The sequence below is a fragment of the Podarcis tiliguerta genome, assembly GCF_965153285.1.
Source record: "Podarcis tiliguerta genome assembly, chromosome: 1".
Taxonomy (NCBI): Eukaryota; Metazoa; Chordata; class Lepidosauria; order Squamata; family Lacertidae; genus Podarcis; species Podarcis tiliguerta.
The window spans coordinates 110806846-110951024 of NC_139534.1; positions in this window are offsets into that span (position 1 = coordinate 110806846).

Sequence of the window (144179 nt, forward strand, 5' to 3'; positions counted from 1 at the left end):
GACATCAATGGTTGCTTCAATTGTTTGTATATGTTTGTATTTTATCTTGTTAAGTCACTTTGAGACTTTATATATGAAGCAACTAACAAATGTTAATGATAATAAGAATTTGTTTGTTAGCAATTTTGGCTGCAGTCTAACCCCACTTACCTGAGAGTAAGCCTCATTGAATTCAAGTTGAGTTGGCATCTATATCCCAGCAACATTCATCTACTCTTTGCCAAATAGGTAATACCAACCACCAAAGCTAACAATGGCTAAAAATTATTTTCTTGTAGTAAGGAGGAAATCTGTTGGAACCAGTAATAACCAAACAGATGTTTTCATCTCAGGCATTATATCCTGAAAGAACAGCCCATGCCTTTAATAATAGTGCAGGTCATTTTCTGATTCTAGGTGATCATTCACTCCACAAAGTATTTGGAGCAGACTCTTGAAAATGATTGCCAGTTGGCATGGCAGTTTATCTAAACCAATGGCTAGTGACCCCGTGTAAGAATCAAGCATGCATGTTTTATTGTTCCCTCAAAGTCTGTATACAATATTCTCATTCACATGCAAATTAGAAGGACGGTTTCCCAATTCTCAACAAGGTACTAACCCTACCATATATTCAGAATCGAGTGGGGGGAGGGTAATTTTCTATGTGTAGGGATAGGGGATAGGTAAGGTAAAAGGTAAAGGTAAAGGATCCCTGGACAGTTAAGTCCAGTCAAAGGCGACTATGGAGTTGCGGATATATATGTATATAGATATATCAGGAGTCAGGAACCTTAGGCCTGAGGGCTAAAACCAGCTCTCCAGGCATCTTCACCTGATCCCTGTTATTTCCCCCAGGCCAGTCAGTAGAGCAGGAGACTCTTAATCTCAGGTTGTGGGTTCAAGCCCCACCTAGGGCAAAAAGATTCCTGCATTGCAGGGGTTGGATTAGATGACCCCTGTGGTACCCTCCAACTCTAGGATTCTTTTATTCTATTCTCCACACACCCCACTGACCATGCTTCATCACTCAAGTGATTTGGGCTGGCTAGAATGTGTCCTTCAATTCTGATAATGTCTCTTGTTTGTCTGGATGGAGAATGAGAGGGGTGCACGAGTGTATGTAGAAACTTGCCTAATGTACAAAGATTTTAAAAATAACAAGGTATCTGTTGCACCTCCCATTTTTGCTACTGGACCTGCCCACCACACTATTGGCATGTGGCCCATATAAGATTTCCCAAAAGGGAATGTAACAATCAGGGTGAAAAGGAAGGTGTGCTGGTCCTGGGGGCTAACCGAGAGATGAGGTCCGAGTCCAGTCCAAGGTTGATGGTGCGGTATGGAGGCTGTCTGTCAAAGCTGTCACTGGGTCCAAGGCAGGGAGTCAGGCGGGAGCAGGAACTCTGGCAGAAGAGCAGGACAGGGTGCAGGCAGGGACAGGCTAGCAACAACATTGTTCCCGCAACCTGGGACTGGGGCTGACTGGCTTTTATCTGCCCCGAGGTATAGGGCGGCCCCGGTCCACAGGTGGCTCGCCTCTCCTGGCCTGGTGGCGAGCACTCCTCCTGCAGGAACTTCGTTCCCTCTGCCTCTCTGCCCTGAGCCTCTGCAGCTCAGGAGAGGCTGGAGGGTTACCGGACCCAGCGGCAACCTCCTCTTCCCCTGATGGGGCTGAGAGTGGAGCACCTGCAGGCAATGGGTCCTCCATCACCTCAGGGACCAGAGCAGACTCAGCTGGTGCCTGCACCTGAGGATCCAGGACAGGTGAGGACCCTTCAGGCTCAGGCCCCACCCCCGGCTCAGCTGGTTCTGGAGGCAGGGACTCCTGTGCAGGCTGGGATTCTTCAGGTCTAGCCTCTGAGTCCGAATCCCAGACCATCACAGAAGGAGAGAGAGAGAGAGAGAGAGAGATCAGCCACCAGTCATTCTTTGAAAGCAAATCATTTGATGATGCCAACTCCATGTAAAAAGGCCTGCTTTATTGGAAATTAAGCAAATTGTTTAGATTGTTCACCTACTCATTTTCATGGCACTTTGAGCATTTTGCGTGCAAAATGCAAGCAACCCAACTGTTGATTACAACAAGGGCCTCTATATAACAAAAAAAGCACCAAGACAGAACCAGCAACAGCTGCGAAGGAGGAAGATCACAATCAGGAATATTAAGATGAAGGATCATTTGTTTTTATAAAGAGGTGTTTATTTTGTGATAATGGGTAACGTTAATAGCAGCATATGTGGTTGAATTCAGAGCATCAGTAATTAATGTAGCATAATCTGAGGGGCTTTAAAATGTAATAAGTTTGCAAAGTTACAGAGCTCCCCACGTGCTTTCAAACATGGCTGCATCTCATAAATCATCCGGCTCCACCACATTTTTTTCAAAATGTGATTTATCCAGGTACTTTATCAGATAACAACTAATTTCAATGATAATAGATAGAACCAGAGGAAGTATTGTGAACTCCTGATTGAATAGTTTGGCTATTTAGAATCTTGATCATAATGAGGGAGCGATAATTATTTAAGTTAAGAACAGCTGTGGTCTGACATCATTGATGTTCATCTACTTTAATTTATGCACACAGCAATATGGCTGTTTTCAGCACCATCAAAATGAAAGAAAACTTAGGTTTCAAGATGAAAATAAAGAGCGGTGCATGAAAAATGAAGAAGCGAGCAATGAATGACGTGCTCCCATTGAAAGAAACAGGCGCTTTAAGAAGTTTAAGATGAGTGAGTTCAGGCAACAGGAAACAATGTAATTAAAAATGTACGCCTACATTTAATTCTTGTTTTATTAATGGAAGCAATTAATATCCTTCTTTCTATAGTGTCATCCATCTGAAGATTTATAAACAGTAATGAATTAGATTTTACAGCTCAGAGATATGCAAAAGGTGAGCATTCTTCATCCCACAGCATTTACTGATTAGGAAAAGCAACCATAGAAGCTCACAAACACATCTAAAGAGCTCCTTTCTGGCTGTTGCTGGCAATTCTGTAGGACCAGTTTGAAGGAAATACATGCCAAGACATCACAGCTGTTGCCACATTGCTGGAGGTATTGGCATGGCAAATGACACTGGCGTAGGACCAACCCAAGTGAGAAAAATCTAATACTTATGTAAATCTGAGGCCAGAACTTGTTAAGAGCACACCATATTTACGTGAATCTAATGTGCCTTTGAATCTAATGCACACTTCAGTTTTCAAAAACCTTGAAACCAAAAAAAGAATTTGCTGGTGCCATCAAATCTAATGCACACCCTGATTTTCGCAATGCAATTTGGCCATAAAATGTGTGCATTACATTTGAGTAAATACAGTAAGAAGAGTCTCCTGATCGAGCCAGTGCTCCATCTAGTCTAGCAGCCTGCTGCCACAGTGGCCAACCAGATGCCTGTGAAAAGTCCCACAGGGTGGATCAGCCCAATCAGAAGGCTACACAAAAACATACTTACAAGAGAGAAACTGGGCAATTGCCCAGAAGGGCAAATGTGATGCGGCAGCACCTTGCTCCCATAGCTCAGTCCATACCCTAGAGCTGGAGGGCACCACAGCGGCCTCATGGACTGGGAGTGGGAGGGGGGAAGCAAATTCGCCATACCTGCCAAGAATAGTATCCTGAAAGGGGAGGTAGTGCAGCTCCAGAACCTGAAAGGGAGAGGCAGTGGCGTAGCATGGGGGTGCAGGGGGGGGCGGCCGCACCGGGCGCAACATCTGGGGGGGGGGCACGCTCACACTCGCAGCTCTCTGCCCCTATAATAATAATAATAATAATAATAATAATAATAATAATAATAAAATTTATTTATATCCCGCCCTCCCCAGCCGAAGCCGGGCTCAGGGCGGCTAACAACAATCAAATAATCAAACATTCTAAAAACATTCCATTATAAAAATTAATTAAAGTCAAATTAATGGCAACCGTTGAGCAAAATTCTGTGCAGGTTGCCAGAGGAGGGAGTCAGGCTGGGACCTGACCAAAGGCCTGGTGGAACAACTCTGTCTTGCAGGCTCTGCGGAAAGATGTCAGGTCCCGCAGGGCCCTAGTCTCTTGTGACAGAGCGTTCCACCAGATTGGAGCCGCAGCCGAGAAAGCCCTGGCTCTAGTTGAGGCCAGCCTAACCTCTCTGAGGCCTGGGACCACATCTGGCTCACTCACTCTCTCTCACTGCAGTGCTGGCTGTGCGAATCCAATCCGAGCCGCCAGGTCGCCACCCACTGTGGAGGGGAGGGTGCCAGGCATGCGGTGCGGTGCGGAGAGAGAGCAAGGGACTATCTGGGGGAGGGACAGTGCAGCGGGGGGGCGCAAATTACTTGCCTTGCCCCGGGTTAGGGGGCGCAAATTACTTGCCTTGCCCCGGGTGCTGACAACCCACGCTACGCCACTGGGGAGAGGGAGAAAGCACGCTGACAAAGCTGGAGAAAGATCATGCTCAAAACAGATTGCTCCCACTTCATTCCGCATCCAGGAAGTGACCCCCGTCCTTTTGCTCACATGCTTTTGCCGCTCTTCTTGCTACTTGTCTATCCATCCCTTGCTGCCAAAGCAGGTTTTGTGCCCAGTCCTGCTAAGAAAGGCTTCCTTGTCTACTGCACTTGTGCCCCACCCTCTCTCCTTCCCTATTTGCTGCCTTGATGGGAATATAATGCATGTTGTATGGCACTGGATCCTCTTATATATAGGATTCTATATGCATCTATTCAGAGGTAAACCCCACATAGCTCAAAGGCTTCTTCTATGTTAGAGGGTCTGTGATTCAAGCTTCCTATACTCGCACATATATATAATTTATTATTGAAGGAGCAGCAGATCTCTTCTGCCCTGGAATGGCAGACACCATAAATATATCACAGACATGTCCAGGAGCACCTCAAGGGTGAGCCTTGCTGGTGAAAACAGACCTCAATACAACTGTTCTTTAACTTGCTTATGGAGGAGTCTGCTCTTCACTATTTAGGGCCAATGGGGATTCCTCAGCTGCCAGCTGATCCACTGCCTGAGCACAAATGTCAAGAGCCCTTTTGCAATCATCCTTCAGCTTGTGCTGGAGTTTCACAGCTCTGGATGGTAGCTGCCAGCCGAATATCATTGTCCAGGATTCCTTAGCTCCAAGGCTGGGAAACTTTCACTATCAGAACAACTGAAGGAGATAGACATGACACTTGAGCCCTCTCCAGACACTTAAAAAGAGCACACGAGGGCTCAGATTGGGTGGTGCTGAGGGTGTGCGATGTGGCCCTCCTCAGCTCTCTCCTGACTGCACAGAAGATTGTAACCACACTCTGAATGAAAGTCAGTATGTTGTAGTGATCAGTGTCAGGCTAGGACCTTGGAGATCTCAGTCTTCCATTTGACCATGAAGCTTATTGGGTGATCATGGGCCAGTCACAACATCTCAGCCTAACCTCCTTCACCGAGCTGTGAGGATGATAAAACAAAGGGGGGGGGAGAACTATGGATGGGTCCTTGAAGGAAACAGTGGGATAGAAATGAAATCAATCAATCAATCAATCAATCAATCAATCAATGTGGTTTGAATCTTCCCTTCAGTCAGGAACACCAATTGCAAAGGGTTTCCAATTTGTGGAGAGGATTCTAAACAGTTAAGCAGTGTTAGAACTCTCCAAATCTTTGCACTCAACACACAAAAGCCAGGACTGGATGAGCAAAGCTGGCATGCAGGCTAACATGGGGGGGAGGCACTGCACACATCTCAAGCCCTCAAGCACTCTTTCCAAGGCCTGAAGAAGCCTGTACCTCGGGTTACAGATGCTTCAGGTTACAGACGCTTCAGGTTACAGACTCCACTAATCTCGGGTTAAGAACTTTGCTTCAGGATGAGAACAGAAATCGTGTGGCGGCGGCATGGCAGCAGCAGGAGGCCCCATTAGCTAAAGTGGTGCTTCAGGTTAAGAACAGTTTCAGGTTAAGAACGGACCTCTGGAACAAATTAAGTTCTTAACCCGAGGTACCACTGTAGTTAGTTTGCTGTTTTGATGCAACACCCCACCTCACTGTAAGGTCAGCTTTTGATATCAAAGACCAAAACCAAAGAATATTCAGCTCATCCTGAAAGCCCCTCTTTTGCCTTTTCAACTTTGGAAGGAACTTGTCCTGGCTCTGGCTCATGAATCCAAAATTTGTGCCTCCTCAGGAACATTGCACAGGCTCGACACTGCAGCATGAGCCACAGCGTTTTAATGAACGGCTTTAATAAGTCACACGAGCTGCTGCTTGCTGGCTCCCAAGGAGGATGGCGCTGTGTACAGCAAAGCTTTCTTCCCCACACGTCAAGACATTTTTTTTTATGGCAGAAAAGTTCTTTTCTACCATTTCTTGAAGCTGATCAGAGCATCTGATTCAGGGTCTCAGGAGTTTAAAGCAGCAGAAGTTAGCAAATCCATTTTATATTTGACACAAATTAAATTTCTGCTCCAGGTCTTTTCTTTTCCCTGTGCCAAAGAGAGCAGTGCATTACGAAATTTCAGCACGAAGCAGCATTAATTTAAAACGATGAACAAGACATATGGTTACATAAACACTAACAGCAGTTCATCGAGCTCTAACATAATGCAGGTAGCGGATGCTTTAAAGGGAGGGGTTGAACGGCTTCCTGATTGCTGCTATTGTACCAATATAAAATTTGCACATCTCTGAATTTTGCCTGAAGCAGTATTGCAAAAAAAAAAGTTATTAAAAGCATTTTGTCACAGAGATATGTAACCTCATGATCTGACTCCCCTGACAAATATTACTCCTCAGACCCAAATTCTTTTAATTCCCCTAAAAAATTCTGCAAAAGTTTCACATAAGTGAGAAGCTTTCACATTTATGTCAAAATTCATTGTCTGTGAAACTGTGTGGCAATAATAATAATAATAATAATAATAATAATAATAATAATGTTGTTGCTGCTGTTGTTGTTGTTTTATACCCCACCCATCTCCCTGGGTTTCCCCAGCCACTCTGGGCAGCTCCCAACAGAACATTAAAAACACGATAAAAGATCAAACATTAAAAATTTCCCTAAACAGGGCTGCCTTCAGGTATCTTCTAAAAGTCAGATAGTTGTATATTTCCTTGACATCTGATGGGAAGGCATTCCACAGGACAGTCACCACTACCAAGAAGGCCCTCTGCCTGCTTCCCCGTAACCTCGCTTCTCACAATGAGGTAACTGCCAGAAGGCCCTCGGAGGTGGACCTCAATGTCTGGGTAGAAAGATGGGGGTAGAGACGTTCTTTCAGGTATACTGGACCGAAGCCATTTAGGGCTTTAAAGGTCAGCACCAACATTTTGAATTGTGCTCAGAAACGTACTGGGAGCCAATGTAGGTCTTTCAGGACCAGTGTTATATGGTCTTGGCAGCCACTCCCAGTCACCAGTCCAGCTGCCGCATTCTGGATTAATTGTAGTTTATGAGTCACCTTCAAAGGTAGCCCCACGTAGAGTGCATTGCAGTAGTCTAACTGGGAGATAACCAGGCATGCACCGCTCTGGCAAAACAGTTTGCGGACAGGTAGGGTCTCAGCCTGCGTACCAGATGGAGCTAGTAGACAGTTGACCTGCACCTCCATGGACAGCTGTGAGTCCAAAATGACTCCCAGGCTGTGCACCTGGTCCTTCAGGGGCACAGTTACCCCATTCAGAACCAGGGAGTGCTCCACACCTGCCCACCCTCTGTCCCCCCAAAACTTCTGTCTTGTCAGGATTCAACCTCAATCTGTTAGCCGCCATCTATCCTCCAACTGCCTCCAGATACTCACACAGGACCTTCACCGCCTTCACTGGTTCTGATTTAAAAGAGAGGTAGATCCCCCAGAGCATGTTTGCCTGTCTACGTTTCCCCTAGTGCCAGCTTTTAGGAGGACTGCAAATGTAATGCTCACTTAATGGAAGGGCCATAGCAAAATGGTAGAGTGTCTGTTTTACTTGCAGCAGGTCCCAGTTGCAATCACTGGCATCTCCAGGCAGAGCTGGAAGAAATCCTTACCTGAAGCCCTTGAGAACTTCTGCCAGTATAGATCAGGGATGGGAATCTGTGGCCCTCCAGATACCAATGGATTCCAAATCTCACTATCCCCAGTCAACAGGGTCAATGGATGGAAATGATGGGAACTCTAGTGCTATTACTCTGGTCCTCCCATCTCTAGTGCAGATAATATGGAGCCAGGTGAACCAATGGGGAAACAAAGCAATTCTACGAAAGTGACAGTGAAGCAGTCACTTCTGCACACAAAAGCTATTATATGAGATACTATATTCACTCTCTAATTAGAGATTGGGTGGATTTTAAGAGATGAAAGTAACTTGATTTAAATTTCCCACAAGCCAACCAAATCTGCATTTAATCCAATTGGTTGCAAAAGCACTCATCATCCATTTGTTCATGAGCTTTAAGGAATTTATTCTTTAAGCATCTCATTCTTACTCAAAATGAAAACAGGATGGGCTGGTCTTTTCTTTTATTACAATTTGTGGGTAGAGGCACACACGACAAAGCATCATTCTTTTGATTTGTTCTTTTAAGAGCTAGATATAGGAATGTAGTAAAACACATGTATTGTTTGCATGCTATGTAGCAATTAAAAACCAGGGCATTTGTATCTTCTGCACAGTTGTGGGATTTAGCATTAGGCACAGAGATTATCTTCCTGATAATCTTGGAATAAAATGAGACGCGTCAATGGAAATGTGTGCATTTGTCTTCAATTCCATTATCAGATGGAGTACGCATGTGCATTCAACTGCCTAGCAGCATCCTCATCACCCAGAAGATCGCAGATGCAGAAATAAGAAAAGTCCTTCCATTTCCTGGAGAGGTCATTTCCTGTTTCACATGGAGAAGCCATTTTCAATGGAGCCCAGTGAAGGAAATGCACAGCTGTATTGAGGCAGCACTGGGAGTTGAAATTTTGTGCCCCTAACAATTTTGTGCACGGGGCAAGCACCCCTGTGGGCCTCCACATGCTATACCACTGCTTCAGGGTCACCTAGTCTGGACTGGAGCTGCAAGAGGGAGGGATTAACCATTTCACACCACAGTCCCAATCCAAAATCATCCCCTTGGAGCTGCTATTAGATGCAGAGAAGGAAACATGAAAGCACCAAATCCTTCCACATCTGCTATTTCCAAACCCCCCAGCCCAAGCAGCTTTCAAGGGGGTTCCTGTTTTTATGTAACATGTTATCGCTCTAAGGAGAGCACGGCATGTATACCCAACAGATTCCAGTTCTACAGCCTTCCCAAAATGCAGTGAAATTAGCCCTTTCATGCTGAAGCATAGAAAGATGGCTCACATGCTGCTTCTATATATATAAAATAGTGACATATTTCTTTTTCTCCCCCTAAAAGGGGTTGTATCTCTCATCAATCCATTTTTCGTATACACCCACACTAAAATGTTTTCTTATGCAAAGCAGCCCATTGTTGTGCAATAACGCATGATTTCCTTAATTTCTGCTATGACAGTTAGTTATTAGTCATTTCTAAGTTTAACATAAGCAGCCGCCAACAAAGCCATGCTTGTTCTCCCTCTTTTCCAATTCTCCCCTCCACCTTCCTTTCTTACCTTCAGGACCTATGGACTGATATATTCTGTTGGAGGCAGAAATGCTTCTGAATACCACCTGAGGGGAGAGTGCTCTTGTGTTCGAATCTTGCTTGCTGGTTTCCCGCAGTCACCACGTTCGGCCACTGTGAGAACAAATTCAAATCCTACCACTGCAGCATATTTGTTACCAAACTCGCTTCCACGTAAGGGGTTGTTGAACTATTTCCACACCACCCATTTTCACACCACACGCGCTTATCTGCATATGTTCAGACTTGGAGACACACATTGGGAACCCTGTGTGGAGAAAGGGGAATTGGGTTGGAGTTTGAAAGCAGCCAGCAAAAAAAGTGGGGGCAAACTTGCTCTCTGCCACCTCGGCCATCTCAATATGTGCTTTAAGGTGTCAGGGACTGGGCAGAGGAGCAATGGGGGAAACCACCTCTACATCCTGAATCTTCCAGAGAAGGAGGAGACAGTTCAGAATTACAACAGGGGTTTGAGGGAGGTCACAGCCCAGAGGCAGATGAGGGGAAATGCTGGGAAATAATGGGAGAGGAGGAGGAGGAGGAGGAGGAGGAGGAGGAGGAGAAGAAGAAGAAGAAGAAGAAGAAGAAGAAGAAGAAGAAGAAGAAGAAGAAGAAGAGTGACAGCTGGCGGACTCAGTGTCTTGAGAGAGCATACTAGTCTCTCCTTCTCCCAGAACACAGCGGGCTTTGAAAGTAGGAGAGCAAAGAGCTCAAAGGCAGAGGGCACTTCCCAGCACCCGTAATGATGACTCATGAGGAAGTGGGAGGGGTGGAGATTCACTCGGAGCAACGCCATTATTCTGAGAGGCCACATTCCCAAGCCTCTCTCTGTGGATATTGAATAAAAGCAGATGGCAAGGACTTTCCCTTGTCTTGTCCATTCCCGGCAGCCTGCCGTGGGGGTTGGTTCCTCTGCTGCCTGACGTAAGGGGGCCAAGGCCCCTCAATCTTGAGACACCCCTGCACAAGTTGCATGTGCGAGACGCCAAATGTGCAATGCAAGTTGTCCATCACAGGCCCAGTGGCCAGCTCCTCCAGAGTGCTTGGCCTCTGAAGTCACACACACCCAATGTGGGTCTGGACCCCTTGATCTTGGGGGCAGACCTGATGCATCTGATACAAAGTATTCGGTAACAGCTGATGGAAATGTTGTGCAGGAGAATATATATATATATATATGAGAGAATTCCTTGCCATGGCAACCATGAAATTCTGAGGGTATGGTTTTAAGTGATTTTTTAGAAAGTTTTTAGATGGTTTTGAAATATCTAAAATACTTTATATTATTTTAAATTATGCTGTTTTAACATTTTGATGTTTACTGCCCTGGGCTCCTTTGGGAGACAGAGTATTCAATGAATATAGTTTGCCCATTTAAATATGGTTAAATATAGTTTGCCCATTTTAAATGGTGAAACTCAAAAGCCCTTCCTTCCTTACTGATTTAATTACACCCATCATTCTTTGACTGCAGACCACTCCTGTCACTGCTGGAGACCCTAATACATAAACTTTTGATACTAACATATGATACTAAGTGGGGGTAAGAAAAAACATTGACTGAAAACATCAGTATCTACTTTCCAAACCCACTTTCAGAAATACAACTTAAAAGCCAGGACCCTCCAGCATGGAGTCAACAGCACTTAAAAGTTGCTATTGCTTAAGCTGAGCTCCTTTGCATAAACACTCTGGGGTATCACCATCTCCAGCCTTATTTGCTTTGTATCACAATCTGCCAGATGCCATCTGAGGATTCAGCAGTCAGCCTCTCTGCTATAAAGCTTTGCAGAGATGCTTCTTCAAATGAGCTGTAAAGTATTACATTCACCAGAAGCAAAGGAGCTCTGACTGGTGCTTTCTTTGACATTACAGGCTGAAGTCATAGAGGAAAATGGCAGAAGAGTCATTAATGGATTTGATGCTGTGTTTAGAACTTGGCAAACAAATGTCAGGCTCTTCTGGATGTCTTCCAAGACACGAAAGCTGAATGTTAAGGCCACTGAAGAGTAAAACATTGTCACAGGCCTTGGCAAGATGGGCTCTGGCTCTGGGAAATGTAAATAGTGATCAATTCATACAAGCCAAAAGGCAATGTAGCTAAACAGACAAAGGGGAGTTCTTCTTCATACATCCCATAAGCAGCATAGAGTTGGCTGTGAAGGACAATGCTGACGGCCACAAGCTCAGATGGCTGTAAAAGAGGATTGGAGACATGCTCAGAAGATAAGTCTATCAACAGTACGGATGGGGAAGAAATACAGTTTGGTTCATATTCCAATGCAGACCGACCTAAACAATGAGCAAACCAGAATGCAGCTATTATTGAAAATCTACTATTCTCCAAATTGTGTGATGCAATTCTCCTACTACAACAACCTGTGTACAGATATGCACATATTAGGGGGAACTGTGCATTAAAATGCATATACTTGTGAACACAATGTACCAGTAGATATAAGGTACCAAGAAAATGCATTGTATTAGGGGAATTTGTATAACATCTGGTTCTCAGAGGTTCTGTGGATCAAACTCAATGATGCTCAAGTCTCACATTAGGCATTTAGGTATATTCAGTAATCCAGAGACAAGCAAGTATACACACACACAGCAAGAGACAGAATGCCATCCAAAGCACTGGCTGACTAACTACTTTTCACCTGTACTGACCAGCAGTGCATTGATCTTAAAGGGACAGTACACCAAACCTAGGACTTGCCGATCAAAAGATCGGCAGTTTGAATCCCCGCGGCGGGGTGCGCTCCCGTCGCTCGGTCCCAGCGCCTGCCAACCTAGCAGTTCGAAAGAACCCCCGGGTGCAAGTAGATAAATAGGGACCACTTACTAGCGGGAAGGTAAACGGCGTTCCGTGTGCTGCGCTGGCTCACCAGATGCAGCTTGTCACGCTGGCCACGTGACCCGGAAGTGTCTGCGGACAGCACTGGCTCCCGGCCTATAGAGTGAGATGAGCGCACAACCCTAGAGTCTGTCAAGACTGGCCCATACGGGCAGGGGTACCTTTACCTTTACACCAAACCTACAAATTCCCAGGCTATCCCTGTGCCTTTATATCTATGCCAACTATCACTTTGTTGTTTTAGACTGATATATCTTAGGTTACATCTTGTTTACAACTTCCTTCTCCTCCTCACACTTCTCTCTCAGACTTCCAGATGAGAGGTAACTTTCGAGCTAGCCCCTGAAAGAACAAAGGAGCAAGCATGGCTACCTTGTTCTTCTCTACTCCATTTAGCTTGACTAAAGTTAGAAGTATTTTCTATCGTAGTCAAGTTTTTCCTATAATAAACAACTTTGTTGTTTTCTTACCTATAAGCATCTCTGTGTGTGTGTGACTGCAAGAGGTAAAGTCTACACTCTAACCAAGACTCACAAGCCAGATACGAATACTGAAGAACTTCAATGGAATTGGCCCAGTTGTCTCCCCAAAAAAGGAACTATGTTAGGAGAATTTGTTTGCAGAAAAAATGTACATAGTATGGAAAAACCTGCATACAAAAATGTGTATATTAAGAGAATTGCACACTAAAATGTGGGTGAATTTTCGTGAGGAATTTTTTAAAAAGAAAATCACAGTCTGATTTGGAAATGTGGCAAATTGAATTTAAGACTGCAAAAATCAGGAAATGAGAGAGACGGAATTGACTGATTCATCCATCCCTATCAAAAAGCAAGTAGCTAAAATAACACTCTCAATCAAGAGGCTGGATCCATCAAAATATCTGCTCTTTGGGAGAGGCAAACAGCAAGAGAGTCCTGTTGCCTCCATACCTTGACTTTGAACTTCCCAAAAGCTCACAGCTGGTCACTGTTGGAGGAAAGTATGCAAATCTAGATGGACCTTTGCTCTCATCCAGTGTGGCTGGTTAGCTCAGATGCCAGCTTGATTTAAAATGGCGTCTTTGCTCTTCTTCACTGTTCCTACTACTTTTTTATTGAGACATTGTTGAGTGTTGTAATGGGGGGGGGGCCTGGGAACAATATTCATTTTTACATTTTCAAGGTGGCAGCATTTCCTCAATTTGTGGCACTTGCTGCTGCTGAAAATGTTATCCAGCTGTCCATCCCACGCTGGGAAAATGCAAATGGAAACTTTGGGCTGAGGATACATCTGATATTATAATTCAGAATCTGTGTATGCTGGAAAAATGCATTCTGACAATGAGTTATCATCGCCAGTACAGAAAGGAGCTTAAACACTTAACAGAACTTTCAAGAGACCCATTTTACACAAGCATTCAAGCACAATTTACTTCATAGGCTTGTTTCCATGTCTTTAAAGTGTGACAGTCTTTTCTTGGCTGCATTATCCCCCCACCCCACTACTTTAAAGACTCTTTTTGGAGGAATTTATTTCCCTTCCACTTGCTAAACTGTGAGGAGATTTGGGGTGCAGTCCTTTGTGCAGCCCCCTGAGAGTAAGCCCCACTGAATATCATCATCATCATCATTTTGTCGGTAAGTGGATTTAGGATCACGGCCTAAATTAACCCAACCGAAGAAAGAAAGATTTCAGCGTCAGAAAAGCAGATCACTGCACAGTGCAGAGGTGCCTCAATATTTGTCCAGTTACAGTGCTCCCAGGGCAAAGTCCCTCAGTGTATGTCAAGAATCAAGGTGGGGTGTGAATCTTGCATTCCCAAACACAAACCCTGCAAAAAGCTCCTAAAAGATGATTCCATCAAGTGCTGCTTCTGTATCGAATTCACTCCCAGAAACTGAAAAACCTGGGTGGTTGTTTTTTTTTTAATTGCTGGCAAAGGGAATATATACATAATGCACCAAAGTACTGACAATCTAATAAGCGGTGAAATTAAACTGCAAGATTGACTGGACTAGCAGCAGGAAGGGGAAAGATAGTCCTTGGGAATGATGGTTCAATTTTTCTTTCCCACCTTTTCTCCCCCCTCTTCGTTCCAGAGAGTTATCTGCATTCAGGATGACATTTCTTTTTCCAGGCACTAATGTGCCAGTTGAGAGGGTGCTCATGCTAATGAATGGCACCGAAAATGATGACAAAGCAAAATGCAAGTACAACAAGGGAGGAATATAAAAAGGCTAGCGTTGCTTTCGAGATGGAATGCCCACTGTGAGCTTGGGGGAAGGCTGCCGGGATGCAGGCAGGTTCAGACCAAATCACTTTGGAGAAACACAGGGAGGAGAGGAGAGGGCCTTCTTTTGGGTGCCTATTTTTTAATGATCCCTCTTTATTTGCACATTGCCTTCAGTGCTAACTTGACACACTTACTGAATTTATGCCTCCCACCTCTAAAAAAGAAAAAAAAAACATTCCATGCATATGCATTCAAAGAGGGGGAAAGACTTCCACATTCCAGGAGATCAGAATCAATATTTGAAAAGGTTGTCTTCAGACATGAACTTGGAAATTAGGACAAATGATTTCTCGCTGCAGCATGGGGACGAGGTTTAATAGCTGTTTTCTTAGCTCTCTTACTAAGGATCCCCTGTTGGTTTCCAAACATATTGTTGCATGCCATCCCAATCTCCAAGCAGTGCAAGATTCCAGGAGTTCCAGGGTTTGTCTTCAGAATAAGGTATAGCAGAGACAGTGGTATATTACTGATATATGGTTTATTTACAAATATATACAACCTCAGCCTATGATGAAGGGGTTCACAGATTCAACACCCCATTGCGGTCTTGCTTCCCCCATAGCCATAGCCTTGGATTCAAGCAGAAATTAGGCATGGCTCTCTCTCTCTGGCTACCCAGCCTACAGCTTTTGCTTCTCAAATACCGTATTTTTTGCTCTATAAGACTCACTTTTTCCCTCCTAAAAAGTAAGGGGAAATGTGTGTGCGTCTTATGGAGCGAATGCAGGCTGCACAGCTATCCCAGAAGCCAGAACAGCAAGAGGGATTGCTGCTTTCACTGAGAAGCGATCCCTCTTGCTGTTCTGGCTTCTGAGATTCAGAATATTTTTTTTCTTGTTTTCCTCCTCCAAAAACTAGTTGTGTCTTGTGGTCTGGTGCGTCTTATACAGCGAAAAATACGGTAACTCAACTCCCAATTCTGGCCTTTGTCTTTCTAACCACTGATGGCTATATTAGCTCCAGTATCAAAAGCCATATGCCTCTGAATACCAGCTGGTGGGAAACATGAGCATAGGAATGCTGTCATGCTCCTGTCCTGCCTGGCGACTTCCCAGAGAAATCTGGTTGACCGCTTTGAGAACAACATGCTGGGTCCTTGGTCTGAGCCATCAGGGCTCTTCCTAAAATAGTGAAACAAATGATTGTCTATGACAGGGGTCGGCAAAGTTTTTGTGGCTTGGGCCGGTTCACGGTCCCGCAGATGCCGTGGTGGGCCAGAGTGTGCGCGCGCACATGCATGCATGTGCAAACACTATTTCCAGCACTCCTTCCGGCATGGAGGAAACTGGCCAGCACCACGGAAGGCGGTCCCTGCTCTGTGCCGCGCTGATTTTGTGCGGCACAAGGGAGCCAACCGAGCAGGCAGCGGGGGTCCATGGGCCAGTTAAATGACCCCCATGGGCCGCTCGTGGCCCATGGGCCTTAGGTTGCTGACCCCTGGTCTATCACTAAGGGCCGCTCCAGACCAGTGTGCTTTTTTGCAAGTATAAACAGCAACATGTCACTGATGCAATAATAGTGCATTGATGACAAATTTATGCTGGACCATCCACACATTATTCCTTTGATGGTTGGTTGTTCTGTGATGCTTTCCTAGTATCATCGCATTACTGCCCCTCAGAAGGAGTTTCTTGTGGAACAAAATCAGATGCTGATTTCACTGCGCCAATTTCCCCGCTGCCTCCCCCAGTATGCAGCAGGGACCTGCCTGCCTGGGTGCTAGCATAGCAGCTCCATCCCCATCTGACAATCCCCATCTGTATTTAAATTTGCCAAGCACCCTTATGAATATATAAAGACACAATGTGGGTGGGAAGCCACAGGCAGAAACTTGTTTTGTGATGTCTTCCCTCACCCCTGCAGATTAGATGTTGTTTGCTCATCACTTTATATATAAGGTTGTTTTAAAAAAGAACCAGTTTCTGATGTTTCTAAGACAAAGAGGTTGCACTGTTCAGTAAAAATGGCATCAAAGTGTGCCCTGATTTCTCACTCCTCTTCCTAGAACAGCAGTCACTGAATCAGATTCACCCCAGGTAAATTCCTAAAGGGATTACACCCAGGTTTAGAGCCAAGAATGGTTCATTGTTTGCCCCGAGCCATTAATATCATAATCATCACCAACAACAACACCATCATTTCACGTCAGAAGTATTGAGCACCATTCTGTCCTCTCTTATTTATGGGGAGACAACAATAATGTTGCCCATGAACTCAAATTCATTACTTTCTCTCCTGAAAACTTTTGATTTCATTCTATTCGAATTGACTGAGCTGCTTTAACCTCCTACCTGAGGTCATTTTAATTATGTCTGACAAATGAGTTATGGTAAAAAATGAATTAGATATTTTTTTTCCCCCACAAGTAATCACAATGCAAATTGCAAGTGTTATGCCCATTTTTCTGGAAATGAATTGGGCAGTGAAGGTTTTTTTTGTTTTATTTTTTAAAGAAAAAATATTTATCGGAAAGAGGAGATTGATTATGTAGTAAAAGTCAATCAAAATCAGAAGGTAACATTCAAAAAAGCATTTAAAAGGCAATGGCCTTTCCTTGCAGCTTTAAGTTCCAACACAATGATGTCTGTTCCCAGTGGATCAGGGAGGGCTAAAACATATGAAATGTCTTCTTTTGTTAAGAGCGGACTTTAGATTTAATTTCAGTATGCGTCTTAATGCAGAGCTGATTCAGGAGTGCTGCCAGTTTTGAGGAAAACTTGGGTAAGGGAGAACCCCTGGTGGGAGGATGTTGGAGAAATTTAAAAGGGGATCCTAGACTGTTGGTATCCCTAACTGAAACCCAAAAGACAAGGATGCAGGCACCAAGTGAAAAGACAGGCCTTTATTGAAATACAAATGGGACAGCCTCAGAATTAAGGAGGCTGTGAAAACTCACATCCAAAGCAATGTTTCTTCGACACTTCCAGATTACACACATGATTTCTGTTCACCAGTCAAAGGATCACAGCAATTTTAGCCATTGCAACCTAATGTCATCATCCTGAACCAATCAAAATAATTTAGATCTTCAGATCAACCCTCACCATATCATGTGGTTACATAAAATCATTTTTCAGTGTTGTTTTTTATCAAGACTTTGGGTATATTAATACTTACCTTTTGCCCCGTGCCTTCAGGGCTCAAGTATGCATTTTCCCAGTTCATTTCCAAGCACTTCCCCCTTCTCACCCAAGAAGACCCAAACTTTACCACTGAATCAGCACCAGTGATAATTTGGGTTTTCCACTGACTGCTGTTTGCTCCGATTCAGCAGTTAAGAGCAGGTTTCATAAGGAAACGGGGGGGGGGGGGGAGAGAAAAGAAAGTGCTCAGACACAGAGCTGGAAAGCCCTAATCTATATCTAGAGTGAAAGTAAATGTGGATGAGGCCTTTAACTAATTTTCCTATTCATTTAATGTTTCCCAATAGCCTCTTTCATCTATCGACAAAACAATTCAAGAGTAATAACAACTGCCATGCTTAGCTGATTTTCTTTTCGTGCACACAGAGGTCAGCGTGGATTCTAAGAGTTTATTCTTTTCGGTGTTCCAGAATGAATATTCACTACATACAGTGCCTGAATGCAACTAGCAGAGCTGGCTAAGGCTGCAGCCATATTTCACCCTTCTTGACCCTGTAGCCATGGAGGCCTGCCTTATTAAACTACCATATTGTGTAAACTCATATGCACAAGGAAACCAAAAAATAAAAAAGTGTGATATTCGCTTTATTGTGGTGGTCTGGAACTGAAGTATCTTCGACGTATGCCTGTATAGATGCAGAGACTGCTGATACAATCAACAGTGCCAGATAGAGCATTTTCCTTTTGCAGTTTTAGGAGAAGCTGATGATATTTTGACACACAGAGAGACAAAGGATGAAGATTACTTGCTAGCTGTTCACATCCTATATCCATGTTTAAACATAAATCAATCATGCCTCGGCATTCTTGTATTGGGACGAGTCTTGGTTTTGTCAGGTGGCATTGCGTGGGAAGGAACTTTGTTATTTGCTTTGATTCTGTCATCTTCGTTTTACAGGAAAGGGGTATGAATAAGTCCTGAGCAAGCAGCTCCCACATAGCTGAAAACAAAAATGTGAATCAGAGCTGGTTTTTGCACCGATGCTATAGAACATCCTCTTCCTTGGTGCATTATTATTATCACTGGAGTAGAATGACTCTAGCATATTACATCACTTTTGAAAGAAATGTACTGGCTGCAAATTGCCTTCCAGGCTGAGCTCAAGGAGTTAGTACTGGTGTACAAAGCCCTATACAGCTTGGGACCAGGATATCTAAAGGATTGTCTCCTCCATTATATACGGCCTCGGTCCAGTATATCTGAAGGAGCATCTCAACCCCCATCATTCTGCCCAGACACTGAGATCCAGCGACAAGGACCTTCTGGCGGTTACCTCACTGCAAGAAGCCAAGTTACAGGGAACCAGGCAGAGGCCCTTCTTGGTAGTGGCACCCACCCTGTGGAATGCCCTCCCACCAGATGTCAAAGAGAACAACAACTACCAGACTTTTAGAAGACATCTGAAGGCAGCCCTGTTTAGGGAAGCTTTTAATGTTTGATGCATTACTGCATTTTAATATTTTGTTGGAAGCGGCCCAGATTGGCTGGGGAAGCCCGGCTAGATGGGTGGGGTATAAATAAACTATTATTATTATCATTATCATTATCATTATCTCCAGCTGATGGCTTTGCTCTCCAGGAGAAGGCATCCTGCAGATATACATTATCAGGAGGTCTTTTCTGCATGATGCTAAAACTCCACATTGAAGGGTCCATACAGGGTTGCCATATTTCAAAAAGTGAAAATCCAGACACAAAAGTTGTTGAGCTATTTTTGGCAAAGTTGTTGAGCTTTTTAAAGGAAATTTGCCAAAAGCTACACATCCAACATAGGTTGCCATATGTCCGGATTTTCCCAGACATTTCAGCATTTTCCACCCAGACACTGTTTACGATGACCGAATCCCGGCTATGTCTGGAAAATTCTGGACATATGGCAATCCTACTAAATAATACTCCCCCAGCATCAACCTCTGTGGAATAGGACTGACTGACAATTTGGAGTAGGAAAAAGTCAGTCCAGTGTGCAGCAGCTTTGGGGGAAAAGGGAATAGGTTAAGGTTCATTAGGAAAGAGGTTGAAAATAAAAAAAGCCAGATGGAAAATATTCAGAAAACAACAACTGAAAACAATCAAGGAGCAACTATCCTGTGAGAGAAGGTTACAATACTTAGACTATTTTAGTTTGGTGGGGGGAGGTTCTTATTCACACAGCAACTTTGGGATTTGCTCCACAAGATGCACTGATGGGCACAAACTCAGATTGCTCTAAACAAAGATCAGAGAAATGGCTGCTAGCCGTGATAGCTATTGCTCTACCTCTGCTGTTAGAGTATTTTTATTTATTTATTTATTACATTTATATACCATGATTATTGCCCAAAGATCTCAAGTTGGTGTAAATGGTTCTCCTCCTCCCCATTTCATCCTCACAACAACCCTGTGAGGTAGGGTTAGGCTAAGAGATGGTGACTGGCCCAAGGTCACCCAATGAGTTTCACTGCTACATAGGGTTTCAAACCCTGCTTTCCCCACTCTAACCATTACACCACACTGCCTCACAAAGCCAGTTGTGGGGAGAGTACTGTAGAACTCGGCTCCTGTTTGAAAGCGTCTCACAGAATTCTGGTTGGCCACTGTGAGAACAGGATGTGGGCCTTAATGGGCCTCATGTGTATATTAGGCAGAATTGCAAATAAAAAAATGTTTGTATTGGGAAGAATTCACACTAAGATGCTGGCAGATTTTCACGAAGACTTCATAACAGATTCACAAAGTGGTGGAGAAGTGTGGAGAACTGAAATCAAGATGAGAGAGACGAAGACTTAGAGGAGCTGAAATGGACAGGTGAAGCTTTCCCTACGTGGCAGCTTACAGGAAAACAATGCAGTGCTTTGAGGGCCATTATGATACAATCCCATCTAGCTGCCTCGTTTAACCGTGAGGCGGACACATTGTGCATCAGCTGCAGCTTCCAGACCATCTTCAGAGGCAGCGCCATGGAGAGTGCAATGCAGTAATCCAATTGTGAGGTTATTGGAGCAAGAATAACTGAGGCGAAGCTAACCCACCCCTGGAAGGGGCAAAGCTGAGCATAGAGCAAGCCGCCACTGAGGCCACCTGCAGGTTGAATGAAAGCAGCCACGAGGCAAGGGGAAATGTCGCTGACCCTGGCACAGCGCAGTGAAAACTGGTATGCTCCAGTATTTCTGCTCTTGGAGAACCACAATACATTTTGATGAACCAAAGCAAAAAAAACCCTTCCTTTTGGGAAGAGTCACAGTGAGTGCACTTCACAAAAAGCAAAGCCCGGTCTATTAAGATCACATTAAATGGCTCACAAATTTCTCATTTTCGCAAAAACTGACAAGGTTTGCCTGCTGATTTATTATTCATATATGGAGAGATGCTTCCTTGAGAAGATCGTAAATACAATTTTGCCAGCCCAATCAGCCTCTCAGGTTTTCTGATGAAGTGATAAGCACAATAGAATTCAGCAGGATTAAGGGATGAAGTGGAAAATGAAAGCCGAGTTGTGTTTCTGTAAGTTGTCTTGCATGAAGCAGCCACGGAGAGATAAGGGGTGCCGAAGAATGCGTGAGAATATCTGCATAAACCCTTTTTCTAATAGAAAGCTGGGACTCCATCAGACCTCTGCTTCTGGAATGGATGTGTCAGAATCTCAGTAGCGGCACTGGGAGGGTAATCCCATTAAAAGGCATTCAACTTATATTTATCTGGTGTATATGGTCTCCGTGCACTGAAAAGAATGTCAAAATCCTCTCCAGCTTAGAATGTTTATTTACTGCTTCTTCCGCTATGTTCCGGACGGAAGATTTAATAAGTGTAAACAGCGGCAGGGGTAGATAATTTTAGACTTTGGACTTCATAGCCTTACCTTCCTCTGTTCTACTGCCGTCAGCCTTTAGATGTGGTAAACGGGCCCTATGGAGTTTGAGGGGGCTTCTGCTCATTCTGCTGAGTGAGCAGGTCCTGAATAAACCATCGAGTACAAACCCTGCTCATTTGCTCATGCAACAAGTAGGGATGTGTATCCAGTACAGACAAATCTCAGATTCTGAACCAAATCAGGCTGATTTGGGCTGATACAGGATTTGTTCAGACTCGGTCACGACAGCCCTAGATTGTCCCAAGCTTGTTGGTGGCTATCAAAAGGGGGTTTGTCAGGCAGTGAGGAGAGGGGAGGAGACAATTCAAGCATCGCTGCCTCTGTGTCTCTTTCTTCCCTCTCCTCACTGTCAAGTACATATGAAATCACTTAGGATTGTGCAACGGCCCTTTTCAGTCTGGGATCTGGATCAGGCCTGGGTTGATTTAGTTCATAATCAGTCTGAGTTGGATTGGGGCCCAATCAGGATCCCCAAATGAGACCCTGAACTGATTCAGGGGTGCCTTGCACAGCCCTGGCAACAAATAATGCACCTCAGATCAATACAATCTCATGCTGAGCATGCATGCTTGAGCACATGTGATATAGAAAAATATGTAGTTATTTGTGGTTGCATTTATATTCCACTTTTCCTCCAAAAGCTCAAGGAGGTGTGCATGGTTCTCCAAGATTTTATTGTCACAACAATCATCACAGCTGCTGTGGAAGGTTAGGATAAGAGAGAGCGATGGAGGAGAAGTGACCTAGGGTGGCCAGTGAGCTTCATGGCCAAATGGCGATTTGGACCTGGGTCTCCCAAGTCCTTGTTAAGGGCTTCCCAGTTCCCTGAGGAATGAGAAGCTGCTTGCCTGGGTTTGGTTTTCTTTGGAGGGAATGATGACTGAATTGTAATATTTTAGTTCTAAGGGGCATAAGAACACAGTAAGACGGCCTCAGTACTGTATACCTGAAGGAGCGTCTCCACCCCCATCATCCAGCCCGGACCCTGAGGTCCAGTACCGAGGGGCTTCTGTTGGTTCCCTCGCTGCGAGAAGTGAGGTTACAGGGAACCACGCAGAGGGCCTTCTTGGTAGTAGCGCCTGCCCTGTGGAACGCCCTCCCAGCAGATGTCAAGGCAATAAACAACTATTTTACTTTTAAAAGACAACCAAACTATTTAGGGAAGTTTTTAATGTCTGATGCTGTATTGTTTTTAATATTCAGTTGGAAGCCGCCCAGAGTGGCTGGAGAAACCCAGCCAGATGGGTGGGGTATAAATAATAATTATTATTATTATTATTATTATTATTATTATTATTACTTGCTACATCAAGCCCATGGTTCATCCAGTCCAGCATCCTTTTCTCACAATGGCCAACCAAATGCCTATGGGGAGACCAAAAGCAGGAACTGTCCACAATAGCACTCTACACACCTGTGAGTGTTACACAGCAATCGTGGCTAGTAGCACATTGTTAAGCCTTAGGTGAAAGCACAGCTTTACATTTCTAAGGACAGCAACAGCACAGGAAGGGTGGCGCTAGCATCCACACACACCCCTTCTGGCCCTTCAGGCATTTGAAAATGAATGCCTGAATAGGACCATAGAAGTTGAGAAGCAGGTGTAGCCTTCTTTCATTTGGAGAATATGCAACAGGAAAATATTGAGGGATATTAAAACGTCAGTAACCTTACTTTGTACCCTCAGTGATAATCGAAGGTGTGTTGTTTGTGGATGTGTTCCACGATGTTCCATGCGTTGCCTAGAAAGCATGTTTGTTTACCTCCCGAAAGGGAGAAAGGAAGATGCTTTGCCATGTTATTAGCAATGCCTACCCTGCAGAAAATACCAAAGTTTTAAAGTCAACTTAAAGCTTTACAATCTCCAATCAAACAGTCAAGGGAAAGTTCCACCGACAAAATAAAACCTCTAGCAAAATAGCCACCTCTCCTGGCAGATAGCTAAACACCGAGAAATTGGTTCCCTGCCTGCGAAGGAGGAAGTTTTACTAGTCTCTTCCACATGAATGACATCGACTCCCAGGAGTGATCAATGGAGACTGTACTTGTCATTGATCTCTCGGTGATTTACACTCAGCTGATCTGCTGTGTTTTGTGTTTGACTGACAGTTGCTCATATGAGACTTTGGTTTTACAGAACTGATAGCTCTTTTCACAAGGGCTAGTTTGCAAACAAGATTGTAACCTGCTTCCTTGGTTTAGATTTTATTGCCAGACAGGGACAAAATGTCAATAGCTATTTCGTTGTCAGTGGGATTGGAAGACGACCACCTTCCTCCAGGGCCTGGACACTTCATTCACATACAGTTGTCACAGATGGCTGATCAGGAGATGGCAGGTGAGTTTAATTTAGAAAGTCAACCAATTTGTTGTTGTTGTTGTTGTTGTTGTTGTTGTTGTTGTTGTTGTTAAACAGAATTGCTTGGGGCATATTTTTACATGGCTAGTATTATTTGTTTGTAATCTTGAGTGGTTGTGAAGTATTTCTCTCTTGTATCAAATATTATTTTGCCTGAGGCCTACACAATGTACAAAATTAGATCTCAGCGCTACACTATTCAACATAAGCTACTTAGGTCACATAATACAGGAGTGGGGGGATAACAGAAAACAGTTATGAACCGCCTTAAATAATTCTTTGCAAAACCTGACATTCAGGAGGTCTGGCTTCCCATGTCAATAATTTCCATGATTGCGGATCTCTATATGGAGATAAGTAACCTATGACTCTCAATGTGCCATTAGACTCTAGCTCCCAGAAGCCCCAGCCAGCATGGCAAATGGTGAAGAATGGTGGGAGTTTACTCTATAAAATCTGGAGGGCCACAGGTCCCCCACCTCTGCTACAGATGAACAGAACAACACCATGCCTTTAAAGTACACACCAAAACAGATTTTGGGCATCACATGACAAGATAGATTCTCAAAGATGTGCTTTGCGTGGACAGGCGGAGTCCCCAGATCCCGAGCGCCCCCCCCCCGTCATGTGGAATAACGACTCAAAACAACGTGCTATGGGATTAAATTGGCCACAACTTTATTAAATTTCAAATGTGGGTAGACCTTGGCTCAGGCATTGGGCGTTCTCCCTCCCCAGTCCCCAGCCGGAGACCTGCATCAGGGTTATCCAGTGTTTGTGTGGGGGATGGGCCGGCTCTGGAGAACATATGTTCAAGCAGAGATAGCCACCCCCGTTACACCGCCGCCGCAGGGGAGAGCAATGACGACCTTTCTGCGTACAGTCAAAGCCTCCCTTCAGAAGCCCCTTTAACGGGGAACCCTGGTATCACCGCTGCAAGAGGAAGATGGACTAAAGGATTCCGCCCAAGGCCTGATACCGCCAAAGTTGTGACGTTTTGCTACGGGAAAGGCAAAACCTGCCAATGAAGGGAAATTCCTTTCCGGCCCTTTGACAGCGACCTTAACGTAGCAGCGCCCGCATACCTGTAAAAAAAGTTAACCTGCAAATCTGTGAAGAAAAGTTAACCTGCAAAATAAGGCATTAACTGAGGGTGGGTAGGGTGGGAGAAGCTCTGGAGCCAAGTGAGGATTCAGGCCCATTGGCAGACCAACTCTGCATTACATGCAGGCTGGCAACATCAACCCCACCGTCTGGGAATCCTCTGCAGAAGACCGCAGTGTCTGGAGACAGACAGTCAGGTAGTACATCCATAACAGTGACCAGAGGAGGAATGATCACTGTTTCACTCTCTTTCTAATTGAAGTCCTCATTCCCACAAAACCTTTGTTCTCTATACTTCACATATAACTGATGTCCTCAGTTCATCCTCCAAGAACCATGTCCAAGAGGCACTAATCATGATATGCTTTGCAAACTTGGAGCCATGATGATGCTTCATGAGTAACCCACTTGACCATGTGGATAAAAATCCACTGCACCTTCTTTGTTTTTTTGTTTCTGTCCCCCCCCCTTTCTTTACTCCTTTGAAAGCACCCCCCCCCCAAAGTTGCTGAACTGTTGATTTTCAAATAGTAGCCTTGGCACATACTGTAAATGCCTTTGAGGCATCGATAATGTCAGCGACTCCTGCAGCTGTTCCTAGCAGCTTCAAAGCAAAGTTCTTGGAAGCAGAAACAACAGCAACGAAACCTCAAAGTAAGATAAATTAATCTTCTCAGCCCGCCAGTTTGTAGATGAGGAAGGTATCTCTTGGCCACTTTGTCCACCCCTTCTATGGCATCCCTGAGCAGCTGCCAGAGCCCACGGCTGGGCGGGCTTTCCCCCCTAGGAACATAAGAAGAGCCTGCTGAATCAGGGCAGTGGCAGATCTAGTCCAGCATTGTGTTCTCACAGTGACCAACCAGGTGCTTACGGGAAACCCTCAAGCAGCACCCAAGAACCAGAGCACTATCTCCTCCCGCGGTTTGCAGAAACCATATTCAGAAACAATACTGACCAGCGTCAGTTCCAAGCAATTGGACCTAGACATCCCTTTGAATTTCCCAGAGTGCCCCTAGCCTGACATCTAATATCTGTATTAGATTTGAATTTTTTGTATATATATGCAATTTTTTAACACTTTTTAGATATGAAATTGAATTATATGTTTGTTTTGTAGTATGAAATTGCTCTGAAGAGTTCCATGGGGTGAAATTCATAAATGATGATTCATAACAGCAGCAACAGACACCCAGGGACACCAGAGGACACTTTGCCCTTTACAGTTTCTGTTGAATTTCATCACTCTTGCGTGGCTGCTGCTTCTGTAATTTTTAAAAAGATTATTATTATTATTATTATTATTATTATTATTATTATTTTATGTCCAGTTTGAATGCAGTTGTGTTTTACTTTTGTTTTCACAATTCAACTTATTAGATATTTTATTAGCTCCTTGTCATTAGGTTCCAGGACAGGTTACAATAATAGAATTTCCCATTATACCAAACAGGAAAAACCATTACAAATGTAAAACCAGTAAAACCATTCCAAACAGAACAGAACAGTATAGATTCAGCAAAAGAGGCAAGTATCACAAAACAAATATTTTCACTGCCTCACGGTGCACCTGTAGCAGCAAAATGGAATGCCTTTGTCTGCCCCATCTGCAGCAAAACATGTCTCTCCCGTATCGGTCTCTACAGCAACAGCAGGCATTGTAACTCTCCAATGGTTTCACTCTACCCATGATGGCACAGTCTTCCATTGTCTCGCAAGACAAACAGATTCCAAAAACAACAACAAAGGTTGAGGTGAAGAGGTGGGTCTTTGGCATAAAGCAAAAGCTGTGCAATGAAGACGCTGGATACATTGTCAAAGGATTTTTATGGGGGGGGGGTGCAAATTGCTATGGAAATGTGGAGAACTGGATTTAGACTGGGGGAAAATGAGAAACTGAGAGATTCCCACATTTGCAGATTATCTGCACCCTAGTTGTGAGACTGGTGTGAGAAAGCAGGGGCTGCAAAAGATTTCTCCCTCCCACCCACACACCATGGGACTTCTCAGCAAAACTCACGGATTTTTGAGAACCTGAGATAAAGATTCCAAAGCTGTAAACATTTGCCTGGTAGCCTACCAGGTTCTGGTTTTATATCTAATCCATTAAAGAAAGAAGAAAATAACATAGTGAAATGTTTCTTTCCTGAGGCTGAGAAGCAATCAATACATTCTGATTTTCTCCTCCATTAACTCTTTGTGACTGAAATCATTGTGTGACCAGGCAGAGCTTTGGATTACACCAGGAGACACATTGCCAGCCTGATCTGCACACCAGTAAATCTGGAAATGGGCGGAAACAGCTGAGGCTCTGGGGGAAGAAGTAGACAAGCAGTGGTCAACCCAGAAGGCTGGCTCTCTACCCGTTGTCCTTCCCTTCCCTGCCTCTTTCTGAGTTTAAAAGCAGGAGTTGCCAGCTGTCTCTCTCTTTTCTGACAGAGGATCATGTGCCATGAACAGCTGCAGTATCAGGCTGAAATTCAACCGGCCCAGCTATTTCCAACATGAAGCTGCCATGATGATGAAAGCTGCATTCTATAATAAATTGCAAACTGCAAAAAGGTGAACTTTCGTACAGAATGATGCAGAAATGAAATGGAATGGATGAATGAATGACAACACGTGAAACCAACAGGGAGTGAAAATGGACTGGCCCCTCCCTCATTTAGTCATGGGCTGCATTTGAATTGGCGGGACACAAATTGTGCAGCTTTCATATGGGGCAATCACACCTGCCAAAGCCTTTTAAGATGGGCCAGGCCTGAGTGGCTGGGCAGAAGGCTTGCCTGCAGAAGGCTCAGTTTCTGGTATCTCCAAGTAGGGCTGTCTGAAACCCTGGAGAGCTGCTGTCCGTAAGTGTAGATGATACCGAGCTGTTGGACCAATGATGGTTTGACTCAGTATAAGGCAGCTCCCTGTGTTCCAAAGACCTTCCAGTGAGAGCGTAGGCCTAATTCTCCTTGCTGTAGAGCAGTGTTTCCCAAAGTGGGCAATACTGCCCCCTGGGGGCCTTGAAATGATCCAGGAGGGCTGTAGTAGCCTTGGGTGCATTTGGGGGGTGTTGAATAAAAGTAAAGGGGCTGTGGAAGCATTAAAAAAAGAAGAGAATTCTGAAGAAAAAGAAGTTTGTACACATTTCATCTGTTGTCCAATGACGCTTACCGCCAGGTCAGGCGCTGTTGTGGGATGGCAACAATGCCTCCCCTGGATCTGGCAGTCGTGCAGGAGGCAACGAGTTTTCCTAGACTTGGGTGAACCCTTTTTGGCTTCACACTGGCCCAGGACGTGTATGGCAGTTTGCCTGCCTATTTGGCCAATGGCAGGCGAGCTGCAGCGCCTTTCTGTTTGTTCACTTAAAGAAGGTAGATTTCCAGAGGGGTGCTGAGTTTGTGTTTTCCCCCAAAAAGGGGGCAGTAGGCCAAATAAGTTTGGGAACCTCTGCTGAAGAGGAATAATGCTTAGAGGAGACAGGAGGCGAAGGGGCGCCCTTGGGAGGGAGGCCAGCAGAGCACCACATGCCTTCAGCGGAGCAAGGAATCGGAGGGCACATGCCTCATTACTCTCAATTAGTGTGGCCAATCTGTTAATCACTTCCAGGTCGATGGTTAGCAAAGCAACTAGTTCCTTAAGTTGGCACTATTGAATTTAGAACGATAAGATCAGCATAAGTCACCCATGTCATTCCCAGCTTGCTGTTTTTAACCGGAGATAATGCCCTTGCTACCGAATCATTTCTATGGCACAGTTCTACAAGCAAACTGTTACAGCACAGGTTGGCAACATAAGAGTCCAAGTCCACATGAAACTTATTTATTGAATTAATTTATATCTCCAAAGAACTCAAGGTGGCATTTATGGTTCTCCCTCTTCTCATTTAATTCCAAAGGCTTTTAGAATCCACTCTCAGGCCTGGTTTTTGGATCAAAAAGCATTTTCCAGTTCTGGTTTGGATGCAAACAGTGGCTTGCACAAACAAGAGTTTGCCCAGAGTCAGGTGTCATGGTAAACTATGGTTACCACAAACCAGAGAGGGAAGTGGATTGTACAAGGGCAACACACAATTAGCTAAACTGTTGTTTGGCTATGTCATTGGCTGAGCCACAGCTAGCTGTCAGAAGTGAGCCTTTAGAGGAGGGAACCAAGAGAGAGCCAACACATCAAAACCAAGAAGACCTTGTAGCCCGAAAAAGAAATCTCCTGTCTACGGCCCAATGGCTTGTTGATACATCACTGTCGAGATGGTGTTCACAGCTACAGTTCTAACAAACAGAAATGTAGGATTCTCATTCTAATTCCAGAAATTCCTGTCAGGCCTTTAGGTCTGAACTGGACGTAGAATCATAGAATTGTAGAGTTGCAAGGAACCCCAAGTGATTTGACCAAAGGAACACACTGACCAATATTAGCAATCTACAGAGTCTTCATTTCTATGCACCAAAAATGGACAGAGAAATTCATGAGGCTGAGTTTCACTGGAGAATACTGAAATGCGCCTCTTCTTTAGCAGAATCTCAGTATGAAACAGTATGCAATAGTACACTGTCTCCTTAAAGTTTCTGACCTCAGGTCAATGCACTTTCAGTTCAGGAGGCCTCTGCACTAGGAATGTTGTCTTCATGTTCTTATTTTCTGATGTTTAAAACTTTGGAGAAGGCATGCTTTGTTTTGTTTTGTTTTGTTTTCCTTTGTAAACCATTTTTAGACACATGTGAAAAGTAGGGAATACATTTTTTAAGAATAAATAAATACTAGCTTGACACAAGGAAAGAAATAATCAAAGGCTTAGGCAGGTATTCTGCTCACATGTAAGAACCTACTGATGAGCAGTGTGAGCGGAGGGCAAAGGTCTGAAGGAGGAGGCTCTCATGTGCTTTAAAACCCTTCATAATCAGTGTTCTGGAACTGTGCAGGGAACTCTGATGAGTAAAGGAGGTTGCAATGTCCTATTGTGGGTGTAGTATATAAGAAAGAGCAGACAGACGGCCTGATGTTAATGAGTCATCTTTGGTTTACTTTGTTTGGCATGTCTTATATAACTCTACTATCACTAGTGCCAACAATTGATGTTAACTGTAGATCAGGGGTCAGCAAACTTTTTCAGCAGGGGGCCGGTCCGCTGTCCCTCAGACCTTGTGGGGAGGCGGATTATATTTTTTAAAAAAACATGAATGAATTCCTATGCCTCACAAATAACCGAGATGCATTTTAAATAAAAGCACACATTCTACTCACGTAAAAACACGCTGATTCCTGGACTCTCCGCGGGCCGGATTTAGAAGGCAATTGGGCAGGATCTGGCCCCCGGGCCTTAGTTTGCCTTCCCATGCTGTAGACCTTCCAACATTTCTCTGATGAGAATACAGACGTCCTAAACCATTATTATTATTATTATTATTATTATTATACCCGGTCCATTTGACTGGATTGCCCCAGCCACTCTGTGCAGCTTCCAACATATATAAACACATTAAAAATAAACATTAAAAAAACTTCCCTATACAGGGCTGCCTTCAGGTGGCTTGGGGGTCGGATATCTCTATATCCTCCATCATTTCTCCAATGAAAATAGTGACATTCTGAGGAAAAGCGGGACATTCCAATATCAAATCAGAAACTGGGACAGCTTTTGTACATCTGGCACTGTCCCTGAAAAATAGGGACACTTGGAGGGTCTGTAAATGCAGCTGCGACTTTACAGCGACCAGATCCCAATATGTTATAGAGCTTACCTGCTTCAAAACTTTGCTCTCCATTTAATTTGGAGAGAAGCAGGGACAGAGTTTAGTATGGTCATCCCTATTTCCCTGCTCATGTGCCAATTTGGCAAACGTAACACCAAAACAGGGCTTAAGTCAGTTACAGAAAAATATACCAATGGACAGAGGTTAACTTGTTTGGGCCAAACCTGCATTGGGCCAGACAGATCAAACCCAAAGTCTTCTGTCTAGTGTGTGGTCTTTCTTCACTGCCTGCAATGGAAAGAACCAGGCAAATGGCCAATAGGCACCAAGTACTAGCCAGCTTGGTTTTCTTTACGCCTTGCCCAGAACTCAGGAATTTAGCATCACATCAACATTGTGAATACGAAAGCAGGCCTGGATTTTCTCATGGCAACCCAACCCGAACTGCAGGTCCAGTGATGCATCATTTTAATCAGTTCGTACATATTCCAGAAACCCACTGAGAAGCTCATAAAGAGCAGGACCAAATTGTAACTGGGCAGAATATATTCCTTCCCTGGTTGCTATGTTCTCAGACTTTAAATAGGCCAGGATGATGCAAAGAGAACATTAATTGGATTAATATGCCGTGGTCCTTCACAGAACGATTCCCCAAGAGGGACACACACTTTAAGTTCCTACTGCAAATATTCTGCAGTTGCCCTGTTTGTTTCTGCAGTTATATTATTGCACATGAGTAGTCCTCTACCCTCGTCTGCAAACAAACAAACAAACAAACAAAAAAGGAGAATCAATTGGGTTACCAGGATTACAGCATTGGCTGTATGAGCAGCCGAAAACAATGGTTGAATGTCTGAGAAGTTCATCTTTCCCTTTTATTGCACATGTTCTTTTTTTATGAAAATTCAGAATTCTGAAGAACTTATGTTTGTGTGTGCGCACACACTTGAAAGGATGAAGGAAAATGCTATTTCCATATCAGATTGTTTGTTTGTTTTAAAGCATTTGTTAAACACTTAATAGTTAAAAAATATCCGAGCCGTATACAATAGCTTCTCTACAGTAGCTTCTCTACTGCTCTTTCTCTTAGCTCTTTTCAGTGAACTCCCTGGGGAACTGGGATCTTCCTGACCACCACCACCACCATTCCTGACCTCTGCACATTAGTCTAATTTTCTGTACGGAACTTCCTGGGTGATAATTTACAAACCTAGTGTCACCCATCTAGGTTTTTCTGTACAGAGTGATGCAGCTAATGATACCACAAGCGAGCAATATGGAGCCTTGTGACAATTCCGGTGTTGATTGCTGCTGGTCCAAAAGTAACTAAAAATGGTAGCTATTGCAGCCCAAACACTCACTTTTCTTACAATACCTGACCAATGAGACTTTCCATGTGGGTTATGGTAACAGACTCCCACCCCTTCTCAGTTCAGCCACAATCCTGAGATGGTCTTCTGCAGATTGCTTTGCAACTTGGATATATGAACATTTAGCACGTTCTTAAAAAAATGGGAGTGCCTGATCACCTCATCTGTCTCCTGAGAAAGCTCTATGTGGGACAAGAAGCTACAGTTAGAACTGGATATGGAACAACTGATTGGTTCAAAATTGGGAAAGGAGTACGACAAGGCTGCTTATTTAACTTATATGCAGAATTCATCATGCAAAAGGCCGGACTGGATGAATCCCAAACCGGAATTAAGATTGCCGGAAGAAATATCAACAACCTCAGATATGCAGATGACACAACCTTGATGGCAGAAAGTGAGGGGGTAATTAAAGAACCTTTTAATGAAGGTGAAAGAGGAGAGCGCAAAATATGGTCTGAAGCTCAACATCAAAAAAATGAAGATCATGGCCACTGGTCCCATCACCTCCTGACAAATAGAAGAGGAAGAAATGGAGGCAGTGAGAGATTTTACTTTCTTGGGCTCCATGACCACTGCAGATGGTGACAGCAGTCACAAAATTAAAATACGCCTGCTTCTTGGGAGAAAAGCAATGACAAACCTAGACAGCAACTTAAAAAGCAGAGACATCACCTTGCCGACAAAAGTCCGTATTGTTAAAGCTATGGTTTTCCCAGTAGTGCTGTATGGAAAGAAGGCTGATCGCCAAAGAATTGATGCTTTTGAATTATGGTGCTGGAGGAGACTCTTGAGAGTCCCATGGACTGCAAGAAGATGTAACCTATCGATTCTTAAGGAAATCAGCCCTGAGTGCTCACTGGAAGGACAGATCATGAAGCTGATGCTCCAGTACTTTGGCCACATCATGAGAAGAGAAGACTCCCTGGAAAAGACCCTGATGTTAGGAAAGATGGAGGGCACAAGGAGAATGGGACAACAGAGGACGAGATGGTTGGATAGTGTTCTCGAAGCTACCAACGTGAGCTTGACGAAACTGCGGGAGGCAGTGGAAGACAGGAGTGCCTGGTGTGCTCTGGTCCATGGGGTCATGAAGAGTCAGACATGACTAAACGACTAAACAACAAAGCACAACTCCAGGGCTAATGATGGAGAAGTCACACTGGAGCTGTGCCTTTTTCATAAGGAGATTATCTCTTTAAAACTTTCATGGCCCGGCAAACAAACCTGCATATTATTATCATCACCATCAGTTCTTAGTCACTATATCTTGCCCAGGGCAACCCAAAGCAAATTACAAACAAACAAAAGGCAAAAAAAATCCCACCTTGAATACATTAAAACCAAGAGGAAAAAGAAATGCATTTAAAACATCTCACTTACTATAGAGGCTATAGATTGTTAAAGGCCAGGTACCTGGTTATAGAGGAAACAATTTGCCTGGTTTCTAAAGATGTATAATGATGGTGCCAATCTTGGAGTCCTCAACACTGCCACCAATACCAGCTCTATTAGCTCAGTCAGGGAGGCTGCTGTGGTAGGAGGTAAACCAGCAGAATCCCTAATCTATCCCAATTGCCTGAGGCCAGAAACACACAGTCTAGAGAGCCTGGAGGTGGTTCTTGGCATCTTTCTGTCTCAGGAGACAAAGGAGGAGTGTGCCTTTGGGGGTGAAGTAAAACAGTTGAAAGGGTACAGTGCCTGCTGTGGCTGGAGAGACCGATATGGGAGATACATGTTTTGTTGCAGATGGGGCAGTTAAAGGCATTCTGTTTTGCTGCTGCAGAGGCACCATGGCATTTCTTCTCTCTGCATTCCTCCCAGTGGTCAGTCTTCCTCTGATCACTGCTATGTGTGCCAAACCTAACTGTTTGTCTCCAGGCACTGTGGTTGTCTGCAAGGGATTCCCTCATGGCTGGGTTGATGGAGAGAGAGAGAGAGAGAGAGAGAGAGAGAGAGAGAGAGAGAGAGATGGAATGTTTATTGACCATAGCAACTTCCCCTGCCCAACCCTCAAGTCTGCCCCGATGCTGCCCCGAGAACCCAGGTGGGCACAGCTAGCTCCATAGACACTGGCTCCTATGGGCCCCCAAATTATTTTTTGAAGGGGCTGGGCTCCCTCAATGTTCAGCTCTGCCTCTGGCTCCTCACAAGTTGCATCAGGCCCCTGCAATTTTCACCCTCTGATTGGATGAGACTGGGAGGGGCCTCCGGGACCACATAACACCGGTCCTGAGAGATCTGCATTGGCTCCCAGTACGTTTCCAAGCACAAGTCAAAATGTTGGTGCTGACCTTTAAAGCCCTAAACAGCCTCGGTCCTGTATACCTGAAGGAGCATCTCCACCCCCATCGTTCAACCCGGACACTGAGATCCAGCACCAAGGGCCTTCTGGCGGTTCCCTCATTGCGAAAAGTAAGGTTACAGGGAACCAGACAGAGGGCCTTCTTGGTAGTGGCACCCACCCTGTAGAATGCCCTCCCATCAGATGTCAAGGAAATAAACAACTATTTTACTTTTAAAAGACAACTGTTTAGGGAAGTTTTTAATGTCTGATGCTGTATTGTTTTTAATGGCACAAGGAGAAGGGGACGACAGAGGACGAGATGGTTGGATAATGTTCTCGAAGCTACCAGCATGAGTTTGACTAAACTGTGGGAGGCAGTGGAAGACAGAAGTGCCTGGCGTGCTCTGGTCCATGGGGTCACGAAGAGTCAGACACGACTAAATGACTAAACAACAACATTGTTAAACACTTGATTGGGAACCACCCAGAGTGGCTGGGGAAACTCAGCCAGATGGGCGGGGTATAAAGTATTAGTGTTAGTATTAGTATTAGTAGTATTAGTATTAGTATTAGTATTAGTATTAGTATTAGTATTAGTATTAGTATTAGTATTCTACTCTGCTCACCCACCCAGGTCTCAGTGATACAGACCAGATCAGCCTCCTCATCCAAAATCAGATCATGGATGACAGAGAACTTTTTCAGAGCAAAGCTAGCATTCAGCCACTTATTTGGTCTTAAACATACATAGTGTTCATACAAATTATGCAGCTGCTTAAGGTGGGACCAAGAGATTGTAGCATTACTTGACTTTCCTTCTTTGAACAACAGGCATCCTCTGCCAGAAAATCAAATATTTTCAAACTCCGTCAGGTTCAGGGTGGTCTGCCATGAGGGGTTGCTGTTTGAGAATAACAAACCCCAAGATCCTGGTTATAATTTTTTTCTGGATCCAAGTTTTTCTGTGTGCAATCAAAGTATATTTAATATTAAGCTCTAAAGATGTTGGAGCAATGTCACTGTGACCTTTCTGTAGGCAGAATATGGTTCCCCCCCCTCCACTTTGAAATCCACTATAAAGGTGATTAAATAAATAAAAAACAATTAAGCCATCACCATTCCTCTCCCTGCACATTTGACAGCATCCGATAATATAATTTTGTGGCCATGTTGCCAAATAATAGGAAGTTTATATGTCTAGATTTAATTTGAATTGGTCAGTTTCAAAGGGCTTTTACACATGTTGAAAGTTTAAAAAGTTGTTTGTTAAGTACTTCAATTATAATTCATTTAAAAATCCTATTATGTTTGGTTACACAAGACTGCGTTTAATATACTTAAAGACACAGTACTCCTTAGCTGTGGCATATTTATGGGCCGAATGTTAAAAGGTTTATAAAACAAGGCTGTATATCCACCATGTCAAGCTACTCTCTATGAACATAATGATTCAGTCTGTCTGTTTGTAATTAGGTATGAAATAATTTATCATGATGAAGATAAGCGAGCAAGAGAATTTGCAGAATAACTCCATACTGTATTTTATTGCAAAGGGAAAAAAGAAAAAAGAAGTTTCTTTAATCTATCCATCATTTATAAATCACCTACCTCTGATTTTTTATTTTATTTTTTGCCATATTTGCTGGCAGAATTCAAAGTAGAACAGATTCTGAATTGAATGTGTGTCAAAAATTACAAACAGGATGTCAACAATCGAAAGATTCTTCGCATTTGCTGAATATAAGATGAGGGTTGACAGTTGACACTGATTGATTTGGGACTGGGACTTGATGCAATGGATGCCACTTGAAAAGCTTTAGAAAAAGTGATGATGAGTCAAGCTGCAAGATAAGGATTCAAATGATGGGTGCTAATCTAGAGTGAGGCCACTCTTATCTGCTAGCCTGCCAATTGAACCTGAAGCCTTGCAGGATCAAATCACCTCCAGAGATTCCCCAAAACGATTTGTACAAAATATACTGAGAGTTTGGCAGGGGTGGAGGGGGACAGAGAGAGAGAGAGAGCACTTGAGGCTTCTGGTGTCATCTCAAAGAAACATTCTATAAAGTTTTTGATAGATAGACAAACAGCAACACCCTCAGACCGATATTAAGGATGAGGTTGAGTTGTGGGTAGGGACACTGCTTTATTGCATGGTTGCAATCATTGCACAGATTGATGAGTCTGGCCTCCAGCGTGACATCTCATGCATTTTCAGGCTTCTGGCATTCCCATCTTCACTTTTATTTTATCAAAAAAATAAAAAGCAGCAGCAGAAAAAGAAAGTTACACCCAACTTCTGACAGCAAAGCTTGTCAGGTGCGTGAGATGTTATAAATCAGGCATCAAGAACATGTGGCCAGCTAGATGTTGTTGCTGGACTACAACTCCCATCATCCCTGACCATTGGCCATGCTGGAAGGGGCTGATGGGAGTTGGAGTCCAACAATATCTAGAAGGGCACAGGTTCCCCACCTCGAGTTTCCATCGAGTTTCGACCTTACCAAAAAAATATTCTGTCCAGAAAGTAATGTTAATGTGAAGCAAAATAGCTCTAGAAAACACAGCTTCGTAATGGAAGCAACCCACCAAGCAGTTCTGGTGTGCAGTTTTGGCATTGCTCTGCTGTTATGGGGCCCTGGGTAGCTCTATGGTCCATATTGGAATGGCAGCATATTTCATAATTATATCCAAGTCTGAAAAGGATTGGCGTTATTTCTGCAATTTGGGTGTTACTAGACATGTAGTATATAAATGATGAAGCCTTTAATCACCACATCTCTTAGGGGCCCTGCAAATTAGCTGTGCATACAGGCTTTTGAAACCTTCTGCATTGTATCTGAGATCTCGTTCCTCTGCTGTAGTGAGAGGGTGTGCCAGGAACCAACCTGTCAATTTATCTAATTATTTCCACAATAACACTCACTGGTTTCCATAAACAAAGCAGCTTCCAAAAATGTAACTGATACAAATGCCATTTAAAACTAGAACATGAATGCAACGACGACGTCATAAAAGCAATCTAAGCGTAATTTCAAAAACCAAGCAACTGCTTATCGTTTATATTCTCACCTATATATTTTAGACAGTGTAGTTTCTGAAGGTATTATTTTCCATATATGGAAGTGGATGGTGCTTGATCCCAGGCAATTTAGGGACAGGGTGGCAAACCCCACCCTGGTCTGGGGCCTGAATCAGCCCCCCTCCCCATCAAATTTTCTCCCTACCCTGACCAAACCTATTTCAGCAGTGGTGGAAAAAAGAAAAAATGTTTCAGGGTGGACAGAGATGCTTAAACTTCTCCATTCAGACCACTGCCCTGTTGGGAATGCAAGCTGATCAGTTTACGATCATGTATGTGAATATATATTGCAGATGTGGTGTGTGAGGTGGGAAGCAGCTACACCCACTTTTGTCACACTCATCATTGGCATGTGGCCCTTGAAAGGTTGGACAGCAATGAATGCTATGCTTGGGACAAGAAAAGCTTAGCCATCCCTGATTTAGGTCTTTAAATTTAGGTCTTCAAAGGTCACTAATTTGTAACAGAAAATGGGCCTTCAGAATAATATATGCCATGAGTTTGTAAAGTGGAGGTTCTAAATGGACTGCTCCAGATAGCATCGTAAAGCCATATTCTGCATGCCGCATGAATGATAGTGGCTATTCCATTTCCCTTTTTACTTAAAAACCAGCCTAAACATGTGAAAATGTACTACCTATGCATCTGAAGCTCAACATAAAAAAACCGAAGATCATGGCCACTGGGCTCATCACCTCCTGGCAAATAGAAGGGGAAGAAATGGAGGCAGTGAGACATTTTACTTTCTTGTGCTCCATGATCACTGCAGATGGTGACAGCAGTCACGGAATTAAAAGACGCCTGCTCCTTGGGAGAAAGGCGATGGCAAACCTAGACAGCATCTTAAAAAGCAGAGACATCACCTTGCCAACAAAGGTCCGTATAGTTAAAGCCATGGTTTCCCCAGTAGTGAAGAGAGCTGGACCATAAAGAAGGCTGATCGCCGAAGAATTGATGCTTTTGAATTATGGTGCTGGAGGAGACTCTTGAGAGTCCCATGGACTGCAAGAAGATCAAACACATCCATTCTTAAGGAAATCAGCCCTGAGTGCTCACTGGAAGGACAGATCGTGAAGCTGAGACTCCAATACTTTGGCCACCTCATGAGAAGAGAAGACTCCCTGGAAAAGACCTTGATGTTGGGAAAGATGGAGGGCACAAGGAGAAGGGGACAACAGAAGACGAGATGGTTGGACAGTGTTCTCGAAGCTATAAACATGAGTCTGACCAAACTGTGGGAGGCAGTGGAAGACAGGAGTGCCTGGCGTGCTCTGGTCCATGGGGTCACGAAGAGTCGGACACGACTAAACTACTAAACAACAACAACATGCATCTGAGTGCAATGCTGTTTTGAAAAGCAATCGCAAGCTGTGAGCCAGAATCTTCAGAAGGAGCGTATCTCTATTAGGTAGGGCACCTTCCTAAGTCCTGTTCAGGTGTTACTCACATAAAGGGACAATCCAAGTCCATAGGGACTGCAAGACTATTGAGCCCCTTCCTGCAAGTTTGCAAGTAGCTTAAGAACAGGGATCAGTTTGAAGAGCAATCTAATCCAGCATTCTATTCTAATAGTGGCCAATCAGATGTCTATGTGAAGTCCACAAGCAATACAGAAAATTTACCTGTGGCCCCCAGTGGTAAATGGACTAGGGGGACTAGGCTTGTCCCCTAAAAGTTCCCCTGGCAACTTCTTCTCAAAGCCCAGGAATCTTCTGCCTGACTTAGGGAGGCAGGTGCAATGCTCTGATGGGTTCAAGAGCCCTGCCACTAACTGGTATAATTCACTAGGTACAGTAAACATTTCCATTGTCAATAGCATTGAAAACTTTGTTTTCCACAGTGTGGTTCCAGATCGTGTAAGTTTTCTTCCCTTGCTGCAGTTACCTTGCTGAAATGCTAGCTCATATATTCCTAATAGATCTCTCCACTTATAGTTCTTCTGGCTGGCATTTCAGCGTGTTCAGCGTTACAGGTCACGGGTCGCCCCCTGCCTCCTAGACAAAGATCACTTATCATCTAGCTGACGCCATTTTTCATGGAGACCATTAAACGAATCGATTCTATTGATTGTTTGCAAAGAATTAAGTTACTTTTGGCATGTACAAAATTGGAAAAGGCTTGAAAGGCAAATAATATAATCAAGAGAAGGCTTTGGCCCTCCCTGTACCTGATGACAGAACAATTTTCACTACCTTTGAGGCTAGAGCCAGGCAGGTATGTATCTCTTCACATGGCTATAATTTCCTACAGAGAACTTTTTGAGTTTTATTAAAGGAAAGGGGGGGAGCCTGTACAGCCTGTTTTTCCACCCAAATGGCTAAAAAGGACAATATGCATGAATCTACAAATGCATAAATAGAAAAATAGCATTGCATTAGGTAAAATGGGGAAAAGAAAGCCGCTTATCTCTCCAAAATGTTTTCCCAGAATGGGGCAGGCTGATGTTGTGGTCCTGCTATAGAAGCAGATGTGACACCATGACAAATGCTAAGGTAACATCACCACCACAATCCAGTTAACACCCAGCAGCAGGGACAAAAACCTAATAGTTATAGAAACATGAGCTGACTCATGTAACTCCAACAGAAAACCAATAGACAACTCTAGCACAACCCACCAAGCATGACTGTGTAGGATGGAAGGCACCAAAAAAAAGCAGAGCAAAGGTTGAATGACCCATTAGCATCACCCCGGGCAGTATACGCTAGTGCTGGGTGCTTCCTTGACATTTGAAAGGCCAGCACTTCTTACATTATTATTTTCTTGCATGAGATCCAGCCATGACAAATGGTTGACCATGTACTGTCTACGGAATTCAGTTCATTTGTCTTGCCGCATCCCAATGATTATCAGCTTCTGGTGACGCAGAACCAGGCCTTTTCACTGCTGGCCCCTGTGTTATGGAATAAGCTCCCATCAGAAATACAAGGGGCTCCATCTGTATTGGCATTCTGCTGGCTTTTGAAGGTGCACCTGTTTATACAAGCATTCCCTTGAACTCTTGGCCTGAGTCTTCTGTTTAATTACTGTGTTGTTTGAATGGGATTGTTTTATCACATATTTTAATTATGGATGTTTGTATAATGTTTTAACGGGATTGTTTCATTGTGCGTCTTAATTGCATGTTTTAATTATGGATGTTCATATTTTAATGCTTGTGTAATTGGTTTTTAAACTTGTAAATAATCCTAGAAGCTTGTTTTGGCATGGAAAATACTACTGCCTGATAGGAGGTCTTAGGCAGAAGTCTTTTCCTGCTGGAGATTGCAGGGATTGAACCCGGGACATTTCCCATGCATTGCCTCTGCAGAGATCCCCTTTGCCCCCCCCCCCCCAAATTGGACAAGGACAGGGATAATCCAGGGCAAAGATGGGCTGTATCGTGTATTGTTGTCTCATTTCAGAAAGGAGCAAGAGGCAGAGCCCCAGAAGTTGTTCTTGTAACAGCAGAAAGAGTCCACACTAAGAGAGTGTCTGCTGGCATGTGGGTTATTGCCTCCTTTGACAATGTTTTTGCAGTAAAAAAAACTAGCACCACTGTAGTGTGAGCTATGTGAATCAGATGCTCAGTAGATGTTCAGCCTGGCCCCAACTTCAAACTATCTCAAAGGGAGGAAATACAAAGTGTAAAGTTAACATTTACATGTGATTGTCTCATATTTGTACTGCAGGTACATTCCGATGCTCTGTCATTGTGTGTGTGTGGGGGGGGGTGCTGTGTATTTAATTTATCGTAAAATGCCTAGTACATGTTAAGCACTGTGGAAACAACAGCTGACAATGCACTGGTACATATTAATTTGGTAAACCGAAATTGCTACCAGGTAAGTAGACATAGCAGTTTGAAAGCACGTCAAAGTGCAAGTAGATAAATAGGCACCACTCCAGCGGGAAGGTAAACAGCGTTTCCATGCGCTGCTCTGGTTCGCCAGAAGCGGCTTAGTCATGCTGGCCACATAACCCGGAAGCTGTATACCGGCTCCCTCGGCCAATAAAGCGAGATGAGCGCCGCAACCCCAGAGTCAGTCACAACTGGACCTAATGGTCAGGGTTCCCTTTACCTTTTTAAGTAGACATTGTGTGCTGATATCATTCAACCTGGTTACAGCAAGTCCATGCGTATTGCTCCGGGTCTTTCCACAGAAGGAGAACCTTGGGATTTTCTTAGCATGACTTCCTAGCTGCCTAAATCCGGGAGGCCACTTTTATATGCTCAAACTTCAGTTAATCCTGGTTAATTATATTATTCACGAACTTTGAGAGCTTAAATCCCAATCTTCCACCTAAATGCATAATTAGGAGCCTTAATTTGAAGCATTACTTTGCAGGAGCTAAGCCACTGAAATGAAATAACTGATTATGGCTTGAGGGAGTCGAAAAGCATTTTTGTGAAAAATGGCAGGGAACCTTCACACAATCCAGTCTCAATTTCTGGTGCATTTTTGGGGGGTCTCTCTATAATCTCCATTTGTCTGTGACATGAGATGGCTCCTTCGGTGCAACTGTAAATAAAGCAGGCATACCACACAGATGCAGCCGGCCTTGTTTTATTTGCACTTCTTGATGTGTTTTATCCAGTGTGAAAGCTTCTTGAAAACCCCAACTCTTTTCTTCTGGTTGAGTATCAGCTTAATTATAGGGCTCTGCAGATGAATCACAGCAAGTGACTAATGAAACAGGAAGGAAGCAGTTTGCAGGTCATCAATTTGATGCCACTTACCTTGAGTGTGTCCTTTCCTCTCCTGCCCTCACTGTCCTGGAAGAAAGATAAGGCCGCTAGCTCAGTCCATTCCTAAGAATTGAATTGTCAATGCATTTTAATTTACGGGACACAAGTCAGCTGTCTTGACATCAGCAGCACATTCCCTCTTGATTATCAGCTCACAAATGAGAATAAGCAGGTCACATATAGGGCGGCAGCTTTCACTTTGGGCAAAACACGTCTGAACTTTTAAAAATTATTGTCGTATTCAACTTAGTTATACTCAGGCCACATTCACACAAAAATGCCACTTTGAGCTGTTATGGCTTCCCCCAAAGAATTCTGGGAGCTGTAGATTGTTAAGGATGCAGAGAGTTGCTAGGAGGTCCATATTTCCCTCATAGAGCTACAATTCCCTCAGTTCCATGTGAAGAGAGATTGGTTGTTTAACAGCTTTGAGGATATAGCTCTTGGAGGGAATGAGGGGGAACCTTCACACCATTCACAAACTACAATTCCCACAAGTCTTTGAGAGGAGCTATGACTGTTTAAAAAGGCATCATAGTGCTTTAAATTTATGGTATGAATGGGGCCTTAAGAGTAGAGCTACTTAAATTAATGGATTTAACTTACTCATGTTCATTAATTTCAATGACTCTACTCTTAGGAAAAACCTAGTTGAATACCATTTTATGGGTTTATTTAGTCATTCATTACATTGGTGTTCTTTTTTATAATTTACAAAACCCAACTGTCCAAAATAGTATATAATAAAAACACTAAAGCAACAATAAACACACAGTAAACAATGATTCATACATTCTGTTTTTCAAAAAGCCAATATGGAAATTAGCTGTGCAAGAATACAGTCTTTTTGTTGAAACCAATCTTGTTGACTGCTATTTCGATCAATCTGTTGATGTTTAAATTGGATTTTCACATCATTTGTTCCTCTTTGTCAGGAGCTGCCACAAGCACTCTTGTCCTAATATTATGTTTATTTGCAACTTTGTTATGACATATGGCTATGCCAAGCAAAATTTGATGGACTGACACCCCCCTTTTGCTTGTCTTCTTGCTTTGCATTCTCAGCAGGTTGGTGGGGGGGTGCATTTTGGCAACCGTTTTCTTTCTTGCTCACAGAATGACAAAAGACTAAAACCCACAAGAAGTTCAACCCAACCTGCTCAAATGTGGACCCATAAGACTGGGCTAATGTGTGACCACTTATTCAGAACAGACAAAAGGAAGCGGTTCATAGTGTATAAACTATGGAACTCACTAACACAAATTGTGATGGTGGCCACCACCTTGGATGACTTTAAAAAGGGATTTAGACATATTAATGTCTAAAGTCATCTTGAGATCATCTGAGATCATCTTCTGAGGCCCTTCTTCATGTGCCTCCTCCGTGAGAGGTCCAGAGGGAGGCAACACAAGAATGGACCTTTTTTGCAGTGGATCCCCATTTGTGGAATGCTCAGCTGGTGCCTTCATTATACACCTTTAGGCGCCAGGCAAAAATGTTCCTCTTTAAACAGGCCTTTGACTGATTGACAGAGGATACCCTTTTAAAATATGTTGTGGGATTATTGGGTTGTCTTTGTTTTTGTTTTTATTGTGTATTTTCTGGTTTGTGATTCAAGGACCCACCACCAGCTTGGGGAAAAGAAAGACACATGGACACAGTATACTAGGTTAATGGGCTAAAAAAAGGCCACAACTTTATTGATTATATCATGTGGGAGGTATTGGCTTAGGCAATGGATAAAACAACAGAGTGTGACTCCACCCCCTCAGGGATGGATGAGTCTAACAAGGGTTAACCACCAGTGGGAGGAGCCTGTTGATGCAAATACAACTGAAAGTTCCCCCTGATGTCACCGGGCGTCAAGCCATGGCCCTAGCCACCAGCAAGGGCTTTGGACAGGATCCACAAGCACCGGATTCCTTTACCGGAATAACCATAAAGCCTCGCCAAACCCTTCTCTTCAGAAGGTTGGACCAAAACAACGTTGTCCCAGGGAATAGAGCAGCCAGCTCATCAAAGTCCTTTTTTTATGTTCTGAAAGTCAAATCATTCTCCCCCAGCTGGATGATTAGAATGTTGGGAAAACCAAACGAAGCAGCTTTTGCCTTCAGCAATGGCATAAGCTCTTCCCAGCGCATGCCGTGCCTTGAAAACCAGGAAGCTCGAACCCTTGATGGAAGACCCAAATTGAAGCCAAAGCCACATTCTTTAGCCCACAGATGGGCCCAGTGGACGATACTATGGCCGCAGATCCAAACTTGCACAATGGGGGAGGCTGAAGACAAAGAAATGAAAAAGTAGGTTAGTGATAGTATTCTAAGCATGCACTATGTTCCATTTGTTTTTGTTTCTTTTGAATTGGTTTATACATCATGTGGAAGCCCAAATATACTGCAGAAATTAACAGTTACTAAAATGCCAGGGAAATGGAATAAACTGCCATGTGAATGCAGCCTCAGTATAATGCAGTTTCTGTATTCCACAGTGTTTTGGATCACAGCTTTAATCCAGGGACTCACAGGTGTCTAAACTACATTTTGTAAAATGTCTAAGCTTATATAACTTTATCTTCTTCCATAAGAGGCCAATGTTATTTCCCTCTTGTTGTCCATCTTCTCAGAGTCCATCTGGTGTGAATGACTCCACTTAGTTAATTCTCAGGATGGCAGTTGATTCGGAAAACAAACTGCCTCTTTTTGTTCATGTCTAGAAGGATGCAAAGTAAAATAAAATCCTTTCATGGGTTGGCGTACTGATGCTTAGTGAGTGACACACAATAAAGAACTTTCTTTTCAAGATTAAACCTTCCCAGTTGCAGTGATAACAATACTGTGGAAACCTAGGCTTAAGGTGGCTGGCAGGAATGAAAGGTTTATCTCAAAGCTGCTTATTTATTTTATATTATTAGAGATCGCAGCTCTTAAGCACTGAAGCTTGGTGCTTATCCCCAAGAACCACACTCTGAAATGAAAACAGCCAAGTGCTGTCCAGACTCTATAAACATGGGTGAGATCATTAGGAGGGGTGTATTAGCTTTTTTATGTTGGTAACATCAGTTTACATCAGCCAAGCGTCTGTTTACCCTGCACAAATTAGCAACAACAAAAACCGATTGTCATCCTTGGGATTTATCTGTTGACTGTCAAGCATTAGAAAAGGCACACATTTTCTCTTAGGGCTGGTTCACACAGTGAACTTCTACAGCCAGCTGGCTGTGTGCTTGCAGATGCATGGAAGGAACAGCAGTGTGCAATCTGAGCTGTACAAATTTACAGCTAGCATCACTTCTGCAACTGTGAAAAATGTATTGTTGGTTTTCACCCTTGGCAATCACAATGAACTGTATGCTGGTTCACATTAGAGAAGTTGTGTGCATTCAGATTAGGTAAAGGTAAAGGTACCCCCTGACCATTAGGTCTAGCCACGGACGACTCTGGGGTTGCACGCTCATCTCACTCTATAGGTTGATGGAGCTGGCATTTTTCCACAGACAGCTTCTGGGTCATGTGGCCAGCATGACTAAGCCACTTCTGGCGAACCAGAGCAGTGCAGGGAAACGCCATTTACCTTCCCACTGGAGCGGTACCTATTTATCTACTTGCACTTTAATGTGCTTTCGAACTGCTAGGTGGGCAGGAGCAGGGACCAAACAACGGGAGCTCACCCCGTCGTGGGGATTTGAACTGCCAACCTTCCGATCGGCAAGCCCTAGGCTCTGTGGTTTAGACCACAGCCCCACCCACTTCCCTGCATTCAGATTAGGGGTGCTCAAAAATGGGGTACCCAGAAAAACGTAAGTCATCTCCATCTTAGTCCAGCATCCTGTTCTCACAGTGGCCAACCAAATGCCTATGCGAAGCCCAGAATCAGGCCATGAACACAACAGCACTGTCCCCACTTGTGTTCCAATTTATGTTTGCTTTATGACTATAGCATCAGGTAATGAGTTACATAGAATCATAGAATTCTAGAGTTGGAAGGGACCCTGAGGATCATCTTGTCCAACCCCCTGCAATGCAGGAAGATGCAGTTGTCCCATATGGGGATCAAACATGCAAGCCTGGCATTCTCAGCACCATGCTCTAACCAACTGAGCTATCACAGCAGCCATGTTTGAATAGCTCCTCACATATATAACCCCAGATCTGGAAACGTCCATATTGCTACATATTTCTCTAAACCACCGTCAAGGATTGAACTCTGCCATATGGAAGATGAAACAAGCTTGTTTTCTCCTGCTCTGGAAGGTTGGACCTGACTTCAAGATGACTTCAAGATTCCAACTAAACATCAGGGAGAACTTCCTGGTGGTAAGAGCTGTTTGACAGTGGAGCAGACTTCCTTGGAAGTTGGTGCAGTCTCCTTCATGGGAGGCTTTTAAGCAGAAGTTGGGTGGCCATCTGTCATGGATGCTTTAGTTCAGATTCCTGAATTGCTGTGGGGTTGACCAGATGATCCCTTCCAACTCTACAGTTCTATGAATCTATATCTAGGTTTCCTTGGTTTTATGTCAAGGCATGTGCTGTCATATTGTAAATGTTCTGATCTTGGGGCTAAAGAATTACTATATTTCTTTCAACAACAAAAAAAGAGTAGTGGGAATAGTGATCTCCAATTTACCCCATGGTATTGAAGATTTCTCTGAGGATCCTGGGTTTGAAGGGAGGCTATAGATATATTTGGCAGAGTTCTGGTACTCCCAATTCATCAACTTCTGGTTCTGTAAATAGCCCTAAGTGAGAGAATCAAACTATTATGTTTTGTAGAAGAATGATCAGCAAATGCTCAGAAACTCATCTGTCATGGTCTAGTTTTGCTGCATGACATAAATAATGAAGCCAGCATTTTCAGAATTCATAAAAAGGAGCCTAGGCTTGTGGTTTACATATAAATCCACTTTTAATTAGAGTGGAACTAGCACAGAAATAGAATGATTCTCAGCTTGGCAGTAGGTTAAAGGGCTTATCATGTGTCCTTCACAGATGTAAAAGGTCAGTGCAAAGCATAGAAAGCTTTTCAGACTATTAAGTTTGAGTGTTGATCATATTCTAAGTATAATGCAATGAGGCTGGGGAAGTGGAGAGCAGCTTTGCGCTGAAAAGGAATGGGTTCAGTGGGCAGGGAGGAGGGAGGAGGGAGGTCTGTTATTTCTCAAGAGAGTTGCAGCACCCTGACAAGTAACATAGAGGTGAACCCTAGGCATGTTTACTTAGATGCTAGTCTCATTCACTTCAATAGCATTTAACTCCCAAGTAACTGCAGCCTTAGACACATCTTCCTGTACACATTTTCTTGAGAGTAAGCCCCATTCATCTCAGTTACTACCATGAATGGGGGAAGAAATTGGATTCAGTTCACCTTTAAAGGCAAATCTACCTACCTAATTCACATTTCCTAAACACTGTTCAAAGAGAAATTCAGACTTTGAAATTTGCACTTCTCCAAATTTTGCAATGCATTTCTCCACCCAAGCACTGGGGATGGGAGGGTTTAGCCCCACTTTCTGTAAGGTATATGCTCATTAAACACACATGCTTAAAAGCAGTGCATTCTGTGCTCAATTTTCAGTGCATTTTATTTCACCCCTATTAGAACAATGTTAAGAGTTTCGTCCCTACAAAGAAAATTCTGGCCTTTGTACTTGAGCTTTGTGACACAAGCAGATCTGAAAATGTTTTTTGGCCATTATCCTCAACTTGTGTCTAAGCTTCCTGGCCTTTGAACCTTGGAGTTAGCGGCATGCCATTAAAGCCAGAGAATCTTGCAGGTCATAATGTTGCAACAGGAAAACCAGTGATAGGGAGCGGCTCAGAGACCGCATGCTGTTTAGCACACTTTGAGGGCTCTCATTTGTGTTTCAGAATGAGCCACCCCAGCTGAGCAGCAATCTCTACAGACTGAGGGCAGGCCAGCTCCCCAAACCAACATGCCATTTACCATTAAGATGTAGGAACGAATTGTTCAGAAATAAAAAGGCTCTCTTTCAAACATCACCTTTCCTGCTTTCCAGTAGGTCGGAACAAAGGATAGCATCATTGTCCAAAGTCCTATTAGCCTCACATCCCTTCAAATTCCATTTTTTCCTTCCCATGGCCAGTTTCATCTAACATTCGTGTAAAATACACACCACAGGAAAGGTCAAATCAATCAAATTATGCTGCTCCAATGGAGATGCCATCCTTGCCGCTTTGTAGCTTTTGCCCAGGAATTCTTCTCAGACAATTACCAAACAAAAGAGCCAAATGTCTATTTCAAACTGCAAATTTAACAATGGTGCCAAGCTGGGAATGTTGTGTGTTGCCATACAAGAAGATTTTAAACTAAGTTTCTGTCAAAAGTTCTTTCCAGAACGTTTTTTTGGCTCAGAACAGAGGCTCCAATTTAAGTAAATGGAAACTGGCTTTAGGTTAAACACGAGTGAAAGTTTTCTAATTCTGATGAGAGGTCCAGGGGCAGAAAAAGAGGGAAACTAGACTTATCACAAAACAAGTGGCTGCCACAGCGAATGTCAGCCATTCCCCTCCATAATGTCAGAAGAAGAAGAAGAGTTTGGATTTGATATCCCGCCTTTCACTCGCTTTTAAGGAGTCTCAAAGCGGCTAACATTCTCCTTTCCCTTCCTCCCCCACAACAAACACTCTGTGAGGTGAGTGGGGCTGAGAGACTTCAAGGAAGTGTGACTGGCCCAAGGTCACCCAGCAGCTGCATGTGGAGGAGCAGAGACGCGAACCCGGTTCCCCAGATTACGAGACTACCTCTCTTAACCACTACACCACACTGGCTCTCAATGTCAGTAGAACTTACTCGTGTCCTGATGTCATGGTGACTTAGGGATGCTACAGGTTAAATTGCAAATAATTTCTAAGTCTGCATCTGACCTTTGCTTCATTCTTCCTTCATAAGCTGCAGGTTGCAACCCTTGGCTGACCTTTGTTTCAGCCTGTCCTGTGTCCTGGAACAGAGCTTACCAACCTTTCGGGCCTGCGGGAACATTTCCTCGTTTAAGTGTCATGGACACCACAGACATCCCTCAACCAAGCGCACACTACTGGCTACAATGGAAAGCTTCTTTCAAGCTGAACTTCAGCAGCAGTCAGTAGAAGGAGAGGGCACCCCGTGGGTTCAAGGGAATGCCACTGTGAGCACATGTCAGAAGTGGGTGTCAGGAATAAATCACATGGCACCAGTGAAGCTAATTCTTCATTCAAGGAAACAAGGCTGACTCAGGAGATCAGGTCTATTCAGCACAGCAACTTGTCCCTGTAGATCTTGCCCCCATGAGGCAGCTGAGGGCACTGAAAGTCCCTGCCTTCCCACAGTTCCCTAAGCTCCCTCCTCCCTCGGGTCCTTCCCAAGCAATCTGATACTTTTCCACTGTGCCTGACTTTGCTGCTCCTTCTTCAGACCTCTTCTGCTACTGAGACACCAGGGGGGGAGTAAGCTGGTCCCAGGAGGAGGAGGAGATGCCCTAGTCCAGAATATGGACTTTCCCTCCTCCGTCTCCACACACCTCTAAATCTAAATCTACTCTGGGGGAGTGAGGAACCCAGGTTTGGGGGGCTCAGGGGAGGAGAGGGGGGAAAGCCTCATTGCACGAGTGGACTTCATTCCCTGCTTGCATACCCCAACTTAGTGCTACACTGAATTTTCCATATTTGTTATCTGTTCCTTTCTTCAACTGAAATCCTCTTTTGGATCAATCTTAGCTTTTTGATTAAGTTGTCCTGGATCAATGCTGACTAACGTTTCCTCACCCCTTATTAATGCCTTATTGTGCTTTCATATACATGTATACACAGAAGTGTCTAATTTTGTTCAGTGGGACACACCTGGACAAGATGTGTGTGTGTGTGTGTGTGTACGCATGTGCGACAGCACGCAATGAAGTACCAGCATGTCTTTTCTTTTGCTGCTCATGGCAGCCATTTTGTGCTGGCACCCACAGAGCTTTCACCAACATACAAGTACCAGAAGCTCTTTATAAAAAACCAAAGCACTGCTTCTAGGTAACTGTGTGTGGCGTTAAACTGAGTCTTTTAAAAAATGGAGTCGTTTTTAAAAATTCTGAGTCATTAATTTTCTGGAAATAACTTCACATGCTTCAGTGAGCCTCAGCATAAGAGAGGTGTGCAGTCCCTATAATAGACTGAGTTGATGAGGGGGGAAATCTGCTTATTGAAAGGGAACACTTCAACACAAAGCTTGAAACGCATGGGAAATTTTGCTTTCCTGAACAACCTTTAGAGGTAAACCTATAACAACACAAAGATAAACACAGTGTGTAGCATATAAGCTAGAGGGTAAAATCTAAAGTATGAGTAACCTCCAAGAACGGATCTATTAGAATGCAAGAGGCCATCTATGAAACATGTGGAGTTCTGTCTTTCAATGAGCCACAACACTGAGGTCATGGTCACTTGCGCTCATTAAAATACCCATGGAGCTCTCTGCAAAGACAGGGCAGCGGCTTCCATAGTGTGTGCCAATTACTCTGCTAATTAGCTGACTTTCCTCATACAGAGAATGTCTACTGAATGAATTCTTAATTGGCTCAAAAGGTTGCTAACTGACGTCTTTAAATCTTCCTGATGTGTTTAGCTCATTTAGCTCCTCTTGTGCACCAAATCTAGTAATTACAACAGTTTGTTGTTGTTATTGTTATTGTAAATATTATTATAGATCCAGAATGTAATGGACTTTAGGGGGGGAGGCACCCACGTCCTCTTCGGGATTATTGGAATATAGAACAGAACATGTGCCTTCATTTCTTTCTGGATTCCGGCATTTTCTTTTTAAAAGTCTGGTATGGTGCAATCTGTGAACTGGAGTTTGCAACATGCCAGGCCCCTGGCAGCCCATTTTTTGGTTCAGGATACTGGACAGAAAGGTGGCCAAACCAGTGAGGCAGACTGGGAAATCGCCACTCCCGCTTCACCTTTTACCTTTCTGACCTGCATCAGTGTGGTATTGCAATAAAACAGGAATTGATAAAGTTGGGCAGCACAATTGGATGACCCAAGTTGAGGCTTCTCAGCAGGTAATCCTATGGAGCAGATTTTGACCTACCTGAGCATACAGAAGAATACGTGTTTACTCCACATCATTAAGTGCATTTTAATGTTTAAGTGCTGTTGAGATTGTACCTCATTTCTAGAAGGTTGGCAAAAACGTCCCCTTACTCCTCCCCATTTCACCTTCTGCCTCCCCTCTAGACTCCAAAATCCTAGAAAAACAGCAGATTTGGGCTCCACCAGAGAGAGACAGACACACACCTTTCTCCCATCAACAGGAATTTTTACTGGTCAAGCAACAGCTCAGCACAATACAGTGGTACCTCGGGTTAAGAACTTAATTCGTTCTGGAGGTCCATTCTTAACCTGAAACTGTTCTTAACCTGAGGCACCACTTTAGCTAATGGGCCTCCCGCTGCCACCGTGCCGCTGCTGCGCGATTTCTGTTCTCATCCTGAAGCAAAGTTCTTAACCCGAGGTACTATTTCTGGGTTAAAGGAGTCTGTAACCTGAAGCATTTGTAACCCGAGGTACCACTGTACAGCTGACCAAGAAGTTCTAGATAAAGGAGTCTATTGGCTCATTGCATTCTTGATCCAAAGCAACTGTGAGAGGGAGGGTTTATAAGTCCCCAAAACAGCTACTGTATGAGGAGATGCAATTTGTTTAGTGCTGCTGAAGCTAGAGCAAATGGTGGACATTTAAAGCCATTTAAATTTCTGTCAGCAAATTTCATGTTAATTTGAAATTCCACAGTTTAAAAAACACAGGCAGCAAATCCCCCAGTGAAGAAGACACGTTTCCGATCTATGAAGCAGTGACATTTGATTTATAAATAATCCAGTCCAACTAGATAAAACATGTAGAGGCTTCAGGAAACTTAAACATTTCCTAGATGAAATCTTTGCTATGGGTATGGTGGCGGGGCACAGCCTCTGAAAACTTAGCTCACCTCTGTATTGTTTCTGTGTTTCCTATGCATATCACAGCAACTGTCAGTAAATCACCTCACTTTTCTCTAAATGTCAGCCTGCGTATAATCTGCCTGACCCAATCCAGCTCATATAGGTCACAGAGCATTTTTATTCAGTGGAGCTTTCTCTTTTAAAAATATTGCAGACCGTATCTTGCTTCTACTCAGGAGGAGACCTTCATGTTCATCACACACAGAGAAGAGCGCATCAAGGAATTCAAGCAAATGGTAATCTACTCCTCAAGAGAAGCCATTTTCTTTTTTAGAAATCAATCACGGCGGCATTCACATGAACAGGAGGAACGGCGTGAAGCACCTCTGCCTCATCAGCTTATTCCACTCAGGTATTCTCAGCAAACACTCTGAAGTGCAGAACTATTTCCTAGCTGGTGTAAAAGCAAGAGAACAAACAGCAGAGTGATTAGCCCATAAATGCCGGCTCCCCTAAATGCATAATGCATAGCTAATACGCTGGTCAGGTTCTTTCTGGTGACAGCATGAGGAACACGAAACGCAGAGTCTTGACAATTTCTGTTCGGTCTAATCCTCCATACTTCCTATGCAGAAGATTTTGCATCATGGTCTTCAGCAAAGTATGTTTTCTGAATTCATGCTGGTCTATTTTTTCAAGACACTTTCTGTCCAGAGCTATATTCTGTTTGATACTTCCCCAGATTAATCTCATTCCTGCTCCTGTACATATTCCTGTAAAGATTTGTATTGAGTTGTAGTCTCCTTTTTTATTTTAGAGGCAAGGCTAGAGGCTGAGTTGGGCATTACCAGGCAGCTGTCGAGCCTGAACCTCAGCACAGAGCCCACATGATCATTAGTACATTTCCGAGCACAATTCAAAGTATTGGTGCTGACCTTTAAAGCCCTAAACGGCCTCGGTCCAGTATATCTGAAGGAGCGTCTCCACCCCCATCGTTCTACCTGGACACTGGGGTCCAGCGCCGAGGGCCTTCTGGCGGTTCCCTCACTGCGAGAAGCCAAGATACAGGGAACCAGGCAGAGGGCCTTCTCAATAGTGGTGCCCTCCCTGTGGAACGCCCTCCCACCAGATGTCAAAGAGAACAACAACTACCAGACTTTTAGAAGACATCTGAAGGCAGCCCTATTTAGGGAAGCTTTTAATGTTTGATGTATTACAGTATTTTGATTTTTTTTGGAAGCTGCCCAGAGTGGCTGGGGAAGCCCAGCCAGATGGGCGGGGTATAAATAATAAATTATTATTATTATTATTATTATTATTATTATTATTATTATTAGGGACTCCTTGCTGAAATGCCGGATAACCATAGCCAGTCAGAGTAGACAACACTGAAGTGGATGGACCAATGGTCTGGCTCAATAGAAGTTAGCTTCCTTTGAATTCTGGGGACACAATGCTGGGCTAGGTGGGTCTTTGGTCTGATCCAGGAGGGCTCCCTTTACACACTTCTTCTCACTCTGGTTCTGTCTGAATTCCTGGAAATGTCAGCCTCTGTTTTTTGTTTAGCCTGGGGATGCTCACTAAAACAAAGCTTATGTCTCCAGAGCCTTGTCTCCACCACCATCCAGACACACACGCAGAAATCATTTTTTCCTTCTGCCTGAAATGTCTCCTGGGTGGGAGAAAGCCGTTTATGTGGTAATTTGGGACAGAAAGCAATGAATAAGTTATCCAGCTACAACAACACAGGGGATGTTGATGGTAGCCAAAAATAATTATGTAAGGTCATTGGGATTTGACTGGCATCCTCAGCTAACACCTCTCCGCTCTTGCAAATCATGCTGTGGGTTTGTGTTTTGATTTTTACAATGGACCTCCAGGTTGACAGCAAAGCGATGCAAAGAAGCTCAAGTTCCCCCTGTCCGTGCTGTGTCTGCTTTGCGTCTGGACTCCCACACTAACAGTTTAATGCCTTTCATGGATACTGTGATACAGCTTGGAAATTAAAACATTATGAAGTTGAGGTAGAAGTCACTTAAAGCGAAATCTCTTGTCGTGTATTTCTTCTTCCCCACTTGGCAGACAAATGTCAAGTGTTCTATCTTCTCAGTGCGGTTGGAAAACACAAAGGGCCTGTGTTGAATAGGTTGCGGCCTTCCTTTCTCTCATTCTCTCTCAGAAGCAGCACGGTAAACTGGGAGTCAAAAACCAGGAATCCAGAATCAGAAAGGCAAAATATTTGGATGTCATGCAGCTATACACATTTGTAAGAAAAGTTTCAGCAGCAAATCCTGAGGAACAATCCATACCCCCTGCCTTGTGGGGCATCTTCGTAAGAAGAAAAGGCTAAGGGGTAAACCCTACACAAATCTTATGTGAAGTCCCTAAGACTGTTGAGTAGAGTCTTGCATGCCTCCTTCCAGCAATTCAAGCTGCCCAATGTATTGCTCTGCTTTCCTTTGGACCACAGCAGCGAGGCCAAAAGGGGGGGTCTTGTCATCTGGGCAGCCCAGGACCTCCATACACGCTGTCCAGGCTTGCACCCTAGAAAGATGAGCTTTTCCCTTCTTGCCTCTTGGTTGCTCCAAGTTTCTGCTTCCATTGTAGTGAGTTACAGAAAACCTCTAGAACAGGGATAACATATGGCCTGAGGACTGCATCAACTCTCTGGAGGTCTCAAAGGAAACTGCTGCACTTCTGTCATGCTGCACCATCTTCAGGGCTACAAAGTGATGTGGTTAGGAGGGTGCAGAGGCTGAGGTGCCACCACCTGAATGCCAAAGTATCCACCTTCACTTCATTTAAAAATGCTGGACAAGTGTCAAGGACAGGGCTGGGGGTGGGGAGCGAGAAAGAGTAGGGTAGCTTGTGTGCCATGAAGAAAGAGGAAATGTGTTACCCCAAAAATGGTGACAGACACAGACTTTCACAAAATTTGTATATGCATAGTTATTTGCATTGATGCAATTGTAGAAATAGTTGCTATAATTTAAATAGAAATATAATATATCTCACCATCAAAGGGAAGACTGTGGTCACATGACTTGCATTTCTCATCCAGGTGCCAAAAGTTGATGGGGAACTTCATGGCCCCCGTTTTTCCCTTCGTGGTTTTTCATCTTAAAATGGGACATCAACTACTGGACAATCTTTCAAATAGAGGACTGGTAAGTAAACCTGTAGACCTTGAGGTGCATTTATTGGGGTCAATGGTTGTGATCTGTAACACTATGCTTCCCTTGAAGGATTCAGGGTGGAGATGGAATTTGCCTTGGTAGCATGGTTTGTGTCTTTCCAGGCAGACCCATCCATAGCATAACAGGGATATCACCAACAACATGGACAATGGATGGCATCTCATTGAACTTTAACTTAATTTTGTTTACAAAGGAGGGGAGGAGTAAATAATCCATAAGTTTTCTACAGTACTTGAATTACCTGTAACTTTTTTATGGACACAATATAGGCACATACAGACACAAGCTGAGTCTTGAGGCCTGTTTGATAAACTCTGATGTCGGAAAGAGTTTGGCAGCTTAGAGGCACCTGGGTCACACCTGGTCTTTAGAGGAGTTGTGTTTGGTCAAGCCTGAGGCAAACCAAAAAAGCAGAATACTGTAAGCAAAACAAAAGAGGAGCATATTGTAAGCTAGCCAGAGAACATTACATTGTGGGGTAGCATACAAATGTCATGGAATCATAGAAATGTGGAGTTGGAAGGGACGTCCAGGATTTTCTAGTTCAACCCCCAACAATGCTGGAATCACAGCTAAAGTCCAACACACCTAATGTCACACCTAATGTCCAACCTCTGTTTAAAAACCTCCAATGAAGGAGAGTCCACCATCTTCTCAGGTAGTCCATCCCACTGTCAAAGAACACTTACCATCAGAAAGTTCTTCTGAATATTTAGTTAGAATTTCCTTCCTTGTGATTTGAAACAAACTTGCTTCATCCCCCATGTGACAGCCTTTCAGATATCTGAAGAGGTCACAAATTGCTGACTAATTAAAGTCACGGCGGTGGATGGAAGGGTTGGGAACATTCCCAATGTAACAGAGCCAAGTTGCACGGCATATCTGCATGGTACACCAGGCAGGAAGAACCTCACCACAAGGAATCACACAGGAAAAGTAACCTGTACACCATCTCATTATAGATCTCAGGTGATTTGCAGCTCACCATCATTGGACACTGTACTACTTCGAAAGGCTTTCACAGCAGATCCATGTAAGTTATTTTTTTATTTAAAAAATGAGCAAAATGTATCCGAAAGGCATTGAAGACGAAAGACAAATTGCTCCTTGGGGTATAGATGTCGCTGCTGTACTGCTGACAGGCTAAAGTTGCTGGGTTAACAAAGAGATAGAGGAGGATGGAGAGAATTATCTTTCAGAAATAGCAAGTGCATCTTTATCAGAGTTGACACTGATCATTAAAAACCAGAGAGAAGTGGTACAGTGTATTGATGGACCCTCTGGGATTCAACCTCACTGACTGGAGACATTTGCAGCTGAAGTGTGCTATTTTTGCCACCCCCTTGCATCTGAGACTTTAAAACCCAATCAGATCTAGGTTTTAATTTACTGAGCATGATAAATAAACCTGCTAAAACTCATAGTATGGCTTCTGCCTACAGCCCAAATGCCTACAGCCTTGAATGAACTGGGTGCATACATATTCACAACCAAATGTCTTAATCAATATATGTCCCTCAGTTGCAACCAATGGCGGCTGGTGCTCTTTGGGGCTGGTAGGGAAGAAGGCAAGGAGACCAACAGTAGGCGGATCTGGAGCCAATGGCAGATGAAGCCAGAACCAATGACAGACGGAGCAAAACTTTTGGGTTTGTCCTCATCCTCCTTTCTACTGCATTCTACAGAGGCAACACTGAGCCTCAGGAAGAGGAGGAAGAGGGTCTGGATGCTGGACCGGTTGTAAGCAGGCAAGAAGTTGTGGGCTGGTTGGGGACAGACCAGTGGCGTAGCGTGGGGGGTGCAGGGGGGGCCGGCCGCACCGGGCGCAACATCTGGGGGTTAGGGTTAGGGGGCGCAAATCCACGGGTTAGGGGGCGCAAATTACTTGCCTTGCCCCAGGTGCTGACAACCCACGCTACGCCACTGGGACAGACTGAGTTTTGTGGGGCAGTGCCCCATTTGCCCTAATGCGCCAGCTTCCACTAATTACAACAAGGTTGTAACTATTGATGGAAGGGTTATCGAGCCCAACATACGTTTCTCATACTGGCCAACCAGAGGCCTATGGCAAGCCCCAAAGCACAACCTGAGTGCAACAGCACACTCCCCACATGTGATGACCAGCAACTGATATTCAGAGGTACACTAGTAGTCACCAGTAGACTTAACCTCCATGAATTTCTCAAATCTGCTTTTAAAGACATCAGAGAACAAATCTGCTCCACAAACAGCTACAAATTAACAAGTCTGCTCTATCTTGTATATGACAACCCCTCCAGACATTCAAAGGCAGCTGGCAATGGGGATTCAAGGATTTCAAAAATATATTTTCAAGGCTTACCTCCAATTAGCTCGAGTAGAGTTGTCTCTCAAAATGTGTTGCACAACTTAAAAGTAGTTTGTGCAAGAGAACTACAAAGCTGATTTAATACAAAGTTCGACATTTAAAATGTACAAATATGGATATCGCCAGTCTAAAATTAAAATTGTTTTCAAAGCACTATTCTCTTATATAATGCATTTTGTATGTTGGTGTCATGAATATATGCATTTAAATGCACACTTTACCTGAATTCATGCAGTTTTGCACACATTACTTGACTGGAAAACGACATTACAAAACATGAAAATATGTGAATTTCGAAGGATAGCTGCATTTCAGTTCACATATCATTTCAGGCAGTGCAAGTTAGCTAAGTTCATCTTTACATCCAAACTGAGTTCAATTCTTTCCCCTATCCTTAATTTCCACTACCATTCTGTGTTTGTTGTAACTTAATTTTAAGCAAAAACAAAACCCCCTTCACAAATAAACTCTTATACTGAACCATTTTCAAGATACAAGATGCCAGACTACTACAAGGGTTAAGGTAGGTTTCAGTAGAAATAACATTCCCACTCTCAGTCGAAAAGAAACACTGGCATGTTTTATAGACCAGAGGCTACATCTCTGAGCGAACTCCTGCTCTCTGGTTCACGCAATAGTGGTGAACATCCTGACCTATGCCGGCATGATTAGGAATTTACTGGGCTACAAGTTTCTCCCTGGGGTGAAATGCTAGTAGAAAGCAATATTAGCCAAAAGAAACAATATTTGGCTATGAAAGTTTTTACTCCCGTGCTCAACGTCTCCTTTAACCTCACACCATCCATCTGACAATGAGTGCTCAGAAGCACAGGAAGGAGGCATCAGTACCTCTTGGAAGGTCACGGGGGACAGAAAGAACGTAGAAATTAGAAGTGAACAAATAGTTCTATTGCTCTTGTGTGTTTTCTCTTCCCATTTCTGGGCCATTCTGGAAGGGAATGCAGATCGGCAGTCTTGAAACTGACACGGTGTCCTCCAAATATTGTTGGATTCCAATTCCCATCAATCTAAGCTATATAAGAGAGAAGCTATTAGCTTTGGCTTCTCATTTTTCCAAACTTCAATTTTATACATTTCCATATCAATTTTCTTTTTTTTTTTAAGTCCTCAAGTAAATTCACCAGCATTTCAGTGTGATTTTCTACCTGTGGAATTTTGTCTAAAATACCCACTTTTGCAATTGAATTTTCTGTGATTTAATGCGTTTTGCATGTTATTTTCACTCATAAGCGCATCTATAGGCACTTTATTATCCCTAGTATGGTACATTACTTGCAATGAGAACTGCGCTGCAAAATTAAGAGAAGTGTGACTTTTGAAGGATGGATATGTTTTGGTTCACATATTGTTTCTGAAAGTGCAAATTAGGTGGGTTTAAACGCAAACCAAATTAAATTCCTTCTCCTCCCCTTGCCCCAGCCAGCACGGTCAAGAGTTGTGTTTGCTACCCTGCTGGAGTCTTATTCATGCAAACTATATTTCGCCCGTAAGTAGTCTAAGATCCTGGCCCTAGGTAAAATAAAAACACAACCTTTGTTGTGAATCTTAGGTTGAATCCACAAAACTTTATTGTAAAGGATGAAAACTGCAAGTATCACTTTTTTGCTAGTCAGAAGACAAGGAAGGGTGAAAGGGTTATCAGAAGCTAGGAGATGCTAGTCTGAGTGGGGTGCTGACTATGGGGAATATCAGAAATAGGGATCAGAGAAGGAGGGAAAGGGATCAGCTCAAATGTTGCTCTTACGGCTTGCTCTGTCTCGTACATGGCAAGCATATGTCTGGCTCTTATGTATATGCTTGGGCTATTCCTTCCTTTTTTACTTCACACCTTGCAAAATAGGCCCTCTTAAATAGGCTCAAAATTTGAACAAAGTTCCATGTTGGAATGCTCGCAAGAGCACAGGGTTCTTTCCACAATGCCTCCCAGCAACTTTTCATGGTCACAAAATCATACCAGAAAGACATAATGGATCAGAAGACAGGCAGCAAAGAGCTCAGCACCACGTTCCTAAACCTTTTAAGCAGAAAGACCTACCACACCCAGGAGCTGGTTGAGATTCGTTACTGCTTACTGTTACATATATTTTCCCCCTGTTATTATGCCAGATGAGTGGTTTTTCTCTATTCTCTGACACGCCTACTTAAGACTTGAGGCAGAAACGCATGGCACAGATATGCTAATGCTGTGAAATCTCCTATGGTTAGTGCTTTGCAGCATGCCCTGAAAGCAAAGTTGTTGTTGCTGTTGTTTTTGTTGTTGTTTTAAAACAGAAGGCGGTGAGATGAAAAGATGGTGCAGGGTCCAGAACAAAAGTCTTGGGGCTTGGGTTCCCTGGGCTACCCTTTAACAATACCCCTGGTTATCTACATACAATTCCATGGAATCATGTTTTTCCATAGATGAAGGATGTGGGAGAAATTTGATTCTATTTGCATTTAAAGGCAAACCTACTTAATTTGCTGTCTCTGAAACAGTCCACGAGCCAAAACACAACCATCCTTCAAAATTCATGCTTCTCTGAATTTTGCACTGCAATTCTCCAGCCATGTGATAGGTACAAAATACATGTGCCAGGGTTAAAATATGCATAAAATGCATATATTTGTGGGGTGGGGGGCATTTAACGATTGTGTTATGTTAGGGGAAATAGGGGGTGATTCATACAATCATACGGCTATTATAAGAAAACAGTTGCTGAATTTTCACACAGACTTTTGAAAAGGAAATTTGCAAAGTAGTGTTGAAATATACAAAACTAAACTTAATATTGCAAAAATTAGAAACTGAGAGAAATTGAAACTGACAGATTAGCTCATCAGTACTGGTTTGATTGTCAGAGTCTCTCACACCTGCTTTGCCTAGCAGACATGCCTAATCTCACATCTCCTGTGTTTGTGTCACCAAGTCTCCCAGCAACATTCACAGATATTTGGCACATAGCAGCAAGACTGCAAATGGAAGCTTTAGATCTGTGGTCTTACATAATGTCTATCTTGCCGTTCTGCCTCTTCATATAGAGATATTCAGGGGTGGGTGCTGAATGTGATATTTATTACAAATGTTCCCCCTGCCACTTTCAGAACTTTTACATCACTTCCATGTTGTTGTTTTTAAAATGAAGTGATGAATTTGCTCTTCCACTCCCTGAGTTCATCTTTTAAGAATCAATATGTTCTTACGAAAGACTTCTTGCCCTGTGTTCTTTTATATGAGGCATTTGTTTCCTGTTAGACAAATATTATATAGCAATCTCTACTGCCATCTTCTGATGTTACTTTTAAAGCATACTAGCACAAAAGGGGAGGGGGAATCAAATGCACCTCCCTTCGTGTGTGGGTGCGGGTGTGCATGCGTGCAAGCACGCATGCATGCACAGTTGTCCCATGTGTGATGATTGTTCAGCAGCAGTGTGTTCAGTGAGAGCCAGTGTGGTGTAGTGGTTAAGAGCAGTAGACTCGTAATCTGGTGAACCGAGTTCGCGTCTCCGCTCCTCCACATGCAGCTGCTGGGTGACCTTGGGCTAGTCACACTTCTCTGAAGTCTCTCAGCCCCACTCACCTCACAGAGTGTTTGTTGTGGGGGAGGAAGGGAAAGGAGAATGTTAGCTGCTTTGAGACTCCTTCGGGTAGTGATAAAGCGGGATATCAAATCCAAACTCCTCCTCCTCCTCCTCCATCCTGTTCTTGCAGTGGCCAATCAGATGCCTGTGGGAACCGAGCAAACAGAACATGAGCACAAGAGCACTCTCCCTTCTTGTGGTTTCTAGTAGCTGGTACAGTGGTACCTCGGTTTACAGACGCTTCAGGTTACAGACGCTTCAGGTTACAGACTCCGCTAAGCCAGAAATAGTACCTCGGGTTACAGATGCTTCAGGTTACAGACTCCTCTAACCCAGAAATAGTACTTCAGGTTAAGAACTTTGCTTCAGGATGAGAACAGAAATCGTGCTCCGGTGGCGTGGTGGTGGCAGCAGGAGGCCCCATTAGCTAAAGTGGTGCTTCAGGTTAAGAACAGTTTCAGGTTAAGAACGGACCTCCGGAATGAATTAAGTACTTAACCTGAGGTACCACTGTATTTGAAATTATTGCTTCCTCCATCTGTGGAGGTAGAGCATAGCCATCATGATTAGTAGCCATTGGTGGCCCTCTCCTCTATGAATTTGTCCAGTCCTCTTTTAAAGCCGTCAAAGGTGATAACCATCATTGCTTCCTGTGAGAGCACATTCCATAATTTAACTATGCACTGGGTGAAAAAGTCCTTTCTCTTATCTGTCCTAAATTTTCCAGCATTCGGCTTCATTGGATGTCAAAGAGTTCTAGTATTATGAGAGACGGAGAAAAACTTTTCTCTCCCCACCTTCTCCATGTCATACATAATTCCATAAACTTGCATCATGTCACCTCTTCCTTTTCTTCTTTCTAAACTAAAAAGTCCAAAATGCCACAAACTTTCTTCTTAGGAGAGTCCCCTTCATCATTTTGGCTGCCTTTTTCTGAACCTTTACAAAGTCATTTTTGAGGTGACGTGGCCAGGACTGTACTCTCCAAATGTGGTCACACCATAGATCTGTACATCTCATCTAATTTTAAACAAGGAAAGCGAGGGATCGTGGCCTCTCACATGAGCCGTAATACAAAACAGAGTAAATCACACTTACAATGCACTTCTATGCATGTCTACTGAGGAGTAAGTCAAATGAAATTGAATATGGTGCATAGAGTTGTAGCTTTTAGCACTGTGGTGAGTTTGATCCCAAAAGGGTTAAATTGGATTGTGCCTTGTGTTGAATTGTGGCCCATTTATTTCTACGCCTTGAGTTTATTATTGTTCTAGACAATATGTATTATGCCCAATGCACAAATCCTTCTAAGAAAGGAAGAAAGAGAACGGTAACCTGTATTGATAACATCCCTACTGTTATTATGTGTTAAAGAAAATTACCAAAACAAATTATCTTAAAATACTCTGCTATTTTTCCTATTTCATCTGTCTTTTTTTTATAAAAAAAAAGCTTCCTGACATGATTAACAATAAACACATAAGCAATAAAAACATATTTAAATACAATTTTTATTCCAAAGCAGATAAAGTTGGGTAAAAATCTCGGTGTAAAAGGCTTGTTGGGAAAAGGTCTTCAACAGCTTCCAAAAAAGAAAAAGAAAAGTGGTACCTGCCTGATATGATTGGGATGTCCAAAAGGCAGATGTCACTACACTAAAAGTCCAATTTCTACATCATATGGAACAGACCTCCTAATGAGTTGGTATCTGCAGGAAGCCCTCTCCTGCAGAGCAGTGATCAACTGGGTATATAAGGGGTGAGATAATCTTTTAGGTATCCTGCATAGGGCTTTGTACACTGGTACCAGCACTTTGGACTCAGTCCGGCAGCTCATTGGCAACCAGTGCAATTCTTTCAGCAGTGGCATAACATGTTGGGGATATTCTGCTACAGTAAGCAGTCGAGCCACTGTGTTTTGCACTAGCTCCAGCTTCCAGGCCAAGCTGAGGGGCAACTACACATAAAGCACTTAGTTCAACTTAGAAGATACCAGCATATTGATTACAGTGATCAGGTGATCCCAGTCTAGAAATGGCTATAGCTCTCTTGCCAGCCAAAGCTGGTAGAAGGCACTCCTAGTCATGGAGGTCACTTGGTCCTCCAGTGACAGATACTAGATCCAGGGGCACCTCCTAACTATGAACTTGCTCCATCAGGGCAAGTGGGCAATTGACCAATTATTTGGACTCAGAAAACACTCACCCAAAGCGCGCACACACACACACACACACACACATCTTCCCAGGATTCAGACTCAGTTTGTTAGCCCCCATCCAGCCTACCACCACACATCTACTGATCCAAATGCTATAGAGAAACAGAGCTGGGTATCATCAATATGCTGGTGACAGCTCCGCCCAACATCTCCTAATGAATGGCTTCATCCATAACCTCCAACATGTTGAGTCCGAAAACCAGGATGCGTGTCTTGCCGTCTGTGCTCCTGCACAAGTCGTGTCACCTGCACAATATCACAGAGCCCAAAGACACGCTTTTTTGGGGTTGTGCTCTCAAATGCCCAAAAATGTGCATGATAGTGGCCTCAAAAAGAGATTTTTTGGGGGGTGAGATCTCGGCATAAAATCATGCAATATCATGGCGCCCAAAATGGCCACTGTGGTCTCAGAGAGGGAAAATCTGAGCACACACAGCCCAGTTGCCATCTTGAATATATGCAAGAGTACATCTTTGACCCTTTTGGAAAAGTGCATCTGCTATAGAGCAACCGATTGTCAATGCATGTGTGCTCAGATTGTCACAAACGGTGTTTACTGTTTCAGTCAGATTTCGGTGCAGATGCAATTTTCCAAAAGGGTCAAACATGCACTCTTGCATATATTCAAGAATATATATTCCAGAAAAAGCAACCTTTTGCTGCTTCAGTCTGGAGAATGTATAAACTTGATCTGAGCTCAGAAGACATATTTTTCTGAGGAAACTTCCGGTAGGTTTTTGTTTTTCATACCCTTAGCCATTCACAGAATTTTCTCCAGATATTCTCCAAGCAGGTATTTTTGTGGAAGCTGCCATTTCACTCCCACTAAGCAACAGCATTACACTAGACCCAATACATTGGGGGGGGGGTGCAAAATGGTGGGCAGGCAGCCAATACATTTGCTGCCGCTTCCACAACAGCAAGCAGAGAAGAAAGAAACGGTCCTACTGAGAAACTGAGGAGAATTTCTTCTCCCCCTGGAGAAGAAATACACATTCTCTGCTTGCAAACAGGGTAGAGAGTTTCCAAAAGACTTTTGTGCATATTTCTAAACACTAGCCCTAAAAACTCATTACTTTGGTGAAAAGATGTAAACAATTTTTCCTGTGCACTTTCTCCACAACATTTGGCATCCTTTATATTCAAAGCACATCCCCACATCAGTAGGATTGCTAACTTCTGACCTGAAGCAGGGTGTTGTGCCCTGCCAATCAGTTATTAAAGGCATGTGAGCTCCTGTGGGTCAGCAGCTGCAACCCTGCCCATCAATCATCTGCCTCCTAAGGGCCGAACTACACATGATGTTCAGTCGTCTGTAGGTTCTCCCGCCCCCCGCCATTCCAACATACTTGTCTTTTACAAAACACAGTCAGAGAAACTCAGAAGATGGAGGTAGGAGGGGAGAAGAGGTTCCTTAATTCTTTGCCCTCCAGTGATGGTGCAAGCATCGGACCGTTTCTCCAAAAGAAGAAGGGAGGGGAGGCAGAAAGGGGCTTCTGAAGCAGTTCTCCCTGTGCCAGTCTTCTGCTGCAGACTGTAGCCTCCATAGCTACATTTCAGAAAAAGAAGAAAAGATCAGAGAGAGAAATTATGCACAAATGAGCATCACACATACATTGGCCCCAAAATGTGGTTGGTTGTGTTTTGTTGTTTTAACAGTTTCTCCTCATATGCCTGCTCTCCCTTATACAGTGGTACCTCTGGTTGCGAACGGGATCCGTTCCGGAGGCCTGTTTGCAATATGAAAAGCCCACAACCTGAAGTGGCATATCTGCACAGGTGTGCAGCGCGAATTGGTGCTTGTGTGCATGTGCGAGAGGCAAAACCCGGAAGTAACCCTTTCCGGTACTTCCGGGTCGACGCGGGACGCAACCTGAAAAACGTAACATGAAGCAAACGTAACATGAGGTATGACTGTACTTTTCAATGAGCTAGTCTCCCTGAATTTAACTGAAGCAGCAAAGCAGAATCTGCTTCCACCACAGGGATGAGGGTGGTCAGGTGGAAGAGAAAACAAGGTCCCTGCTCCTCTTCTGTCCAGCTCTTAAAGGCGCAGGAGCCCCATCCTCTTCTCCATCCACTCCTCACCCTGATATTTTTAAAACCGGTTGCAAGCCTATTTTGGCATTGAGTGGTATATGCCATAGGAGCCAACTCCTAGGGGCTGTGGAGGCTTTGTGCCCCACAATAAAACATCTGAGGGGGGCAGGCCCAAACAAAGTTGATTGGTGTTCCTATTCAAATGGTGTGTGTGCACTGTGTCGTGCAATCGATAATGCAGGGCTCACCTGGGCCCCCACAGTATATGTCCCAGGTGCTTATATATTGTTGTTGTTGTTGTTATTAATTGAAGTATTTTCAATTAAAAGATATAAAGTGACAGAAAAAAAGAAGTGAGGGGGAGTAAAAAGAACAACAAAGAGATATATAAAAAAGAAATACATATATACAAAAATGCAATATAAGATACTCCCATACATTCTTATATAAATTGATTTATTGTTACTATCCTAATACTTATGTAAATGTTAATAGCCTACTACATTCTGTATAAACTCATTCCAATTGTTATCATATTTATCCAGAGTCTGCGCCTATAAGCGATCCGTTCATATTGTGATGTCATATCGTCAATCCATTGATGAAAGGGTATCATATCTTTATTTTTCCTGTTCTTCAGTATCAATCTCTTGACCACCATTAGGGTGCGCAGGGTCCATTTTCGTCGTCCCGTTGTTAATTTCCATACAGTAGGTCAATAGTTCAATAGAATGTTCTCCGCTTTTAACTTTGTCTGCACAGTCATACTGTAGTTACACAATCCTGCAGTTTCTCCCAAAATTTAGTAAGCATAGAACACTGTACAAACATATGTTTCAGGGAGGCATTGTCCTTGCCAGGTGCTTATATCTTGATTAAAGTGCTATGGGTGCCAGCACACAAAAATGTGAGTACCATCACAAACACTGTGTGTGTTTCTTTGTGTGTGTATGTGTGTGTGTGTTCACATGCATGTGTGTGTGTGCACGCGCATACATATGTATCACAAATCTGATTTTACTTTTGGTTTGGTGGCATTTCAACTGTATAGCTTCCTGGAGAGAGCATATGCTATTTGACTTGGTCGAGTTCCTGTTTCCAGTCCTGTGTCTCCCCAATGACTTTGTGCTACTTAAACTGCTGTTGTCCCTAATTAAACATGATCTTGTTCTTTTCTTTATTATAAATCCATTTACTGTAGCTCCTCTGCACTAGCTGTGCTTAAGAACCCTCCACTCGGCAACCTCTAAGATGTACACTATAAATCTCCATGAGCAGGTCTGTGGAAAGGAACGCATTAAACTCATTCTGAGACTCTGTGGTGTAAGCCATCAGTTCTGAAGCAGTCCTATGAGATTCGGGTGAGGAAACTCTGAAGTACATAGGAAGTGGAGGGAGGGACTTTTGTAAGATTGATACCACATCCTAGCCAACCATTCTGCTCTCCTATCCATTGATGCCCTGTAGTCCCTGTTTTCATTTTTTTTAATGCTCTCCCAGTTCAATAAATATCTGCTTAATTTCTAATGATGCCCTGCCTAAGGCAAACCAAGAATGAGAAGCTGTAGATCGACTCAGTAGTCAGGACTATGGATCAGTGAATGTGTCTTAAGATCAGTTTCTCAGTCTTACGTTCAGGTCTACAGATGTCCACATCAATTTGTAATTATTATTTTTAAAAGCCCTCATAAAAATTAATCAGCATTAATGTTTGAATCTCTCCCAATATACACATTTTATGCAACTTCCCCCATTTTTATGCACATCGTGTCCCAATATACAAATCTTTGTGCTTATTAGAGAAGTGCACTGCAAAATCTGGAGGAGAATGAATTTCAAATGATCTTTTGGATCACTTGTGGTTTTGGAATATGCAGGTTAGGTAGGTTCACCTTCAAATAAGAACTGAACCAAATTCTTCCCCCATCCTTAGTCCGGACCAAAGAATAAATCTTGACAAACCAGAAGGAATGAAGGACAAAGCAGGAGCCACAATTTGATGAGCAAGCCAGAAGTCAGGACGAAGGTCACATTCATGCCATTGTTTAGCTCAGTAAGCAATGGAAGAAACTTGCTTATTCAGATAACTGGGTGTACTTTTTTTGCGAAACCCTCTCTGGAAAGTGTCGTAGGGAGACAGTGAAAGTCAAAGCACAGAAAACCTTAGGGGCATTGAGGAAGTTCTATTACAATAGAGGGAACCTGACTGGTTTTGTTTTGTTGGAGTGTCAATAACAAAAGAGAGCAGCCCTCCAGCTGCATGCATGCATGCATGCATAAATAAATAAATAAATAAATAAATAGGAAAGGGGATTTAGATAAAATTGCTATAAGTTGGTTTGGTGATTCAGAGGTTTAATCTGAAATTAAGCTAGATTTAAGCTTGCTGGTGCCTCTGGTATCTTCATCATTTTTAATTTGTATGTCCATCTTTCTATCTTACAATACTCAAGGCGGTTTACAAGCTGAAGAAACAAAAAATGTACATCTTATAACAATCTAATGCAATACAAAAAATGTGATAATAAAACATAACTTTAAAATAGGCAACCTACATGAAAAAAGTAACATTCAACAATCATTAAAATAGTATAAAATAATAATATCAACATATAAAAGTTAAACAGAATTCCACTCAACAGTTACAATAAATAATATCTAAACTATAATCAATAAAACAACTGCAATCCACAGTACATAAAACGATACAATACACATTGAGAAGCAGAGACAAGAGGGTAGAACAAGGCCTTGCCTCATGGAGTCTTTCCCCTCACAGTTCTTCCTCCAGGACCAGCTTCCTTCTTCTCTTTCATGGAAGTTGACATATTTTGGGTGTGTTTTAAATTTTATTTTATTAATGATATTGCGGCAAGTTTGTCTCGACCTTTGGCTGGAACAACTGAACTGAACTGAACATTCACAACATATATTTAAAGCACTATAACACCACTCCAAATGGGCATGGCTCACTCCCCCGCTGTCACAGAGTGGTTTAACAATCCCTGTTCAAAGGGAACTCTGGGGTTGTAGCTCCAGGAGTAGAATAGGGGTCTCCTAACAAGTCTCAGAACCCTTAGCTAAGCTGCAGCTTCCAGAATTCTTTGAGGAAACCATGACTCAGTAGGACTACAACTTCCATCAGCTGCAGCCAGCATGGCCATGATGGCTAAGGGCAGGTAAGAGCAGAAGACCAAAGCATTTCTGGGACACCAGGTAGGCGAATACTGGCCTATTGGATTCTGATACATTTGACAATGGAACCAGGGTTTCAGGAATCCAAAAGGAAGGGCAAGATGTTTGGAAAGCAGGGTGGGAAATGTATCTCATGGCCCTTTACCAGCAGAGACCCAAGTTCTACCACAAAGGAAGAGGATAAGAGGCTCACAATTCTTCAAGGGGTTCTGCAAGAAGTCAGGCAGGCAATGGATGCATATCCATCCCCTCTTGTGAACAAGCCCAAGGCATTCAGAATCCCACCTGTCCTCTGTGTTCAGCATCACACAGAAGACTAAACTTGGCAATCAACAGCTGCTCCAAGTTTTCCCAACAACCTTCATGATGACAACTTCAAGCAATCTGCTGCTTCTCACACTTCTAGTTAAATGCCAAACAGAGAACAAAAGAACCAGACCACTGCAGACAACTGACAACTATTAGAGAGGCGCAGGCACTTAACATCTGAGCATTATCTTGAGGACCTTTCCAGTGAAGTGCTATTTCAGTGCAAAGCAGTCGCTAATAAAAAATGTTTTAAACTGTATGAAGATGTTTCAATGAAACCCATTCAATTTAGAAGCCTATTAACTGGCCCCTGGACAGCATTAACAATGCACAAAGAGGGCTCTATATTCTTAAATTTCATTGGAAACAAGGATCAAGAAGTGCCATCAGGCCCTTTTAACATGAATTAGGTGGCTTTTTGTGCACCCCAATAATTCTTTGTTAAGAGAGATTTTCTAACCTGCTCTTTTAGCAATGTTTAAAGCTAGGCCCCTTTCCCTGTATTTCAGATATAATGATTGTTACACCCAGATGCACTTGCTTGACTGAATATGGCCATATGCCTCTGTTAAAGCCATTTCCCTTAGCCCCCAGCCATTGCATAATACGTTGATGGATGGCCCCTCCAGCATCCATCACACTGAAGCTGGGTATCAGGCAAGTTATTTGCTCCAATCGGTCTCCTTCTGTTGCTAAGGCTCACTCCACTCTCTACTGCCAAAGTCATATATACATAACTGTGGACTGGATTTATGCACTAAGCTTTAAATGGTGGACTAGTAGAATATATGAATATTAATGGCTAGTACTTTTTAACAGGCTATATATTTACAGTAATTCGATAATTGCATTTTTTGTAATGGCATATTAATAAACCCTGCTGTTTATATACAACTTCGGAACACAAAGATGAAGCTGTTTCATTAGCGATGGACTCTCAGAATCAACTCCTGTAATGAAGAGTTGTGTTCTTCAAGCCATTATGATCACAGACATGGCAGCAGCAGGGGGGGGGGCGGCCTGGTTCACACTTTATATTAGCCACATGAATACTACCAGGGTTTGGCCAGGAGCAACTGTAGCAGAGTAGCAAACCTTATTGTTTTCTCATACTGGTTGTTTTATATAGGACTTTGGACACCTTAGGGCCAGGGCAAATGCAGCCCTTGAATTCTTTCTATTTGGCGCTCCAGACTCTCCCACGCCAAACCAGGGCACCTCATCCTCCTCGAGATTTTGCCTGGCTGGACTCTGATAATGCCTTTTGATGGATGGAGGCTAGATAGATGCACGTAGAAACCCAAATGGTGCACAAAGATAGAAGAGAGCTTATATCTAGATCTGTATCTCTAAGAAAAGATAGCTAAACAATAGACATGTGACACAAGTAAAGACAAATTAAGACTCTTGATGCCCAAGGCACAAAATCCAAATGATAACCACCCTCTCTTCCCTGCCTTGCAAATAAAATATAATATAATAGGAGACAAAATAATGGCTATTGTGCTTGCCTCAAAATCTGCCACCTCAGGCAATCTTACTTAAACTACCAAATGGTGAGACTAATGGTTTGTAGTGTAATCATCTACATATCAGCTCCAAGTAAGCATCATTGAGTTCAATTGGACTTACTCTCTGTTCATTGTGTTTAATAGGATTGCAGTCATAGGCAGTTATGTGTGAGTCACCCTTGGATTGGTGATGTCATCAAACTCATAATTACCTTTCGAATACAAATTTGCCAAGCTCATCATACCTCAGAAGGAATACGAATTGTGGATTTTAAATGGTCGCTGTTATTATTTTTACATGTGACTGTTTCTGTATGCCACCTTGTGAGAACACTTGTCCTAAAAGGCGAATGTTCGTCTTTTAAGTAAGTAAGTAAGTAAGTAAATAAATAAATAAATACAGGATATAGCCATGTAACTCTGCTTTTTCTTGGTCTGCTACTGTATTTTCAGTAGTATGCATCAACCAACTTTGGCTGCCCCAAACCCCACTTACCCCTAGCCATTGTTTGGAATTATACCTAAAAATAATAATAATAACAACCCCAAGTGTAATTCTAGCTATTTTGATTTAGAAGGCTTATAAACAGCTTAATTTAAATAAATAAAAAAACCCTGTCCAAACAGAGTACAAAAAACACACAACTAAAATCCATGGTCCTCTTAAAAATGAACTTCACACACACAAATGAATCTCTCTATCTCTCTTTCCCAATACACACAGAAGTATCATCATTAAAAGCAAAGATAAAATGGCCGATCTAAGCCAGCATCCTGTTCTCACTGAGGCCAACCAGACACTCATTGGAAGCGCACAAACAGGAAGTAAACACACCAGCACTCTTCCTGCCTGTGTTCCCAGATGGTGGAGGTACAACACTGATGTTCTGCTATCCCGGGCTATTCTGTTAGCAAATGCTTGCCTGCTTATACATTTATCCAGTGCTTTTCTTCTAGAAGAAAAGGTGCCAGTACTCACCACAAAGTTGTTACAGTAAGTGTCACGCTTTTAGCCAGTGCTTTTCGGGGGGGGGGGGCAGTGCCAGTACTGTGTACCCTAGAGCACCCTTGAGCAGGGACATGAGTGGCACGGTGGTCTAAACCACTGAGCCTCTTGGGCTTGCTGTTTGGAAGGTTGGTGGTTTGAATCCCGTGATGGAGTGAGTTCCCATTGCTCTGTCCCAGCTCCTGCCAACCTAGCAGTTTGAAAGCACACCAGTGCAATTAGATAAATAGGTACCGCTGTGGCGGGAAGGTAAACAGCATTTCTGTGTGCTCTGGCTTCCATCACAGTGTTCCGTTGCGCCAGAAGCGGTTTAGTCATGCTGGTCACATGACCCGGGAAGCTCTCTGTGGACAAACACTGGCTCCCTCGGCCTGAAAGCGAGATGAGCGCTGCAACCCCATAGTCGCCTTTGACTGGACTTAACCATCCAGGGGTCCTTTACCCTTAAATAAAAATATTTTACCCTTGAGTACACACAGAAAAAAAGGACGGCATTTATCTTAAAAAGACAAAAATGAGAAGGGAAATCTGGGCTGCACATTTAACAGACACACAAATGCATCTTGGGTAAATGCATCACAGACACAGGTTTGTCATCGCCTCCTTCGCAGTCACAGTCTCCTTCTTCCAGCTGCTCATGTGGCCCACACCTGTGGTGAGTAGTAATAATAATCGTTGCACTTAGCACCTACAGAGAGCTTTTCATCTTCAAGGAGATTTTTTAAATGTTAATTAAATGTAGGCCGGGCGGTTCATATGGCCTGAGAGAGAGATGATACAGAGCTTGAGAGCTAAGCTACACACTCCATATGCCAGCACTGTAGGTATTCTGGATTTTTTTACCCACATGAACATTTTATCTCCCCATCAACCTGTCTGGAGGACAGAACATGGCACAGCGAAGTGGTTCAGACAAAGGAACATGTTGGAATACAAAATAAACGTTTCATCTGTTTTCAGTCATTAATGTACAAGGTGACCTCTTGGGAAGGTGATTGACTTCTTCTTTTCAACCAAGCCCAGCTTGTGGGTAGGTGGTGACAGCAAAATAAGTGAAGGGGCCTTATGAAAAGCTAAATATTACATTTCCTCATAGCTTCCCAAATATATAAGCTAGGAAATGGGTCAGTTGTGGCATAGACACAACCAGGTGCAGGAATGTGAAAAGAGACATGCCCCAAGCAAAGTTTTTTCCTTTGTAAATCCCAGTGAAATCAATGGAAGCTGTTCAAGAGGTCTTCTACAATTTCCATTTTTGACTGTGGAGCTTGTGAAAGTGAACTTCCAGGTATTGTTGTTGTTGTTGTTTAGTCGTTTAGTCATGTCCAACTCTTCGTGACCACATGGACCAGAGCACACCAGGCACTTCTGTCTTCCACTGCCTCCCGCAGTTTGGTCAAACTCATGCTGGTATCTTCGAAGACACTATCCAACCATCTCGTCCTCTGTCGTCCCCTTCTCCTTGTGCCCTCCATCTTTCCCAACATCAGGGTCTTTTCCAGGGAGTCTTCTCTTTTCATGAGGTGGCCAAAGTACTGGAGCCTCAGCTTCACGATCTGTCCTTCCAGTGAGCACTCAGGGCTGATTTCCTTAAGAATGGAGAACTTCCAGGTAGCTTGCAGCAAAGTATGGGGGCTCCTTTTTTTGCATTTTAATGAGAAACTTCAGTCCAATAACAGTTATCCTTCAAAATTAAGAGTTCTCTGAATTTTCCGATGTAGTTCTCCAACCAAATAATGTGTTCAAAAAATGAATATATGTGGAGAAAGTGTGTAAATAACATTAAAATGTATCGTTTGCTTCCCAAAATGTGTACATCATACGAAGATGCATACAAAAACATGTGTATGTTAGGATAAATTTATACTAAAAGGCTGATATAGTTTCATGAAGTTTTTTTAAAAAATTAATAATAATAATCACAAATGATACTGTAGAAATATGGGTAACCTAATTTAAGATTGGAAAGATGAGAAAGTGAGAAGGATCTGAAACTGGCAGGTCTATCCATACCTATGTGTGGCTATCAGTAACTGCTAAGAATTACCAATCTAGAGGGTACCAGAAGGTCTAAGAGTATTTGGGAGAAGCAGACCATCTCCTCTTTGATGTCCTCAATATTACTTAGCACATTTCCAGTGTAGAATTAAAATATATGCAAAACATTAACATTTTCAAAACATATAAAAATAGCCATGCCACTTCTAAACCGTACAAAGACTGCAGGGCTGTAGAACTTCAATTTGTGACATACTGGTGCACTTCCTACTTATGTAAATTTTAATGCAATTTGTCTTAACGTGTCATTTAAAATCTGCAAATTAGCTGAAGTCTTCCAGATTTCCTATGTTCCATTATGTCCAGGGTTGCAAGCAAACCCCCACCTCCTGACATGAGGTGTTATAACACTTTATTAAAGGTTATTAAATCCTTGAATTAAAGGTATGAGAAAACTGGAAATTATAATTAGGTGAAGGTGTTTGCTACATTATGGTGGATCTGAATATTGTCCACCCAATTGCATTATCAGTTATTAGAAATAAATGTCAAGTGTAATTTTAAAAGTGCTAAGAAAAGTCATAATAGGCTGTTCCCAGGCAATTTATCCTGCTCAGCTTCAGCTGACAAGGATGAATCTTTTCCCCCTTAATGAATCACTTCAATGTAGTCACTCAGAAGATTTGCAATATATATTTATGTATGCAATGTTGCTGTACACTAAAATTTGCAATTCACTTTTAAAATATTGGTTATCACATTTCTCATGTCTCCTCCAGAGACGTTGATAAGTATTTATATCATAGCATGGTGGGGAAATATTCCTGTTTGTCACCTTTTGCTTCAAAAAGGTGCGGCACTCCCAAGAAATGTAAAGATTAAGGTGGGCGGAAACCTCACAATCGCAAAATCTGGCCCTATTCTTTCCACTTACATTTGTTAACAGCAAGTAGAAGATCTGCTTCAGAGCTGGACTGACTGTTCTATGGCTTGGAAGCAAAGTTCCCCTGAGCAGAGCTCTGCTTATAGGGTAGGTAGGTAGGTAAAGGACCCCTGGATGGTTAAGTCCAGTCAGATTTGACTATGGGGTGTGGCACTAATCTCTGCTTTCAGGCCGAGGGAGCTGGTGTTTTGTCCTGGAATATCTCACTTTTCCTTAGGACGTTTTTGTTGGAGAAATGTTGGAGGGTATGGAGTTATGCAGCAACGTAGCATGGGTTGCCAGCGCCCAGGGCAGGGCATATATTGTGCTCCTGCTGCTGGACTGGGCAGATGGAGTGGGGCGTGCACTGGGGCGTGTGTGTGAAGCCCATGTGGAGGGTGAACAGAGCCCACCTCCAACAGACTCCTCGCCTGCTGCCTCCATCCGCCTGCCCACTAGGCCAACCTGCCTGCTGCTGCACCTCAGCCGTGGGCGCCTGATTGTGCTCCCTAGCCTCTGGAGTTAGGTAACACCCAAGCCAAGGAGATAAGTAACTTTGCAACCTTTAGTAGATATCTGAAGCCACCCAGAGTGACTGGGGCAACCCAGACAGATGGACGGGATATAAATAATAAAATGATGATGGAATAGGACACCCCTGTTTCCAGTAGAGAAATGTTAGAGGGTATGGAATAAATGCATGGCAGTATAGAAGTATTCTATATACCTAAAAAGCAAATAACAAAATATAATAAGCTTGTGTGTGCGTGCTGCTAAGCCGAATATAGCTGTATCAGGAAAGTATTTTGCATGTCTTTCTGATCTATTAATATCATCACCAGCCAGCCACAGTTTTGTGGTGTAATATCCAGCAGGCTAAGGAAGAATCTCGGCTTTCTTTTTACAACTATTAACCAATTAGTCATTAGTTAACCACTACTATTAATTATATTTCCAAAAGTAATTGCAAAAGTCATCCATCTTGTTTTATTAATGTCAGTCTCGGGAACAGCGGCTGAGTAATAAGGCGATCATTGCCGTCAGAGTTGTTTTTTCTCTGTTAGAAGTGGCATTAATTTATACTACTCTGCTCTTCCTTTGTCCTGGTGTGGGTTGTTTCTTGGGGAGGCTTGACAGTAAAATACCTTGATTATGTCCTTATTGGAAAGGATGTGTGTGCTAAGCGGATAAAAGGAGTGTCAAAATTGTAAATCTGAAATCCAAGTGTTTCATCTTATTCCTTCCCCCCCCGAAGCAAATGTCAGTCAGCTACTTTATCTTCAAAACGCAGAGGATGAGCACGGAGACGTATGAGAGCCACTGATATTCCCAGCCTTTCTGGAGTCGGAAAATGGATTGTTTCGGCTACACCCATTATAGCCTAATGGATGAGTCTTGCCAAGGGCTTCATGGAAAGACACAAAAAAGACTGTCCGCAAGCATGTGCACATCTCATTCTCACTCCTTTTTAAATTGGGGGGGGGGTGTCTCTGCAGACCAGCTGCTCATTGATACACTTCTGTCCTTGTTCAGAAAGAAAAAGAGGGAGAAAGACAATCTGCTCTCCTTTTTCTGTTGCACTATAATGATGCATACTTTCATTCACAACGACCACAAGAATCAACATAGTGCTGATTTAATGGTTTACTATGGCTTATTATTATTTATATTCTGCGTGTCTCTATGAACGAGCTTATAAATCCCCTTGCGAGAGCTACCTTGATGGACAGGGATGACAGGCCACTCCTGGGGGATGGAAGGCTGCTCTGAATCCTGAGGATTATTCCAACTACTGGCTAATCAGGGATATATTATTCTTGGGCGAGGTGCTTGAGCGAGTGGTGGCAAGGCACTCTTGGAAGACATGGAGTATCAAGATCTACAGTACTTCAATCTGACTTTGAACCATATTGAGTTTGAGTCTGAAATCCTCTTAACAGATGAGCTTGACTGTGAAAAGTACAGGATGAGTACAACCCTGTAAATTCTCTGGACCTCTTAGCAGCCTTTGATAACATCAACCATGGTATCCTTTTTCCAACATGTCCAAGGTGGGTACTGAGGGCACTGTGCTTCACTGGTTCCATCCCTATCTAGCTGACTTTTTCTAGAAGAAGATGCTGGGGGACTGTTGCTCTTCCCGGTGGACAATACACTGTAGCCAGTTAATATCTATATTACTGGTAGATAACTTTATTGGTCCAAGGCCTGCATTCATCCTTGGCCAGCCCCGCAAGGGCAGCATTTGTGCACTGAGTGTGGCTAAAAGTTGTTGTTGTTGTTTAGTCATTTAATCGTTTCTGACTCTTCGTGACCCCATGGACCAGAGCATGCCAGGCACTTCTGTCTTCCACTGTCTCCCGCAGTTTGGTCAAACTCATGTTGGTAGCTTCGAGAACACTGTTCAACCATCTCGTCCTCTGTTGTCCCCTTCTCCTTGTGCCCTCCATCTTTTCCAACATCAGGGTCTTTTCCAGGGAGTCTTCTCTTCTCATGAGGTGGCCAAAGTATTGGAGCCTCAGCTTCAGGATCTGTCCTTCCAGTGAGCACTCAGGGCTGATTTCCTTCAGAATGGAGAGGTTTGATCTTCTTGCAGTCCATGGGACTCTCAAGAGTCTCCTCCAGCACCATAATTCAAAAGCATCTACTTCACTATCTCATGTCCATTAATATCCTAAACATTGCGATTGTTGAAGGGAAATACACAGTGGATTGACTGGAGCCTAGTAGCACATCTCTCCAAGCATTTACACATACAGATCTCTTCCCCCCACCTTCACATTCAGACATTTAGGGGGCTTTTATTAGGAGTCGCACAGTGGGCAAATAGCACAACGTATCTGTTGTGTGAAGCGCGAAGCAGCCCTCAGGGAGATCACGTCCATGGGAATCTCAAAGCTACAGAAGTTTTGTCGGAAATAAAAGCTTGTCATATGTTCTCGTTCCTTGCTGAGAGTGGGTAATGCAAAACAATGTTGTTTTGTTGTGAAGCTGCTGAGCATTGCGCTTGAAATGTCCTTGTGCATTATTTCTACTGACATGCTGTTCTGCTTCCTTAGCAGGCTTTCTCCTCCTCCCTTTATGCTCCCCTGTACTAATACTTGTTATCTGAAAGGGAGCCTTTCATCAATTCGAGCAACATGAGCTGCAATATACTTCTCACTATATTTTAATTTTTCTGGAGAGGAAAAAAAAGACAGATGATAATACTGCGACTTTGGGAGTTGGAGATCACTTTGCTACGTCGCAGCCATTCTCAGCTGCTCTTTTGTGGAGAAATCCAGCAAAATCAGTGAAAGCTACTGGGCTGCTTCCTCACTTCCAGACGAGGCTCCCACATCTAAGCAGAGGTGGGTTTGTCAGACAGGATCATGCTGAGGTGAAAGCTTGAGTTATTGATAGCACCATCAGGTCAACGTTGTTTAATGGCGCCAAAATTCCAATTTGAAAATGAAGGCTAATACAGTGGACACTTGGTGATGGACTATATGGAACTGGCAAAAATGACCGGCAGAATCCAAGACCAGGGAGAAGAGCTGGTGGAGGAAGATTGGAAGAAATTTAAGGACTATCTACAGAAATATTATAAAATCAATGAATGTTAGAATGATGTTGGATTGAGGTTAAAGGGTTATTAGTAATAATGTGGTGAAGGAGTATGGAAAAATGGAAGGTTAAAAAAAGATGAAAAATTAAAGGTATAATATACTAAGATAAAGTTAAAGATAAGATAGAGGGAAGGGATTTGCTGACTAAACAATTGAACTGGAATACAGAGAGGGGAGGTGTGGGGAAGTCTGGGAAACAAGCAAATGTAAGAAATACTATGAAAATTGAATTGTTTTTATTTGTTTTTTATTTTTGTATTTTTATTTTTATTTTTTTAATGTGAAAATCTTAATAAAAAATATTATTTTTTAAAAAAAGAATACAGTGGACATTTGGGTAGCGAACGTGATCCATGTTAGGTTTCTGTGTGTTGCCACTGTGCAGTGCTTGGAGTCACAAGATTCTGTTTTGTATTCCAGACATTTCAGACTGTTGGAAGTCTCACGGAAGATGGGAGACAGATGTGATGTTACTGGTTTCCTGTTCCTTTGTGTTCCGGTTGCTCTCTTTCACAGAGAGAGGATGTATTTTCTATCTGCGTAGTTAGAAGTAAAACTCTTAGCAATGTAGCTCATATTTCTCATCCTTCTGCTGTTTTGGATACTCTGCTGAATGGGGAACATGCCTGGAGCCTTATCAAAGGCTCAGGTCATTAATCATCATCGGAGGCGAATCCGGAGGACTTGACTGGAGGATGAGCTTTTCAGCTCGGTCATAGTGGAGATTCCGACAATCCGTGTGGGAGGCACGTTCGCAACCTGCAGCGTTTGCAACCCACAGTGCCGCATCTGCGCACTTGAGGGTTGAGATTCAGCACTTCTGCGCATGCGCAAAGCGCAATTTAGTGCTTTTGTGCATGCGTGAGTGCCGAAACCCGGAAGTAGCCCGTTCTGGTACTTTCGGGTTTCGGCGCATCCGTAACCCGAAAACACACAACCTGAAGCATCTGTAACCCGAGGTATGACTGTACAAACCAATAGCACTTTTGTTCAGCCTAAGAAAGGCTGCATCCACACCACACATTTCTGTTACTATTATACCACTTTAACAGTCATGGCTTCCCCCAAAGGAATCCTAAGAACTGTAGCTTGTTAGGAGACCCAATTCCCCTCACAGAGCCTCACTTCTCATAGTGGTTTAACAATCAATGCCTCTTTTTCAGGGAACTTAGAGAACTGTAGCTCTTAGAGGGGTCTATCAACTCTCCATGCCATTAACTATGCTTCTCGGGATACATTTGCCTGAGGAAATCTTTCTATCAACAGAGTGCTACTAAAGATAAAGCCTATTCTCTCACGGAGACATTGTGGACCTCCCTTAGAGGTGGCACATAGAGAAGGGCCTCAGAAAGAAAGAAATTAGTGCAGTTTTGAAAGTTTCATCTTGATTCAAAATGACATCCAATTGTCTCCAAATGTAGACAAAAAGACTTCTTCTTGATCTCAGGAACCATCAAACAAAATTTGGTCAAAATCTGTGCAGTTTTGAAAAGTTCAGCATTTGATTAACTTCAGTAGTAGCTTTAAGAATGATGTGAGACCTAAGATAAATTAAGGTGCAGTTAAATGATGATAATAGTTTGTATCAGCAGCAAGTTTGTATACCTTGAATTAAGGAGTAGGCGGGAAGTCATTTGTGTCTTTGTGTCGGTTTGTATTAAGTCTATTTGTTTTTGTAAGGTATAGGTGTAATGGGTGTTTTTCCTTTTTCTTTGTGTATTATAAAAAAACCAAATAAAAAATTAAAAAGAAAAGAAAAGAAGAGTTCAGCCTGCCATCTTGATTCAAAATGGCTTCCAAGTGGATCCAAACTTGGCCATAATCTTCTCCTTGATTTAGCCATGATAAATTAATTGGTGTTCAAATGCATAGAGCACAGACAAACAAAAAATATCTAGGAAGAACAGGGGTTATTTACTTTATTCTTTCCTCTCCAATATCTTCTTTGGACCTGGTGATATTGATAGTCCGGGTCATACAGGCCCAGGACCCCAGCAACTGTGCCATGAAATTTTCTTCCCAGTTCACTTCATCCCTTTGTCAGCTAAATTCTAATTAGCAGAGGATAAATAATAACACCCGGCACACTCCACAAATATGCAAACTCGGCTTCTGTGGGCAGGCTGCCATCCTCATAATGTTATTAATAATGAAGATATTTCCCCCATTGTTACCAGGGGACCGCACGTCTGATAAGGCTAAACTGAATTACAGTGTGTACCCGATATTCATGCTGAGTAAACAAAACGAGCAGAGATGGTAAAGATTTCAGCTCAAACAATGACATGAACTCAAACTTGTAAAAATTGGAATAATAAAGCTCTATTTGCTTTACAGATAAATCAATCTGAAGGGGAAATATGTGCTGTTCTCAGGAGCGAAGCGGATGGGAGAGAAAATTAGATGGCATGCTTCTTTCCATCAGCACCCCCCTGTCCACCGAGGGATAGAAACTTTCCACACTTTATTGCAAAGGTTACAGCTTCTCTGCATCGGACAGTAAAACTGCTGGGTAGCTTCTCCACGCTGGGATATGAATGGGTAATGCAATTATTAGGATGCCTAAGACTCTATAGAGCGCCAGGAATCCATTCCTTACACGATGTTCTCATTCAATCCAGTGAAATTTGCATCTAAATAAAGGCCAGAAGCTTGAGGATTGGGAGTGGTTCAAACATCATGAAGGCCAAACCACAACGTATTGTTTCTGCCGTATCTGATGGAAGAACACATATATCTCCCCTGTCATGAGATATATAGGCAATAGATGAAGCTATATTGAAAAGATGAGTGTTTCTGTGTCAGATATTTAACTGTATTATGTCTGTGATTTGTCAGGTACACTCAGTGACATAATGTAGGGGGAGGCACAGGGGCTGAGAGACAGGGGCTTGTCTAAGGTCACTGAAGCGGCTCATGGCCGAGGCAAGATTCAAACCAAGGCCTTTCCAACTTCCAACACAATCTCTTGGAATGAGCCGAGACTAGCTCTCATTCCTTCAGAGGTCTCTCTCTGCCTTGTAACTTGGAATGTTCATTGTCTCCAGCTGTTGTAGATAATCCTAGTCAGCATTAAAACACACACACACACGTATGAATTAACGTTATTACTTATACACATCATTAAGTTTTAATGGTTGAATAAATGGAATATTTTCATTATATCTGCCAGCCCTTGGCATTTATTTGAACCAGCAATGAATTTAGTCCTTTTTTGTTCTACTATATCTACATCTCTGTAAATATGGATATAATTTTCCACTCATTATGGCAGCGTCTTAAACTCCTAAAATGCTAACAACACAGGGAGGGGGAAAATAAATAGACATAGCAATCTATATTAAAAGCCAGTGGATAATTGATTGCTAGATGATGCCCATTTGTGAAGACATTTGGATGAATTAATCGAGGAGTCTAAGTAAATCAGGCTCATCATGTTGCCATTAGTCAAGCGAAGTCTTTGGTATTTACCCAATGAATGGTCTGAATTAGATTCTTGTGAATAAATACTGAAGCTTCAACAGTGGGCCAAGGAGCCTTTTTTGTTCTCCTTGCATCCTGGGTAACTGAGTGGTCAAACAGGAAGACTCTAGCTCTAGACTTGAAAGTGCAAGTCCTGCTCCCTCTGGCAAACCATTGGAACATAGGAAACTGCCTTATACTGTGTCATTTCATGGGTCCATCTAGCTCAGTGATGTTTACACTGACTACCAGCAGCTCTACAGGGTTTCAGGCAGGGTTCCAGTTCTACCTGAAGATGCCAGGGACTGGACGGGGGACCTTTTGCATGCAAAGCAGCTCTCCGCAATTTGAAGACTGAACTTCTGCAGCAGGGAACCTTCTGTACCAAAGGAGCCTCCCTCACATGTTCTAGAATCCTGCAGAATCAGAGTTTCCAAACATGCAGGCACCATCCTCACAGAGAACAAGCCTCTTCAACATAACATGAATAGGTTGATGAGGACGGTGAGGTTCCTGTGGGGAATAGTGGAAAGCACTGGGTGAGTTTAGCTTAAAAAGATTAAAGAGGTAGGCTGAGGGAGCAGGGCCAGCCCACACATAAGGCAAGGTGTGGCGTTTGCCCATTCCTTGTGCTTTTGTTTGTACAGGGGGGTGGAAATGGTTAATGTAGATTGACCAATGAGAAAGCTTAGCGGCGGAACCTACCTGGTTTTGAGGCTCAGCCCAGGGGTTTTACCATTGGGAGATAGAGGAGCGAGAGTCAGACAGAGCCAGTAAGACGAACATAGTGGTTGTGACAGCTAGGGTGAGAGACAGGGACAGATCTGAGAGTGACAGTGTGAGATAGTGCCACATCTAGTTAAGGGTGCGCATCTGAGAAACCATTCTGAATATATTTAAAACTTGTTTGTTCTTCAATAAACTTTAATCTTCGTTGTTGACTTTACAACCTGACTGAGACTCAGTATTTCACCAGAAGAAACCTGGTTCGTGGCAGCGGAAGAATAAAGCAGTGGTGTACAGGTCAATAGTCCGTGAAACGACCGGGGGCTCTGTACGAACGCCACAAAAGGTGAGGTGACTGCCTCAGGTGGCAGGATCCACAGGGGCAGCAGAAACAGCCTCCAAGAAATGCATTGCCTGCTGCTTTTGTCGTGGCAGTGGCAGCTGCAGCACACTCCTTACAGGCCAGAACTGCCATCTCAGCAGCAGTACCCCAATGCTGCCTCTACAGCAGCCTCTTGGCAAAAAGAAGGTGCTGCTGGGTCTCCTCCCACACTTGTTCCCATTGCAGATCTTTATTCCTTCCTTGTTCCGGAGGTAAACTTCACTCACTCCTTCTTCCCTGGCAGGGGAGAGGCCCCAGTTTGTGGTTTGCCTCAGGTGTCAAAATGTATTGGGCGGGCCCTATGGGCGACACATGATCAGCTGCCCAGAGTGGTTGGAGAAACCCAGCCAGATGGGCGGGGTATAAATAATAAAATTATTATTATTAAAATTATTCTGATTATGGCCTTCAGGTATCTGAAGGGTCATCACATAGAAGATGGAGTAGGCATATTCTCTTGCTCCGCAGGTCCAGTCTAGAACCAATGGGGAAGCAGATCTGAGCTGAACATTAAAGGTAAAGGTAAAGGGACTCCTGACCATTAGGTCCAGTCGTGACTGAATCTGGGGTTGCGGTGCTCATCTCGCTTTATTGGCCGAGGGAGCCGGCATACAGCTTCCGGGTCATGTGGCCAGCACGACTAAGCCACTTCTGGCGAACCAGAGCAGCGCACGGAAACGCCGTTTACCTTCCCGCCGGAGTGGTACCTATTTATCTACTTGTACTTTAGCGTGCTTTCAAACTGCTAGGTTGGCAGGAGCAGGGACCGAGCAACGGGAGCTCACCCTGTCGTGGGGATTCAAACCGCCAACCTTCTGATTGGCAAGTCCTAGGCTCTGTGGCTTAACCCACAGCATTAGGAGAGAGAAAAATTAGCAGTAATAGCTGTTTGACCATGGAATATGCAGCTTTGGCTCTCCTTCACTGGAGGCACTGAAGCAGAGTCTGGATAGTGATTTGTCAAGAATGCTATAGCTACATCCAAATTGCAGATCTTGCATTTAGCTGCAAGTTGGACTAGATGCCCACCAAATGTCCCTTTCAACTCCAACGTTCTATGAATGCAGATGGTGCAACAGGCCCTTTAGGTATGTGAAATGGCATAGGAGGGAAAGGGAGGCCTTGGCAGTGGTCCTGGCCATGAGAATGAGTTTAAAGTGCCTCCCTATTTCTGTTTTGCAAAATGTTGGCTGGCGTGCCATCTGTCTGATGTGCCGACTGTCAACATGTTAGGGGCCTAAAGTCTTTCAAACCTTCTGTCCCCTTTCTGACTTTCAGCATACATCACCAGGGTGCATAATGCTGAGAGGGTGAGATAATGTTTGTGTAGTTTTGGAACTCTCAAGCCATTGATTAGTGTTCCCCATCATTTTTTGTTTCGCTTTCCGGTGGAAAGGAAATACATAATAGTAATTAATCATAATCGAATGACTTGTCCATCAACCTTCAAAATTCTACAATAACACACACAACAAATAGTGGCAGGTTGGTATAGCTTGGGGCCAATAACTGAAATAATGTTTTGTGCTGGCAACCTTCTTACAGCGTACAAAGATCAATATCCAGTATGACAGATGGATGATTTCAAAAGCTTCAAGTCAGCTGCCCAGCCTCTAGCTTGTGAGATATGAGGGAGGTGTCAGCCACTGCAAAAAAACAAAAACAAAAAAACCCAGAAACCTGAGCCATTAATTTGGAAACTCATCTAACAGGTGTTTGTGAGAAACAGGACAGGGATTTGTGACCTTCCTCTGGAATCGCATTTAACACATGGGAGGGGATCACATCCTGCTTCTCACTTCTCAAGCTTCACTGGAAATTGCGAAGGCATTTTCATTCCCACAGGCTAAATTGAAGCTGAAATAGAGGGGGCATTTTCATTTAACTTGTGAAACATGGGATGTTATTACAAAGGACAAGTGGGCAGCGAAGTCTGTTTTTGACACTTTTGAGGCATAAGGAACATTTAAGCCGCAACAGCCCTTTTGAGTTTGGCCCTGTAGCTTTCTCACACTTTGCTCTTATTTTAAGTTGGATTTCCGAGAAATGAAAATGTCTTTCATTTAATCGCTCCTTTAATTTTTACTGTTAAGCATCTCGTTCTTTCTGTTACTCATTTTCTAGAACTCCGTTCATTTGTTACTTAGTGGGAACCAGTTGATTCATTTCTGTAATTCGCACCGATTAATTTCCCCCATAGATTTTAGTGAGGGGCCCAGTCAGTCTTCAACTGTCTGAAACTTCAGTGTTTTCCAGTCTTATTGGCACAAAACTTTCAGCACCCCATTACTCCTCAAAGGAATCAGACATGCCAACTTTCAGACTTCTGAAATGGAGAGGATTTAGAATAGTAGGATAGCAATGCAAGGATAAAATAAGTATTATTTTTAAAAAATCATTGGGAATGCTATGCTTATAGCCTCCTTGTCAGTCTGCTGGCCTAGTTTCATTTTATCTGGCTTCTGCATCTCTTGCTGGGAGTGCACTTCTGGAAATTCAGTACCATTTAAGTTTCTGCCTTTTGGCTTCCCTCAGAATTCCTCAGATGCACTCCCAGCAAGAAATGCAAAACGTGAGATGAAATAAACCTGCAGGTGCAAGAAATAACAAATCAATAAAACTTTAACAATGCAAAGTGTATATGTTTCAAGTTGCACTCTTCTTTAGTGATAACACTTACAGATTTGTAAATTAATGTAATATTTGTTTTACTGCTGTTAACAAATGCAACTTTTAATTATTGTATCCCTGGTTTAATATTTTATATTGGATTTCTGTTTCTTTTAAAATCTGCTTTGAGTATTCATTACAACTGAAGAGTGGGGAATAATAATAATAATAATAATAATAATAATAATAATAATAATAATATCTCTTGTCCAAGGCCAGCCAGTAAGCTTTTTGACTTGAACAGATTTGAAACCAAAGATTTCAAGATTTTAGAACCAAACAGTATTTTTGGTACAAATATGGATTTGCATATGCCCAGTGGATTTTTTTTTTGTAATATAATTTCCATTTATTTGTTGTTGTTGTTTAGTCGTTTAGTCATGTCTGACTCTTCGTGACTCCATGGACCAGAGCATGCCAGGTACCTCTGTCCTCCACTGCCTCCCACAGTTTGGTCAAACTCATGCTGGTAACCTCGAAAACACTATCCAACCATCTCATCCTCTGTCGTCTCCTTCTCCTTGTGCCCTCCATCTTTCCCAACATCAGTGTCTTCTCCAGGGAGTCTTCTCTTCTCATGAGGTGGCCAAAGTACTGGAGCCTCAGCTTCACGATCTGTCCTTCCAGTGAGCACTCGGGGCTGATTTCCTTAAGAATGGATGTGTTTGATCTTCTTGCAGTCCATGGAACTCTCAAGAGTCTCCTCCAGCACCATAATTCAAAAGCATCAATTCTTTGGCCATCAGCCTTCTTTACGGTCCAGCTCTCACTTCCATACATCACTACTGGGAAAACCATAGCTTTAACTATACGGACTTTTGTTGGCAAGGTGAGGTCTCTACTTCTCAAGATGCTGTCTAGTCCTGTCATTGCCCTTCTCCCAAGAAGCAGGCGTCTTTTAATTTCGTGGCTGCTGTCACCATCTGCAGTGATCATGGAGTCCAAGAAAGTAAAATCTCTCACTGCCTCCATTTCTTCCCCTTCTATTTGCCAGGAGGTGATGGGACCAGTGGCCATGATCTTTGTTTTTTTGATGTTGAACTTCAGACCATATTTTGCGCTCTCCTCTTTCACCCTCATTAAAAGGTTCTTTAATTCCTCCTCACTTTCTGCCATCAAGGTTGTGTCATCTGCATATCTGAGGTTGTTGATATTTCTTCCGGCAATCTTAATTCCGGCTTGGGATTCATCCAGCCCAGCCTTTCGCATGATGAATTCTGCATATAAATTAAATAAGCAGGGAGACAAAATACAGCCTTGTCGTACTCCTTTCCCAATTTTGAACCAATCAGTTGTTCCATATCCAGTTCTAACTGTAGCTTCTTGTCCCACATAGAGATTTCTCAGGAGACAGATGAGGTGATCAGGCACTCCCATTTCTTTAAGAACTTGCCATAGTTTGCTGTGGTCGGCACAGTCAAAGGTTATGGCATAGTCAATGAAGCAGAAGTAGATGTCTTTCTGGAACTCTCTAGCTTTCTCCATAATCCAGAGCATGTTTGCAATTTGGTCTCTGGTTCCTCTGCCTCTTCTAAATCCAGCTTGCACTTCTGGGAGTTCTCGGTCCATATACTGCTAGAGCCTTCCTTGTAGAATTTTAAGCATAACCTTGCTAGCGTGTGAAATGAGTGCAATTGTGCGGTAGTTGGAGCATTCTTTGGCACTGCCCTTCTTTGGGATTGGGATGTAGACTGATCTTCTCCAATCTTCTGGCCACTGCTGAGTTTTCCAAACTTGCTGGCATACTGAGTGTAGCACCTTAACAGCATCATCTTTTAAAATTTTAAATAGTTCAGCAGGAATACCATCACTTCCACTGGCCTTGTTATTTGCAGTGCTTTCTAAGGCCCATTTGACTTCACTCTCCAGGATGTCTGGCTCAAGGTCAGCAACCACACTACCTGGGGTATACAAGACATCTATATCTTTCTGGTATAATTCCTCTGTGTATTCTTGCCACCTCTTCTTCATGTCTTCTGCTTCTGTTAGGTCCTTTCCACTTTTGTCCTTTATTATGGTAATCTTTGTATGAAATGTTCCTTTCATATCTCCAATTTTCTTGAACAGATCGCTGGTTCTTCCCATTCTATTGCTTTCCTCTATTTCTTTGCATTGCTCGTTTAAGAAGGCCTTCTTGTCTCTCCTTGCTATTCTTTGGAAATCTGCATTCAATTTCCTGTATCTTTCTCTATCTCCCCTGCATTTTGCTTCCCTTCTCTCCCCCGCTATTTGTAAGGCCTCATTGGACAGACACTTTGCTTTCTTGCATTTCCTTTTCATTGGGATAGTTTTCGTTGCTGCCTCCTGTATTATGTTGCGAGCCTCCATCCATAGTTCTTCAGGCACTCTGTCCAGCAAATCTAAATCCTTTTATATTCTAAATCCTTTTATATTCCATTTATATTTTTTATATAATACCACAGCACTCATTCAGACTTCAGCAGAATGCTTAGCAATATAATTGTGATAAATGGATATTAGATTTGGCTTTAAAGTGATGCAGAGTGGCTCTGAAGCAGGCTGACCTTCCTTCCAAATGTGGGAACAGAAATTTTAAGTTCTACTTTTTTGCAACTTAAAATAACCTGTCTCTGTTAGCCTAAATACTTGCAATTGGACAATGAATCTGAATCAGGTAGTGAGACCTCCTCACCTCTTTCCTTTGTTAGAAGATCACAGTGAAAATCCTCAGCAAAGACTTCCATTCAAGTTGGAAGAAATCAATAAAAGTCTATTTTCTCCAATAAGAATAGGAGCAAAGCCCATTAAAAAGATCCAGTGAGCTATAGGCTCACAAGTCTTAATTCCAAATGTGCACATAGCACCGATATTTGCTCAAAATAATTGAACCATACATTTCCCAACATTTAGCAGAGGAAAATGAGTATGATACAAAGGCTAAAGTCCTTCACATTTACCTGGACTCAAAGGGACAGCCTTCTGCATAGATATGTAGAGAAATGCACTGTTGATGTAAAAAGTAAGTTACAGACCAAGCCATGTGTCTCTATGTTCCAGGAACAGTCCCAAATTGACAGAAACCATCCCAGTTTCTGATTGATCCCAGAATGTCTCACTTTTCCTTAGACGTCCCTATTTTCATCAGAGAAATGGAGGCTGTGGAGCTATGTGACCCTCAAGCCAAGGAGATAAGTAATTCTACAAACTTCAGAAGACATGTGAAGGCTGCCCTGTGTAGGGAAGTTTTTAAATGTTTAATGTTTTAGTATGTTTTTATATAATAAAAGTGACTGGGACAAGCCAGTCAGATGGACAAGGTGGAAATATTGCTGCTGCTGCTACTACTACTACTACTACTGCTGTTGTTGTTGAAAAGGACATCCCTATTTTCGTCGGAGAAATGTTGGAGGGTATGAAGCTACCAGGATGGTAGCAGTGAGCAAGGTATTTCCTTGAGGTCTGGTATTTTGGAGCTATTAATCTCATGCTGTAATGGTTCTAGGGGTTGCTCGTGCATAAATCGGCGCCACACCTGGGTGGGTTGCCTGAGTGAACCCTTTCTGTCTGGACAGCCACTCGCCCGTGGCTGTCTCAATCACTGGCAGAATCTGTCAGTGGGCGTTTCTTGAACTTCTTCCAGCATAAAAGTTCTTTGACACCTAGTCTTCGCCTACTCTCCCTGCACGGAAGCCTTCTGCGCAGGGAGGGTGTGGGCACCGGAGGACCCGTGCTCTCCCCGCTGGTCCCCGGCGATGAGTCTTGGAGCCACCTCGCCGATTCCCCCATCTGCCCCCCTCCTCCACTGGTGCTACGCTGATTTCCTTCCCCAGAAGATGTGCTGCTTCTCTCCCTCCCGGAACGCTCACCGGAATCCCTCTGGAGCCCTCCCTCTCCTTCTGGCTCCGATGGCAGTTCGATGGCAGTTCCCTGACACACACACACACACACACATATATATATATTCATACCAGCCAAAAAGTATATTTTTCACATAAAGGTGCCATCAGCTGGTGCCACACCAATGTTAATAGTACAGGGGTTCCTGGACAGACACTCTAAACTCACTCCAAATACAGTAAGTGAGGAGGAGTTGCACCATGGGCCTGGCCTCCAGGCAGCAACATCGCTGTCATGTAATGGGACAGTGAAGTGGTGAAGCACATTGGCAGTAAAATCAGGGCAGGTGAGGCACACTGGTGAAGCTTATCTAGCACTCCCAACAGTGTGCCCAAACCACTTCAACTTCACCACCACCCTACCCCACCGACTTCCTTGTGCCCTCTACATCTGCTCTCCTTCCCCCTGCCTTGTGCACCTGACCTAATCCAGGAGAGCTCTTCTCACATTCTTCTGACCCTATTTATGTCTCCCACAATGCCCCCAAACAATGATGCATTGGTGGCACTGTGAGAAACTTTAATGGCTGCTATACCCAGCTGCTCAGTAACCCAGGGCTGGCAACAGCAGTGAGTCCTACCAGGGTACTGGAGTCTCAGTCGCTGTCCATTGACATCAGGTGCTGAAGTGCATCCTTAGAATGCTGGACATCTCAGGCCCAGTTCCTGGCATCTCCAGCTAAAAGAGTCTCTGGCAGCAGCACGGCTGTGAAATGCCTCTCTGATCAAGAGTTTGGAGAGCTGCTTTCACTCAGAGTAGGCAATACCAGCGTAGACAGATCCACAGCAGACATCAGTTTCATACATTTGCACATTGGCTGCACTGCTCAGTGCAAGTAACATACAAGACATCCACAACAACAAAAAGTTCTGACGCCTCTCCAGGCAAATAAACCACCGTTTCGTGAAAATGAGGAATTACGCACCTGCCTATACAGTGCCATAAATGTCCTTTTAAAAATGAAGGAATTTCTGAGCAGCTCAGCAGGAGCCTTGTGATTAAAACGACAGTAGCGTTATTAAAATTTAATGTTCCCAATATTGTCTTGTAACTATAAATCAGGTAGCAAAAAGCTGGAAGATTCCCACACACACACTCCCACAGAAATGACTTGCCGTGCCTTACTTTGGATGAACGTTGGCTTGTGATGAAGAAGTGGGTTATTGACAGTGAAAAGCAGGCATTTGTGTCTCGACAGCAATCTGATGGGGTGGCAGCAGAGTTCTTTCTGTAGTATGGAGAGCACAGCTCCATTTGTCAGGGCCAAGCCAAACATATGTGGATGGAACGCTTTCTAGAAATGCCAAGCTTGCGGGCAGAAATAATTATTTGAATGGTAGGCGATACTTTGATTCCCATATTTGTCATCCTATTACAACGTTGCTTCAGGGTATAAATGCAAAGGAAGTCTACTGGGGGCATGGGAAGGAACGACAAGCTGTTCTGTTAATGAGGAGCAGTAATACTAGAAACATGCGCACCACTGGGCTGAATTTCCATCAAGATGTGTCACAAATCTGGGGGAGTCTTTGGGGAACATCAGATCAGCGAATCATTCAAGGAGGGAGGGACTGACAACTTCATCCTTGCTGGGGCTCGTCCCTACCATTAGGCAGAGTGAGGCAGCTGCCTTTGGCAGCAAGCGCTCGGGGAGTAGAGAGTGGCAGAAAGCTGCTGCCACATAGCCTAGTCTGCATCGCAACCCCACAAACTCTTGTGCTGCCCTGGGGTGTTGTGGAGGACACTGTCCTGTCACCAGTGTTGAAGGAGGATCCTCTTGTGAAAGCTAGGTTCTGCATTACCAGATAAATCTCTCCCTATTATTGACGCAGGAGATACCTAAAGTAAACAGTTCAACTGCAGCAAGGTATTGCTTTTCTGTGATGGCTGCCCACTCATTCCCCACCCAGAGGTTTAAGGTCTGAGGAGGCACTTCTAGAACAGAAATCTATGCTTATTCAATTCGACTCTATGAGGGTTTAACACCTGATGGTTTCCTAGGTAAGGGACAAAGCATTTGGCTGATCACTTTTGGACACAGGATTCTGGACTAGATAGGCCTTTGGTCTTATCAAATAGGACTTTTCTTGTGAATTTGTTCAGAGGTGAATTTACCGGTAGGTGCTGAGATGAGGGCGTGCCATCTCAAAACCCAGTAAGCAATGTGCTGGGCTTTGGGAAGGAAGTATGAGCCTCTGACAGGGTCCTAGAGTTCTCCCTGCTCCTTTCCAAAGCCTAGTTAGCAGATTCCCAGCTTTTGGAAGGAGGTGGGAGGGCTCTAGGACCTCGCCAGAGCCCTCATACCTCCTTCCCAAAGCTGGGTGTCTCCTTACCTGTCTTTGGGAAGGTAGCATGGGGGCTGGGAGCCCACCAAATTTTGGCCTCATCCAGGTTGCATAGTACACAAGTCTACCACTGGTTTGATCCTCTCCCAAATGTTGATTCCTCCCATGACATTAAATGCATATGGACACTTTTCACAATTGACAACAACAACAACACCACACACACACACACACACACACACACACACACACACACTTTTGCTATTTGAATTTGGTTATGAAGTTTTACTTCATTAAACTGTCATGTGTGAATTGGCTCTGATTCTACCATATCCTGCACAGGCCGCTGCTTCTGTTCTGTTCCTTCCCAACCTGCTTATCATCAAATTTCCACCAAAATGCCATAATAAACCCCACCCTCTGGCTGAATGTGGAAGGGGTGCCCTGAAATCTCATGACTCGGGGATGCAGTGGGCACAAAACCCAATTCTGAATCTTCTTATCGTCTGTCTTCCCTCTCTCTATAGCCTCTCTGCTTAAACCCCAGCTATGATTTACAATGCAGCCAAACGTTCCATCAAAGGTTGGACTGGAAAGCAGCATTTGGTCACGCATCCTGATTGGTTAGCAAAGGATAAATCAAGGTGGCAGTCCGAAATACAGAGGAGATTATAACAAGCATGTAGACGTGAAACTCTTCCCGGCTAGGAGGGGCCAAGGTCACAGTGGCAGAGAGGACAAAAGGGAGCAAAGATGGATGTCGTTAAAAAAAGATAAACTTTCCCTCATGGTGATGTTGCAGTGCATTTAAACATGAACATATAGGTAGGAGGAAAGTGATTTATTTCCCAGACATACGGCATGCATGCAAGGTGGTGCTATTTCAAGCCACTTTGCCATTAAGGTTCCATCCGGAGAAGCATGTTTCAGGAGCTTTTTTATACAGAGGCGAAAAAGAGACTGTCAATCTCTTCTAACATAATCATGCATTGCTAATGTCTGTGGAATGCCAGCATGTCTTGAGAATATTTGTCACAGCAGCTGGGACGTTCAAATATTCAACCGGCTAGAAGGAGGCAATTAGATTCAGAAAGGAGCTGTCACAAGAAGGTGGCTTTCGGTCATGACATCAACCCCTAACAAACTCAACTGAGCAGTGATTATGCAGCAAGTCGGAGGATTTCTAACACATCTAGTGGGGGGGGGGTGATTTTTCATTGGACACTATGCAGAGAAGCCAAGGAAGCACCCATAAAAGCAACAAAATCTGTGATGAATGCATTTGTAACAATGAAGCAATCCAACTCCTGCTGTTTTTCATGGCTGAAACAAGAAATGGTCGCAGTCACTGTGGGGTAGGATTCCATTGGTAGAAGATTTTGCAGAACCAAGGCCTGCAGCATCTCCCACTGATGTCTGTTCCTTCCTATTAAGCTATGTGGTCTAAGAGGAGCCATAACTCTGTGAAAGTGTGCATGCTGGGCATGTAAAAGTCCCCACCAATACTCAGCATCTCAAGAATTTAAACTGAATTAAATAGTGGGTGCCTGTGGAGGACCTCAGCCTAAATTAGTTGAACTAAGGTCCCAGTGAAAGCAATTGGACAAAGGCTAAGTAGTTCCGTTGATTTCAGTGGCACTGAGTTCAATGGCAACAAAACCCAACTAACTTTATCTGGGCCCCATGCAATGTTTCTTATTGAAAACACTTAGCAAACTATTTCTGGAAGAATCAGAGAATAAGGATCAAACTGCTTTTGGGGAGGCAGAAGACTAAGGTGCATCTGTTTGCATGTGACTGAGAAACAAGACTTCCTTCTAAAAAATATTATTTATGATTTTCAGTTATATACATTTCAATAGTTTTACAGTCATTTTATCACTTTGAAATTTGACTTCCTTCCTCCTCTTTCTGCAGTTCCTGAAATTTGTTTTTATCATTTCCTGCATATTCTAAATTAACTTAACTTGTTCTTTTATTCATCTGCTTTAATTATGTTGTTGCTGTTTAGTCGTTTAGTCGCGTCCAACTCTTCATGACCCCATGGACCAGAGCACGCCAGGCACTCCTGTCTTCCACTGCCTCCCGCAGTTTGGTCAGATTCATGTTTGTAGCTTCAAGAACACTGCCTGTAACATCTCGTACTCTGTCGTCCCCTTCTCCTTGTGCCCTTCATCTTTCCCAACATCAGGGTCTTTTCCAGGGAGTCTTCTCTCCTCATGAGGTGGCCAAAGTATTGGAGCCTCAGCTTCACGATCTGTCCTTCAAGTGAGCACTCAGGGCTAATTTCTTTAAGAATGGATGCGTTTGATCTTCTTGCAGTCCATGGGACTCTCAAGAGTCTCCTCCAGCACCATAATTCAAAAGCATCAATTCTTCGGCGATCAGCTTTAATTATATATTGCTACAAAACTGCAGGTTAGTACAGTAATCCTGCCAATTTCCTTAACTGTTTACAAATTGTTTTTATATATTCAATAAACCAGTTCCATTCTTTTATAAAAAGTTTGTTATCTTGATTTCTTATTTTTTCGATAAGTTTCGCCATTTCTGCATAGTCTATATGTTTTTGTATCCATTCTTCTTTCATCAGGATTTCTTCTTCTTTCCATTTTTGGGCAAATAACATTCTTGCCGCTGTAGTCGCATATATGAATAAATTTCTATACTGTTTAGGTAGTTCTACCCCTATAATTCCCAAAAGGCAAGCTTTTGGGTTTTTTTTTTACAAATGTTATTTTAAACATCTTTCTCAATTCATTATATTTCATTTCCGAGTAAGCTTTAACCTTACTACAAGACAACCACATATGATAAAAAGTACCTACTTTCTCTTTGCATTTCCAACACTTATTCAGTTTTGATTTATACATTTTTGCCAATTTCCTCGGTGTTAGATACCATCTATATAACATTTTCATGCAGTTTTCTCTTAAACCATAGCATGCTTCCAATTCAGATCTGTCTCATTGTTTTTGCATCAAGTGAAGTGGGTATATCTATATATGAAAATTGTGTTTACAAACAAACACGTAGACACAAAACAAAATTCATATTACACTACCACCCTAGGTTACAAACATTAAAAACACCCTTGTGAGTTACCTCCACCATCCCTCACCCTCCTATATATATTACATTTCACATTGCAATTTTTATCTAAATTTATATTTCTTAACTCTTTTAACTTACTATTTATTTATTTTTTTAACCAGCTTTACAAAACATCAATCCAAACAATATCAACATGTTAGTTTTTGAGCGGCACTTGGACATATAATCTTCAAACTATTTCCATTGAATTTTTATTTTCTGGTTGTGAAGTGGCTTTTTAAGGTGCCACAAGACTCCTTTCCCTCCCCTTTTGTTCCATATGAGTATGTGACAGAGGGGATCCAAATTGCTAAACTGGAACAGGAGAAAAGCATATAATGGCTCCATTCCAAAGACCCCAGCTAACCCTCTGCTTTTAAAATGCTTCTTTTAAAAAAAAATATGAAGGAGATCTATTCACTTGGCTGTGACTTCATGCCTCTCCCCTTAGAATTTGTCAAAAGGTATTCAGATCCACCCCTTATCTATTTTATGAATGAAGGCAAAGTGTATTGGAAATAGCATTCAGGAGCATTAGAAATGGGACAGAAGCCCCATCCTTTTCTTTTGGCCCCCACTCGGTTTCAATACCTGGCTGCTGACTGCAATATAAGCCTTTATGTTGCACTTCACAAGTGAACTTGTACATGGAAGGTTTTTCTTTCATATATGGAGATGACCTTTTCTTTACTGTGGCCATTGGGGGTTAATTTAGAAAGCCGATTCTCAGGCTGCAGGTTTAAATAGGCTACTTTGTCTTATGCTGGATTCATATTTCGGGTGGCGGGGTAGGATTGGATATTTTAAATGTTTTACTGCTATATCTGTACTTGACTGCTTTGAGGGGCAATCTTGCTTGAAAATCAGCATGGAGGTCTTTCTATTAAGTAAATAAAAAAATAAACATTCTGCCTAAGTGACTACAAAATTTATTATTATTGCTGCAATAATAAATAGGTGACATTCAGATTCTAGGTGGAAACTGGACCCTCAATGCACTGTTCTTCTTGTTCCTTTTCTTCATGTTTGTTTAATAAACACAGTATGTGCAAAAATTAAGAAGAGGAATTTCTATATACATGTATGTAGCATTAAGCCCTGAAAGGATTTCTTTCTGAGGAGACTTGCGTAGGACTACAGTCTTGGATGATGTTTACACATTGAAAGAGAAGTATGCCAATTTTATTAATATTAATATTAATAGTAGTAGTTTGTTTGTTTGTTTGTTTGTTATAATTACAATGGGGCACAGAAGCATTTCTCCATTTGACCTCATGCATGTGGCAGAGAAGTCAAACAACCAATGCCTGAATGGGGTTCAGAAGGAAAGTATGTTTGAGATGAGGCTGCACAACATGCTCTCTTTCCCACCCCCGCCTCACCTCCATTTGCAGGGCAGCCATTGCAAACCGCCACCCACAGTCAACTGGTGCATGCCAGGACTTTGTGTGCACATCAATGTACAAGTGTTGAGCTCCTCCATGTGATGAGGCTCTTGGTTGCCTCTCCACTCTTCTGAAGGAGCTGGATCTCTCTCTGTGGGGGGGGAGGGGGGGGGAGAGAGAGACATGCTTCACATATCGACTGAACATGTGGTGTGCTGGGGGCATCTCTACTGGGCACGTCAGCCAAGGGGTAGCATGCGTGGTCCTGGGCCCCCATCACATGTTCTTTCAACACACAGGAGGGGAGTTGTCAACCATTATTTCTGCATCTTTGTGGAGTGGTTCCCAGCAAAGACGTCAGCTTCTCTAGATGATTGAGGGGGCCCGCCATCACATCACAAAGAGCCGGGGAGCAGATCCGAACACCACACATCCCAGGAGGCCTAATTGCCCGGGCACCCCAGGAACCGGCACCTATGGTTTCCAGAAAGGTAATCAGTTGCCCATTCAAATGCTTCATTGTGATTTGTGCTCATGATGCTATTGAGACAATCAGATGTGATCACACTTTCAATACTCTCTGCACCTGGAAAAGTTTCAGGACAGTTACGCTGCTTCATTTCCAAGCAGTGAATATCCCACTGAAATCCTGTAACTTTTCATAGCACAAATGTTCTGGTTGAGTGTTGTTCTTCTTTCATTGGGCTATATAGCACTTCCATACAGCATTAATATGGTAGCATTGCAGAACTACCCATGAAGCAGAATAAACCCACCACTAATTCAGTCTTGTTGTGTCAAGAGCATGTTGCAGAATAAACCCACAAAATTTCCAGCAGAAGTTTTTCATGTCTATTCTTTCTTTCTTTCTCTCTCTCTGTCTGTCTCTCTCTCTCACACACACATACCAATCTCCTTGTTTCCCCAGAAGCAGGATGATTCTTAATTGTGGATATTTCAGCAGTCTGAGCAGTGCAAATGTAGCTTGTTTTGAAACACACACACACAATTTATCTGAATGCCGAAGTGTTTCTTCACGCACAGTAGGGAAGGTGTGATTAAAGCAAGCTGCAAAATGAGCGGCAACCAGGAAGGTAAGAGCGGCATAAATCAGCCATCATTTGCAAAGGACAAGATGTTTGTGAGAAGGAATGATTGAAGGAAGCAATAAAGGGAGTTTTGACGTATTTAAAGCAAAAAACAGAGGCGTTTGCAATATGGACATAAAAGGGTGCGAGGGAGTGTGAAAACCCAGTGAAGCAAATGCTCAATATAGAAACCAGCATAAAAGTCAGGTAGTGGATTATGCCGTGCAGTCATCAGACTGTAAAAGATAAATCCTGAAACTGACTGCTTCCTTAAGTGGCATTTGGGTGGTCACAGAAGATCCGGCCTACTGTTTCAGTAAATGCAGTCCTCAAATTAACCCCCAAATTAAGAAAAGCGGCAAAGTGCACCATCGAGCAGGTCTCTGTGTCTTTGCACGGCAGGTAGATAATATCGTCTGGAAAATAATTCATGACTTATCATTTATTCAGTAGCTTTTGTCTCTTCCCAACCTTGGGCAGATTGTCTTTTATTTTTCTTCGAGTGATTTGCTAACATAAATTGCTGATGTTTTGCTATAACATGCTTGGGCTGCTGCCTGTTTTCAAGCTATTTGTGTGAGCACTTGCTCTTTGAAATTCAAGATGTGATGAATTTTCAACTGGCTAACTTAATGGCTCAGTCTTATGAGATGCTGAGACTTGGCGCCGTTTTGGATATTCAAGGGACGCAGTGAGGAAAAATAGGACCTGTGAATCATCTGCAAGGCTTTTGTCTCCCCTCTGTTGGGGACAGAGGCAAGATGTTTCCATCCAGCATTGGGGGAACGATTGGCCATTTTACACCATAGCTGGAAGAAAAAAGTCGTTTATACTTCATCTCCTGCAGCTTCCTTAAAATATCCAAAGCATCTCTACCACGAGGAAGGGCCCACATAATAGATTGAGGCCACAACTGGCTTCACTAGGGAGGGGGGTAATCTTAACCCCCATCGAGCAGTAGAAAACATTGATGGAGATATGCACTCGGCACTGCATCCACCCCCAGCACACTCATGCCAGTGTTTATGGGCAGGGGGGAAATGCTTCCAGGCTAGAATAACAAAAAGTCCTAGATTGGGCTTGTTGCTATCACATGACCTCAGCATTATCTAGTTGCTCCTCTGCCAACTCCACCCTGATTCTGCCCAGGAATGCACACTGGAGCCACTTGGGAAGGTGCCTTGGGCCCCTCCTCATGAATGGGACTAGTAGTTCAAGCACACAGGTAGTTGAAGGAAATAGTACAGTAAGAAAATGACAGGGATGCTTCTCTGTGTCTTATTTCTACAATAGTTCTCCGTCACTGGCAATTTCATGGTTATTGGGCAGTGATGTGTAGGTGAGAAACAGGAAAGAAGAAAGGAAGGAGAAGGAAAGTAAGATGGAAGGATGAAAAGAAAAGAAAAGAAAAGAAAGAAAGAAAGAAAGAAAGAAAGAAAGAAAGAAAGAAAGAAAGAAAAGAGAAGAGAAGAAATAGATCATGCCATTGCTCTGCAGCTGATATAAATGAGCATTTTATAAGTGTGAATTTACGCGATGCCTATGGTGGAGAATTCAACGCTGACACAAAGACAGATTGGATGTGTAATGAGCTTTTTATAGCATATTGTGCAGATTCGTAGGTATCGCTTCTTCAGCAATCACTAAGGGGTGGTGGGTTGTTGTTTTTTAATTGCTTCCTCCAAAATATGTATTTTAATTGGATCCTGGGTAAATTTACATAGTCATTTCCAATTGTCAGTGTCTGCTCTTTTGATATGAGCACACTTGTAATCTGTGAATCATACGTATATTGGTGGTGGGGTTCCGGGAGAGAGAGAGCTTTTAAGCTGGCACAAATTAACCTTGACAGATAGCAAAACTCACTGGGTTGCTTCTGCAGAAGCCTCCTTAAGGAAACTGGAAGAAGCGGCATTCCAAGGAGACAGTTTCACTCTCTAGGTCAGGCATACTCTGTGTTCCTCTTCTGAATGCATCAATCTCAGAACAGGAGCCCACAATACGGGCTTGTCAAGGCAGTTGTCTGCAAAGTTAATTGATCTAGCTGTAATTAATTTCATAAAGGTATGGCAGAGCTGTCCTGAGCCTGATACAGTGGAGCAACTAGCTTGAGGAATGACACTCAGCGGTGACTCACACAGCCTTTATTGAGATGATTATTCCCCTGGGTTTGGTTTGGTTTTAATAGCAAAATGGTCTTTTGAATTTGCACCCACATTTATGATCACACGTTACCATGCCTTGAAAATTGCTACTTTGCAAGCCTTTTTATCAGGTGGGACAGTTTTACAATCCCCAGTGGCCATGATGAAAAATGAATTCCTTTTATCTCCCTTCCCTTTCTACAGCCCTCTAATTTGTTTGAATTCTTGGCAATGTGCTATTATCTGATGTTGGGAATGGGTGTTTGTGTTCCCACTGAGGCTGGGGCTTGATGGATCTCACAGCAGCTGATTGGTTCCATAAGACAAGGTTGCTCCCTCACACCAGAGTGAACATGTGACATGATCCAGGATAGGGATTTAAGGCCACAACTTTATAGATATCAAGGATATTAGGCCTCCTAACTTGATGAAAGTGCTAGAAGATTCTGCCTTTCACTTGAGTGACAGCATCTTGACTTTAGGCACCAGATCAGATAACTGGTGCCTTTCCTTCTCCACTTATCTTAAATGAGAGCTGAAGGAGGCATCCAAGAGACATATCCTCAGAGTTTCTCCTAGTGCCTAAAGCCTGTTTCTGCTCTGTCTGCCCTGTTGGCAATAGGAAGTACAGCTTGGGTAAATATCCCTACTCTGAGGTGAAGCCTAGAGTGCTTGCCAAAACAGCTAAACTATCCCCTCATCCCTGTCTGCGCCACATGCCATTGGTGATAACAACAACAAGCCAATTATTTGGTGAACTCTTGGCCAATCAAGGTAAAGGTAAAGGGACCCCTGACCATTAGGTCCAGTTGTGACTGACTCTGGGGTTGTGGCGCTCATCTCGCTTTATTGGCTGAGGGAGCTTCCAGGTCATGTGGCCAGCATGACTAAGCCGCTTCTGGCGAACCAGAACAGCACACAGAAACGCCGTTTACCTTCCCACTGGAGTGGTACCTATTTATCTGCTTGCGCTTTGACGTGCTTTCGAACTGCTAGGTTGGCAGGAGCAGGGACCGAGCGACGGGAGCTCACCCCATCACGGGGATTCGAACCGCCGACCTTCTGATCAGCAAGTCCAAGGCTCTGTGGTTTAACCCACAGCACCACCTGCATCCTTTCAGCCAATCAAAGAATGCCTTAAAACAATTCCTTCTCCCAACCGACTAATTCCATACTGCTTAAAAGGATGGCTGGGTGCAATTCTACCTAATAAAGATGGCCAGTAAGGGATGGAGTTAGCTTAAATCGCTAGCTGCATGTCCCTTAAGTCGATGTAAGCCCGTCCATTCATGGGAGCTGCAGTCTTGCCACATTCTCTTCCCAGCTGGATGGGTTAAGTGCACCCCTGTGGAACCACAGCAGAATGGCATTGCAACAGAAGTACTGGAGCTTTTCATAAGCATTCAGAATGTTTCAAGGCAACGTTGCTTCCTAGAGATGGAGGAGAAGTTTGATTCAGTTCACATTTAAAGGCAAATTTACCAAAACCACATTTTAAAAGAAGAATATGTGAACCAGAACACAGCCATCCTTTGAAATTCACATTCTCTGAATTTTGAAAATGCAGTTTGCAGCAAAGTAGTATGCACAAAAATGCATATGTTGGGTCAAGTGTGCATATAAATGGAAATGTTTGTGAAAATGACATGCAAAAATACATTTTAAAAAAATGCTTTGCATAGAAATGCATATTAGACACAAATTGACATACAAAAATGTGTACAGTATTAGGAGTTTACACTAAAGGGCTGACTATTTTTCCTGAGGCTTTTTAAAAATTAAAACAAAAGAAACAGGAATTGTGGATAATTGAGCTTAAGATTAGAAGAATTAAAGAGACTAAATTTGACAGATTCAGCAATCCCATCACACACCCCATACCAGGGCCAGCCCACGATGTTTTGCTGCCTGAGGCGAAAGACAAGATGTTGCCACACAGTGTCAAGAGAAGGTGACTAGACTGACATTTGAATCATTTAACACTGGTGATAGAACAACGTCTTGCACTGCACCTGAGAGCAGCAGGCTAGCTCCAGTATGGGGTGCAAGGAAGGCCTCATGGACACACAACACTGCCTTCCAACTGAAGGGAAAAGCCAGAGGGCTCTGAGGGAATGACTGGGGGCTATCACCCACAGACCCTCCAAGTGTCCCTAATTTCCAGGGACAGTCCCAGATTTGCAGAAGCTGTCCTGATTTCTGATTTGATCCAATAGTGTCTCGCTTCTCCTTAAGACGTACCCATTTTTATCAGAGAAATGTTGGAGGATATTGAGTTATCTGACCCCCTGAGCCATCTGAAGGCAGTCCTATATAGGCAAGCTTTTAAAGGTTTTATTATGTTTTTTTATATGTTGGAAGCCACCCAGAGTGGCTGGGACAACCCAGTCAGATGGGTGGGGTATAAATAGTTAAATTCTTATTATGGAATAGGATTTCCCTATTTTCACTGGAGAAATGTTGGAGGGTACGCACCCACTGGCCCCATACACAGACAGCAGCATGCACTGCCTGAGGCAAATACCTCATTCTACCTAATTGCATGCACAGATAATAAATAATAATACAGTGATACCTCAGTTTACCAACTTAATCTGTTCCAGAAGTCCATTCTTAAACCAAAGCCATTCTTAAACCAAGGTGCGCTTTTCCTAATGAGACCTCCCGCCGGCGGTGCCGTTCCACTGTTCGGCTTCCATTCGTAGACCAAGGTAAAATTTGCTAACCGGAACACTACTTCCGGTTTTGTAGAGTTTGTATACCGAATAGTTCGTAAACAGGGCTGTTCTTAAACCGAGGTACCATTGTAGTTATTGTTATGTACTGAAGTTCTCACCCTGGGCCAGCAGGGGGATACTGTAGATAGTTATGCAAATGAAGGATCGAAAGTGACGTTCAGTGATTGGATAGTTTTAGAAAGTTGTTACAGTAACGTGGTACTGGAGCTCTATATAAGCAGGCTGACTGAGCCCTTCAGTTCAGTTCTGTCCTGGCCTGTGAATAAACAAGAGCTGTTTGAAGAATCGCTGTGTCGTCTGATATGTTCACCCACAACTTAACAGTTATAGTTGCTGTTGCTGCTGTTGTTGTTATCATTATTATTATTTTTACCCTGCCCATCTGACTGGGTTTCCCCAGCCTCTCTGGGCGGCTCCCAAAAGAATTAAAAGCACAATAAAACATCAAACATTAAAAACTTCCCTAAACAGGGCTGCCTTCAGATGTCTTCTAAAAGTCAGATAGTTGTTTATGTCCTTGGCACCTGGTGGGAGGGCGTTCCACAGGGCAGACGCCACTGCTGAGAAGGCCCTCTGCCTGGTTCTCAGATCCAGCTTCTCTGCTCTTGTCCAGAGTCTCAAGATGCAATTTACTTCCAAGCAAAGCTAGCCTTTATGTACACAGCAGCCCTGCTTAAAAGCAGGCTGGGTGATTGGTGTCTCACAAAGGCAGAAGTGGAGAATCAATTTTGATTGGATAACAGGTTAAGTAAACATGACATTAAATTAATCAAATGCATAAATATAGGCAATGCCTGCATGTAACATTAAAAACAACAACACAGAATTATAAATTTGACCAGAAGCATGCTTTAATTTTTTCTGCTTCGCATCCAGGTAAATTTAATTCATCTCTAATCCACAACATATGGGTCTTATGACATTGCATATTATTTGCACCACTAATAAAACAGCTCATTAATCAAGCAGGCTGCTGTAGCCTCTGACTCCAAAGTTGGCTTTTAGTGGGGCGTTTAAAAAAAATAAAAAATAGCAATATAACAATTTGCTTGAAATACTTTTTTTTCTTTCTGCAGAGCAATGTCCACTTGTCATTTTAACAGCAGCCAGTTAACACTGATAATATTGTTGGAAAGTTAAGGGGAAAGCAAAGCCTTAAGAAGAAATGGTCACAAATGCATGTGTTTGGCTGCCCTTTTCTTGTGTCTCCCCTCCCCCCCCCCGCTTTCTTTTTAAAATAGAGTAGCTGTGGAAGGTTATATCAGGGTCACGCTGTAGTAGCCAACATTTATACTCTGCACACAGCAATCTGCAGTTCCATTAGGGGTAGGTCAATTTGTAGCAGGGTCCATTAGGAATGTAAATCAAATTTGCACAGGCATGGACACTCTTTCATAATATAATGAAGCATTTGTGTGATAAAATATTAACATAGGCCCATAAAGAAACCTCACAATTAGAATGTCAAACTCTCAAACTACCAGAAAATTGAAAAGTAGAAATTTATGCCACTTGGCTGAGTTTTCAGAATCGAAGCCACCACAAGCTAGCGTTGGATGAACCAAGTAATTTCCTTTCCTTTCCATTTCTGATTTCCTCCACCATAAATTTGGTTCAGTCCCACTTCTTGCGAATTTTTCTTTTAAAAGTTCTCATGAAGATTCACGTGCATCGGAGGGGGGCGCATATCTCTCCTAATGTTAGCAATGTGGAATGCAATTTTGCTAATATACGCATTTTCCCCAAGCAGTATTGACTAACACAGTAGTTTTATTTATTTATTTATTTAGCTAATAAATGGATTTTTGTGCATGCTGTTTGGTCGGACTCCCACGTTACAAAATTCAGAGTCAGGAAATGCAAACTAGGAAGCTAACACTGAAATGTGAACTGAGTGAATTCCTTCTCTGCTGCCCAGAAACTCTACTTCAATATGGGTCACAAGGACTACATTCAAACCATACATTTAAAGTGCTGTGACACCACTTTAAACAGTCATGGCTTCCCCCAAAGACTTCTGGGAAATGCAGCTTATTAAGGGTGCTGAGAGTTGTTAGGAGACCCCTGTTCACTCCCAGAGTTCCCTGGGAGATTGTTAAACCACTCTGAGCGCTGTAGCTCTGTGAGGGAAAGAAGGGTCTCCTAGCAACTGTAGCACTCTTAACAAACCACAGCTCCCAGAATTTTTTGGGACAAGCCATTACTGTTTAAAGTGATATCATAGTGCTTTAAATGTGTGGTATGAATGTGGCCAAGGACTGTGTGTCTGTTCCCTGCACAGAAGTGGGACTGGTTTGAGCAGGCAGCTCCTGGTTTTAGGTGGCTTGCTGCTGAAAGGCAGTTTTAATTACGCTGCCGATTTATTTTTATAATTTAATTGTGGCTCAGTTTCCATACGTAATATTTTTGCTTTGTTTTTACCCTAAGCTACTCAAATGGCAGGATATAAATAAAGTATGTTAAGTGGGACTTGTCAATTGCCGGCTATGAAAAAGCCTCATGCATTTATGGAGCTATGTGGTTGCTAACAATGGGGGGCCCGTGTAAATCTGAGCAACGACGAGTCTTGTAGCACCTTCAGGGCCCTTTGTTGCTTATGCTGCAGCAAACTAGCATGGTTTCTGGAAATTGTAACCACGTAAATGTGCATCTCTAGGTTGTGACCAAAGTAACATTTACCCAATACCTGTAAAACTGGAACATTTTTTCATGGGGAGAAAATGTCCATTTTTAAGTATTGATGAGCATGCTTGAAGAATTTGGAGGCCTGAAAATATGAGAAGTGTCATTCCATTTCAAGCCGGGCCCAGATTCCTCTGATTTAGGTCAAAATGTTATTCCTCAAGCAGCCAGTCTTCCCAATCAACCTGCCCCCTCTTTTCTCCACCAGTTCTCTTGTTCCTTCTCAGACCAAAAACAACATTCAGAAGTAGGCAATGGGAAAAACTCTTATTAGGAACAACCTTTCCTATTGGGGGGCATGGGATTTTAAATTTTCCCTTTCTCCCAAATCAGATGGGAGGCAGACATCCCGTGTTTTCCAGCTGACTTTTTTTGCAGAGGAATATGGCTTGTAGACTGGCAAGGGAGGGGCACACTTCACATATTGTGGGGGCAGGGGCTTAACTTTCTTGTGGGGAATACTTAAGGGGTTGTTTTCATTTATTTCATTTAGTTCTGTTTTAAATATTACTGAAAAATAAATTTTGCCTTTAAAACAGTTTCCTTAATTTTCCAAGGGAATTCAAGATGGCTAACAAATCCATAACACAGAAGAACGCATAAACAGACAGTGCTTCCCAAATTAAATCAAACCATGCTATCACAAACTATAAAACCAATATAGGAATTCCAAAGCAGCCATCGAATAAACACAAAACTCAGCCAGTGAATCATTTAGTCAGTCAGCCAAGGGCCTTTTTAAGAGCCTATTTTCACCAACTGCCTGAAACAGTCTAAATGTAAGGTTTGACACAGCTCAGTTGGCCTTTAACAGCCATGTGGCAGGTAGAAATCTTTTTTTCTGTTCACCTATTTTCCTGTAATCCATTTTTTTTTCTGTTCACATTCTTGTGCCAGGTCTTTTATTCTGTTTGTGGTCACTGCTTTATTTGATGGGGGGGGCTTTCTCACTCCTTGGAAAAGAGGGTACAAATTTGTCAACGGTGCAATGCATATTTAAATCTATGTCCTCCTTTGTGAGTGAATCGGAGGGTCCAATCCACTTATAGCGTGCTGGGCCCAGAATCATCCCCCCAAATCAGGTCTGTACTACCTGTGGCTCACCACACCTAACCGTCCCCCTGCCTTGTAAGATAACAGCAAAACCTGGAGGCTTGTTTTGTTCCTATTTGGTTCTGTACCTGGACAGCATCTTAAAAAGCAAGGATATCACCTTGCTGACAATGGTCCATATAGTTAAAGCTATGGTTTTCCCAGTAGTGATGTATGGAAGTGAAAGCTGGACCATAAAGAAGGCTGATCGCCGAAGAATTGATGCTTTTGAATTATGGTGCTGGAGGAGACTCTTGAGAGTCCCATGGACTGCAAGAAGATCAAACCTATCCATTCTGAAGGAAATCAGCTCTGAGTGCTCACTGGAAGGACAGATTCTGAAGCTGAGGCTCCAATACTTTGGCCACATCATGAGAAGAGAAGACACCCTGGAAAAGACCTGATGCTGGAAAGATTGAGGGCACTAGGAGAAGGGGATGACAGAGGACGAGATGGTTGGACAGTGTTCTCGAACCTACCAACCTGAGTTTGACCAAACTGTGGGAGACAGTGAAAGACAGGAGTCCCTGGCGTGCTCTGGTCCATGGGGTCACAAAGAGTCGGACACGACTAAACGACTAAACAATAACAACCTGGACAGTGGGTTGCCTGGTCTGGTCCTCCCATTAGGCACAGTGAGGTGGTTGATTCTGGGTACAGATGCTGGGGGAGGGCAGTCAATGTGTGTCAGATAATGTGGGGCTAGCACAGCTAGAAGGAGGGTGGAGAAGGAGGTGGAGACAGAAGGTGAAGAAAGACCTGTGATGTTGTCCTTCACCTCAGGCAGAAAATGTTTACAACGAGAGGTAGTGATGGTGACCAATTTGCATGGCTTTAAAAGAGGATTAAGCAAATTCATGGAGGATATGGCTATCTGTCCCTACCAGCCCCAATGGTCATGCTCTGAAACCTCCACTCAGTAGGCTCTCAAAGTTCAGCACTCCCTTGCCTCTTATGCTCTGTTCTGCAGAATTGTTTGGGCAACCTTTGCAGGGTGGCACCCAATGTGACCACAATGGTCACGCTACCCTAAAACTGCCTCTGCCCTACTGTTGGAGACAGTAAGTTTCTGAATACCAAGTTACTGGAAACCACAGGAGGGGAGAGTGCTGTTGTGCTCAGGTTTTCCATAGACATCTGGTTGACCACTGTAAAAAGAGGATGTTGGACCAGATGGGCCACTGGCCTGATCCAGCAGACCATCCATATGTTCTTAAGCTTTGGTCTGGCCCTGTGAGCTTCATTCAATATTAGTGGACAATCACACCAAACATACCTTCTGCATTTTAAGAACGGCTTGCTTAAAGCTCTTCATAAGAATGGATATTGCCCAACATCCGTGTGTGTTGAACAACTTTCTCCTTCCTCCGTGTGCTATTGAGATTTGTGGATTCCCTTCCCCTGCCGCTGCCCAACAGCTGTCAATCAAGCTCTCATTCAGGTGAGAGTTCACAGCTGGCCGCCGTACACAGCGAAAGAGCAAGTCTGCAAACAATAGGTTCACTAGTATGAGGTGGGCTCCTGCTGCCTTCTTGACAAATGCTTCTTGCAGGCAAAAGCGGGGGGAAAGGTCACTGAATTCAAGGGAGACATTGTGTGTTGCTTTGGAATTTTTTTTTAAAAAGTGGCTTAGATTGAAAAGTTCTAGAGGGTGCTTTTTTTATCACTTCCATGGGGGATTGGGAGGGGACAAGAGTTGCTTTAAGCTGGGCGAAGGGGAGAATGAAGGAAGGCTGACAGAATGAGTGGTTTTAAAGACAGTTCTTAAAAGCAGTTACTAGAAGTTGTCACTCATGCAGCACATAAAATATATCCCTTGTAGACCCAGCAGGTCACTGTGGCCTGTGGGAGAGTTTCTCCTTGAAGTTCCAAACATCTCAGAAGCCTGCTCCACAGTAACCTGGAGGAGGGCTTTTGGTGTAGGTTTGGATCAGTGGACTGGAGGGGGAAAGAAAGGAAACACCTGGAAGGCTGCAGTCTGTCTTCTGAGCTTGTGTCTGTTCTTCCCACCCTTCAGGTATTCATGGGAGCCAGAGGTGAAAGCCAAAGAGCAAAAGCCAAAGGGCTCTCCACCATGGCTCTCAGCTGTGGATTAGCTGTCAGCCGGTTGATCCCTGTTAGCCCTAAACTGTGAAGAGTTCCATTTCCAGTCAGAGACCCAGCCCTCCAAATTATCTCAGTACAGTGGTACCTCGGGTTAAGTACTTAATTCGTTCCGGAGGTCCATTCTTAACCTGAAACTGTTCTTAACCTGAAGCACCACTTTAGCTAATGGGGCCTCCCGCTGCTGCCACACGATTTCTGTTCTCATCCTGAAGCAAAGTTCTTAACCCGAGGTACTATTTCCTGGTTAGCGGAGTCTGTAATCTGAAGCGTATGTAACCTGAAGCATCTGTAACCCGAGGTACCACTGTATTTTAGTCAGGAAGATTATTTGTGTTTTTTAGTTTAAAAGAAAAATGGAGAAGCAGCAAAGATTTGCCCCTAACTGTCCTTGGATTCAGGCCCTAGATTCCAGCTGCTTCGTACAGATGGGAGTGAATTCTGAAATGACAAATCAGATCATAGTTCTTAATGTGGTGTTGGCTTTGCTGTGGGTATCTAGGCAAATTGGTTCTGATGTCCTTCACATGGATCTGGTTAATTTCCTGCTGGTGGCTGCCTGCATGGAAACAGCTGAACATCAAAAGACCAGTGAAGGCTTTTCAGTGAAAGGGTGAATTTGTACAGTTAGGGAGATTGCTTAATGCATCACAGTAGAGTAGTCGGGGAGCTGATAAACAAGGAGCTATGGTTTCCTTTCGTGACCTTTGTGAATATTTATTTTTATTTGTTTTCCTTAAATCAAATTCCATACTTCACATTTCCAAAGGAAAACCTAAGCGGTTTGCACCCTGTCTTATATAATCAAATAGAATATTACAGAATATAAAAATAAAACATTACACACTACTGTAACAAATACAATAATGATCCCAATTTATAGAAGCACAATTAACAGGAAATCAAACTATTACCTTAACCTTTTTTTAAAAAAAGCATTGCAAATACAAATAAAATACAATCATACAATAAAACTTGCACATATAAATATCAATAATGACAAAACAAAATAAATGGAAGAGAAGTTTCACTCACAGTCTCACACCTTCCCCAAAAAATCCCTGGTGAAATTAAGCATAATTTCCAGCCAACTCATTCAGCCACCTACATCTAGGGCAGCTCACTATCAAAAAAATCAGAAACATAATCACTTCCTCAATGTCTCCCATTCTGATAGCTCCTTACTCTACACTGGTTCAGTCCTTCACATTCAGCGACATTAAGCAGCTTCAGAACACTCAGAAATATTACAACCCAGGCTCTTACCCTGGGATAGAACAAAACACAAGCACAACATTTCCGTGACCGTCCAGTAGTACTCACTTTTCATTCAAATCCTCCTACTGGATAATGACATTCAAAAATTAAAAACTGAAAGTAGTGGTCCCTGTCATGCCAATCCTAAAGGGTCAACACCAAAGGGAAGGAATTTGCCGTTGTTTCACACCCACCCACCACATAAATGCATGTTTCTCTTTGGTGTAGTAAGGCTACATGGTAGATAGGCTGGAGGCTGGTAATATGCGCACAGCCAAAAATGTTGTTGCAACATACAATATGACTTTAATATTGTACAGCCAATTATGCAGCACTCTACAGTTGTTTCGTTGATGTATGGCGTGATTTGTACCTGTTATTACAGGAGGAGGAGGAGAAGGAAGGAAGGAAGGAAGGAAGGAAGGAAGGAAGGAAGGAAGGAAGGAAGGCAGGCAGGCAGGCAGGCACAATCCTGGCCACTGAAGCGTGGACACACACAATACACACACAAGTCCCTCTGTTTTCATTTCTGCTTTTCTCATTCACTGCCAGTTTGGGGACCACTTAAGGCTGTCCATTTTCACAATGACAATTTTACTATCCTATATATAATGCATGAATTTCTGATAGCCAAAGCTAAATACATACTTAAACTAGCTAATGCTGGGGGGAAATAGGCCAGTGGGGATTTTTCTAATCATATTTATTACAATGCCATAGATCCTGTTAGCAGCGGTTGCCTCCATGTCAGTTTAAACTGGTTAAACTAACAACAAGGGCTATAAATAAAATTCATAAATTTAATTGAAGATTAATTCAGAAGCATAATCCTATCCTCAAAAAGCGAATAAACAGTTGTTTTGTAATGCTTTATCTTTGCTGTGTAACTTGCTTGTTCCCAGTTTGTTTGTTTTTTTATTAATCCTTTTAACGCAATTACAAACACTGCAATCCCTCAGAAGATAAATAGCCATGGGATTACAAAAATCACCCGATACAAAGCTGTTCGTCAATTAAGTAGATGTATCCTTGCTAAAAAAATTCCACAAAAGGACCACAGAGACTGTAAACTTAAAAAAAGAGGAAAAAGTTACCATCTCCTGGAGAGGGGGGGGAAATAGCATGATAAGCAAGATGACCTGGGGGGGTTGCATAAATAAAGACAAAATACAACAACAAAAAGAAAAGCATTGAAACATTCTATGTTATCGCTAATGTTTTAATGGAATTGAATTTCCTTTTTGCCATCCCTGTTTGTCTCAAAAGCCTAATTCATTGGGTGCTTTTCAGTGCCTCAAGCTTTGCTGTAAATATGAGACTATCGCATGAGTTTATGCAGGGGCTTTTAATTATTCAATTAAGCAAGCAGGCAAACAGATGACACATATGAAATTCACCCACACACCCTTGCCTCTTTGCATCCCTTTCCGCTAGCACCGAAAACAGATTATCAATTCCTTCTATCCCTAAACTCCGTGTGAAGTTTCACCTGAGAATATTCTGTGTCATAATAGCTGTTCAGCAGTGAGAGGTGAGGCTGAGGCAGGAAACTGATGTCACCAGTCACAAAAAGTGAGTGGAAAGGTAAAAGTGAGTGGAAAGGAGAGCATGGAGGTTAGCATCAGGGGCGTGGGAAGGTAGGGGGGGCCCAGGTGCCCTCTCTGAGGGGAGTGACAAAAAGGCACATCACAGAGGGGGGCTCACCCTGCCGCCCTCAGGCACAGAGGATCGCTTCGCTGCAGCCGCGCACAGAGGATTGCCCCACCCCTGTGCAGCGGATCGTTCTGCCACCCCCCAGGTGCACGGCATGGCTGCCTCTCCAGGCGCCCATGCAGCAAACTCTGCCACTAGTTAGCATGATCCAAAGAGCCAATTGGACCGGCATTCTTGTGCCACACCAACCAAACTAGGAAAGAGCTGAATCAACATTTTTAGATCCATAACCATAAAAGCAAGCAAATGGAAATTAAGGCATAAGACATATAGGCCAAATCTAAAACCAGAGGCGGCAGCATCCTTAACTACATTGCAACACCTTTCGCAATGATTGCTATCCCAAATTTTCTAGTGCATTTCCCCAGCATATCCCTTAAGGTAAACGTAAAGGGACCCCTGACCATTAGGTCCATGTCGTGACCGACTCTGTGGTTGCGGCGCTCATCTCTCTTTATTGGCCGAGGGAGCCGGCGTACAGCTTCCAGGTCATGTGGCCAGCATGACTAAGCTGCTTCTGGCGAACCAGAGCAGCACACGAAAACGCCGTTTACCTTCCCGCCAGAGCGGTACCTATTTATGTACTTGCACTTTGATGTGCTTTCAAACTAGTAGGTTGGCAGGAGCAGGGACTGAGCAACGGGAGCTCACCCCATTGCGGTGATTCGAACCGCCGACCTTCTGATCGGCAAGTCCTAGGCACCGTGGTTTTTACCCACAGCGCCACCCGCATCCCTATCATATCCCTTACCTCAAAATAAATCCCAAATTTTATTTTTAGCTGTTTGGGTTTGTTACACAAGAGAACCAAATCCACCTTAATTTCACAAACTAAATCTGCCTGTACTATGACTGAATCCCACTCGCAAAATAGTGACAGTCTGGAAGGGATCCCTGAAGCAGTATACAGCCAATTAGGACTCAGGACTGTCAGCATTCTCCAGGTGGAATTCAAGCACATAGCAGGAAGTTTAGGTTTGCGCATATAAAGCACAACAAATCAACTTTTTAAAAGAAATGGGAGGGTTGCGGGGGGGGGGTTAGGAAAGAGATAGGGGAATGCATTACAAAGTGTGGAATAAATGAATGAATGATTAACAGGAAGGCATACAAAGACCACACAAACAAATAGTGATGAATGTAAGATGAATGGTTATTGTTGTATAACTCCCTGGAAACAAATCAGAACAGGTGCTCCATAAAGACCGGATACAATCTAACCTCCGCATAATCTCTGTGCAAGCAAATTAGGATGGATGCTCAATAAACAGGGCTCCTCCAGATGTCCTAAGTGTAGCCTTCCCTCTAGGGCTGAAGCAGTATGCAACCATTTAGTACTCAATACTCTTCCTAACAATCTGTTTATTGAGCTTTCATTCTGATTTGCTTGCACAGAGCTTATGTGGAGGTTAGATTGTATCCAGTCTTTACAGAGTATATCACAGCAAGCAATTGTTATATCCACAGTGCATTTCCCCATCACCTTCTTGAAACATCCTCAGGTAAGTGCTCAAACTGATGTCTGCTCTCTTGCTGATTATTGGTTGAATCCTGCATACATGGCAACACAATCAAGGGATCTCCAACGGGAGCTTTAATCTGGATTTTAGACCTACAAACATGCTTTTCATTGAAGTCAGATATAGACAACAGTTTACAGGTGCATGGGTGCATAGGATTTCTCTGCTTGATTAATGTGAAAGCAAACCCCATTGAAAAGTTTTGTGTCAGAGATGATGTGGCAAGATATGAAAGTTTTTTCTGTGATGGTCCATCCACACGTGCGAGTAATCTCACACGATGTTGCAACGATCAAATAATAAGCATGCATGTATGAAACTGAACCTGGCCATCAGCAGTTGTGGTGAAATGGCAAGTGTGAATAGAATTTAGCAGAAGTAGAATTAATGGTGATGCAATTTTAAGATTATTAAGGAAGGGGGGGGGCTGCAATTCTGTGGGTCAAAGGGACTAGGATACATCTAATCTCCCTGCTCGAGGTTGCAGAGAGACACCCCCCACCCCAGTCTCAGAAATGGAGATCTTTTGCCAGATTCCCTCTTTGCTGCCATGGCTAATTTCACAACCCTGGCTCTATAGATGTCAGAACTCTGATTTTAGTTGGTCCCAAATGGGTCATGTTGGGCAGATCAAGAGTGTGCCAGAGCAGGAAGCTTGCATCTGAAGGATCTGACATATTACAGGTTATAATATGCCCTCAACCCAGGGACTTATGCCAGCCCAGGAGTTAGTGCAGCTTTCAATGGGAGGTGATTTTTTTCAATGGGAGGTGAATACAACTCCAGATATGTGGAGTTGTATGTCACATGTCTGTTTACATTCCAGCACAGCCTGCTGGGAACTTCCGTTTGTGTATAGCTTTTGCTTATGCTGCTTGCTTGGACACGAAGGGGAGAAGGCATATTTTTCCTTTGTCCTGATGCTGAATTAAATACACTTTACACAGCCTCCAATCTGCCCTTCGGTTGCAAAGAGTTCTTATCTCTGCTGGCTTGCATGCTCAGCCTCTAAGGGTTTCTGAGTCTTGAGTCACAGTTACATGCTGTTCCAAGGACCGTAGTTCACCCAGCTGCTGGCCGGTTAGCTGGAGCCAGCTGGGGGCCTGCCAATTGCCCCCGTTTCCTTGGACCACATCATAACAAGCCTTACTTGTGTTCTATTGGCAAGAGTCAGGTGGTTGGCGGATGACCAACCTTCAACCCACCCCCGTGCCCCACCCAAGGATTACAACCTCAATGTGATTATTTTTGTCAGTGTCCATTATCTTATATTATGGGAGCTGGATGCCATTTACAAGAAAGTCCACTTTTCTTTGGTGAAACTGAACAAAAAGTCATGCATTTTATTTTTAATGATAGCCGTGTTACAGTAAACACGATGACCTTTTCAAAACCACTACAATGCAGTCAGCTTCATTGGGATTTGGTTCAGGTGGCTGTCTGGCTAGAGAGTTACAGACAGGTGGGTCAAGGTTCTTAAGAGAAGACTACAAAATGTCAGAATTGGCAGCTAGTATATTGAGTGGGAAGTGAAACAGAGTACCCGGGGGGTTCAGGTCAGGAAAACACAATGCAATTTACTCTGTTGTGCTTTTCCTCCACCACCCCCTTTTTTTGGAAGAATGGAAGATGATGGATGGCTAGCAACTCTGACAATCTGGACCTAATATTATAGCAATAAGAAGGGAATTAAGGAGAAATCCTCATACGGTTTGAATGATAATATATTTCTGTCTGGCTGTGTAACTGGCAAATATTAATACCATGTTATAATGCATTGCCCATTCATTATAGACAAAAGGCAGTAAGCAAAAGCTGTTTTTCCTCCTCACATCTGTCTCTTTAACTTTTAAACTATTGTGTTTAATTCCCGTCACCACCTGATGGAGCATTCAAGACTCTCTGAAGTGCCCACTCATCTGCTTACTAAAAAGCCTCCTGCAGACTAGCCAATAGAAGCCAATCAATTTCCATGTTAAAGAGTGAGAGATGGTGGGGGATAGAGGGAACGAGGGAAGCAAACAAAAAGCCTCTCTATCATGCAGTTCTGATTATAATTTTTTTATTTATCCAAATATTTCCTTTAGAAAAGCTTATCACGATCCCATGCGCAAAGCAACAATCAGCTGTAAAAGGGAGATAAATTGAAGAATGGGAAATTACAACACACATTCCACCTGCATAAGTGAAATCAATCATTTTGGAGATAATTAGGTATCGTGCTGGCCTACAGGGACCCAGCAAATAGAAAAGGTAAGATTTAATGTTCTGTCTACATAGACATGCAGACAAAAAAAAATTGCACCTTCCAAAAAATGGCCTCTTGTGATCACCACAGTATCCTTTAAATGGAAAAGCAATATGCTCACTGGCATAAATCTGGATGAATACTGCCAAAGTCTAGGGCAATCAAGATGGCATACCTATGCACATGAAATTACAGTTTTAGAATTCAACCCAAAGTCCCTGCCAGGTTATGAAGCAAACAGTGCCACCATGATTAAACAATAAGTTGTCAACAAGGTTGTTTTCTAAACAGATGGCAATACATTGAGCAGTGGCAGGTCAGGTAAACAAATGAGACAATAGAGGTAAATGTTATCAGACAGAGCAAGCCAATTCTTACTCAGATATAGGTGGTTTGGCACTGACCAGAAAGATCCTGGTTCTCTCTGCTCTAACGTGACATATCTTTCTTTCTTCTTCTTTGGCGATCACTCACAGCCAAGTAAGATTGTCTTCCATGAATATGGTCTTAACTGTGAGGCTGTAAGTGACTGTGGAGGCCAATTCTAGATCCACACCTCCTTCCACAGTGGGGACATAAGTTTCTGGGCAGGAGTTGGTCACGGTGAGGGTTTGCCAAACGTACCTTCCTCTTAGCACATTTCTCCCTTTCATCCTGAGTTCGAGCATCTTCAAAGTCCATCACATTAGGATTAGCTACTACAGAGAAGAGTCAGGAAGGAAGGAAGGAAGCTGTATGACTATACAGCTGGCCACTCGGCATGATGACAGTACCGTAGCATAATTAGCAATGAGATGCACTATGTGCCAGTGCCTCCTCTAACCTGGGGAACTGTGAGCCAGGGTGGTGTAGTGGTTAAGAGCAGTGGACTCGTAATCTGGTGAACCAGGTTCAATTCCCTGCTCCTCCACATGCAGCTGCTGGGTGACCTTGGGCTAGTCACACTTCTCTCTGAAGTCTCTCAGCGCCACTCACCTCACAGAGTGTTTGTTGTGGGGGAGGAAGGGAAAGGAGAATTTTAGCCGCTTTGAGACCCCTTCGGGTAGTGATAAAGCGGGATATCAAATCCAAACTATTCTTCTTCTTCTTCTTCTTCTTCTTCTTCTTCTTCTTCTTCTTCTTCTTCTTCTTGTCATCCTATCAGCCAGCCCTAGGATCTACAGCTGCTGTTGCTGAATGCCAGCTCAGCTTGGAGTAAGACCTCCATTCTCCATGACCTGATTGTGGATGAGGAGGCTGATCTGGTCTGTATCACGGAGATCTGGGTGGGTGATCAGGGTGGAGTTGGTCTGACCCAGCTCTACCCACCTGGGTACTAAGTACAGGATCAGGGCAGACTTGAAAGTAGATAGCATGGGGGCCCTTCTGGATCCTTTGCTGTCCCTTGAGGCTCAGGGGGCCTCAGTGGTGTGAAGTGCTTTCTATCAGCTTTGGCTGGTGGTCCAGCTGCTCCCCTATCTGGACACGGATAGCCTAACATCTGTCGTCTATGGTCTTGTAATCTCTAGGTTAGGTTACTACAATGCATGGGGCTGCCTTTGAAGACAGTTGGAAACTTCAGCTGCTGAATAATTCAATGGCCAGGTTGCTCAGCTTTGATTGTATTACACTGATCCTAGCTCATCTGCACTGGCTGCCATGGTTCCCAGGTCCAATTCAAAGTGCTGGTTTTCACCTATAAAGCCTTAAACAGCTCAGGACCGCAGTACCTCAAGACAGCCTCTCCCCATATGGACTTTGAGAAAATGGAGTGGAGAGAAGGTCAGGCGGTGGCAAGATGGGTACAGCTAAAGTTGCAAATGTCCATTGGGGATATGAGGAAACGGCTGGAAAACAGGAAGAATTTGGAAAAACAGTGGAGATAGCTGGGTGGGTGGAAGTGTTGTGCCAAGGAAGAATTCCTAGGATCAGGTCATGATTGGACATAAATAATCAAGAAGAAAAGTAACTCATAGGAACACCAGCTGGACATAAACAAGGATTGCTGGGACTAGATACCAAATCAGAGAGAGGATCTAACAAAGAAGTATTAGTTGTATACTTTGGTTGAAAATCTTCTCATCGGCCCAGTATGAGTTGCTCTCACTTCTCTGCTAACAAGAACGTGTCCAGAAGTTTCATAGATGCCCATATTATTTTGTATCCACCAGCACTTTCTCTTCACTGTGATCCCTAATCAAAGCTCCAGAGTGAGTAAATGCAAAAGTATACTTTCAAATTTTTCCTGTGTTCTCTTAGGGAACAATGGTTTGCTTGAGCGAGACCACAGAAAGATTTCTGCTTTCTTAAACTCAGCAGGCGACTCCAGTATGAAGAACAAAAATATTGGGTTTTTTTTATTCTGAATGGGGAGAGAGAGACAGAGAAAGAAAAAATAGAAATTTGCTTCAGATGGATTTCCATTTTCAGCTGAACTGGCAGTGATCAACAAAAGTAAAGAGTGCATCAAGATGGTGAGACCCAATAACAAAGGTGTGAATTCATTAAGATGAACAGATGTATGCAAATATAATCCTCCCATCAATCATATATCAGTCATAGAAAGCTAACATATGTCTTAGCCTGCATGTGTAATGAATTTGAATATTAAGGCTTTGGATACTAATCTAGACTTCCCCATTCTGGCCTGGTGGAATGGTGGAATCCAAAACCAGACCTTGGGAATGTGCATGGTTAACACCACGTTAATAGCACCTTTCATGAACCAGGTATTTGCATTTCAAAACCACAAGAGATTCAGAGTCCCTATTTCTTTCTTTATTTTTAAAAATTACATACCTTCCTTCATCTAAGGATCACAGAGTGATAAGCAGTATAAAAACACAATACTTTGACCTAACAAAGCACAGCATTTCCCAAAAGATACAGTACAAATGGTGAAATCTTTGTAGGAAAACCACCTCTGCAATGACTATGGGAGAAAAACACATGGCACATGCCAACATGCCATAGTATCTCATCAAATGTTTAACTTGTTCAAAAGAAGCTGTTTATTATCCTTTGTACCCCAAATTCCCCCTTCATGGATCACTGCCTTGCCGTGGCGAAGGGGCTTGAAGAACTCAGAGAAGCTATGAACTATGCCGAGCAGGGCACCCAAGATGAACAGGTCATAGTGGAGAGTTTTGACCAAACGTGATCCACCTGGAGTAGGAATCGGCAAGCCACTCCAGTATCCCTGCCAAGAAAACTCCATGGACAAAGACAACAGGTATATAAAAGTTATGACGCTGGAAGATGAGCCCCTCAGGTCGGAAGGCGTCCAACATGCTACTGGGGAAGAGCGGAGGACAAGTACAAGTAGATCCAGAGCTGATGAAGCGGCTGGGCCAAAGCCGAAAGGACGCTCAGTTGCGGATATGCATGGAAGCGAAAGGAAAGTCCAATGCTGTAAAGAAAAATATTGCATAGGAACCTGGAATGTAAGAACCATGAACCTGGGTAAGTTGGATGTGGTCAAAAATGAGATGGCAAGAATAAACATTGACATCCTGGGCATCAGTGAACTAAAATGGACGGGAATGGGCGAATTCAGTTCGGATGACTATCATATCTACTACTGTGGGCAAGAAACCCGTAAAAGAAATGGAGTGGCCCTCATAGTCAACAAAAGAGTGGCAAAAGCTGTACTGGGATGCAATCTCAAAAATGATAGAATGATCTCGATACGAATCCAAGGCAGACCTTTTAACATCACAGTAATCCAAGTTTATGCACCAACTACTGGTGCTGAAGAAACTGAAATTGACCAATTCTATGAAGACTTACAACAGCTTATAGAAGTGACACCAAAGAAGGATGTTCTTCTCATTATAGGGGATTGGAATGCTAAAGTAGGGAATCAAGAGATAAAAGGAACAACTGGGAAGTTTGGCCTTGGAGTTCAAAACGAAGCAGGGCAAAGGCTAATAGAGTTCTGTCAAGAGAACAAGCTGGTCATCACAAACACTCTTTTCCAACAACACAAGAGACGACTCTACACATGGACATCACCAGATGGGCAGCATCGAAATCAGATTGATTATATTCTCTGCAGCCAAAGATGGAGAAGCTCTATACAGTCAGCAAAAACAAGACCTGGAGCTGACTGTGGCTCAGATCATCAGCTTCTTATAGCAAAATTCAAGCTTAAACTGAAGAAAGTAGGAAAAACCACTGGGCCGGTAAGATACAATCTAAACCAAATCCCTTATGAATACACAGTGGAAGTGAGGAACAGGTTTAAGGATCTAGATTTGCTGGACAGAGTGCCTGAAGAACTATGGATGGAGGCTCGAAACATTATACAGGAGGCAGCAACGAAAACCATCCCAATGAAAAGGAAATGCAAGAAAGCAAAGTGGTTGTCCAATGAGGCCTTACAAATAGCGGAGGAGAGAAGGCAAGCAAAATGCGAGGGAGATAGAGAAAGATACAGGAAATTGAATGCAGAATTCCAAAAAATAGCAAGGAGAGACAAGAAGGCCTTCTTAAATGAGCAATGCAAAGAAATAGAGGAAAACAACAGAATGGGAAGAACCAGAGATCTGTTCAAGAAAATTGGAGATATGAAAGGAACATTTCGTTCAAAGATTACCATAATAAAGGACAAAAGTGGTAAGGACCTAACAGAAGCAGAAGACATCAAGAAGAGGTGGCAAGAATACACAGAGGAATTATACCAGAAAGATATGGATGTCTCGTACACCCCAGGTAGTGTGGTTGCTGACCTTGAGCCAGACATCCTGGAGAGTGAAGTCAAATGGGCCTTAGAAAGCATTGCAAATAACAAGGCCAGTGGAAGTGATGGTATTCCAGCTGAACTATTTAAAATTTTAAAAGATGATGCTGTTAAGGTGCTACACTCAATATGCCAGCAAGTTTGGAAAACTCAGCAGTGGCCAGAAGATTGGAGAAGGTCAGTCTACATCCCAATCCCAAAGAAGGGCAGTGCTAAAGAATGCTCCAACTACCGCACAATTGCACTCATTTCACACGCTAGCAAGGTTATGCTTAAAATTCTTCAAGGAAGGCTCAAGCAGTATGTGGACCGAGAACTCCCAGAAGTGCAAGCTGGATTTAGAAGAGGCAGGGGAACCAGAGACCAAATTGCAAACATGCGCTGGATTATGGAGAAAGCTAGAGAGTTCCAGAAAGACATCTACTTCTGCTTCATTGATTATGCAAAAGCCTTTGACTGTGTCGATCACAGCAAACTATGGCAAGTTCTTAAAGAAATGGGAGTGCCTGATCACCTCATCTGTCTCCTGAGAAATCTCTATGTGGGACAAGAAGCTACAGTTAGAACTGGATATGGAACAACTGATTGGTTCAAAATTGGGAAAGGAGTACGACAAGGCTGTATTTTGTCTCCCTGCTTATTTAACTTATATGCAGAATTCATCATGCGAAAGGCTGGGCTGGATGAATCCCTAGCCGGAATTAAGATTGCTGGAAGAAATATCAACAACCTCAGATATGCAGATGACACAACCTTGATGGCAGAAAGTGAGGAGGAATTAAAAAACCTTTTATTGAGGGTGAAAGAGGAGAGCGCAAAATATGGTCTGAAGCTCAACATCAAAAAAACGAAGATCATGGCCACTGGTTCCATCACCTCCTGGCAAATTGAAGGGGAGGAAATGGAAGCAGTGAGAGATTTTACTTTCTTGGGCTCCATGATCACTGCAGATGGTGACAGCAGCCACGAAATTAAGAGACGCCTGCTTCTTGGGAGGAAAGCAATGGCAAACCTAGATAGCATTCTAAAAAGTAGAGACATCACCTTGCCAACAAAGGTCCGTATAGTAAAAGCTATGGTTTTCCCAGTAGTGATGTATGGAAGTGAGAGCTGGACCATAAAGAAGGCTGATCGCCGAAGAATTGATGCTTTTGAATTGTGGTGCTGGAGGAGACTCTTGAGAGTCCCATGGACTGCAAGAAGATCAAACGCATCCATTCTTAAGGAAATCAGCCCTGAGTGCTCACTGGAAGGACAGATCGTGAAGCTGAGGCTCCAATACTTTGGCCACCTCATGAGAAGAGAAGACTCACTGGAAAAGACCCTGATGTTGGGAAAGATGGAGGGCACAAGGAGAAGGGGACGACAGAGGACGAGATGGTTAGACAGCGTTCTCGAAGCTACAAACATGAATCTGACCAAACTGCGGGTGGCAGTGGAAGACAGGAGTGCCTGGCGTGCTCTGGTCCATGGGGTCACGAAGAGTCGGACACGACTGAACGACAAACAACAACAACACCCCAAATTCAGCATAGACCATCTGCAAACTTTCTTCTCCTACATTGACCAGTTTCAAATACATCCACTGAATCATTTTCTAACTCCAAGCCTTCTCTCTGCTTCTCATGATAAAGACGGGATACGATCCAGCAGACTCACGCTAAACATAGGAACACATCTATGTTGTACAAACTGATCTTCATTTTAAAAACAACAACATTGTACTGTTGATGTTCTCTGAATTGGTGTTACCAATCCTGCATTTAAAGAAGATGGGGGGTCTAAAACAAAAACAAAGAACATATCTATAAAGATGGTGTCTGGCAGGTACGTGGGTGGAAGCAGCTCACACACAGAAGCTTTTTTTGACAAAATTTGAGTGGAGGGATTGTGCTCCAACTGAGCTTCCTCTGGAGCATGACCTCAACCTTTGATTTTGGGTGATTCCTTATCGAGACACAGCCTGATGTGGCACAGATGTCCATTGTTTGGGAATCCCTAAGCCACAGAAGACAGTTTTCAGGGGGTGTAGGGTATAGAGTGGTGCTGGAAGAGACTCTTGAGAGTCCCATGGACTGCAGGAAGATCAAACCTATCCATTCTTAAGGAAATCAGCCCTGAGTGCTCGCTGGAAGGCCAGATCGTGAAGCTGAGGCTCCAATATCTTGACCACCTCATGAGAAGAGAAGACTCCCTGGAAAAGACCCTGATGTTGGGAAAGATGGAGGGCACAAGGAGAAGGGGACGACAGAGGACGAGATGCTTGTATAGTGTTCTTGAAGCTATCAGCATGAGTTTGACCAAACTGCGGGAGGCAGTGGAAGACAGAAGTGCCTGGCGTGCTCTGGTCCATGGGGTCACGAAGAGTCGGACACGACTAAACGACTAAACAACAACAACAGGGTATAGAAAAAATGCACGAACTGCCTTCTGTTTTCACAACTACTGGGTACAAGTCTACATTTACAGGCAAACCTACGGGAAATAGAACATTGCCACTCTCAGCATCTTCTAAAACTCGATTTGAGAATATATTTATGCATTATAGGCATATTGTGACCCAAGAATTGGACTGGGTAGCAGAGTTATTGCTAAGATACTGCAAAACCTAATAGATCTTCTCCAATATGACTCCTTATGATCCCATCATTATGCTGTAATGTAAAAATAAGTGAAGATCAGTCCAAATTGGATGTTCGCATTAGTCAGCTTAGCCTGTGTGACCATATATTACAAATCCATTTAAGTGCTCTTTCAAAATGTGGTTGGGGCTCACTCCTATTCAGTACAGGGCATGTACATAGGCCTCAGCAATATGTTAACAACTTATGGTTCAATTATATAGCAGGGATTTTCAATCAGAAATATCAGGTAAACATGAATCACAGAAGTGCATTATTGACATGAAGGCCCCAATTACAATATTCGTTCAGCAACTCATTTTCATTAGTAGAATTGTCCTGCCATTCCATGATTTAACATCCGGGCCTGGAAGTTCTTTACTGTTATAAATTACAGAGGAGTATCTTTCTTCTGCTGCAGCGAAAATGGGAGGGCTCTTAGAAGAGACAGATGCTTGATAATGTTCTAAAGGAAAATCTATATATCAAGAGGATTTGTTGTTTTCAGGCATCCACCTGCATGTGAACGCCAAACTATAGTGGGGGCAAGGGCATACACACAAGCCTTTGCCCAATGGCACCACCTACTAAGTCCTTGACAGTTCCCATATTGCATGAGGAACAACCACATAAGGACTCCAGTTGCATTCACTTGAACACAAGTAAAACTCTGTGCAGGATCAGAGAAAATATACACTCATATAGATCTCTGGTCATGCAATTCGTAACAAAACACGAGATTCAATAGACCAGTCCAAAGACCTATCTATCACCCACTGAATTAAACAGCAGAAATGGCCTGTGATCGTAACAGACCAGATTACATCCTTGAACATCTGTTCACAAGAACAGAAGAAATACACAAAATAATCACAATGCTATCAACAGGCAGATATTTGTTCACACAAAACATTTGCTGATTTATTCCTCTGAGTCATCCATTTTATTTTAAATGCAGGCTACTTCCAGAAGAGGAGAACAACTCAGTTTGTGTAAAGCGGTTGCTCACTGAGAATTCTGTCCTCAACTCAAATGCTGTGCTGAGTACATAATTTCTTTCATTGTTTTTAGCTGGAGTCCTTTTTACAAAAAAAAGGGGGGACCACAGTTATTTATTTCCTATCATATATCATTTGGAAAAGAAAACAAAATATATTTTTAATTTTTTATATATGTAAAACCCTATAAATTTCCAGTAGAGTCTATAATGCCATTCCATAAACAAACTGTTCTGGAGTTTGCAAGAAATATTAAAGTTAATTTAAATTGCAAAGCTGACCTTATTAAAATGAGTTTTCAGAGAGCTATAAACAAAGCATGTAAACTAGTAACAGAGTGAAAACAACAGAATGCATTCTTAACCAGCAGTATAATTAAAATGGGAAAATATCTTTTTCACAGTTCTGAAAGTCTCAAAATGGGCGGGTGGGAAGATCAGAAAGGTCTTTTAATACTATCTTGGGGATGGAATATGATTCTATCAGTAGGCCCCTTTAAGAATGGCATGGGACAATTACTTTCTCAAACTCAGTATAAATTCTGATGAACAGCTTGAAAATGTTATTACTCCGTTGCTAATTTAATGTTTTGAATACTTTTTTTTCCTACAGCTACTACTTTGCCTCTTAATGTTCAAAGCACAACCATTAAGATTTACTGTGTTTTCAGCAGGAATAAAAACGGAACAATTAAGACTGAGCTTGTATCTGCAATGGCTATGGAGAGCTAATAAATTTCAGAATTAAAAGCCAAACATATAAACCGGGTTGGTTTCTTGGTTTATGGAAAATCTATACCTGAAGGTATATTTAAATCTGCATATTGTTTACTTTTGCAATGTAGGCTGCAGCAGAGCAAATGCATCGAGTGGGACAACGTTATCCTTCTAGTTTTCCAATGGTTGGGCTTGACATTTCTTAAGTGCCATGCTGCATGGCAATGTGTTGTTTTATATAAGAAAGCTCAAGGTCAACCATTACTGATATGACTATGTAAAATTGCAATCCATAGGAGTCAAAGCCCAGGGCCATTGCAAGGCATTGTGCTACCTCTGATAGCCTAGCCACCACAACCCTCCATTACATTGGCATCCTCCAGCTTTTTGTATAGAAAAAATGCCACCATTTCCGTAGCAGCAGTTTAGGCTTCTGTGTGCCCTGGAACTATCTCACTCCAAAGCAGGACCCTACTTTCAAAGCAAGGCGGCAGGGAGAGCACCTCTACAATGGCCACTTTGCAGTGGCAAATGCCATTTCAAGCTTAAGCACGGTTAAACAAAGGAAATACATGCCAGTACAACCCACACCGTGATAACAAACAAATTGGGATGGGGGAGATGAAATGAAATGCTGTAACCCTGATACACTAAAGAAGATTTATAGCACAAATGTAAATGTAAAAAAGGGACACAGGTGGCGCTGTGGGTTAAAGCCTCAGTGCCTAGGGCTTGCCGATCGAAAGGTCGGCGGTTCAAATCCCCGCGGCGGGGTGCGCTCCTGTTGTTCGGTCCCAGCGCCTGCCAACCTAGCAGTTCGAAAGCACTCTCGGGTGCAAGTAGATAAATAGGGACCGCTTAATAGCGGGAAGGTAAACGGTGTTTCCGTGTGCGGCTCTGGCTCACCAGAGCAGTGATGTCACGCTGGCCACGTGACCCGGAAGTGTCTTTGGACAGCGCTGGCCCCCGGCCTCTTTGAGTGAGATGGCCGCACAACCCTAGAGTCTGTCAAGACTGGCCCGTACGGGCAGGGGTACCTTTACCTTTAAATGTAAAAAACCAAATGAGGTATTCTTCAGTGGTTACTAATGTATGATCTTCAGATCCTGAAGCTGAGGCTCTAATACTTTGGCCACCTTATGAGAAGAGAAGACTCCCTGGAAAAGACCCTGATATTGGGAAAGATGGAGAGCCCAAGGAGAAGGGGACGACAGAGGATGAGATGGTTAGACAGTGTTCTCGAAGCTACAAACATGAGTCTGACCAAACTGCGGGTGGCAGTGGAAGACAGGAGGGCCTGGCGTGCCCTGGTTCATGGGGTCACGAAGAGTCGGACATGACTAAATGACTAAACAACAACAATGTATGGGGCTGTCAATACATACCTTATTTTTCTATGTATAAGATGACCTTTTTCTGATTTTTTTTGTGATAAATTGAGGGTTGTCTTATACACGAGTTAATATGCTAAGTAAGCAAAGGCTGCTGCTGCGGTGGTAGCAGGGAAATGTCAGAGAGGAGGCTGCTTACCTGGTCTTCCCAGCTTAGGAAGAGTATTTGGTGAGTGCCAGTATGCGGTGTATTACGGCACCAGTTCCGTCAGCCAGAGCAGAGGATCGTCGAAAAGCTGCTCAACAGCTCAGCAAACTTACAAAAGAAGCTCAACAACAGTTGAGGGCTCCCAAAGATAGCGGTCGTCTTATACATGGGGTCGTGTTATACACGGAAAAATATGTTATGTTGTTTGGCATATGCACAAATAACTAAAAAAAAAATTATTATTTACGACCATCAGACGAAGTTACATATAATAACTGCATGGATCAGAAGTAACGACATCCAATTAGGCTAATTATAATAATCCTCATTAGGTCAAATAATTGACCTATATATGTGATAGTATATCCAGATTGACTCTGAAGCAAACCTGTGAGCCAGGCTGAAATCTATGGTGAGAGAGCGAGGAATCAGTAATGATTGAGGAAAACACAAACCTTCTTGCTGTCTCATCAGCTGGGCCATGGCAGATAGTTAAGCCCACTCAGCTGGTTCTACCACTACCCTACCCCAGACATATTACGAGGTCTGAGGAGAAGCTGACTGTCCAAACAGGTGAGCTCAAATCCCTCTGTACAGCCAGCTTCCACTTCAGGTTTTCTCTCAAGGCATCCAGGTTAGGGTTGGGGTTGGAGGCAGGTGAGTGGAATCAGTGTCCAGGTCAGAACCAGCCACGTGGGCTTAGCATGCTTTACTTACTGATGCCCTGTCCTCCAGACTGACTGCTAGAATGTGGAGAAGGATAGGGATGGAGGAGAAATTCTATTCCATTCACATTTAAAGGTGGATCTATTGTTTTCCACTTTTTGAAATAATTTGCAAACTGAAACACAGCCATCCTTCAAAATCTGAATTTTGTATCTGCATTTTGTGGTGCAGTTCTCCAGCAATGAATGTTTACCAAAAAAAAATGTGTACATTGTGGGGAAGGGTGCAAAAAAAATGAATATATTGCTGATGATAGCATACAAAAAATGCCTATTAGGAGAAATTGCTTGCAAACATGTGTACAAACATTAGTCAAACCTATGACAAAAATGTGTTCTTTAGAGAAATTTGCACAAAAATGCTGGTTATCTTTTTTTAAAAAAACACAAATTGTTGCAGAAGTGTAGAGAACTGAATTTAAGATTGGAACAATGAGAACGTGAGAAAAGCGAAACTGACAGGTCCTTCCTTGGAGAAGGGCAAGGTATCAACAATTCTGGTGACATAGGTGGTGGCAGTCCATGCACCAGATGGAAAGTAGCTACCACCTTACAGCTGGCACCTGTTCCAGCAAAACATATCCTCCACTTCTCTTACCCTAGTCTCATTCCTCACTTGGTAGTGGAAATTATTTCTGGTAAGTAATCATGCAGGTGAATGTTGAAGGCAGTCAATAGGACTTAGATTAGGAAGTCATCTTCATCCCTCAAAAACTAGGCTACTAAAACTGGGAACAATTTCTCATTGTGATCAAGTGAGGAATCAAAGTACAGTGGTACCTCGGGTTAAGTACTTAATTCGTTCCGGAGGTCCGTTCTTAACCTGAAACTGTTCTTAACCTGAAGCACCACTTTAGCTAATGGGGCTCCCTGCTGCTGCTGTGCCGCCGGAGCACGATTTGTGTTCTCATCCTGAAGCAAAGTTCCTAACCCGAGGTACTATTTCTGGGTTAGCGGAGTCTGTAAACTGAAGCATATGTAACCTGAAGCGTATGTAACCCGAGGTACCACTGTAATCACATTTGAAATATGGACCTCCTATAGATTATACCCGCACCAACTTGGTTTGATCAGCTGCTCAGGCACGAGAACAGGACACCCACTCAGCTATGATAGGATTACAAGTTTCAGGGTAAGGGGCATCCAATGATAACAAGTATTACAAGCTATGAACATTCCTATTATGAGCCCATTGTTCCCAGACTTTGTCAGCAGCACTAGTAAAAACTATCCACAAGGATTCTATGAGAGCTAAAACTATGCTAAAAAGGTGAAAGCTCAAATATTCCGGAAGTTGGGAAACCCACAGAATCCTGTGTTAGATAGCCAGGAAACATGATTCACAAGTGTGAGACTACAATTACGCACATTCCTCAGTTGCCAACTCTCAGTGCTGCATTTCGTACATAACGGCACCCACAAGGTCACCTCAAAGTCATTTTGGCAGCTCTGGCAATAAACCCATACTGGGCCCACTTCCCCTATTAAATTATATAATAATAAATTAAGGCTGCAGTTCCTTACCCACATACTTGGGAGCAAGCCCAATTGGACTTAGTGGGACCTATGCCTGAGTAGACATGTATAGGATTTCACTGCAAGTAAATAGCAGATGTTTTCATTGTCTGAAAACCCTGTTCCCTGAGATAGGTGGCTTTAGGTGTAGATCGGAGGGAGATTTTCCTACATCAGGGCTGCATTTGTGCAGAGGAAAGGTGGTGAATGAAGCAGACCAATAAAGGAAAGGATTGGGCAGTCTGTGCACAGGAAGAAAATCTTCCAGTTAGGGAGGCAGTGGGGCTTCCAGTGAGTCAGAATGAGTTCTGATAAACCTTTTAGAAGGCTGTCAGGCTAATGCACCAAAGAATAATGACACAGCAAATGTGCCATTTTACAACTCTGGTTAATGAGCAGTCTTCAGCACCTTACATCTCTAAAGTAATTGAAAGGTTGCACATTACCCGACCTATTTCCCCCTTCGGTTGTAGGTGTTCCATCCCCAGGGCTCCATTCCAGTACTTTAGTTCATCTGCACACTGCCGCTCTCCCGAAGGCATTTCTCCCCATCTGCTGGGGTGATGGGAGTTCTGCAAGTCTGCGTGCTGGAGAAGAGAGACTGACATTAAAGGGAGCCAAAATTCCCCACAATTCTCTCCTACGCATCTGCACTAAACGGAGCAACACTTCTGAGACGACGGCTCCGAGTGTTGTTATGAAACACCTGCCACCCGTTCACAAGGCCTGCCAGAAATCCAGCCTGACATTTATGCAAGTTTCCTGACAGGAAACCACTTGAGTAGGCAAAAAGAAAGCCACCAAGAAGCCAAGGCGAACCATAGCCATGCTCAATGAACCAAGCCTAACAAGGGTGACCTAGTTGAGGATGTGCACCCAAACCCATCTCTGCATTCCATAGGGGCTTCTCATGTGGAGGTGCACCAGAGCAAGCAATAGAAGCAGCCCACACTTTGCCCCCTAGATTTTCACTAAGTCCTTCTTTCAGGCTGCCTCAAGTCAGAGGAGGTTCCCAGATCGATCCTCATACCCTGCATAATCTCTGCTTCCATAAGATCTCCTTATTAGCATTAATATTATTCATTAAATTTCCATCCCGACCTTCCTCCCAAATAAGTCCAGGATGGCAAAAAAACAAAGCAGCACAATACAATTAAAAATAAAACAAAAAAAATGTTTTTAAAACTGTCCCATATCCTCACAGCTAATAATTTCAAAGCTGCCAGGGACATATCTTTCGGCCATGAAATGCCTGGATAAGGAGGAATGTTTTACTACTGAAGGCAGGAGAAGGGATCCCACAAACAGGGAACCACCACTGAGAAAGCCCTGTCACAACTTAGCACCAACCAGAGATCAACCAACAACAGCAACAACATCAGGGCATTGGTGTAGTCGTGTTGTCATTGCTGGGCAGAAGTCCTCTGGACCTGACCACCTTAGCTGCAGAGAATCTAGACTGAGGTACCCAACACGGTGCCCTCCCAATATTGTTGAACTCATCTCCCATCAGCCCCAGCAGGCATGGTCAGGGATGAAGGGAGTTGTGGTCCAGCGACATCTAGAGGGCACCATGGTAGCTACCCCCAGTGTAGACTCCATGTGGGACTCTTTCTCAAGAGTGTTTGAAAGTTGCAGTTAGTGAAAAATGCAGCCCCTCACAACCTTTAGAATCTGGGTAATGTGGCAGGCAAGTCTATATACGTTTACTTAACAGTATGCCTCAGTGAGTTTAGCAGGGCCTAGTCAGAGGATTGCAATTTCAGAGAATATTGGCTGCCTATTAACGTGTGGGCAGCAGTTGATTTAGGGCAGTGTGCCAGGTTCCGCCGCACCGGGAGCTGAACCCAGGGTGTGCCGCAGGACGGCACAACTATGATGTAGCAAATCAAACAGAACAGAAGGCGAGAGGCAAGGGGATGCAGACTTTGGGGCTTGCTGCTGAAATTTGAAAGACCCAAGTCCACCCCTGTAGTGGGCTTCTTATTCAGGCTTTACAGTGGTACCTCCAGTTACATATGCTTCAGGTTACAGACTCTGCTAACCCAGAAATATTACCTCAGGTTAAGAACTTTGCTTCAGGATGAGAACAGAAATCATGCAGTGGCAGCACAGCAGCAGCAGCAGGACCCATTAGCTAAAGTGGTGCTTCAGGTTAAGAACAGTTTCAGGTTAAGAACAGACCTCCGGAATGAATTAAATACTTAACCCGAGGTACCACTGTACATGGCTCCTTAGAGCCAATGTGGTGTAGTGGTTAAGAGCGGTAGTCTCGTAATCTGGGGAACCGGGTTCGCGTCTCCGCTCCTCCACATGCAGCTGCTGGGTGACCTTGGGCCAGTCACACTTCTCTGAAGTCTCTCAGCCCCACTCACCTCACAGAGTGTTTGTCGTGGGGGAGGAAGGGAAAGGAGAATGTTAGCCACTTTGAGACTCCTGAAGGGGAGTGAAAGGCGTGATATCAAATCCAAACTCTTCTTCTTCTTCTTCCTCCTTTATAACTTAGATACCAATACTGCTTGAGATCCAGGAGAGGCAATCTCCTGGTGTTTACCTTTACAGCCCTTAACAGCCTCAGCCCTGAAGGAGTGCCTCTACCAGCATCGTTCATCCACCTCAGTGTGGGCTTCTGGCAGTTCCCTCACTGTGAGAAGTGAAGTTAGAGGAAACTAGGCAGAGGGCCTTCTCGGCAGTGGTGCCTTCCTGTGGAATGCCCTCCCATCAAATGTCAAGGAGATAAAGAACTACACAAGTTTTAGAAGACATCTGAAGGCAACCCTGCAGCAGGACGTTTTTAATGTTTAATGTTATATTAGTGTTGGAAGCCACTCAGAGTTGCTGTGGCAACCCAGCCAGATGAGTGAGGTGGTATTATTATTATTATTATTATTATTATTATTATTATTATTATTATTATTATTATTGCTGCATACAGAAAGGTTTTTGATGTGAGCCAATCCTACCATTCAGCAGCTGCTTTGAGGTATCATGAAAGGGTGGCAAATCATTGTGGCTTTACTTCAGGAGCAGACACTTCTGGGTGATGTTATTTCTTCACTACCTCATAAGCTGCTTTGAGTTTCCCAGGCAAAACTGCTCTGGACATAGGGTTGCCATATTTAAGTGAAAATATGGACAGAAATGTTATTGAGCTTTTTTTGCCAAAGTTGTCGAGCTTTTTACGCAACAATACCGTTTTTGAGCTATTTTTATGGGGAAACAGCACTGCCAACATGGGCTGCCATACACCTGGATTTTCCCGGACATTTTCCATCCAGACACTGCTGCTGACTGCAGTATTCCGGACGTATGGCAACCCTATCTGGACCTATGTGAAATGTTCCTAGTTGGAGAGTGATAACAGAAGTTATAACCCTGGCAAGCACCTCATTCTGGCCCCATCATAAAGCACTCATACGATGTGGTTAGCTCTGCCACACATATTTGCCCCTTAGCGTGAATGCATCACTTTCCTAATGCTACTGAAAGTAACATTTAACTTCCTTTCTCAGTTATTATTTCTGTGGGAAATAATTTTTAATGTCCCATGCCAGCAAGAATATTTCTCTGTCTTACAGTTTCAGTTAATTAAAATTAGCATGGGGGGTTGGAGTGGCTCAGACAGAAGGTACTCTAGATGTAAAAAGCAATATTATTCTATAGCCCAGTAAATGGTATACTGTGCTGGCATCAATGGTGCAGTACAGTTTAAGTTATAACTAGTACAGCATTTTCTCACAACTCAAGGAAGTTCCCCCTCCCCCGCTTATGTTTGAGGTGCTGAACCACTTAGTACAAACTATTCTCTTCTGGCTGGCCTCTGTGAGAAGGGAATCCTGGACTAGATGTGCTGCTGGCCTCATCCAGCATATTCTTCTTATGCTCTTAACCAGTGATTTGGTAGTCAAAATGATTGGCTGAGTCAAAACTGGACATGGCTGTCTTGTTCTGTTTGGCAAAATTTGTCATCTTCCTTCCAAACATTTGATTTTCAAGAGCAAGCGGGTGATGGCAATTTATCTGATCAGACCACAATACCCCTTTGCAGAGAGTGAATCACTTTCAAAAATTGGTTGCCACTTCATTCCACTTAAAGCATACAAGAACAGGTCACCGTTAAGTGATTTGCAGACATGCTGTTATTACAAAGCATGGATCAGAGTCCAGAGCTTGCAAACAGAGAATGCAGATTCACACTTTTCCCCATTAAAACACACACACACAAACACACAAAGCTTAATTTTTGAATATCAGAATTTTTCTTGCCAAATGAAGCTTAGGATCTTCTGCATGCAAAGCCAATGTTTTATCCTGCAGCTATAGCCCTTCTCATTGAATTTATCCCCTATTTGCTTTCATATTCTTTATTTACACTGCTTAAAAACTTAGGTAGCTAAGGGGAATATATAAATACCTTAAATAATATGAAAATACATACATGGGGTGCCCTGCTGCTCTTTGTCCCAGCGATTAGCATAATAATAATTATTATTATAGGCAGAATTCGCCCACTCAACCAGAGCACACTTCTCTGCTGCCAGACTCTTGAAAAGAGCCCAGCATCCAGCTAGAATCTTCCAACTGGCTTTTGAAATGAATGCCTGGAGGCAGATTTCTGCTGCTGCTGAAAAGCTGCATTTAGCCTCTGCCTGAGATCTAGCAAGCAGAGGATACTCTGCAGAAGCTTCTAAGGAAGTTCCAGCCCTAGCAACCTGGGCTTTCGAGGGTGACCAGCAGGGGAAAGCAGGTAAGCCAGTGTCCCAAGGGAAAAGCTGACAGGACTGGCAACTTGTGAATGCATTTTAAAATACCCCCATCAGCTTTTGCTGTTTCCACTTCTCATCTCTCTTTTTTTATGCCAGGGGTGGGGAACCTCTGGGCCATGGGCCAAATGAGGCCCAATGCAAGTTCCAGTTTAAGCTCGTGAGGCTGTTTTCTGCAAACCATGGGCACTTACTTGCCCCACGCCTGACTGTTGCCCCACGCCTGACTCAGAGAGATGCAACAGGAACAACAGCACAGGAACACAGGAAGGCCACATTGGCACATAGAATAAGGAATACAGGAAGGCCACATTCTAGTCACATAGGATAAGGGATACTCTACACCTGATGACATTTGGGACATCAGATATGGGACAGAGATGTGGCTGCAAAGAAGAAGAAGAAGAGTTTGGATTTGATATCCCGCTTTATCACTACCCAAAGGAGTCTCAAAGCGGCTAACATTCTCCTTTCCTTTCCTCCCCCCCAACACTCTGTGAGGTGAGTGGGGCTGAGAGACTTCACAGAAGTGTGACTAGCCCAAGGGTCACCCAGCAGCTGCATGTGGAGGAGCGGAGACGCGAACCCGGTTCACCAGATTACGAGTCTACCGCTCTTAACCACTACACCACACTGGCAAAGGTATTGAGAAACTTAAAATGCACCCCCAATGTCCCTTAGCAAGCAAGGCTAGGCAAAGCAGGACTTGCTCTCAGCACCAATCAGCTGAACAGCAATTAAAGGAAGCCCACTGGGATCAGGAAAGAGTCTAGAGTGAAGCCAAACAGGGCTTGTTGTAAGCACAAATCGTCAATCCTAGTGCCAACATGAACTGAACAGGGTGAGGCAAAGGATCTTCCTCTGCAGGTTTAAGCCAAATCTACAAAGGAAATAAATTACTCTGGGTCACCCAATGTCATGTGATTGACAGGTGGGCAGCTCTGCCTGTCGCATACCCTCCAACATTTGTCCGATGAAAATAGGGATGTCCCATTCCATAATGATAATTTTACTATTTATACCCCACACATCTTACTGGGTTGCCCCAGCCACTCTGGACAGCTTCCAACATACAGTGGTACCTCAGGTTACATACGCTTCAGGTTACAGATTCTACTAACCCAGAAATAGTGCTTCAGGTTAAGAACTTTGCTTCAGGATGAGAACAGAAATCGTGCTCCGGCGGCACAGAGGCAGCAGGAGGCCCCATTAGCTAAAGTGGTGCTTCAGGTTAAGAACAGCTTCAGGTTAAGAACAGACCTCCAGAACGAATTAAGTACTTAACCCGAGGTACCACTGTATATTAAAACATAATAAAATATTTTTTTAAAAGAACTTCCTTATACAGGATTGCCTTCAGGCAGCTTAGGGGGTCAGATAACTCCATACCCTCCAACATTTCTCCAATGAAAATAGGGACATCCTAAGGAAAACATTCCAGGATCAAATCAGAAACTGGGACAGATTCTCTAAATCAGGGATGTCCCTGGAAATTAGGGAAACTTGGAGGATCTGGGTCAGTTCAGCCCCACCACACCCTCAGGACAACCCAGCATGCGCTTCCAATAGGTCTTCTGCCCATCTGTACCCATGGTAGATAGAAGAGAGGGGTCTGTACTGGCAGAATGACACATACATTGTTCTGTCAGTGGAGACCAGCCAGAGGTCAGCTGATCTGGAGAAGCAAACTGAGGGATGCCTTCACTCAATTCAACCCCTTCGCTTCCCCACAGGGTAGTATAGGGGAAGGAGTTAGCATTGAAGCCTCAGAATGAGCAGAAAGACAGCATTCAAGATTATCTTGACAGGATGTAGAACGAGGCTAAAACTAAGAAAATGAATTTCAGCAGAGCTACTTGGCATGAGATAAGAGCTAAATGTGAATTTATCAACAGAGACAAATGTAAATTTCTGCATTTAAGTAGGGAGAAAATGCACAAACGATGCACAAATACAGGACGGGTGACACGCAGCTTGACAGCAGTACGTGTTAAAAAGATCTAAGGATTTTAGTAGACTAAAAACTAAATATGAGTCAGCAATCAATGCAGCGGCTAAAAAGGCTATGCAATTCTAGACTGCACTAGCAGAAGTATAGTATCCTGACCACAAGAAATTGTACCACTCTGTTATGCTTTGGTCAGACCTCTCCTGGAATCCTGTGTTGGGTTCTGGACACTGCAGTTAAGGAAGGATATTAGCAAACGGTAACATGTCCAGAGGATGGTAACAAAGAGAGGGAAAGAGATCAAGTCTTGCGATGAAAGGTTAGATTGACTGGAGACCAAGTCCAAGAGGAAAAGTTGAAGGAGTTTGGTAGCTTTAACATGTGGTGTGATGGCATTTTTCAAATATTTAAATGGATGTCATATAAATGACGTAACAAATTGTTCCATAGGGCAAAACCCAAATCACAAGAAAGGGGATTTAGACTAAACACTGAAATAGAAAAACATCATTATTTATATGAGCCAACAGAAATCTGGTGTTCAAGGTCAGAAACAGAATTTTAAAAGGAACTTCTGTGAATTTAGCTCATGCTGGGGTTTCTCAGTAACATTGTTACATCAGATATGGATATGAAATTGGCATTGGATAACATTAATCAGGTACAAACCACTGCTTGGCCTGATAATTCTTAACTCCCCTGACCATTCTCAGTTCTTCATCTGTAAAATGGGAATGTTTCAGCAAACTTGAGTGTGGTAGGTGTCAATGACATAATTAGATTTGAAGTATTTTGCACATGGTGGGGGAAAGCTATAGAAATTATGTGCAATCAGTATGCTTGGCAAATATTTGTCTTATGTGTTAAAACAAGACAGCTTTTGTAAGCCCAAATCTTAAATAGGTAACTGTAGAAGATACAGTGGCTGAGGTGGTGAATAGTTGGAGACTGTTGTTTTCAGTGAGATTCACAAGTCATGTAAAATGAATGGGTCCTGTTATTTTAGCAGATTTGTCAAAGTTGTAAAGAGGGCTATTTTAACTATCTGCAGAATTCATGCTGCCTTTTAAATGTTGCTGTTTTCATTGGCTCATGTTGTATTAAAAGCATACAGCCATTCTTGCGAATGTTTTACATCTTTACTAACGTTTTGTATATGGCATAATGACCTATGAATAAGTTGCCATTTTAATAAGCTCGAAGATGCTTTCTTGCTCGAACAAATATTTATAAACATAACTGGATGGGGGGAGGAAGGAAAGAGAGTTGTTGCGTCAAATGAGTTAAAACCCTCTTTACTGCAAAACCCATAAAAAGTAGTCTTATATAATGATAAACTAAAGCTCATTTCAGTAAACTCTCCCACAATATTTTGTGCTAGATTAAATTGCAGCAAACTATTAAATCCAGTTCTTTGTTTCAAAGTCATTAATGTATGGGGAGACATTTCAAAAGAGAGAAGGGGGGTGGGGAGACAACATCTCGGTCTGATGCAATTAAATCATTTCCATCACAGTACTTGATTTATCGCTTTTAATAAAGTATCTTCAAGGCCATTTCAAAACACTCCAGAGATGGTTTATTTCACTAATTTGTTCAGGTGCAAAACACAACACTAAAACATTCCTTCCATTCGCTCTGAGCCATAGGGAGATTGCTATAATATAAGAATACACCCACAAGTGGTAATATTGCTACAAATATTGAGGGGGTTGTTTGTTTTTCCTGTTCCGTCTAATCTTGGAATGAAACAAATGGCGAAGAATTTGTTGGGTGGGATCCAGAAAACAAAACAAAAATACTTCCACTTCTGCAAGAAGAGGGTCTCTGGTTCCCACCAGGCCAACCAGTGTAAACCTACCATCCTCATCCTATCCTATTCCAAAAGGCAGGGGCAAAACTAGGCTTTATTTCACCCGGGTCAAAGACCCAGTCTGGCACTTGCAAGGTGCATTTGCATACACAGAGTCTGGGAGCCTCAATGGCACCCCTTTGGAGCATTTTTTTTTTTTTTTTGGAGCATTTTTTTTTGCACCCAGGGCAAAAACCCCAGCTACCCCCCCCCAGCTATAGGTAAAGGGACCCCTGACCATTAGGTCCAGTCATGGCCGACTCTGGGGTTGCAGTGCTTATCTCGCTTTATTGGCCGAGGGAGCCGGCATACAGCTTCTGGGTCATGTGGCCAGCATGACTAAGACACTTCTGGCAAACCAGAGCAGCGCACAGAAACGCCATTTACCTTCCCGCCGGAGCGGTACCTATTTATCTACTTGCACTTTGACGTGCTTTCGAACTGCTAGGTTGGCAGGAGCAGGAACTGAGCAATGGGAGCTCACCCCGTCGCGGAGATTCAAACCGCCGACCTTCTGATTGGCAAGTCCTAGGCTCTGTGGTTTAACCCACAGCGCCACCCGGGTCCCTTTCGCACTGCCAAAAGTCCCCTCAGTCTGCTGGAGCGGCTTCTCAGAGTGCAGCCCCACTGAGTGGGAATCTGCTTCTGACTTTCCTCTTGACATTTATAGGAATCGTTAAGTCTATATGCAATACTTCTTGATTGTGTAGTTAACAGGGCGGTTTGCAATATAAAAAACACAAAAGCACATAAACATTGCAACAAACACAATGTTGAAAGGGCCATAGATTGTTTCATCAGTCAACCACCTTGGAGAAGAGGAATGTTTTTGCCTGACGCCTGAAGATACGTATGTAACTAAGGCAAGACTCCCTGGGGAGAGCTTTCCAAAGACAGGGAGCCACCACAGAAAAGGCTCATTCTCACCCTGCAGACCTCTTGTGGAGGATGCACATGAAGAAGGGCCTTAAATGACGATCACAAAATCTGGGTCAGTTCATGTGGGGAGAGGATATCCTTGAGATACTCAATGAGCAACCTGGCCACTGAATTCTGAACAAGATGATGAAGAAGAAGAAGAGGAGGAGGAGGAGGAGTTTGGATTTGATATCCCTCTTTATCACTACGCGAAGGAGTCTCAAAGCAGCTAACATTCTCCTTTCCCTTCCTCCCCCACAACAAACACTCTGTGAGGTGAGTGAGGTTGAGAGACTGCAAAGAAGTGTGACTAGCCCAAGGTCACCCAGCAGCTGCATGTGGAGGAGCAAAGACACAAACCCGGTTCACCAGATTACGAGTCTACCACTCTTAACCACTACACCACACTGGCTCTCCAGTTTCCAAAACATCTTCAGAGGCCATCCCACATATAACATGTTGCAGTAATCTATGCTGATTCCTTCTCTTCTTTTCCCTCTTCATCAGGTCATATTCTTCAACGTCTTCACCAGGGGAGGGTGGAGACAGTGTGGCGTAGTGGTTAAAGTGTCAGACTAGGACCTGGAAGGCCAAGGTTCAAATCACCACTCAGGCATGAAACTTGCTGGGGTGAACTTGGGCCAGGCACTTCCTCTCAGCCAAATCTACCTCACAAGGTTAGAGTAGGGATTAAATGAGGACAAGGGACCACGTACACCACCTTGAGCTCCTCAGAGAAGAAGGTGGGGTAAATAAATAAAACATGGCACTCAGACATGCATGTCGGTTCAGACATACACATGTAACACAGGGCTACTGTGATGGTGAAATGGCTGGAGCGGCAAGGAGAACCTTCTAAACCCCTTGGAAGAAAGGTGGAATGAAACTGTATAAATTAGGTTTCTGCAATACATGTTGGGGTGGGGGAGCTCAGGGAGCAATCCTGGTGGAAGAATTGAAGTATTACCAGTGCAGGACGCAGGTGGCGCTGTGGTCTAAACCACTGAGCTTCTTGGGCTTGCTGAAGGTTGGTGGTTTGAATCCTCATGACGGTGGTGAGCTCCCGTTGCTCTGTCCCAGCTCCTGCCAACCTAGCAGTTTGAAAGCACACCAGTGCAAGTAGCTAAATAGGTACCGCTGCAGCGGGAAGTTAAACAGTGTTTCTGTGTGCTCTGGCTTCCGTCATGGTGTTCCGTTGCACCAGAAGCAGTTTAGTCATGCTGGCCACATGACCCAGAAAGCTGTCTGTGGACAAACGCCGGCTCCCTCGGCCTGAAAGCGAGATGAGCGCCAAAACCCCATAGTCACCTTTGACTGGACTTAACCATCCAGGGGTACTTTACCTTTAACCTTACCAGTGCAGATAACTATTTCTCTTTTCACCAGTGAAAGAGTGCAGGATATGAGCTCTCTCGCAGTTCAGTTGCCTCAGTTCTTCCTTAAGCAAATTCCTCCACTAAATAATTCACCCAGTGCATCTCAGATGGCCTAAAAACCTCACAAGCACCCGCTGCCAGGCTGCCTAATGGTGCTGACTACACAGAAAAAAAATAACCCACTATAATCAGGAGTGGTATCCTGGTGTTATCCTGCTTACAAAGAGTGAGCTGTTTTTCACTTGCCTTGGAAATGCTTCTAAATAAGCATTCTTCTCTACAGGTCCTAGGACGCCTTGGGATCTCTTCCACCTTATTGCATATTCGTCTCTCACCTAAGCTGTTCCCGTAAGCAATTGGTCTTGCGATGCAAAAGGAAAACCCCCATCAAGATTTAATGATCATATTTCAGTGCTTCCCAGCTTAATGGGATTTTTTGCTTTCCAGGCACTTTTGTACTCAAAGCCAACAAGTCACAAAAAGTTACAGCAGGTTTTCTGCACAAGAGAGAGGGAGAGAGATGGCGAATGGTTATCTAACATGCTTCCCGAAGAATAGGTATGATCAATTAAAGAAAATAAGAGAACAAACAGGAAAGGAAGGTGAAGGGATATTTACCGAGATGGGAAGGGTATTAAGCAACAGAAGGCAAATGGTTCTGGAAAACAAGCAAACAATTGAGGAGAGCTTTATAATTCAGTAAATAAATATACTCAAAGCTTCTGCAAGATTGGCTGTTCTTAATGTTTCAAGAAGCTTCATGAAATTCAGTTTTTCTCTGAGAAAGCTTTCAGGGAGGGAGTTCAAAAACGTTCACAAAAACACATACCTTCAACATTTTTACATGCCTATTTGCATTTGTTGCTTCCTTGGTCTGCCGATGCTTGTGAAATAATAATAATAATAATGATGATGATGATGATGATGATAGAAAGGGCTCTTTTTGCCATTGATACACTTGCTTTTGATTCTGCTTTGGAATAAGATATAGGATTTGAGTTCTCTATCATGAGTTTCAAGAGTGTTTAAAGACTAACATCATTCTCAGTGTCCACTGTCTTTAAAATGGATCTGTTAACTGCTTGCCCAGTGCACATTCAGGGTCTGGTGTTAAACTCTCTGATCTAAAGATCTTAAACACGTCTCTTGAAGCAAAAAGCAGGCATGGTGGGGGGAGCAATCAGGATTGCAATCACAGCATTCAGAAAAGTGAGGTTTAACCATTCCGTCCCCTGCTGTGATCCTACAAAAATGTTCTTTTATCTATAGCAAATAACACTAGAAGAAGAAGAAACCTATTTCATTTGTTATTATTCCTATTTGCTGCATGGGAGTGATCTTTTTCAGGACTGCAGTGTGAGAAGGAAGGGTTAAACCCATGTTCTGTAATCCTTCCAGGGGACAGTTGCTCCCTTCATTTGAAGGCATTCTTTCTTATGGATAAAGTGAACCATTATTATTACTGTGGTACCTCAGGTTACATATGCTTCAGGTTACATACGCTTCAGGTTACAGACTCCACTAACCCAGAAATAGTGCTTCAGGTTAAGAACTTTGCTTCAGGATGAGAACAGAAATCGTGCTCTGGCGGCACGGCAGCAGCAGGAGGCCCCGTTAGCTAAAGTGGTGCTTCAGGTTAAGAACAGTTTCAGGTTAAGTACAGACCTTCGTAACGAATTAAGTACTTAACCTGAGGTACAACTGTATTTTCTTTCTCGTGCAACATCAGGCAAAAGAGTAGAGAAGAGTCACATGCAGATTTTTCCAACACAGCAGAGGCATAAACTAGTTGGAATATTTCTTCATTAAAATAATTTACAAGATGGTATGCAGTGGAAACTGAATTAATTCTCCTCTTTAAAATCTTGGAAACATAAGTTTGGTCTTTCTAGCTTTAAAGGAAGGCCTCAGCTGTGTACGCACTATCAGGCACATTTCCCCTCTCTCCCCCAAATGCTGGAAACTGCAGCTTCCCCTCACAAACCTGTAATTCCCAGCAGCTTTAACAAACTACAGTTCCCAGGTTTCTTTACAGGGGAATGTGCTTTAAATATATGATGTGTACTCAGCCATTGCCATCATCCTCTTAATGATTGGTAACATGACATCTGGTTCTCCATCAACATGAAGAAGTGGCCTGTTTGACATTTCTCTACTTGGGGAATGGAAGACTGAGGGGTTTTTTCATGGATTTCTCACATCACAGCGGCCTTAGCTTTTTAAAAAAATAAAAATAAAATAAATCTACCCACCGAAACAAATTAAGGAAGGAACACATGAATTGATTCTGATAATTCAGATCTGGTACAGATGAGGATGCGGTTTGTGCATTCATTCACATTTTAAATTGAAGGCTACAAATAATCATCATTTTATAGTGCCTTTGTTGGGATACATATCTTGAACAAAGACGGAGAAAAGAAAATGTTTATTCTGGCTTCTTTTAGACTAAGCAAAAATTCGTTTTGAAGCTTTCAGAGTAGGCTTTTCAAACATCTGAATCTCTCTGAAGTGATTAAACAATGCCATCTCCTCTTCAGCCCAGCCCATCTTCTTTTGTCTGTTTCCAGATCTGATATTCCTTTGTGCTTCAGCCTTGTAATGTAACACATAACATCTCACAACAACTCAGGGGGTGGCAAGGGGAGAAAGAAAACCTTGAGATTTCTTTAGTCAAAAGTTGCCACAAACACTAGCGAATCTTTGCACATGAAATTTACCTTTAGCTTTGTTTTCTTCCTGGATAGTTTTCAGGGCTGGATTTAGGTTTGATGAGGCTCTAAGCTACTGAAGGTAATGGGGCGCTTTATATGTCCAGCTGTCCTTTGTCAACAGCAAATTGTCACTGGTTTTTTTGTTGAATATATGCTATGTGGTAATTTATGGACCTAATAGGTATCAAAAGCCATTTGCACATAACAAATAGGAGCCTAAACAACACAAAACACTGTTGCTGTATGTAGGTTTTATTTTATTTGTTCTTTATCTTATATTTTGGAAATGTACATCCAGGGTTTTTTTCCTTTAATTTTTTTTGGGAGCCCCAAAGAGAGTGGGGCCCTAAGCTATAGCTTGTTTAGCTTACACCTAAATCTGGCACTGATGGTTTTAGAAGCAAGCCTAATTCCTGCATTTGTTCCTCCAGCCATCCGACAGAGTTTTCTCAAAAGTACTGAAAGAAATTCTCAGACTCCACAAATTGATGAAATGAAATTATATTTAATCCCCAGGAGAGGGGGGACATGAAGATCAAGAGAATCACCACATCTCGGTTGTACTGAGAGAACTGTTTACTTTGAAGCCATCGGGAGGGGGGAGGTTTGTGTGGCAGTGAGCAGAGGCGGCAGTTGAGGGTGGCCAGTGGCAAGATGGTGTTGAGGGGAGGTGGCCAGTGGCAACTTATAAGGGTGGTGGGTGGCAGAATGGTGCGGGGGGAGGTCATGTCCCGATTCGCCCTCCCAGGATGTTGGAGGGTATGTGAGTCTACTCTGCATATAACTTAGTTGGATACAACTCAAAGGATCCAGAGCTGAGGCAGACCATACAGGCCTCACACAAAGGCGATGCTTGACATGGTTATTGCCTGTCTTAGCAGAACTGGACAAAGAGTGAATAATTAGGACCGGAGGTCTTAATTGGCTTAATTTAGATTCATCAACTACAGCTTTCATGGACTGATCGGTAAGAGTCATTTCCAGCCACTGATGGCAAATTTGAACCAGTGGAGCTGTGAATTGAGAATACATTTGTTTAGGTTTTGAGGCTTTCCCTCCTTTTTGTTATGGCAATAAGATATTTTTTAAAATGTATGTCTTTCATTCTAACAGAGAATGGTGGCCTTTTCAAATTAAATAATCATGTATCTTACATTTCCTTTTATACCTAAAAAACAACCTTTATTGAGGCTGATTTAGAATGAAAATTGGCTCCAAGTTAAGGCAAGATGGTTTTGATGGATTTCTTCCACCTCCACCACCACCCTCTCATTTGTCCTGAACAAGTGACTGGAAACAAAATGGCAGGAAAGAACAGTTGGTCATAGGGGGGCCTCGCCACTTCTGCAGCCTTAGAAGCTGCCCAAGAACACTGATCTCTGATGCCAGGCTTGGGAAATATGCAAATGTCTCAATCAATTTTATCAACAACAAGAAAATTACCTGACAGCCCTGCAAGTTATTTGGAAAACGTTGGCATTTATGAACCCTTAGCATCACTTGCACTGCAGTATCTTACATGGACAGTGCTCTCCAGAAGTTGTTGAGCTACAACTTCCTGACCGGTCCATCACCCCTAACTATTGGCTACGCTGGTTGAGGCTGATGAAAGTCCAACAACATCTCTAGGGCACCACATTTGCTACCTCTGTCCTAAAAATAGACATTAATTATATAAATGTGTGTTTCCTATCTTTCTTGGATCTTTCCAAATACTTGTGGAAGGCAAAGGGAGCACAAGATGCAGTCCAGTAATCTGTCTAAGTCAGTATTAGCAACCCTTACCCTGTTGGTGACCTGACCAGGTAGCAACTAGTTTTCTTGATGCCAGAGCCATTGGGAAAAAAATGATAACCACTGAGAAACTGGAAATACCTTTCTATCAGTCCATGGGTGCCCTCTTTATCTTAATCCTTTATTATTATTATTATTATGAAGAAGAAGAAGAAGAAGAAGAAGAAAATTCTCATTTTTCCAAAAGGTAGGCAAACTTTATTTACCCCAGAAATTATATCACATAAGTAGGGTTGCCATATTTCAAGAGGTTAAAATACAGACACAAAATGTTGTTGAGCATTCTAGGAATGAATGAGACTTCAGCATGTACTTAAGGTATTGGTTTTACATGAGTCCTGACAGACTCTTGACCCCCATAATGTATTGACCATAATGCAGGTGGGGAAAACCTTTGGCTGTCCAGATATGGCTGAACTACAACTGTCATATTCCCTGGCCATTCCTGGGGCTGATGGGCAATGTAGTTCAGCAACATTTTGAGGACCAAGTGTTCCCCACCCCTGGTCTACAGTTACCCCAGGCCTCCTCCTTCCTGTCAACCATTTCAGACTGACATTTAGCTCCAAAATGCTAGACTACGGTGGGCAGTAAGGCCACTGACAAAAACATGACGTCTCAAAGCAGCCATCAATAAAATTGCTTTCCCATGCCTGAGAGGAAGGCAGAAAAAGCTCAAAAGATGCTACACGCTTCCTTAGCCATAGTATCACTGCCATCTAGAGGTATGTTGTGCTCTTGTGTAGACTTGTCAAAAAGTTTTTGGAAAGAAGGAGATCATAAAAATTCATGTCAAGCTTCTATTTTCCATTTTGCAGACTGATCTTTGCGATAGCTCTATATATTTCTTTCTTTAAACGTACAGATCAGACCTGCTGTAATAAGTTTGGAAGGGGACGCTTTTTGTTTTGCGTGTCGAGGTCCCCAAGCCACCCCCCAAATAACTCACAACGCACACTTAATTTTTGTTTAAGGTTTTTGGCATAATTTTGGCCACAACTTTATTTAAATACAAAACCGTGAGTGGTTGTTTAGGAATTGGTTAAGACTATCTGTCCCCCCGCCTGGGGACAGAACTGACTTCCGGGCACCACCAAAAGACAGTGTGGGGGAAAGCAAGTCGGGGAGAAATGGAGCTGAGTCACAGACCCTCAATTCTCATCCGCAGGCTCCCCGAAGGCTTGCCGGCCCTAGTCCCATTCCAGGGATTGGAAGAAAAGATGGCAAGCCCCAGGATTCCTTTAACGGAATTCCCTTTCCGCAGCAACCATGGAGGGGCAGGCACAACCTATCCTAACCCCTCCTCCACCAATTTATAACCAATGCCTAACCGCAACCTTACAAGTTGTGACGATTTGCTACGCAGTAGGCAA